The sequence below is a fragment of the Bombus huntii genome, unplaced genomic scaffold, assembly GCF_024542735.1.
Source record: "Bombus huntii isolate Logan2020A unplaced genomic scaffold, iyBomHunt1.1 ctg00000153.1, whole genome shotgun sequence".
In the NCBI taxonomy this organism is placed as follows: Eukaryota; Metazoa; Arthropoda; class Insecta; order Hymenoptera; family Apidae; genus Bombus; species Bombus huntii.
In genome coordinates, this window is record NW_026099395.1 from 1 (window position 1) to 112163 (window position 112163).

At 36.8% G+C, this 112163-nt stretch overlaps 1 long non-coding RNA gene across 6 annotated transcripts; it reads right to left on the reverse strand.

Annotated features, from left to right (window-relative positions):
- Window positions 1-7728: 7728 nt before the first annotated feature.
- Window positions 7729-105016, reverse strand: LOC126877364 (uncharacterized). Of its 6 annotated transcripts, none has more exons than XR_007694961.1 (3): window positions 104885-105016; window positions 40322-40417; window positions 7729-7922 (listed from the first exon to the last, which is right to left on the reverse strand). It is a non-coding gene; the product is annotated as an uncharacterized LOC126877364 (long non-coding RNA). The 6 variants fall into 6 exon arrangements; XR_007694960.1 differs by lacking the exon at window positions 104885-105016 and adding an exon at window positions 72722-72853; XR_007694957.1 differs by lacking the exon at window positions 104885-105016 and adding an exon at window positions 40630-40833.
- Between the last annotated feature and the right edge of the window lie 7147 nt (window positions 105017-112163).

The following is a 112163-nucleotide window of genomic DNA, read 5'->3' on the forward strand; positions in this document are numbered from 1 at the left end:
TATGCAGAGTATGTAGCTCTATCGGAAGCGGTGAGTGAATTAATGTCTATTAGAGAAATTATGAAGGTCTTCAATGTAAATCTAGACAATAACCCTGTAAAAATTTATGACGATAACTCTGGAGTGATAAGTATAGCAAAGTACGGAAATTTCACAAAAAATTCTAAACACATTGAAGTTCATTACCACTACGTTCACGAATGCTTAAAGGAAAATAAGATAAATATAATTTAAGTAGGTACAGACGAAAATACTACATAGGTTCTCTAAGAGGTTTTTCTATGTGCGATAGTCGAATCAAAGATTTGAATTTTTAGATTTGATCTACAGTGTTTATATTTTCAATAATGTTAGAAATTTGGACTGAAAACTTACCACCATTGATAAAGCATACTGGCGTTGGCTTTCCGTCGAAGTATACAATTTTTTGAACGATTTCTCCCGATGCGAGGGGTGGTTCTTGCTGCAGCAGAAGAGTATTATTATCTAATTTTAATGTTTTATTGGAGAGTTCGAATCGATATTGATTTAAACCGGGTAAGCCTAATATGCCGTCTTCTATGATAGGGAAATTATCATCTACTAAGGAAAATTCTATCTCTTTGTTGAATAAATTTAGTTTAATTTTGGAATTGGATTCGTATTTGGAATGTTCCATGGAGAATTTCTATGTGTCTGGTATTATTGTCCTTCCTGGGTAGCATCCTCGTTTAAGCAAGTTGATTCCTGCTCCCGAGTCAACGAAAAATCGCAATCCTCGTCGTCCTGGTAATTGTAGTCGTATTGTGGATAATCTTCCTGAGGTAGCATTGTTAATTCTGATTGTTCTTGAATGTGGTTTATTCCTGGAAGGGCTTTTGTTTGAGGCGGTATTCGAAAATTTTGGCATTGATTGGCAAGGTGTCCCAATCGATCGCATTTGAAACATTTCGTTTGTGGCCTTTCGTTTAATGGTCGATTTTCAAGCTTTGTAAAATTATTCATTCTTGGTAGAATGTTTTGTGTGGGTGGAGTTTTGTTATTCATGTTACTTGTAATCGTGAAGCGGTTACCTACTGGACGAGACGTCTGGTTACGATAAGATGGTGGAGTGGTTGTTTGTCGTGTCATCCGTCTGCGAGCGTTGTCTTCGCGAAAGTATTTTTCCACGTCCATTGCCTTTTTTTCTGCAATCGATGATGTTTGGGGGGGGGGATTAGCCAATAGCACGTGTCCTATTTCTGAACGAAGGCCTCTTACATAGTCAATCACAGAAACCATGTATAGTCGATCGTTCATCGCTCATCGAGTTAGTTCGTCTTTATATTCATTGGTAATGCTGTATTGAAGTTTGTTGAAAACACGTCGAAATCTAATGTTATAATTTTGCACGCTTTCGGTTATTCCTTGCTTTATCACTCTTAACTGATCTTGGTGTTCTCTTACTGATGCTTGAGTAGCTACGTTACGTCTTAATCCTTCGTACAGAGTTTCGAATTCGTTAATATGGATATTGCGGATTGTCATTGCGGCTTTTCCTACAATTTTCTCTATTTTGATCATTTTTAATAATAACGTTTGTTCGCTACACATCATTCTCATTTCTTTTATTTCACGAATAAAATCTTCTACACTTATATCGTTTTCTCCGTTTAGTATCGGAGATACTAAACAGCTTTTAGATTTCCAGAGTTTCCAGCTGTTGAATTGGATGGTTGGACATATGTTGGTGGCTTTTGTGGCATAGGTGGAGGTGGATTAGTATCGTGTTTTAATACTGATATATTATCGTCATCGTCAGTCATCATAGAACCGAATTCAGTTGATTTTACGTTTATTTGTGGTAGTTTAACACGAGAGAGGTTTCTACTTAATATTTCCATTTCGTTAGCGCGTTTTCTATTTTCTTCGTTCGCTAATTTTAAAGCATTCTTTATTTCGTTAAATTGTTGTCGAAATTCTTCGTTCTGTCTCTGTATTAAGTCTAAAATTGCTCTGGTAGAGGAATCGAGTGTTCCCGTTTTATTTTGAACTCCACTTGTAGAGGGTAAACTTGTCTCGGCTTTTGTGTCTTTCTTGTTCATATTGTCTCTTCGCTAGAGTTACTAGAGAAACTAACTTTTCGCGTTCTATATTGTTTAAAAGAATTCCGACTTTTCTCACCTTGATACGTAAGTTCGTAGAATGAGGTTCCCTTGCGGTGTTTTCCTCTGTGGCGCGTTCAAATGCGTTTGAGTGTCAAACTCGTTCTGTTGATTTGTTCTATGCTGACAGTGGCCCCGTTAATTTGGTCCACCGTGGTAAATTATTGACAGCAAAGTTCATAACACAAGTAGTTCGAATCCTTCGATCTTCAATAATGTCCGTAGACCGAAATCGTAACTTCGTTTACACTGAAGCGAATGGATCCTGGCAGGATCGCCAAAATGTCACGTAAAAATAATGGGAAAATAATAATAAAAAAATGTTGGGTTCTTGAACCAGAGTTCGAGGTACCTTTATTTTATAATAGGATTACAAGTGTGCGATTTGACCGTTACCGAAAGACTGAAAGACTCGATCAAGACACAGCCCTTCTAGATGTTCGTTTATCTTATGCCTATGTGCCGAATTCATATTCCTTTGTTTTGGGAGTCGGTGTCGTGTGCAAGGCTGTTCAGGTTTCCTGAGTCTGTTGGAGATATTTGTTGACGTTACATGTACGTCAAGACTGTGTAAGTGTCACGAGGCAAAACAATAATATGAGTCGCTCTCGATTTGCATCGTTCTCTAACTCATGCGCCGCTACATACTTATATAGCTATTATTTCTTACAACCTAGCGTATGCAGTTGTGTATGGGGCCTTAAGTTCACTGTTTATAGATACTGCTAGGAATTAATCGAACGAATTCAACGCAGTCGCGTTTACAGAGTTCCGTATTATCGGAAATGCCGAATTCGCGTGGTTTCGCTTTGACGTTCGTCCACGTTGACGATTGTTCAAAGAACAACCGAGAGGCCTCCGCGTCGCAGCTACGAAAGACATCGAAGCCGCGACACCCTTCAGTGACTTCCCTATCTTTTCCTAAAACCAAGGATGACGCAACTCAGGCAATCGTTACAAGCGTTCGAACTTCACATTTTCTTACCATACTATCAACAAAAAATGAAAGCTGGTTTTCAATGAGTCATTATATAATTATATGTCGGAGATGAAAGAACACCGGAGCCTTTGGAATTTTAGATAATCCCGCAACATTCTAACCTAGAGTCTACTATAGCTGTAATTGAACAATTGTAGTTATTCAATCCGATTGTAATTGTTCTAGATTAGTGACGGTGAGCTTTGGCTCGAGGTGACAGTCTGTCGCCCAACGTAGCCGCGGTCAAGGGATAAACGCTTTGCCTAACAAAGGTATGGAGTAATTCTATAGCTCTCCTTAAAAGAAATATTCGTGGCGACACGCGACAGTAAACATTCCAACGGTTTCTGTCCCGTGGCTCGCCACACGCAGACCCTATTCTTCGAGTAAGATGATTGCCAGATGTCGATGCGTCTCCGCAGTACATGTTCGGCTAGCTGGAGGGCCCGTTATAAATCTTAAGGTTTAGTTAACTAAAGTCCTTCAAACAGACAAACAGTCTTTGTCCCAACTACGGGAAGATAGGGGAGACATATTTTTCAACGAGCGGCGTCTCCCACTAGCAACTTTCCCTCGAGGGCGGCTAACATCTTTTTCTAACCACCGATATGGAGATTGACCAATTAGCAGCAACGTCAATTTCCCTTACTTCCTAAACGAAGGCTTTCCTCGACGAATCCGATGATCTCGTGTCCTTAGACACACCCCATTATAGTTTTCCTCTGTGACATCGTCGGGACGGGACGGGCATTCTTTTACGCGCTCCCGTCGACCAAAGAGTAACGTCTTTACGCTCAGCAATTATTTTTACGAGTCAGACTTAGATTCAGCGAGAACGCCCATCTGTCATCCCGTTGGCCGCGGATTCGTTATTGAACCGGAGACCACTGTCACTAGTGTCGCGGACGTCTCACCGCCGTGGTAGATTGTCAAAACCTGTGTTATTCATACCTGTGTCAATAAATCGTATCTTCGTTACACCGCAACGATGGCTACCTTCAATGAAGACTCCTCAAACACCGACAACCCTATCCCCAATGTCATTCCGACATATATATCCACCGAAAATGCGCTCTTGTAGACAAACGCTCGATTCGCGTCATAGCTTTTAAAGCTTGTCGCATCTCAATCCGTTGGAAAAAATTTTTCCTGTAGCATATTTTATTTTTACGAACCAACAAGGTCTTTGTTTATTTCCTTCTTTTTTTTTGCTCCAATTTCCCCATTGTTTTTTCAAGGATAGTATTTCAGAGCCACTAGTCAAGTTTATTGTAACAATAAACTTACGTTTCGGAAACATTTTGTGCTGTGAAACAGAATACACTAAAGTTTGAAGGTCACATCGATTTTCGAAAGTTTATAAATGGAGGTGTATGACAGTATCACCAGCTGTTGCTGTCCAAGTAACTCCAACATCGAAATACTACAACGATTCCAATCGAAAGCGCTAAGAGCCTTAATAGACGCACCTTGGTATGTTACCAACGAAACCATCCATCGCGACCTCAAGATACCTACAGTCAAAGAGGAAATAGCAAAATATAGCGACAGATATAGCAAAAGAGTCAAGAAACACCGAAACCCCCTAATCACTGGACTACTCGATACGACGGACCAGATTCGCAGGCTGAAGAGGCACTACTCGCTAGACCTAAACGTTAGATTCATTTAATTATCCAAATTAAGCATATGCACTTACTTATAATACTTATAAATTATACCTATCTATAATAAGTATTAACTTATTGTAAATAAACAGCCATGTCACTGCGCCACGCCGGAAAAATTACTGAAAATTCTCAACGCGAGAATTGATTGTAATTTCAACAAATAAATAAAAACAAAAAAAAAGCTGTTGCTGTCCCCAAGCGCCAAAATACGTTCTGACTACTATTTTATGTATCTCACAGAAGTATGTCTTCATTCATCATCTCCCATGCCATCCACCAACGTGTTCTTAACATGTTATCTCCTAGTAAAATATTGATGTTGAGTCAGATATCCAACTGAATAATCTTTTCGGTGTCTACTATAAGACATTTAAAACCAAGGCTCGTACACACGTGTGCTTATACGTCAGATGTAATACTTAACACGAAACCTGCTTATATTAATATTAAATTTATGCATAGTAGGATGTTCGACCTTTGTAAAAATGAAATTATAATACATACAGTTTCACCGTGGAAAAGTGAATCTTTCTAGCATGTCCACGCAAATGCAGCGGAGGGGAGGACTGTGCATGCACCAAACAACTTTACGTTCGTAATTTTTCACACAAATGTACAACTGTAGGGAAAAAATTATCTCTGATTTTTCGGATGTTAGGAATCGACAATATCGCATAACGGAATGCTGTGTTCTACGTATTCTATTTTTGTTACGAAAGTGGTACAAACGAAGTCCACGTAAGAATAGTACAACAAAATCGGTTGAGGTTAGGTTATCGTGCAGATATCGCGGCTTTTGCATTGGAAATCACGCAACTGCCAGTCTCGTCGTTCCTTGTAAACGAAAGAAAGGTATTGTAATCGGTCGGAATTAACATAAAACTCGTCGTTTCATGATAATACTGTGCATTCTGAATATGCTATGATTTGGTTTAAAATAATAAATAGTCCATTCTTGCATACTATTGCTCCAGCTTTACTTGTATTTTCGATATTGGTATAAATAGAAAGACAATTAATGTCGTTCGAGTCTATTTTCGGATCATTTATATTACGTTTAATCCATATAGTTATCATATGAGACATAGTATCGTAAAATTTGGAAGAATAAAACGTTCGTACAGGAAGTACATTTTATAAGAACTCCAACAAATCTGCGTGTGCACCTAAAATACAAACTGATAGTGATAGTGATTGTTCATAAGTTTATATACATTATCTAATGTCAATCGAAGGTATCAATTCTTTTTCTCCATAAGAGTACTTTTTCATTTATATGTGTTCAAAAATACATGTGTTCAACCGTGAAGCATATGTCACCTACAACGAAAAAGAGTTTTCCTATACTTAATATTTCCTTTATATACCTATGAAAGTCTATTCTTCGCGTAGTATGAAATTATGAATAAATCTGGAATATTGTTCAATCTGAAAAGAAAAATAACTTATTGACATCATTCATTGATACGAGATTCAGAATGTTTGTTTTGTCTTGCAGAAAAAGAAGGCAGCCCTCCCTTTCTTTTAATGTGAAATAGAAAGCGAAGATTTGAAAACAGATTTTTTGGAAATTTACTTGCAAATATCGTTTTCAATATCGTGATTTTCTTCCCAATGGTACTGTACTTTCAAATTTTCCAGTATCCCTCTAAAAACAAAAAGTCGAACCTCGTTATTGTTAACGTAGGCATTACAAGGAAGAGAAGTATTAGAAAGCAGCTCCTTTTTGTTATGGATTTCTTTATAATCATGTAAATAAGAAATTCCGGAAATTTTTTCCTAAAGAATTTAATTCTTGTGCTTTGATTGATAATTATTACACTACATACTAACTTTTCGCATACTGTTCGCGTCTAACAATTTCCTAATAATAACTACTTCAAAATAACATATGTTCTTGCACGAATTCAAAAGTACGTATGATACAATTACAATTGATTCTAAAATAATAATTATTTAAAGATATTAAGATACTAATTAAACGTTTCACTATATTTCAAAATCTGGAACAACAAATTTTTATTTATAAAAAATGAAACTGTGTTTATATATTCTTTGTCATGATGCTATTTCTTATTACCATGTCGACATTTTTTAAAATTCATTTTGTTATCTCTACGCAATATGAAAATTCATATACTGCTTAATATTTTTTACATATTATCCATCCACCGCATGATATCTCCTGAAAAATCAAAATATTAATGTTATATTATTACAATGCTTCTTAAATTTCAATTTTTGACAAATTTGAAATCCAATATATTTTGCACAATTATTATTTATCAAAAAATTCCAAGTTAGTAACTTTCTTTTCAAATGGCAAATAACATATACTTTGACTTACCTGTAAGTTTTTGTTCCTAATCATCATTTCCTCTTATAGAACATCATTATTGTTCTTATAATTACTACCAGTGTCATAGATATTGTAGTGGCTACAACTGAATTAATAGAAAATGATAAATAACTGTGTATAACACTAACACATAATTGTGTATAACAATGACAGATAACTTTTACTTACATATCAGTCGATAAGGGATTACTGTGATATCCTGTTGATGTTTCTTAAGGCACTTGATTAGGTGCGATACGGTATCATTCCTTATGGTATACTGTAGATAAGTATTTTAGAAAATAACAAGAATAAATCTAAATTATTCAGAGGTTCCAGTTTCGGCTTAGACATAAATACAGGACCATTTGCAAAGAAGAAAGGGTGCGTTTCTACAGCCTCGTTATAGTAACCATGAATACCAATCTCTGAATTACTGGTTACTAAACATAAATATCCTATAAAATTTAATATATTTCTTTAATTTTTAATACATACATGAGTTAGTAGTTCTAAATTATGAATCATCCTACCTGTGATATTACACTTTTCCTTATAATATCATCACTCGAGTGAACAACATTAAGATCATGTAAACCATGTCATCCTATCTTACTGTGAAGATACTTAGTTATGTTATCTAACATTATAAAAATATCATCAAATTCAAGTCCTTTTATTCACATCACATGGCCACGACGATCTGGTTCTTCGTTATATAATGTTCTAAAATTTGTCGTATATATAGGATGTACAAACCGTGATATCAAGGTATCAGTTCTTCCTTCCCAAGGGACAGTTTCATTAAAATTCTGATAGAATTAAAAATTAATTATTAATATTCTAACAATCATATATGTTAAATACATTATAGTCAACGATATATACCTGAGCGAATGTAGGGGTGATTCCTTGATAATTATAAATGTCATCAGCCCACATCATTGTGCCACTTCTTTGTACTCCAGCCTCTAGATTAACAGCCTAAACAAACATACGAAATTTTATAGAAGCTGTACAAAATATAGTATATATGCGCAATATTGAAGCGTTCAAGGGGATATAAAGGTAATGTACATCACATACACGTGTACTCTCATGCAACAAAATACAATTAGATTTAATAGTATAAGCTCTTTTATTCATCATAATAGATTGGAAATTTAAGTGTCTTACGAGGGTGAGTAAAAAGTTACCCGCTCTGTCGGTGTAGAATTTATTTTAAGCAATTGTCAAAAAAGACATACATCATTTTTTGACATAATCACTCGATTTCTGTATACACTTTGTCCATTTGCCGAAGGACCTTTATATTTTCTCATTAAAAAATGTTTTGGGCTGAGCTGCGAACCACGAATGCATCGTCGTCTTCACCTTTTCATCAGCTTTTTCGGCATCCATCTCGCACAAACTTTTTAAAATCCAAATCTGTCGTGTACTATTGCATAAGCAGAGCCGTGGCTGATTTGCAAATGATTTGCCACATTATCCACTGTCACTCGTCTATTCCATAGAGCATAAGTTCATGAGCACGTTCAATGTTGTCATCGTGGATGTGGACGGGCGTCCAGCTGTTTTTTCATAACACTTGTGCGATCTTCTTTGAACTTTTGTGCCCATTCAAACACACTTCGTGACAAAACACTTTCTCCATAATGTGCATTAAATCTTTGATAAATATAGGCATCAAACATAACCTCCGACCACAAGAAACGAATCACAGCATCCTGCACTGTTTTCCTGCAAATCACCATTGCAAAGCGCCATTACTCGCGCAACGGTCACAAACGAATTGACGTAACACAAAGAAACCTGCGCAGCAGCACTGAACAGATATTGACGTCATACGAAGAGTGCAGATGGATCAATACGGTCGACAGAAGTTTTAACTATCTGGAGTGCGGATAAATTTTTACTGAGAGTCGTATAGGAATCTATAATCTGTAAGTACACCTTTGGCTGAATGGAAATTTCTCTTACATATAGTCAAAAATGCAGAAACTGTGTATTGAATTGGAAAGTGATAAAAAATAAGTGAAGTTTCGAGGTTGCATGTGATTGCATGAGTACACAGGACGTTTTTAGCGAATAAAAAATAATTTTGAAAGACACGAGACTTATCTTGTATTTTATGCACTCTCTGTGTCCGAATTTCCAGAAGCTCTCTATCTTATGAAGTGTTTTAGATTAGCCGGAAAATTTTGTACGTACATACAAGAAGTATACGATCTAAGTGGAATATTCCATTATTCTCTTGATACAAAAGAAACGAAATTTACAGAACTTCTCAGAAAGTTGGTTTATTATTACCAAATTAATAGAATTAATATACGTTTATCATCTTTACATACCTAAGTCGTGGAGGTTTATCGTGCGTAAAAAATTAGTGTCGTTTCAAAGTTACATTTCGTACATTTTAAGCCTATAATTTGTAACGTACAAAACAATGTAAATTTGAGCTGTTTCTTATCTCCACAATAAGAAAATCCAACTTTACGTTTTTTACACAATGATATTTATGGAACAGTAATATCATATTATTGCATCGCTTGGAGAATGAAGTCAAGGTACGATGTGACCCTAGTGTAAACGCTGGGATACCCAGCTGTGCCGCACTTATAAGCATAAGACACAATACCTATTAAATACGAGGTTAATTCATGTTGTATCAGCAGTGATCCGCCGCGGTCAGCCTGAAAGGATCGTTAAATTTTTAATCAAAGATACTGAAATATATCGATCGAATTGTATTGAAATTATACTTATATACAGTAATAATCTTCTATTGATTTGTGTATTGAAATACTCCAATTTATAACGTACATGTTATATGTATTTTGAGCAAAACTAAGATTAGAGGAAATTAGATTAAATACCATAACGAGGTGTGAGAAGTGGGCAAAACTATTAAATTGTGTTTATCTATTATTTTTAATGTTTAAGACGTCGATTTGATGTTAATTCGAATCGACGTGTCTTCAGATACCGTATAGTTTGTAGTAACTCTGTAACTTAATTACCGTACAAGAATCCTCTCCACCCTGAGCATGTTCGGCGCATATTATACCATCAGTGATATCAGGTGCATTAGGAAATTTGGAATAAGCTATTTTGCATTCGGCGTTCTTAATCACTGGCATTTGTACTTCCATTAATGCATTACGTCGTGGTCGTCCTACGAAGAAAATAAGAAAGATATTTAAGACTGGAACTATTTAATTTTATTATAAAATTGATATCACTTACTATATCTTAATGCTCCCGATCCAGCAACAAGGGGGTTATAGCCGACGAAGTTGCTCTTTCGTAGGGGCTCTTTCGTACAAATGGGATATACGTACCCTGAAAAATAAAAAAATAAATGAAAATGCAGGAAACTAATGACCAAAAGTATGAGAAAGAATTATACACGCTTTATGACACAATATATGTGTACAGTAAGAAATTTCAGGATATGATACTTCAGTAATACTCAATAGCATATATATATATATATATATATTTGAGGACTTACTCGAAAATGGCACCTCCTCCACCAATCTAAGAATGGCAATATTATGATTGTGTATGTTTTCTATTCCATCCATATGTGCACAATGTGCTGCGGTCAAAACATGCCTAGCCGATATCAGGGAACCTCCGCACTTCCATAGTGGTTTGTCTGGGTTTCGGGGATTACGAAAACCTAATGCAGCGATTCATGGCCAAGCGCCTAAAATGCAATAGTCATAGTTGTGAATATACATAATTTTTTCTCACATAACGAGTAACAACGATTATTACCTATTCGAAATTCGATCATACAGCAGACGATAAGTACATACGTACAAATACTCTGAAACAGAGATTTGATAAAGACAGAAATTAAATTTTTATTCCAGTGGAATACAAATTATTAAATAATTCTATATAATTTCTATTTGAACTATACTGAACTATAAAGTTCAAACGTGTAATTTCTGCCCTAACAGTTTTTGATCTCTATCCATATTATTACTCCTATATCAATTTTTTATTTCAAGCAAAAAGATACTCTTCCTAACATGAAGTAAAAGAAAGAAATAATTCAAGTTAATAAGTAAAGTTACTACCGATAAAATCATAGCATTATTATTTAGTCTAATTGAAATGTACATTGATGTGCTGTTTAATGCCTTTAAAGTTCATTCTTTGCAGTAAATGGCTTATTATTAATCGGAAAGAAAGACATAAAACGTACCAAGTTCAGCTGGTTTACCATCGACCACCCTGGTATGAGAGACGTTGCTAAAACCTCAGTATGGTGGTCGCAAAGCCTTATACTTATACACAGTTTTTATTAAAATTTCTCTCTTCTCTTTGTTTGGATCGTTCGGACAGCAAACGATCGTAACATTGCCCTGGTATCTGCACACTGATCGTCTATAAAAATCGGTGGCTGTACGGTACTGTATCTGCCATATTTCTTGCAGAGGTTTACATTTTCTGTAGTCAAGGCACCTGCCTTCTTGATTGTCCGGTGTGGTACATTCTGGATCAAACAATTTTAAAACATTTATACAGTTCAAAGATGCGTAAGAAAGCGACACCGATTACTCAACTTTCGAAGTAAAAAGCCGATCGAGTCCACCGGATTGCCCTACAGACACGTATTAATCCGTAAGAGTTAGTCATCATGTTGATAATAATTATCTAAAGAAACTTTTCACGTGAAAATATAAAATTTTAATTGATTAGATATTGTGTTAGCCATACTTAAGAAAGAAAATGAAAATGAATGAAATGAAAGAAAAGGACTACCTTCAACCTCATTTTTTAAATAAACACTTTGTCAGTTTTGCGGTAAATAAGTTCTTAGGAATTCAGGACAGTTTTTAGTGAATCATTTTGTTTCGACCGTTCGCGGAGAGACGCGATCGCGAGATAGCACGTCAACGAGAGTTGTAATTTCCCGTTACGATTAAATAATCGACGCCACGAACTGATCAGTTCAGTAGTTCAATGAAATTCCACAGAATTAACACAAATAAATTAATGTTTATTTCAACAACTTATTAACTAGAAAGATATAAATGGAACAAAAAAAATGTAACTGCGTTTTGGTTGATAAGTAATGCGCGACATACCACCTGTGTTGACGGTTCGACTTCTCGAAAAGTTCTGAACGCCTTTCGATTTTTTTCGTTTTTTCTGGAAGGCGACCCCCACTACGTTCGGATCACGCCACATTCTTTTACGCGAGGTAAAATAACGACCACGAGTCGACGTTTCTGGAAGTCGCCCTGCTTAATGAATCATGCGCTTGCCACTACAATGTTTGTTTGCCGGGCAGACGCGACGGTCCGTCTGCGACATTATAGTGCCGCGATCGATAGTTAAGAATATGACCTATGGTAAGCCGCATGGCGTAACATTCTCCCCCCGTTGAGAGGGTACCGATCAAACTAGCGAGGTGTGGTTGAAGTTCCCATCTTATTTCGTCTCGGTGGCTAGTTGTTCGGGTTTCTCGAGATCGGGTTGAATTGGCAGTGGGACAAGCCTTTTGACGCCCCGATCCAAAATGCTTTTTGCCGTCTGAACTGTAGCTGTCCGGATGACACTGTCACGACCGGCATACTTCAAATCCGACGGACTGACGATAGAGATAAAGCACTCGGCGACAATGTATATCGCTGAAGTGCCTAATGAACCATCAACATCCCAACGGTCCTTCCACCGAAGGTTCTAGAAGAAAGAGCACGTGGCAACGGTCGCGGACGCCTAGCAAATGCATGGACGGTGGGGATGTTGAGGGATGACAAAAGAAAGTAATCGGATCCGATCGAAAGTAAAATCATAAGAGTCAGTCTTAAAAAGTCACGCCCAGAGTTCGGAAGTAGATTGTAAAGTGTATTGATGTTAGAAAAAAAATAAAGTTTTCTTTTTTTTATTTTTTACCTCAAATTCCTTTTTTATTTTGTTATTTTACGTGACAACACCATCGGCGCCTGGATGAACTCGGCCCAGAGGCCAATGCATGGAGGGAACGTTGTCCTCTCTGAGGATGACGATTGTGCCCTTTTGGATGCTGTGTCCACCCTTGCTCCATTTATTGCGGTTGGTTAGCTCGTTCAAATACTCCTTATGCCAGCGGTTCCAAAAATGTTGTTTAAGCTGTTGGATATGCTGCCATTTGGAGAGTCGGTTCGATGGAATGTCTCTGAAATCTCGATCACGTAAGCACATTAATGAATCGCCAATGAGGAAATGTCCGGGAGTGAGGGCTAGGAGATCATTTGGATCGGTGGAGATAGGAGTTAGCGGGCGGGAATTGAGGACTGCTTCTATTTCTATGATAAGAGTATTACGGTGTTAAGCTCATATGTTTCTGTTTCTCCACTCGCGCTGCGCCATAATATCCTTTGATATTTCCGATCCTCTGGTCGTACGAGGAATTGCCGATACATTTTCTCGATCTCGCCAGTGAGTACGTACTGATGAGCGCGGAATCTAATTAATATACAAAATAAATTGTGAATTGATTCGAGAATATAGGATTTCCCCATTTTCATGATTATCGTGATTTTTGTATAAATATATTTTTGAAGATACTAATAATTAGGTACTTATAAATTAGTATTATCAATTATTTTGCATTTATAATTCCGCCTCTAGTATAAGTGTTAATTGAAAACTAACTTTATGTTTCAAAAAGTACTAGCAAAGTCGTTGAGTAACAAGCCACTGATGCTAACACAAATAGCATTGTCGTAATTAAATATTTCTAAATATTCATTTTTCATTTTGAACCTGTAGAAACAATTTATTATATATACTATTAGCTAAGTAATTGCATATTTAATTAAGTCGAAATATAAAACTTAGTTATTTTAATAATTTAAAAAATAAAAAACTGACAAACATTTCAATTTAATTTATGGTTGGAACAAAAGACATTTCATTAATTGAAATATTGCAACGCAGAGTACTTTCCAAAATACGCCGAGAGTATTCCTGATGGTGAAACGAGCGTTGCTTCATCGAACGCAGCTAAAGAAAACAACATCTATGTAGTTGGTGGTACGATGCCTGAAATAGAGGGCGATAAATTGTACAATACCTGTACTATTTGGGGTCCCGATGGAACTTTGATAGCAAAACACCGAAAGGTAAGTAATATATTCCTTTATGGCTTTGAATTTGAAAATATTGGGGCGAAGAAAGTGACTCTATCTAGGAATAATTTAGGAATATACATATGTACATACGTATACTATAACCAATTCTATAATTTACGGTTTATAAAATACGTTATGATACGGGAAACGCCCATTTTTGTTGTAATGTGTTTGTGTTGTATAAATTTTTCAAATACTTAAAATATTATTATACTTATTTTTTCTCCTTTTTAAACATTATTAAATGATAAGATTTTTTAATAAAAGAAAGTGATAAAAACGCTGTCAGTTATTAAATAAAAAATAATTAAAGTTTAGGAGTTGGTAACTTTGATATTAAATTACAAAAGTTGCAGCAATAGAATTAGCGACTACATTTTTATGTTATTAGGTACATCTATTCGACATCGACATTCCTAATAAGATTACTTTTCGAGAGAGTGATTCACTCAGTCCTGGTAACTCCCTAACGACGTTCGATGTGAAGGGCTGCAAAATAGGTATTGGCATTTGCTATGATATTAGATTCGAGGAAATGGCACGCATTTATCGGAACAAAGGTACAGTAACTTAATCGATACTTAACTAGCAAAAAATTAAATATCTTTCTTAAATATATTCTATATAAAATTAATATAATCTGTAACTCTGTATAAACAGAAGCTTAATTTAAAAAAACCAGTATATTTGCTGAAAATGAAACAAATAAAAGAATTAAAAGCACAATAAGAGGACTGTCCTCGCATATTCAGAAATGATGGAATGTGAACCGTGCAACTACGAAGTTAATTGGTATTCGGTAGCTTCATATTTCCTGCTTCTCTGGGTTAGGTTGCCAAATGCTGATATATCCAGCGGCATTCAATATGACCACTGGACCACTGCACTGGTCATTACTTCAGCGTTTCAGAGCGAATGATAATCAATTATACGTTGCCTGCATATCACCGGCTCGTGTTCCTTAAGCAAGTTACGTCGCATGGGGACATACACAGTTGACCAATCCCTGGGGAAAGATTCTTTACGATTTGGAAACTCAAGAGAATATGGCAGTCACCGATATCAAAAAAAAAAAAAAAAAAAAAAAAAAAAAAAAAAAAAAAAAAAAAAAAAAAAAAAAAAAAAAAAAAACTGGCGAACCGTGTGTTACCACAACGAGACACGCGATGCTATTTGTCGCTTTAAATTGTGCCGCAACTCGTTTTTGAGATCTTTGCCAGGGGCGCGTTAAAACATGCTGAAAATATATTTCTGGCTTTTCTGGGGTTTAACTGAAATATGACAAATAACGTTGTAAAACATATGTACTTATGACTTACAGAGTAATTGAGTGTACAAAATATATAGTATACAAAATAGCCAGCGATTTAGGGCTTTAAAAGATCAAAAGGAAAGAAAAGGAAAGAAAAGAAGAAAGATAATATATTGTGGCAGTCTAAGTCGATCTAAGAAAATAGATAAAGGGAGGGAGGGGCAAAGCTAGTTAATCTGGAAAGAATCCAAGCGTCAATTTCAAGCATTTACAGAGAATCAAGCGGGCTGGTTAAAGTCGTGAGTTGAGCAATTATCCCGCGTTAGGTTCAATCAGGTTAGTCCCACGCGAAATTGATCCAACCATGCGAAAACGAGTGTATTCTGATTTCTGTCGCAGATACTTCTGGCTAGTGCAGTACCTACACGGTGGTTGTTGAAATAGCCGCTTCTCATCTATTTTCCCTAGCGCGGACATCATCCTTTGATCCCTTACGACTAACGAAGTTTTCTAAGATGTACGGCAGTTTGAGATTCTACTTGAAAATGATCATGATTGCGGTCTGTGTGTCGTCTGCTCTTCTTTTTGTCCTTCCGTTAAAGACTGGTAAGTTGATACTGATTAATTATGCGATCGAAACCCTATATAATGGCTACAAAAATGCCGCTAATATAATATTCCTTCTTTCTTGTATCTTCTTTCTTGTATCTTCTTTCTTGTATATATATCTTGTATATATATATATATATATATATATATATATATATATATATATATATATATATGTCGGGTCACGATTCGAATTTTGGGCGCGCGACGACTCTTCGTGTGGACTAGCCATCGTTTCACAAAGCCGAGATTTTATTTAGACATATATACAGGTCTATCACTAAGCTTAACAAATAATAAGTACAACTAATAATAAGTCTAACAAACACTAAGCCTAATGAATAATACGATCTACGAATAATTAAATTAAATAATACTATTAGCAATGTTTGAGTTCAAACGAATCCACGATCACCGGGATAACTCCTTACTAAGCGAAACTAACTTAGACGCAAATGCGATCGTCGAAAATGCTCGATGTATCACTGCGCCAAATACGATAAGGATAGGTTCGACAAAAACAAAGCTAAAATAGTTAGGTTCAACCTTGGCGATTTCGTGTTACGTAAAAACGAGGAAAGAAACCAGACGAAGTTAGATCCGAAATTCAGGGGTCCATTCGTAATAGCCGAGATTTTGGAAGGAGATAGATATACCCTAAAAACCTTAGACGGCAAACGATCATATAAGGACAGACACGACAGACTGAGAAAAATGCCAGAAGGTTGCGTCCCTGCTGAGTTAGACGTCTGCGGTGATGACAACGGCGGTGATAATAACGATGCAAGTACACTGACCTCAGAGGATCATTAACACTGCGTTGTGGTCATAGTAATACACCGAGTGGTTTTATGTGCTTTTGTTGTAACCCGTTGAGTGGGTTGATGTGTTTTTGTTGTAACCCGTTGAGTGGGTTGATGTGTTTTTGTTGTAACCCGTTGAGTGGGTTGATGTGTTTTTGTTGTAACCCGTTGAGTGGGTTGATGTGTTTTTGTTGTAACCCGTTGAGTGGGTTGATGTGTTTTTGTTGTAACCCGTTGAGTGGGTTGATGTGTTTTTGTTGTAACCCGTTGAGAGGGTTGATGTGTTTTTGTTGTAACCCGTTGAGTGGGTTGATGTGCTTTTTGTTGTAACCCGTTGAGTGGGGTTACGTGCTTTTGTTGTAACCCGTTGAGTGGGCTTACGTGCTTTCTGGGTGTAATGCACCCAACGTGGCAATATGATCCAACAAACTGAGGTTCACCGGTGTACGAAATCGAAAATGATCTGTTGTGTCATTACGGTCTGGCTGGCGACTCACAGAACGCACCTAACACTTTGAATACAAATTATAACATTACAAATTCCTATTCTCTTTTATTTTTCTGTTGTCAAACCTCCGAACGAAACTTTGTTATTGCACTGGACCCTTGACTTACTTGGACATTTAGTTAAATCGCAAATAATGTCAGTTGTATCGAATCTAATGTAAGAAATACGATATTTTAGTTACACACGAGGACGTGTGATAGTCAGGATGGCCGTGTCGGAGATGAAAGAACACCGGAGCCTTTGGAATTTTGGATAATCCCGCAACATTGTAACCTAGAGTCTACTATAGCTGTAATTGAACAATTGTAGTTATTCAACCCGATTGTAATTATTCGAGAATTGTGATAATGAGCTTGGGTTCGAGGCGACAGTCAGTCGCCGAACGTAGCCGCGGTCACGGGATGAACGCTTTGCCTAACAAAGGTATGAAGTAATTCTATAGCTCTCCTTAAAAGAAATATTTGTGGCGACACGCGACAGTAAACATTCCAACGGTTTCTGTCCCGTGGCTCGCCACGTGCAGACCCTATTCTTCGAGTAAGATGATTGCCAGATGTCGATGCGTCTCCGCAGTACATGTTCGGCTAGCCCGAGGGCCCGTTATAAATCTTAAGGTTTAGTTAACTAAAGTCCTTCAAACAGACAAACAGTCTTTGTCCCAACTACGGGAAGATAGGGAAGACATATTTTTCAACGAGCGGCGTCTCCCACTAGCAACTTTCCCTCGAGGGCGGCTAGCATCCTTTTCTAACCACCGATATGGAGATTAACCAATTAGCAGCAACACTTTCTGAACGAAGGCTTTTCTCGACGAATCCGATGATCTCGTATCCTTAGACACACCCCGTTATAGTTTTCCTGTGTGGCATCATCGGGACGGGAAAGGCTTTCTCGCTCGCGATCTCATCGATCCAAGAGTAACGCCTTCGCGATCAGTGATTATTCTCAGACTTAGACTTTGTGAGTACGTTCTGTTGTCATCCCGTTGACCGCGGATTCGTTATTGAACCTAGGATCATTGTCATTAGTATCTCGAGCACCTAACTACCGCGGTTACTTGTCCGGTTCTATAATAATCGTATTTGCACTAGTCAATGTCTTCTCCATTGCATAACGACAACGTGTAACCCAAACGAAGATTCGTTTCACGCCCCTAACCCTAATTCTAATGTAAACCCGATATATATATATATATATATATATATATATATATATATATATATATATATATATATATATATATATATATATATATATATATATATATATATATATATATATGTATGTATAAGATTTATAAAATGAATGCTCGGTAAAATGTCTGTGATAAATAATAGCAATTAAAATGGAAAAATTTTTAATTGCATTGCTTCGACTATACATATACATATACTTAATGTGACTTACTTTGTATGAGAAAAATTCTGTTTGCCAATTCGATATCGAGAGCTGATAATGCTAACATACGATGAAACGATAACAGAAGAATCCGAATATTCAGAACTTTTCACGATATATGTTAAATAATATTATGAAATAAATTAAATAATTACCCCGCATTGCTTCCAGCGTACGTGTTCACGATTCTCGGCGAAACCGAATATGGCAGCAGGAAATCAACCAATCACAACTTCGGAAGAAAGTAAAGCGCGGGAAGAAATCGCGGCATCCAGCTTCCTGCGAATCTATTCTCGATCTCGATGTAAGCAGTAATCTTTCGATAATCGTTTTGCAAAATGGCGTGTCTTAAACGAAGTGTATAGTAAAATTCGTATTTGAGAGACGCATAAATAAACGATATCAGGCTATTTCCCGCGAGAAATTCACGTTCGGTTGCAACATAACATGTCACGTATGTATTTTCGTCGAAAACTGATTTCGAGGGACGTGTATATGTGCGTATCAAGTTACTTGGCGAAAGTTCAACGACAGACTGTGACTTTAAAACAGTATGTATGCCTATGTTTGTTGTCCGAGAATTGGAAGAATCTGTCATGTTTTGTTTACGTCGGCTGTAATGGAGTGGTGTTTTTGTCTTGTGGTAACTGAATGTCTCAAACAACAAACTCGAGATTTCAATCGATCTTCGAAAAGAAGTCATACCCATTGGCCTTGGGTGAGTTGTGATTTCATTAACTTTTTAATTCATAATTGATAACATAAGGTTATTGTAAGACCGATGAAAATATGGATAGCAACCAATTGCAATTGAATATCTGGCCTGTCTTGCACTATTGAAATTTTGCAAGTCACTAAAGTTACCAGCATTAATATGTTCCCTTGCACAAGTTTGACGATAAAACAAATGAAATTTTACTATTTGCAAGTTATTTGATTATTGTATTTAACGAAAAATTATAAAATCATAAAATAGAATTCTATATAACCTGTAAATCGTAACTTGTCAATCTACTAGTACATATATTATAAATTGGTAAACTTTTGTGTGTGGGGGAGGGGGTGCTAGATGTAACACTGATACGACATTTTGAAAAAATATTTAATTATAATCATGAAAGGCGTTATTGAAATATTGAGTTTTTATTAATGTTCCTTGCAACTTCGAGTTTGCGTACTATATTTAAAATGTACATAAGATATAAAGTATATTGACAAGTAACAGTCACAAAATTGTTTCAAATGAGGATAATCATCCTAATATCAACTTATCAATTGTGATCTGATAAACAAGAATTCAAAATACAGTTAAACTGTGTTCTACATACAATAATCTTTTTCGGAGGAGATTTAAATATATGAACATATTGTGATATTTTGTCCATAATAACATGAATAATATAAAGTTTCGTATTACATATACTCTATTTTTTAATATATTCTGCATATCTCATTTTATGACAACAGACAAGCAAACTATATTCCCATTATAAGCTTCGCTCTAATTTCGCATCGTTTCACCTGAATATATCGTGAAATTTCATCCCGTCAAAATTTTGCGTCAATCTTTTTTATCTTAAAGGATTAAAGACAGTTGCAAAACGCCACGGTGTTTCGGGGTTTGTTTAAATTTCCGCCAAATGAAAAAGAAGTTTCGCGAAAAATGGTAGTTACTAACGGCACGTCTGGTTACAATTTTCGTTTACAATTCTTTTGGCGAGTAAATATGACGTACTGGGTCGATACTAAGTAGTCGGTTGTCCCTGAAATTTGAACTGTTGAGAACGAGGTAATAACAGGGCGACTGGTTTGTTGCTGTGTAACGTATACACGTTTCTGAATAGTTTTCTACTTTAAATGAAATTAACTGCTACCCGACGGAGTTTCGACGTAGCGATAAACACGCCACTGAAAAAAGCGACGAATGGGAATGGAAAATACGTAAAGATTTTTTTGACAAAATAAAGAATCATTTTGTCAGATTTCAAGAAGAGTTTGGGTAAATTCAATTTATGCTCTTTGCTACTTGACTTATGTTTATAACACTAAAAGTTATCTTTACAAGCAGCGAAGTGATTTAGTTTCATCCGTAGTTCGGTTGCTTCCAATTTTTTCATTTTCACATTGTGTAAATTTCGACCAATTGCGGGGAGACGTAATCGCGAGGAGAGACGTCAACGGGGGTCGTAAATCCCCGTTACGATTATAACAATCGACACCACGAATTGATCGATCCCCTGATTTCCGTTGAGATAATAGGGGTGATTGAGTTTGTATAACACTGTGATTCACAGAATTATAAATTATATATTTCCAACACTTAGATTACACTGACGTAGAGAAATAAATAGTTAACAACTTGTCGCATGAAGATGCGATAGATATGTACGCTAGAGCAGGGCTCTTATAATGGAAATTAATGTATTAATGGACTTAGCACTATAATATATTTAGGAGAGAAGATGTGTGTTCGACAACACCGAGAACCGACAAAAGATTTGCGTGAAGTATGCGACTCTCGCGCTATGTGTAGACTGCCGCGTTAGGCGTTAGTTTTTAGACTGTCTGTCGCTCTTTTTCTAATACGGAAGAAAAGTTCGGTGTGGGTGTGCCCCTGTGCCTAAAGAACGCGGATTCGTTGTTCCCACTTTCGTTAGAAAAAGTGAGGGCCACGAAGCGCGGTGTCGATTGGTCATGACCTGCACTACTGCTCGAAGGGATGAGTATCGAGTCTCCTACCATCGTGGTGGATAGATGACTGTGTGCGTGAGAAAAACCTAGCTTGTTTTATTACAGGGCTATTCGGATTTTCCTAATGGGTGCATACCCGCTTTCTCCGTGTTTTAAGTGCGACTAATAAACCCAAGGACCTCTCTAAAAACCGACTGTGTTTCGAGAATATTTTTAAGCTTTAGAAATTCTTCAAGACAAACGGATTGAAGACACATGGCGAAACAATACAGGGAAGTGAAAGTTATGGTGGGTCCTTAGGTTTATTGAGGGTCGAAGTGACGTTACGCAGGTCGGTTGTTGTCCGGTCGCGCGGGCTGGCGTGCAGATGTTTTAGGCGGCGTAACACATTGCGTATTACAATATTGATGTTAAAATATTATTATAGAAAAACATGTTAGCAACTTAATTTTCTATTTGTTCGTTTCTCTGTTTTCCTTATTCTGTTTTTGGATTTGTGGTGGATGATTTAAATAATGACGTGACGAGTTGATACTTGATATTGTCAAATATATTTAAAATTATTCTAAATACAGAATTAATCGCACGGGAGACAAAGATTTTGTAACGAATCCTAGCGGCTGCCATTTGTCGTTCACGCGCTGTTGCCGATACCGAATGCGCTAATGTCACGTAAAATAACAAAATAAAAAAAGAAATTTGAGGTGTAAATAAAAAAAAGAAACTTTATTTTTTTTCTAACAACAATTCACTTTACAATCCACTTCCAAACTCTAGGCGTGACTTTCCAAGACTGAAGCTCTTATGATTTGACTTTCGATCGAATCCGATTACTTTCTTTTGTCATCCCTCAACATCCCCACCATGCATTTGCATTTGCTAGGCGTCCGCGACCGTTGCCACGTGCTCTTTCTTCTAGAACCTTCGGCGGAAGGACCGTTGGGATGTTGATGGTTCATTAGACACTTCAGCGATATTGCCGCCGATTGTCGCCGAGTGCCGCCACATCTTTATCTCCATCGTCAGTCCATCGGATTTGAAGTATGCCGGTCGTGACACTAACATTGTGGCGTCAGAGACGATGCGTTTTGACTCGCGAAAGGCGTTTTCGGTTTGCTTCGACCACTCGATTCGCCGCGAACAGCTCGTACGTATCTTTGTTCGCGGATCCGCGTAGTTTGTTGCACGAGTATACGTTTATATTGACACCGGTGTTCACAAGAAAAGAGATCCTTGGTGCCCTGTCCGTCACGAAAATGCGATGGGATACTAAAGCCATCGCCACATGCCGCGTTTACGGACGGCTGGTCTCGTTTCACTGGGTCCAGTTGCAAGGGGCCCGGCACTTCCTTGCGCGGTCTCGAAAGGTCTCGTGGTAATAGCAGAGACCAGACTTCTGCGGTCTGTCCTTCGAACTTGATATCAATCTTGCCTTCCGTATGTAGAATAACGATGTGAGGTGGATAGTGGGTGAAGGTGCCCACAAGAAATACTCTTGATGTTCAACAAAAAAGTTAATTAAATTATTAACAATCAACAGTCAACAATTTATGATCAACAATTAACGACTAACGATTAACTGTCAACAACAATTAACGATTAACGATGAACGATCAAAAACAATTAACGATTAACGATGAACAACGATTAACGATTAACGATTAACTATCAAGAGTCAATAATCACGTATCTCTAATTGTGTTTGCTTCGCTATGACGCTTAACCTTTCGCACTCCGCAGCTCGGGGCAGAATGAATCTTTGATTCGAAACCAAATGGATTCTTTTCTTTGTTGCCCCTCGATATCTCCACTACGCACGCGTTTATTAGATGTCCGCAACGGTTGCCGCGTATGCATTCTTCCGAATATTCGGCGAAAGAACTGTAGGGATATCAATGGTACATTAGGCGTGTCGGCCTTACGCTTTGAAGGTATAGCGCTTTGTGTCGCGAAGCCGTTGGAAAGTTCCATGGTCGAGTGCCACCACAGATGCATGACGATTAGATACAAACGCTTCAAGTATTACAATTAATAGCTGATACAATTGCAACAAAACAGATGTCCTTTATGCAAGACTACTGAAATTACACAGCTACAATAAAATAAGGAATACGTCTGTACTATGGGAAACATAAATAAATATACACATAGTAGCTTATACAACATGTATGTGGAGGACGATTAAACGCGTTGTTGATTAATGACCAGACGAGTTGATACTTAGTGTAGTCAAATGTATTTAAAATTATTTGCAGTACAGAATTAGTCGTCGTTCGCTTAGTGTTGCTCGATATGTGTATACAAGGTAATGCTTACGTTCGTTCGATATTAATTCGCTATAAGAATGTTCGATACTAACTGTCTTAACGATCGTGTTCTTTTATTTATACTCGGGGGAGTATCGAAAACTTTAAATTCAACCTCGGTTGACGATTGCACGCAGCGGCAACATTGTTTTGCCCGGAGTTTGTTTATCGTTACGCTTTGCTTGTCACGTAAAAGTAATGGGAAAATAATAATAAAAAAATGTTGGGTTCTTGAACCAGAGTTCGAGATACCTCTATTCTATAATAGGATTACAAGTGTGCGATTAAACTGTTACCGAAAGACTGAAGCCTCGATCAAGAACCAGCCCTTCTAGATGTTCGTTTATCTTATGCCTACGTGCCGAATTCATAATCCTTTATTTTGGGAGTCGGTGTCGTGTGCAAGGCGGTTCAGGTTTCCTGAGTCGGTTGGACATATTTGTTGACGTTACATTCCCCCAGTGTTAGAGTGCGGCTGGTCCTCCAGACTCTTATTTTCGGTGTAGTGCCTCCTTTTGTATGCCCTTTTGGAATCTTACATGCCTTGCTTCGAGGATGACTGAATTGGTGTCTTCAGGTAATTCTCGTAATGGTTGTATTTCAGGTGTGGAATATGTGTTTAAAGGTGCGCTCTATTGGTCTAGAGATATTGCTTATACCTGTGTCTTTTTTTTTCTTTGGTTTTACAACATAATACGCGAATACATAATTTGGAAGGTAGGCATTTGCTTATAATATCGAATAATCCTATTTTGTTAAATATACATATGTTCCTAGTAATGCTAGATCAATATAACTAATAATTTATAAGACACTTAGTTCCTATTTCTTAAGACTTCTAATTCTATGTTCATAATTAAGAGAGTTTACTTCGTTGGAAATTTGATTGAGGTGCATTCTATACGATTATACATTATTAATGATTTTTGGAGCGTTTTCAATTTTTGTTAGGATTTCTTCTAGACTGTCAGTTAAGGGTAAAGCTATAGTTTTGAAATTTGTTTTGTAAGTTATATTGGTTTTTAAGTTATTGTTTTCATCAAAAAATTTATCTATATTTTTATTCATTAATTCTAAATTATCGTTATCCAGAGTTACAAATAGACTTCTAGAAATGGATCCAACAAAATTCAATGAGCCTCTTCGGTAACAAGTGTGTGTCATAAATTTAATATGCATGATTACATTGTCTAAATTTCTTTTGCGAGCGCGTGTAATCATTTCATTGGAATACGGGCATTCACTTTTAAAATGTTCTGTTAACATTAGTCTAAATCTTTTAATTTCGCTGAGTTTTGCATATATATCCTTAATGTCTAAACCTATAATTACGTTTACGGATTCGCTATATAAGTATGCATGAGCTAATTTTTCTTGATATATAGAACTACCATTAAGGGGTATAACGTTTAGCTTAGCTAACTATGAAGAAGGTGAAGATCGTCCTGGAAAGTAAGGTTTAATACGGTTACCATGTATTTTCCTAATCGAGTGATTTACTATTATTTCATAATAAGGGGTTTTTTACTTTTTCAATGGTGTATGGCCCTGGCCATTCAGTATCTATCTTGTGTTCTTTATGATCGTTATGAATTAATACTAAATGTCCTTCTTTAAAAATAGATTGAGGTTTGGCAATTTTAGAGAAGTTTCTAATAAATTTTCTATAGTATCCAGCTAGCCCAAGGAATGATTTTACATCTGTAGGATTTTTTGGTAGTTTGAAATTCTTTACTGCTTCTATCTTTTTAGGGTTAGGTTTTACTCCATCTGCTGTCACTACATGTCCTAGATATTCTAATTCGGGCTTTAAGAATTCACATTTATCTGGTTGTATTCTTAGACCTACTTTCCCGAGTCTTTGGAATATAATGACTAAGTTTTTAGTATGTTCTTCCATCGATTGCCCGAATATAATGATATCATCGAGATAAACGAAACAATGATTGTTAATCAAACCTCTTAACGTGGTATCCATCATTCTTTGAAAGGTAGCAGGTGCGTTCTTGAGCCCGAATGGCATTCTATTATAGTGGAAGTGTTCTTATGGTGTGCTAAATGTAGTGTATTTCTTTGAATTCTCGTCCATGGGTATTTGATGGAACCCTGAGGATAAGTCTAAAGAGGAGAAATATTTCTTATTTCCTAGCTGTGATAGTATATCGTTAATGTCAGGTAGTGGATACGCGTCTTGGTCTGTTAGTTCGTTTAACTTCCTAAAGTCAATCACTACTCGCCACTTTTGTTTCCCTGATGCGTCGATTTTCTTTGGAACGACCCAGACAGGAGAGTTATAGGGAGAGTCGGAGGGTTCTATAATCTCTTTGTTTAACATTTCAGTCATCTGTTTATTTATTTCGGTTTTATGATGTTCGGGAGGACGGTAGGATTTTACGTTGATGATCTTGTTACGTAGATGATACATTTACACTGTACACGTGAATGTGTGTGTAAGCGTCAGAGGGCGTCCAGGTCTCAGTAGAGACAAAAGACGATTGGAGGCTGTTAGGAGAATCTAGAGGAGGTGGTTGACAACAAGCGTGCGTGCAAGAAGGTTATCGAAGTCTTCAGAGTGTAATATATATATGTATAGCTGTTGTGTGCGAAATAAAGTAAACTATTTGTATTTTCGAATCCTCTCTATACCTTAACATGGTAGCAGAGCGTGGTTACTAGTTTTGCAAGCTATTTAGTGCGTGGTTTTTAGTCTTGCGAGTTTAGTAAGGGAAGAAACGTTCAAAGAATATAAAATAAAAGAAAAAATACTTCAAGCACGTAGGAACGCTTGAGTAAAGAATAGGAAATCAATTAAAATGGAGAGATCGGAAATTATGCTATCGATATTCGATGGTGAGGGTTACGGTATGTGGAAGAAAAGAATAACAATGTTTCTGAGATATAAAGAATGTGATATTGTTATAACTAGAGTGAAGACTGAAACAGACAATCCAGACTGGGATAAAAAGGATCTGAAGGCGATAAATATAATTTACAGTGCCTTCTCAAATAGACAATTAGAATATATTAGGGAAGAAAAAACAGCGTATGAAATAATGAAAAAGTTCGACGAAGTGTACTTGAAAGAATCGACGGCACTAGATCGTGTGCAGAAGGAGATTGGAGAAGATAAGTCTTGATAAATACAGTGATTCAGCATCGTTTTTTAGCGATCTTGAAAAATTAATAAATGAATTAAAAGGTGCAGGCGCAAAAGTGAGTGAAAGGGAAAAGCTGAATTACATGATAAATACGTGTTACGTCGCGTAACTCTACCTAGCCCAGGCCACACACCGCGGGCAAGATGGCAACCAGATGTCTTCGGATACTCACTGCGTACCCTCAATAGTCTCAAGTATCTTCCATAAATCTTAGGAATTTCCTAGTCGAGGTCCTTCAAACTGAACAAACGTCTGTTTCCAAAGCATTTCTAAAGACCTTTGTCTACTACGGCTTGACAAGGGAAAGTTGGTTTTTCTCACGTATGATGCAACTTTCCTCCCACGAACCACTTTCTCTCGAGGGCGGTTAAGACCCTTCGTTTAACCAATTAACAACGAAGACTATTTCCCTCACTCCCTTAGTCAAAATCGTCACCAACAAATCCGATGGTCCCGTGCGCTAGACACACCCATCCTTAGCTTTCCTCCGCCACAGCATCGTCTCCGAACATCACTGACTTTACATCCTTCGAACAGTCAACATCCTTCGACCGGGTTTACACCCGAAGATCAGTCAGTCTCAATCAAGCATCTCGTCAAGCGGTCAGCAATTCGAATACAATGAGTCGACAAATCCATCAGTATACGCGATAATCCGTCTAGAGACTCAGGTCGCACTCATTCGTAGTCATCTCATAACAAATATTCATTTTGTGTTACACCGAAGTTGTTGGTTTGTGAAAATATATAATAACCTGTTAGCAACAGCGTTATCCTTCATTTAACTACCCTTATTATCCTAAACGAAATAAGGGATCGAGCGATTCGCGGCGTCGATTAGCAAATCGTAACGGGAATTTACGACTCCCGTTGGCGCGCTTCTTCGAGATCGCGTCTCCCAGCGAACGTGCGAAAACAATACGTTACCCGAAGAGTATAGCTACATAGCGGATATAATAGATGCAGTGAAAGAAGAGAAACAAACGGTAGCGTGCGTGAAGAATAAAATAGAAATAGCGGAAAAGAAAGATAAGTCTAATCGAGGAGAAATGAAAACTAATGCCTTTGCTGCAAAAAAGGAAGGATGCTTCAAATGTGGAAGAGTGGGATATTTTGCATGAGAGTGTCAAAATGGCGTCCAAGCGGGAAGCAGTAACAGTTATCGGCGTGGGTCAACACGTGGTCGCAGCAGAGGAAGAGGAAACAAAGGCAATACGAACAGGGGGCGTGGAAACTTCCATCGTCAATCAGCAGCCGGCACGAGCGAATATGGCAACTCAGGAGCAGGCATATGGATGGCAACAGCGCACGCAGCACACAGCAGCGAGATGAACGAGATAAGTGGTAACGAAATAACATACTTATTTGTTAGGGAAGTGATACATTTACACTGTACATGAGAGTGTGTGTGTAAGGGTTAGAGGGCGTCAAGGTCTTAGTGGAGACAAAAGACTGTTGCCAGATGTTAGAAGAATCTAGGATAGTCGGTTGGCGACCAGCGTGCGTGCAAGACGTTCTTCAGAGAGTAATATAGATGTATAACTGTTGTGTGGGAAATATAGTCAATTATTTGTATTCCCAAATCCTCGAATTTCCTTAACATGGTAGCAGAGCGTGGTTACTAGCTTTGCAAGATATTTAGTGCGTGGTTACGATCTTGCGAGTGAGTTTTCAGTAAAGAAAAAAAAACTTTCAGAGAAAAAAAATATACTTCGAGCACGTAGGAACGCTTGAGTAAGAAAAGAAAAAAAAAGAAGAATCAATTAAAATGGAGAGATCGGAAATCATGATACCTATATTCGATGGTGAGGATTATGGAATGTGGAAGCAAAGAATCACGATGTTTCTCAAATATAAGGAATGCGAGGTTGTTACAACTAGAATGAAGAACGAAAGAGACGATGAAGACTGGGACAAAAAGGATTTGAAGGCGATAAATATAATTTATAGTGCAATATCGAACAGACAATTGGAGTATGTTAGGGAAGGAAAAACGGCGTATGATATAATAAAAAGGTTCGATGAAATGTACTTGAAAGAGTCGACGGCACTGCAGATCGTATGCAGAAGGAGATTGGAAAACATAAGACTGGAGAACTACAGTGATTCAGCATCATTCTTTAACGATTTCGAAAAATTAATAAATGAATTAAAAAGTGCGGACGCACAAGTAAGTGAGAGGGAAAAGCTGAATTACATGCTGAATACGTTACCCGAAGAATACAGCTACATAGCGGACATAATAGACGCATTGAAAGAAGAGGATCAAACGGTAGCGTATGTAAAAAATAAAATAGAGATAGCAGAGAAGAAAAATAAATCCAATCGAGGAGAAAGGCAAACCAACGCCTTTTCTGCAAAAAAGGAAGGATGCTTCAGATGTGGAAGATTAGGACACTTTGCGAGAGAGTGTCAAAATGGCGTCCAAGCGGGAAGCAGTAACGGCTATTGGCATGGGCCAACACCTGGTCGAAACAGAGGAAGAGAGAACAAAGGCAATACGAGCAGAGGACGTGGAAACTTTCATCATCAATCAAGAACCGGCACGGGCGAGCATGGAAACTCAAGAGCAGGCATATGGACAGCAACGGCGCACGCAGCAAACAGCAGTGAGACGAATGAAATAAGTAAGAACGAAATAGTGTGGCTATTAGATAGCGGTTGTACCGATCACATAATTAATAATATAAATTATTTCGATAAATCTATCGACCTAAAAGAACCGGTAAATATATATTTAGGCGATAATAGACCGATAAAAGCGACAAAAGTTGGGAATGTTATAAGTTATTTTGAAGCATTCGGAAAACAAAATAAAATAAATATGAGGAAAGTATTTTACGCGAAAGAAATGTCCGCAAATTTGATTAGTTTAGGTAAACCAGCAGACGATAAGAATACGGTTATTTCCAAAGGAAATATTGCGAAAGTAATAGATGAGGATAATATACTTACAGCTCAGTTCAAAGAGAATGGGACATATAGAATAAAAAGTATATTGAAAGGGAAGAAGCACTTAGTAAACAGCGCCGAACGTAGTGGTATGAGTAAAAAGGAAAGATGGCATAGGATGCTAGGACACGTAAATTTTAAATATTTAGAGATTTTGGGTAAAGAGCAGCTAGTGACTGGCATACCGAATGAATTTGAAAAGGAACTTTTGAAATGTAGGGTGTGTATAGAAAGCAAAATGCATAACTTACCTTTCAAAAATAATCGAACTAAGGCTAGGGAAATAATGGAAATTATTCATACGGACGTATGTGGTCCCTTTAAGACTACCGGATTCAATGGAGAAAAATATTTCATTTCATTTATCGATGATTATAGTAAAATAGCTAGGATCTATTGTATAAAATCAAAAGATGAGGTCTTTGATTCTTTCGTACAGTTCGTAAATGAAGCCGAAAATTTAACGGGCAAGAGGTTAAAAATATTAAGATGCGATAATGGTAAAGAATATTTAAATAATCGAATTTATAAATTTGCTAGGGATAAAGGTATAAGAATAAATAATTGCCCAACATACGTACATGAATTAAACGGGACAGCGGAAAGGTATAATAGAACAGTGATGGACATGGCGCGTTGCTTGTTAGCGGAAGCGAAAGTACATAAAAGGTACTGGCCGGAAATAGTTTGTACAGCGGCATACTTGAAAAATCGAATATTAGCGAATACTATAGAAAGAAAGACACCTTTTGAAATATTCTTCGGGAGAAAACCAAGTGTTAAAAATCTACATCTATATGGAAGTAAAGTTTTTGTAAGAAGGCCAGAACAAAAAAGAGTTTCCAAATGGGATAAGAAGGCAGATATGGGAATTCTGTTAGGATATAGTGAAGTAGGTTAGAGAGTCCTATTAGGTGTAAAAATAACAGTAGCGACATGTAGAGGTCGTAGAAACAGACAAAAAATGTATCGGTTTTGAGGAGAATTCATTCGATGCAGTTAGCGATGATAGTAAAGATAATTATTTATTGGACAGCATGAATAAGGAAGAGTTAGAAAGTAGAGAAGATGAAAATGATAATAGTTCTGAAAGCGTAAAGATTCCTAGGAGATCTACACGTAATAAGAAAACTCCAGTAAGGTATCCAGAAAAGGAAAACAGTAGTGAGATTCACGCAAATTATTGTAGAGTAGATATCTTTTGCACATTTGAGGAGGCGATTTGTTGTGAAAATAGTGAAGTTTGGAAACAGGCTATGGATAAGGAAATAGAATGTCTCTATAAGAATAAAACTTGGAAATTGGTAGAAAGGGTAAAAGGCAAAGAAGTATTAGATGTAAAATGGGTTTACACGAAAAAATCAGAGGACAGGTATAAGGCTAGATTAGTGGTAAGGGGATTTCAACAAAGAAACGTAGCCGATGACATATATTCTCCAGTGGCGAGTAATCAGACCTTTAAGATATTGCTATCATATTGTTGTCAAAATGGAGTAATAATTGAGCAAATGGATGTAGAAACTGCCTTTTTAAATGGTGAAGTAACCTCGGAGGTATATGTAAATCAACCAAAGGGATATGCGGACGGAACGAATAGAGTTTGTAAATTATCGAAAGCGCTTTATGGGTTAAAAGAAAGTCCGAGGGATTGGTATGAGTGTTTTGATAGGTATGTGACGACATTGGATTTTAAGAAGAATAACATAGAGTTGTGCCTATATACTCATGGAGAGGGGGAAAATGTTGTTTATTTGCTAATATATGTAGACGATTTGTTAATCTGTAGTAAAAACAAAAAAAGGATACAAAATGTAAAGAAGCTATTACCTGATAAATTTAAAATGAAAGATTTAAGTGAAGTAAAAGAATATTTTGGAATAAATATAGAGTATGATTATATAAAAAATGAAATGAAACTAAGCCAAACGAAATACATTGAATCATTAGCGAACAAATATAAATTACAAAACAGCAAATTGTACTGTACACCAACGGAAACAAATTTAAAAATTGAAAACGCTGAGATAAATAGAAATGACATTGGATACAAGAATTTAATTGGCGCATTGCTGTATATTAGTACAAATACCAGACCCAATATAAGTTATAGTGTGAATTATCTTAAGTAGATTTCAAGATTGTTGTAGCGAGACACATTTTAAATATGCTTTGCGAATATTGAAATATTTGTACCGAAATATTGAAATATTTAATATTAAAGATTTAAGGTTACATTAGAAAAGGAATGAAAAGTGTGAAACGATAGATTGTTATGTGGACGCTGATTGGGCAGGAGATCATTTAGATAGAAAATCTACTTCTGGATATGTAATTAAATTGTATGGAAATGTAATCGGTTGGAAATCTAAAAAACAAAGGTGTGTGACAAAAGCCTGGACGTATGCAGAGTATGTAGCTCTATCGGAAGCGGTGAGTGAATTAATGTCTATTAGAGAAATTATGAAGGTCTTCAATGTAAATCTAGACAATAACCCTGTAAAAATTTATGACGATAACTCTGGAGTGATAAGTATAGCAAAGTACGGAAATTTCACAAAAAATTCTAAACACATTGAAGTTCATTACCACTACGTTCACGAATGCTTAAAGGAAAATAAGATAAATATAATTTAAGTAGGTACAGACGAAAATACTACATAGGTTCTCTAAGAGGTTTTTCTATGTGCGATAGTCGAATCAAAGATTTGAATTTTTAGATTTGATCTACAGTGTTTATATTTTCAATAATGTTAGAAATTTGGACTGAAAACTTACCACCATTGATAAAGCATACTGGCGTTGGCTTTCCGTCGAAGTATACAATTTTTTGAACGATTTCTCCCGATGCGAGGGGTGGTTCTTGCTGCAGCAGAAGAGTATTATTATCTAATTTTAATGTTTTATTGGAGAGTTCGAATCGATATTGATTTAAACCGGGTAAGCCTAATATGCCGTCTTCTATGATAGGGAAATTATCATCTACTAAGGAAAATTCTATCTCTTTGTTGAATAAATTTAGTTTAATTTTGGAATTGGATTCGTATTTGGAATGTTCCATGGAGAATTTCTATGTGTCTGGTATTATTGTCCTTCCTGGGTAGCATCCTCGTTTAAGCAAGTTGATTCCTGCTCCCGAGTCAACGAAAAATCGCAATCCTCGTCGTCCTGGTAATTGTAGTCGTATTGTGGATAATCTTCCTGAGGTAGCATTGTTAATTCTGATTGTTCTTGAATGTGGTTTATTCCTGGAGGGGCTTTTGTTTGAGGCGGTATTCGAAAATTTTGGCATTGATTGGCAAGGTGTCCCAATCGATCGCATTTGAAACATTTCGTTTGTGGCCTTTCGTTTAATGGTCGATTTTCAAGCTTTGTAAAATTATTCATTCTTGGTAGAATGTTTTGTGTGGGTGGAGTTTTGTTATTCATGTTACTTGTAATCGTGAAGCGGTTACCTACTGGACGAGACGTCTGGTTACGATAAGATGGTGGAGTGGTTGTTTGTCGTGTCATCCGTCTGCGAGCGTTGTCTTCGCGAAAGTATTTTTCCACGTCCATTGCCTTTTTTTCTGCATCGATGATGTTTGGGGGGGGGGGATTAGCCAATAGCACGTGTCCTATTTCTGAACGAAGGCCTCTTACATAGTCAATCACAGAAACCATGTATAGTCGATCGTTCATCGCTCATCGAGTTAGTTCGTCTTTATATTCATTGGTAATGCTGTATTGAAGTTTGTTGAAAACACGTCGAAATCTAATGTTATAATTTTGCACGCTTTCGGTTATTCCTTGCTTTATCACTCTTAACTGATCTTGGTGTTCTCTTACTGATGCTTGAGTAGCTACGTTACGTCTTAATCCTTCGTACAGAGTTTCGAATTCGTTAATATGGATATTGCGGATTGTCATTGCGGCTTTTCCTACAATTTTCTCTATTTTGATCATTTTTAATAATAACGTTTGTTCGCTACACATCATTCTCATTTCTTTTATTTCACGAATAAAATCTTCTACACTTATATCGTTTTCTCCGTTTAGTATCGGAGATACTAAACAGCTTTTAGATTTCCAGAGTTTCCAGCTGTTGAATTGGATGGTTGGACATATGTTGGTGGCTTTTGTGGCATAGGTGGAGGTGGATTAGTATCGTGTTTTAATACTGATATATTATCGTCATCGTCAGTCATCATAGAACCGAATTCAGTTGATTTTACGTTTATTTGTGGTAGTTTAACACGAGAGAGGTTTCTACTTAATATTTCCATTTCGTTAGCGCGTTTTCTATTTTCTTCGTTCGCTAATTTTAAAGCATTCTTTATTTCGTTAAATTGTTGTCGAAATTCTTCGTTCTGTCTCTGTATTAAGTCTAAAATTGCTCTGGTAGAGGAATCGAGTGTTCCCGTTTTATTTTGAACTCCACTTGTAGAGGGTAAACTTGTCTCGGCTTTTGTGTCTTTCTTGTTCATATTGTCTCTTCGCTAGAGTTACTAGAGAAACTAACTTTTCGCGTTCTATATTGTTTAAAAGAATTCCGACTTTTCTCACCTTGATACGTAAGTTCGTAGAATGAGGTTCCCTTGCGGTGTTTTCCTCTGTGGCGCGTTCAAATGCGTTTGAGTGTCAAACTCGTTCTGTTGATTTGTTCTATGCTGACAGTGGCCCCGTTAATTTGGTCCACCGTGGTAAATTATTGACAGCAAAGTTCATAACACAAGTAGTTCGAATCCTTCGATCTTCAATAATGTCCGTAGACCGAAATCGTAACTTCGTTTACACTGAAGCGAATGGATCCTGGCAGGATCGCCAAAATGTCACGTAAAAATAATGGGAAAATAATAATAAAAAAATGTTGGGTTCTTGAACCAGAGTTCGAGGTACCTTTATTTTATAATAGGATTACAAGTGTGCGATTTGACCGTTACCGAAAGACTGAAAGACTCGATCAAGACACAGCCCTTCTAGATGTTCGTTTATCTTATGCCTATGTGCCGAATTCATATTCCTTTGTTTTGGGAGTCGGTGTCGTGTGCAAGGCTGTTCAGGTTTCCTGAGTCTGTTGGAGATATTTGTTGACGTTACATGTACGTCAAGACTGTGTAAGTGTCACGAGGCAAAACAATAATATGAGTCGCTCTCGATTTGCATCGTTCTCTAACTCATGCGCCGCTACATACTTATATAGCTATTATTTCTTACAACCTAGCGTATGCAGTTGTGTATGGGGCCTTAAGTTCACTGTTTATAGATACTGCTAGGAATTAATCGAACGAATTCAACGCAGTCGCGTTTACAGAGTTCCGTATTATCGGAAATGCCGAATTCGCGTGGTTTCGCTTTGACGTTCGTCCACGTTGACGATTGTTCAAAGAACAACCGAGAGGCCTCCGCGTCGCAGCTACGAAAGACATCGAAGCCGCGACACCCTTCAGTGACTTCCCTATCTTTTCCTAAAACCAAGGATGACGCAACTCAGGCAATCGTTACAAGCGTTCGAACTTCACATTTTCTTACCATACTATCAACAAAAAATGAAAGCTGGTTTTCAATGAGTCATTATATAATTATATGTCGGAGATGAAAGAACACCGGAGCCTTTGGAATTTTAGATAATCCCGCAACATTCTAACCTAGAGTCTACTATAGCTGTAATTGAACAATTGTAGTTATTCAATCCGATTGTAATTGTTCTAGATTAGTGACGGTGAGCTTTGGCTCGAGGTGACAGTCTGTCGCCCAACGTAGCCGCGGTCAAGGGATAAACGCTTTGCCTAACAAAGGTATGGAGTAATTCTATAGCTCTCCTTAAAAGAAATATTCGTGGCGACACGCGACAGTAAACATTCCAACGGTTTCTGTCCCGTGGCTCGCCACACGCAGACCCTATTCTTCGAGTAAGATGATTGCCAGATGTCGATGCGTCTCCGCAGTACATGTTCGGCTAGCTGGAGGGCCCGTTATAAATCTTAAGGTTTAGTTAACTAAAGTCCTTCAAACAGACAAACAGTCTTTGTCCCAACTACGGGAAGATAGGGGAGACATATTTTTCAACGAGCGGCGTCTCCCACTAGCAACTTTCCCTCGAGGGCGGCTAACATCTTTTTCTAACCACCGATATGGAGATTGACCAATTAGCAGCAACGTCAATTTCCCTTACTTCCTAAACGAAGGCTTTCCTCGACGAATCCGATGATCTCGTGTCCTTAGACACACCCCATTATAGTTTTCCTCTGTGACATCGTCGGGACGGGACGGGCATTCTTTTACGCGCTCCCGTCGACCAAAGAGTAACGTCTTTACGCTCAGCAATTATTTTTACGAGTCAGACTTAGATTCAGCGAGAACGCCCATCTGTCATCCCGTTGGCCGCGGATTCGTTATTGAACCGGAGACCACTGTCACTAGTGTCGCGGACGTCTCACCGCCGTGGTAGATTGTCAAAACCTGTGTTATTCATACCTGTGTCAATAAATCGTATCTTCGTTACACCGCAACGATGGCTACCTTCAATGAAGACTCCTCAAACACCGACAACCCTATCCCCAATGTCATTCCGACATATATATCCACCGAAAATGCGCTCTTGTAGACAAACGCTCGATTCGCGTCATAGCTTTTAAAGCTTGTCGCATCTCAATCCGTTGGAAAAAATTTTTCCTGTAGCATATTTTATTTTTACGAACCAACAAGGTCTTTGTTTATTTCCTTCTTTTTTTTTGCTCCAATTTCCCCATTGTTTTTTCAAGGATAGTATTTCAGAGCCACTAGTCAAGTTTATTGTAACAATAAACTTACGTTTCGGAAACATTTTGTGCTGTGAAACAGAATACACTAAAGTTTGAAGGTCACATCGATTTTCGAAAGTTTATAAATGGAGGTGTATGACAGTATCACCAGCTGTTGCTGTCCAAGTAACTCCAACATCGAAATACTACAACGATTCCAATCGAAAGCGCTAAGAGCCTTAATAGACGCACCTTGGTATGTTACCAACGAAACCATCCATCGCGACCTCAAGATACCTACAGTCAAAGAGGAAATAGCAAAATATAGCGACAGATATAGCAAAAGAGTCAAGAAACACCGAAACCCCCTAATCACTGGACTACTCGATACGACGGACCAGATTCGCAGGCTGAAGAGGCACTACTCGCTAGACCTAAACGTTAGATTCATTTAATTATCCAAATTAAGCATATGCACTTACTTATAATACTTATAAATTATACCTATCTATAATAAGTATTAACTTATTGTAAATAAACAGCCATGTCACTGCGCCACGCCGGAAAAATTACTGAAAATTCTCAACGCGAGAATTGATTGTAATTTCAACAAATAAATAAAAACAAAAAAAAAGCTGTTGCTGTCCCCAAGCGCCAAAATACGTTCTGACTACTATTTTATGTATCTCACAGAAGTATGTCTTCATTCATCATCTCCCATGCCATCCACCAACGTGTTCTTAACATGTTATCTCCTAGTAAAATATTGATGTTGAGTCAGATATCCAACTGAATAATCTTTTCGGTGTCTACTATAAGACATTTAAAACCAAGGCTCGTACACACGTGTGCTTATACGTCAGATGTAATACTTAACACGAAACCTGCTTATATTAATATTAAATTTATGCATAGTAGGATGTTCGACCTTTGTAAAAATGAAATTATAATACATACAGTTTCACCGTGGAAAAGTGAATCTTTCTAGCATGTCCACGCAAATGCAGCGGAGGGGAGGACTGTGCATGCACCAAACAACTTTACGTTCGTAATTTTTCACACAAATGTACAACTGTAGGGAAAAAATTATCTCTGATTTTTCGGATGTTAGGAATCGACAATATCGCATAACGGAATGCTGTGTTCTACGTATTCTATTTTTGTTACGAAAGTGGTACAAACGAAGTCCACGTAAGAATAGTACAACAAAATCGGTTGAGGTTAGGTTATCGTGCAGATATCGCGGCTTTTGCATTGGAAATCACGCAACTGCCAGTCTCGTCGTTCCTTGTAAACGAAAGAAAGGTATTGTAATCGGTCGGAATTAACATAAAACTCGTCGTTTCATGATAATACTGTGCATTCTGAATATGCTATGATTTGGTTTAAAATAATAAATAGTCCATTCTTGCATACTATTGCTCCAGCTTTACTTGTATTTTCGATATTGGTATAAATAGAAAGACAATTAATGTCGTTCGAGTCTATTTTCGGATCATTTATATTACGTTTAATCCATATAGTTATCATATGAGACATAGTATCGTAAAATTTGGAAGAATAAAACGTTCGTACAGGAAGTACATTTTATAAGAACTCCAACAAATCTGCGTGTGCACCTAAAATACAAACTGATAGTGATAGTGATTGTTCATAAGTTTATATACATTATCTAATGTCAATCGAAGGTATCAATTCTTTTTCTCCATAAGAGTACTTTTTCATTTATATGTGTTCAAAAATACATGTGTTCAACCGTGAAGCATATGTCACCTACAACGAAAAAGAGTTTTCCTATACTTAATATTTCCTTTATATACCTATGAAAGTCTATTCTTCGCGTAGTATGAAATTATGAATAAATCTGGAATATTGTTCAATCTGAAAAGAAAAATAACTTATTGACATCATTCATTGATACGAGATTCAGAATGTTTGTTTTGTCTTGCAGAAAAAGAAGGCAGCCCTCCCTTTCTTTTAATGTGAAATAGAAAGCGAAAATTTGAAAACAGATTTTTTGGAAATTTACTTGCAAATATCGTTTTCAATATCGTGATTTTCTTCCCAATGGTACTGTACTTTCAAATTTTCCAGTATCCCTCTAAAAACAAAAAGTCGAACCTCGTTATTGTTAACGTAGGCATTACAAGGAAGAGAAGTATTAGAAAGCAGCTCCTTTTTGTTATGGATTTCTTTATAATCATGTAAATAAGAAATTCCGGAAATTTTTTCCTAAAGAATTTAATTCTTGTGCTTTGATTGATAATTATTACACTACATACTAACTTTTCGCATACTGTTCGCGTCTAACAGTTTCCTAATAATAACTACTTCAAAATTACATATGTTCTTGCACGAATTCAAAAGTACGTATGATACAATTACAATTGATTCTAAAATAATAATTATTTAAAGATATTAAGATACTAATTAAACGTTTCACTGTATTTCAAAATCTGGAACAACAAATTTTTATTTATAAAAAATGAAACTGTCTTTATATATTCTTTGTCATGATGCTATTTCTTATTACCGTGTCGACATTTTTTAAAATTCATTTTGTTATCTCTACGCAATAGGAAAATTCATATACTGCTTAATATTTTTTGCATATTATCCATCCACCGCATGATATCTTCTGAAAAATCAAAATATTAATGTTATATTATTACAATGCTTCTTAAATATCAATTTTTGACAAATTTGAAATCCAATATATTTTGCACAATTATTATTTATCAAAAAATTCCAAGTTAGTAACTTTCTTTTCAAATGGCAAATAACATATACTTTGACTTACCTGTAAGTTTTTGTTCCTAATCATCATTTCCTCTTATAGAACATCATTATTGTTCTTATAATTACTACCAGTGTCATAGATATTGTAGTGGCTACAACTGAATTAATAGAAAATGATAAATAACTGTGTATAACACTAACACATAATTGTGTATAACAATGACAGATAACTTTTACTTACATATCAGTCGATAAGGGATTACTGTGATATCCTGTTGATGTTTCTTAAGGCACTTGATTAGGTGCGATACGGTATCATTCCTTATGGTATACTGTAGATAAGTATTTTAGAAAATAACAAGAATAAATCTAAATTATTCAGAGGTTCCAGTTTCGGCTTAGACATAAATACAGGACCATTTGCAAAGAAGAAAGGGTGCGTTTCTACAGCCTCGTTATAGTAACCATGAATACCAATCTCTGAATTACTGGTTACTAAACATAAATATCCTATAAAATTTAATATATTTCTTTAATTTTTAATACATACATGAGTTAGTAGTTCTAAATTATGAATCATCCTACCTGTGATATTACACTTTTCCTTATAATATCATCACTCGAGTGAACAACATTAAGATCATGTAAACCATGTCATCCTATCTTACTGTGAAGATACTTAGTTATGTTATCTAACATTATAAAAATATCATCAAATTCAAGTCCTTTTATTCACATCACATGGCCACGACGATCTGGTTCTTCGTTATATAATGTTCTAAAATTTGTCGTATATATAGGATGTACAAACTGTGATATCAAGGTATCAGTTCTTCCTTCCCAAGGGACAGTTTCATTAAAATTCTGATAGAATTAAAAATTAATTATTAATATTCTAACAATCATATATGTTAAATACATTATAGTCAACGATATATACCTGAGCGAATGTAGAGGTGATTCCTTGATAATTATAAATGTCATCAGCCCACATCATTGTGCCACTTCTTTGTACTCCAGCCTCTAGATTAACAGCCTAAACAAACATACGAAATTTTATAGAAGCTGTACAAAATATAGTATATATGCGCAATATTGAAGCGTTCAAGGGGATATAAAGGTAATGTACATCACATACACGTGTACTCTCATGCAACAAAATACAATTAGATTTAATAGTATAAGCTCTTTTATTCATCATAATAGATTGGAAATTTAAGTGTCTTACGAGGGTGAGTAAAAAGTTACCCGCTCTGTCGGTGTAGAATTTATTTTAAGCAATTGTCAAAAAAGACATACATCATTTTTTGACATAATCACTCGATTTCTGTATACACTTTGTCCATTTGCCGAAGGACCTTTATATTTTCTCATTAAAAAATGTTTTGGGCTGAGCTGCGAACCACGAATGCATCGTCGTCTTCACCTTTTCATCAGCTTTTTCGGCATCCATCTCGCACAAACTTTTTAAAATCCAAATCTGTCGTGTACTATTGCATAAGCAGAGCCGTGGCTGATTTGCAAATGATTTGCCACATTATCCACTGTCACTCGTCTATTCCATAGAGCATAAGTTCATGAGCACGTTCAATGTTGTCATCGTGGATGTGGACGGGCGTCCAGCTGTTTTTTCATAACACTTGTGCGATCTTCTTTGAACTTTTGTGCCCATTCAAACACACTTCGTGACAAAACACTTTCTCCATAATGTGCATTAAATCTTTGATAAATATAGGCATCAAACATAACCTCCGACCACAAGAAACGAATCACAGCATCCTGCACTGTTTTCCTGCAAATCACCATTGCAAAGCGCCATTACTCGCGCAACGGTCACAAACGAATTGACGTAACACAAAGAAACCTGCGCAGCAGCACTGAACAGATATTGACGTCATACGAAGAGTGCAGATGGATCAATACGGTCGACAGAAGTTTTAACTATCTGGAGTGCGGATAAATTTTTACTGAGAGTCGTATAGGAATCTATAATCTGTAAGTACACCTTTGGCTGAATGGAAATTTCTCTTACATATAGTCAAAAATGCAGAAACTGTGTATTGAATTGGAAAGTGATAAAAAATAAGTGAAGTTTCGAGGTTGCATGTGATTGCATGAGTACACAGGACGTTTTTAGCGAATAAAAAATAATTTTGAAAGACACGAGACTTATCTTGTATTTTATGCACTCTCTGTGTCCGAATTTCCAGAAGCTCTCTATCTTATGAAGTGTTTTAGATTAGCCGGAAAATTTTGTACGTACATACAAGAAGTATACGATCTAAGTGGAATATTCCATTATTCTCTTGATACAAAAGAAACGAAATTTACAGAACTTCTCAGAAAGTTGGTTTATTATTACCAAATTAATAGAATTAATATACGTTTATCATCTTTACATACCTAAGTTGTGGAGGTTTATCGTGCGTAAAAAATTAGTGTCGTTTCAAAGTTACATTTCGTACATTTTAAGCCTATAATTTGTAACGTACAAAACAATGTAAATTTGAGCTGTTTCTTATCTCCACAATAAGAAAATCCAACTTTACGTTTTTTACACAATGATATTTATGGAACAGTAATATCATATTATTGCATCGCTTGGAGAATGAAGTCAAGGTACGATGTGACCCTAGTGTAAACGCTGGGATACCCAGCTGTGCCGCACTTATAAGCATAAGACACAATACCTATTAAATACGAGGTTAATTCATGTTGTATCAGCAGTGATCCGCCGCGGTCAGCCTGAAAGGATCGTTAAATTTTTAATCAAAGATACTGAAATATATCGATCGAATTGTATTGAAATTATACTTATATACAGTAATAATCTTCTATTGATTTGTGTATTGAAATACTCCAATTTATAACGTACATGTTATATGTATTTTGAGCAAAACTAAGATTAGAGGAAATTAGATTAAATACCATAACGAGGTGTGAGAAGTGGGCAAAACTATTAAATTGTGTTTATCTATTATTTTTAATGTTTAAGACGTCGATTTGATGTTAATTCGAATCGACGTGTCTTCAGATACCGTATAGTTTGTAGTAACTCTGTAACTTAATTACCGTACAAGAATCCTCTCCACCCTGAGCATGTTCGGCGCATATTATACCATCAGTGATATCAGGTGCATTAGGAAATTTGGAATAAGCTATTTTGCATTCGGCGTTCTTAATCACTGGCATTTGTACTTCCATTAATGCATTACGTCGTGGTCGTCCTACGAAGAAAATAAGAAAGATATTTAAGACTGGAACTATTTAATTTTATTATAAAATTGATATCACTTACTATATCTTAATGCTCCCGATCCAGCAACAAGGGGGTTATAGCCGACGAAGTTGCTCTTTCGTAGGGGCTCTTTCGTACAAATGGGATATACGTACCCTGAAAAATAAAAAAATAAATGAAAATGCAGGAAACTAATGACCAAAAGTATGAGAAAGAATTATACACGCTTTATGACACAATATATGTGTACAGTAAGAAATTTCAGGATATGATACTTCAGTAATACTCAATAGCATATATATATATATATATATATATATATATTTGAGGACTTACTCGAAAATGGCACCTCCTCCACCAATCTAAGAATGGCAATATTATGATTGTGTATGTTTTCTATTCCATCCATATGTGCACAATGTGCTGCGGTCAAAACATGCCTAGCCGATATCAGGGAACCTCCGCACTTCCATAGTGGTTTGTCTGGGTTTCGGGGATTACGAAAACCTAATGCAGCGATTCATGGCCAAGCGCCTAAAATGCAATAGTCATAGTTGTGAATATACATAATTTTTTCTCACATAACGAGTAACAACGATTATTACCTATTCGAAATTCGATCATACAGCAGACGATAAGTACATACGTACAAATACTCTGAAACAGAGATTTGATAAAGACAGAAATTAAATTTTTATTCCAGTGGAATACAAATTATTAAATAATTCTATATAATTTCTATTTGAACTATACTGAACTATAAAGTTCAAACGTGTAATTTCTGCCCTAACAGTTTTTGATCTCTATCCATATTATTACTCCTATATCAATTTTTTATTTCAAGCAAAAAGATACTCTTCCTAACATGAAGTAAAAGAAAGAAATAATTCAAGTTAATAAGTAAAGTTACTACCGATAAAATCATAGCATTATTATTTAGTCTAATTGAAATGTACATTGATGTGCTGTTTAATGCCTTTAAAGTTCATTCTTTGCAGTAAATGGCTTATTATTAATCGGAAAGAAAGACATAAAACGTACCAAGTTCAGCTGGTTTACCATCGACCACCCTGGTATGAGAGACGTTGCTAAAACCTCAGTATGGTGGTCGCAAAGCCTTATACTTATACACAGTTTTTATTAAAATTTCTCTCTTCTCTTTGTTTGGATCGTTCGGACAGCAAACGATCGTAACATTGCCCTGGTATCTGCACACTGATCGTCTATAAAAATCGGTGGCTGTACGGTACTGTATCTGCCATATTTCTTGCAGAGGTTTACATTTTCTGTAGTCAAGGCACCTGCCTTCTTGATTGTCCGGTGTGGTACATTCTGGATCAAACAATTTTAAAACATTTATACAGTTCAAAGATGCGTAAGAAAGCGACACCGATTACTCAACTTTCGAAGTAAAAAGCCGATCGAGTCCACCGGATTGCCCTACAGACACGTATTAATCCGTAAGAGTTAGTCATCATGTTGATAATAATTATCTAAAGAAACTTTTCACGTGAAAATATAAAATTTTAATTGATTAGATATTGTGTTAGCCATACTTAAGAAAGAAAATGAAAATGAATGAAATGAAAGAAAAGGACTACCTTCAACCTCATTTTTTAAATAAACACTTTGTCAGTTTTGCGGTAAATAAGTTCTTAGGAATTCAGGACAGTTTTTAGTGAATCATTTTGTTTCGACCGTTCGCGGAGAGACGCGATCGCGAGATAGCACGTCAACGAGAGTTGTAATTTCCCGTTACGATTAAATAATCGACGCCACGAACTGATCAGTTCAGTAGTTCAATGAAATTCCACAGAATTAACACAAATAAATTAATGTTTATTTCAACAACTTATTAACTAGAAAGATATAAATGGAACAAAAAAAATGTAACTGCGTTTTGGTTGATAAGTAATGCGCGACATACCACCTGTGTTGACGGTTCGACTTCTCGAAAAGTTCTGAACGCCTTTCGATTTTTTTCGTTTTTTCTGGAAGGCGACCCCCACTACGTTCGGATCACGCCACATTCTTTTACGCGAGGTAAAATAACGACCACGAGTCGACGTTTCTGGAAGTCGCCCTGCTTAATGAATCATGCGCTTGCCACTACAATGTTTGTTTGCCGGGCAGACGCGACGGTCCGTCTGCGACATTATAGTGCCGCGATCGATAGTTAAGAATATGACCTATGGTAAGCCGCATGGCGTAACATTCTCCCCCCGTTGAGAGGGTACCGATCAAACTAGCGAGGTGTGGTTGAAGTTCCCATCTTATTTCGTCTCGGTGGCTAGTTGTTCGGGTTTCTCGAGATCGGGTTGAATTGGCAGTGGGACAAGCCTTTTGACGCCCCGATCCAAAATGCTTTTTGCCGTCTGAACTGTAGCTGTCCGGATGACACTGTCACGACCGGCATACTTCAAATCCGACGGACTGACGATAGAGATAAAGCACTCGGCGACAATGTATATCGCTGAAGTGCCTAATGAACCATCAACATCCCAACGGTCCTTCCACCGAAGGTTCTAGAAGAAAGAGCACGTGGCAACGGTCGCGGACGCCTAGCAAATGCATGGACGGTGGGGATGTTGAGGGATGACAAAAGAAAGTAATCGGATCCGATCGAAAGTAAAATCATAAGAGTCAGTCTTAAAAAGTCACGCCCAGAGTTCGGAAGTAGATTGTAAAGTGTATTGATGTTAGAAAAAAAATAAAGTTTTCTTTTTTTTATTTTTTACCTCAAATTCCTTTTTTATTTTGTTATTTTACGTGACAACACCATCGGCGCCTGGATGAACTCGGCCCAGAGGCCAATGCATGGAGGGAACGTTGTCCTCTCTGAGGATGACGATTGTGCCCTTTTGGATGCTGTGTCCACCCTTGCTCCATTTATTGCGGTTGGTTAGCTCGTTCAAATACTCCTTATGCCAGCGGTTCCAAAAATGTTGTTTAAGCTGTTGGATATGCTGCCATTTGGAGAGTCGGTTCGATGGAATGTCTCTGAAATCTCGATCACGTAAGCACATTAATGAATCGCCAATGAGGAAATGTCCGGGAGTGAGGGCTAGGAGATCATTTGGATCGGTGGAGATAGGAGTTAGCGGGCGGGAATTGAGGACTGCTTCTATTTCTATGATAAGAGTATTACGGTGTTAAGCTCATATGTTTCTGTTTCTCCACTCGCGCTGCGCCATAATATCCTTTGATATTTCCGATCCTCTGGTCGTACGAGGAATTGCCGATACATTTTCTCGATCTCGCCAGTGAGTACGTACTGATGAGCGCGGAATCTAATTAATATACAAAATAAATTGTGAATTGATTCGAGAATATAGGATTTCCCCATTTTCATGATTATCGTGATTTTTGTATAAATATATTTTTGAAGATACTAATAATTAGGTACTTATAAATTAGTATTATCAATTATTTTGCATTTATAATTCCGCCTCTAGTATAAGTGTTAATTGAAAACTAACTTTATGTTTCAAAAAGTACTAGCAAAGTCGTTGAGTAACAAGCCACTGATGCTAACACAAATAGCATTGTCGTAATTAAATATTTCTAAATATTCATTTTTCATTTTGAACCTGTAGAAACAATTTATTATATATACTATTAGCTAAGTAATTGCATATTTAATTAAGTCGAAATATAAAACTTAGTTATTTTAATAATTTAAAAAATAAAAAACTGACAAACATTTCAATTTAATTTATGGTTGGAACAAAAGACATTTCATTAATTGAAATATTGTAACGCAGAGTACTTTCCAAAATACGCCGAGAGTATTCCTGATGGTGAAACGAGCGTTGCTTCATCGAACGCAGCTAAAGAAAACAACATCTATGTAGTTGGTGGTACGATGCCTGAAATAGAGGGCGATAAATTGTACAATACCTGTACTATTTGGGGTCCCGATGGAACTTTGATAGCAAAACACCGAAAGGTAAGTAATATATTCCTTTATGGCTTTGAATTTGAAAATATTGGGGCGAAGAAAGTGACTCTATCTAGGAATAATTTAGGAATATACATATGTACATACGTATACTATAACCAATTCTATAATTTACGGTTTATAAAATACGTTATGATACGGGAAACGCCCATTTTTGTTGTAATGTGTTTGTGTTGTATAAATTTTTCAAATACTTAAAATATTATTATACTTATTTTTTCTCCTTTTTAAACATTATTAAATGATAAGATTTTTTAATAAAAGAAAGTGATAAAAACGCTGTCAGTTATTAAATAAAAAATAATTAAAGTTTAGGAGTTGGTAACTTTGATATTAAATTACAAAAGTTGCAGCAATAGAATTAGCGACTACATTTTTATGTTATTAGGTACATCTATTCGACATCGACATTCCTAATAAGATTACTTTTCGAGAGAGTGATTCACTCAGTCCTGGTAACTCCCTAACGACGTTCGATGTGAAGGGCTGCAAAATAGGTATTGGCATTTGCTATGATATTAGATTCGAGGAAATGGCACGCATTTATCGGAACAAAGGTACAGTAACTTAATCGATCAATACTTAACTAGCAAAAAATTAAATATCTTTCTTAAATATATTCTATATAAAATTAATATAATCTGTAACTCTGTATAAACAGAAGCTTAATTTAAAAAAACCAGTATATTTGCTGAAAATGAAACAAATAAAAGAATTAAAAGCACAATAAGAGGACTGTCCTCGCATATTCAGAAATGATGGAATGTGAACCGTGCAACTACGAAGTTAATTGGTATTCGGTAGCTTCATATTTCCTGCTTCTCTGGGTTAGGTTGCCAAATGCTGATATATCCAGCGGCATTCAATATGACCACTGGACCACTGCACTGGTCATTACTTCAGCGTTTCAGAGCGAATGATAATCAATTATACGTTGCCTGCATATCACCGGCTCGTGTTCCTTAAGCAAGTTACGTCGCATGGGGACATACACAGTTGACCAATCCCTGGGGAAAGATTCTTTACGATTTGGAAACTCAAGAGAATATGGCAGTCACCGATATCAAAAAAAAAAAAAAAAAAAAAAAAAAAAAAAAAAAAAAAAAAAAAAACTGGCGAACCGTGTGTTACCACAACGAGACACGCGATGCTATTTGTCGCTTTAAATTGTGCCGCAACTCGTTTTTGAGATCTTTGCCAGGGGCGCGTTAAAACATGCTGAAAATATATTTCTGGCTTTTCTGGGGTTTAACTGAAATATGACAAATAACGTTGTAAAACATATGTACTTATGACTTACAGAGTAATTGAGTGTACAAAATATATAGTATACAAAATAGCCAGCGATTTAGGGCTTTAAAAGATCAAAAGGAAAGAAAAGGAAAGAAAAGAAGAAAGATAATATATTGTGGCAGTCTAAGTCGATCTAAGAAAATAGATAAAGGGAGGGAGGGGCAAAGCTAGTTAATCTGGAAAGAATCCAAGCGTCAATTTCAAGCATTTACAGAGAATCAAGCGGGCTGGTTAAAGTCGTGAGTTGAGCAATTATCCCGCGTTAGGTTCAATCAGGTTAGTCCCACGCGAAATTGATCCAACCATGCGAAAACGAGTGTATTCTGATTTCTGTCGCAGATACTTCTGGCTAGTGCAGTACCTACACGGTGGTTGTTGAAATAGCCGCTTCTCATCTATTTTCCCTAGCGCGGACATCATCCTTTGATCCCTTACGACTAACGAAGTTTTCTAAGATGTACGGCAGTTTGAGATTCTACTTGAAAATGATCATGATTGCGGTCTGTGTGTCGTATATATATATATATATATATGTCGGGTCACGATTCGAATTTTGGGCGCGCGACGACTCTTCGTGTGGACTAGCCATCGTTTCACAAAGCCGAGATTTTATTTAGACATATATACAGGTCTATCACTAAGCTTAACAAATAATAAGTACAACTAATAATAAGTCTAACAAACACTAAGCCTAATGAATAATACGATCTACGAATAATTAAATTAAATAATACTATTAGCAATGTTTGAGTTCAAACGAATCCACGATCACCGGGATAACTCCTTACTAAGCGAAACTAACTTAGACGCAAATGCGATCGTCGAAAATGCTCGATGTATCACTGCGCCAAATACGATAAGGATAGGTTCGACAAAAACAAAGCTAAAATAGTTAGGTTCAACCTTGGCGATTTCGTGTTACGTAAAAACGAGGAAAGAAACCAGACGAAGTTAGATCCGAAATTCAGGGGTCCATTCGTAATAGCCGAGATTTTGGAAGGAGATAGATATACCCTAAAAACCTTAGACGGTAAACGATCATATAAGGACAGACACGACAGACTGAGAAAAATGCCAGAAGGTTGCGTCCCTGCTGAGTTAGACGTCTGCGGTGATGACAACGGCGGTGATAATAACGATGCAAGTACACTGACCTCAGAGGATCATTAACACTGCGTTGTGGTCATAGTAATACACCGAGTGGTTTTATGTGCTTTTGTTGTAACCCGTTGAGTGGGTTGATGTGTTTTTGTTGTAACCCGTTGAGTGGGTTGATGTGTTTTTGTTGTAACCCGTTGAGTGGGTTGATGTGTTTTTGTTGTAACCCGTTGAGTGGGTTGATGTGTTTTTGTTGTAACCCGTTGAGTGGGTTGATGTGTTTTTGTTGTAACCCGTTGAGTGGGTTGATGTGTTTTTGTTGTAACCCGTTGAGAGGGTTGATGTGTTTTTGTTGTAACCCGTTGAGTGGGTTGATGTGCTTTTTGTTGTAACCCGTTGAGTGGGGTTACGTGCTTTTGTTGTAACCCGTTGAGTGGGGTTACGTGCTTTTGTTGTAACCCGTTGAGTGGGCTTACGTGCTTTCTGGGTGTAATGCACCCAACGTGGCAATATGATCCAACAAACTGAGGTTCACCGGTGTACGAAATCGAAAATGATCTGTTGTGTCATTACGGTCTGGCTGGCGACTCACAGAACGCACCTAACACTTTGAATACAAATTATAACATTACAAATTCCTATTCTCTTTTATTTTTCTGTTGTCAAACCTCCGAACGAAACTTTGTTATTGCACTGGACCCTTGACTTACTTGGACATTTAGTTAAATCGCAAATAATGTCAGTTGTATCGAATCTAATGTAAGAAATACGATATTTTAGTTACACACGAGGACGTGTGATAGTCAGGATGGCCGTGTCGGAGATGAAAGAACACCGGAGCCTTTGGAATTTTGGATAATCCCGCAACATTGTAACCTAGAGTCTACTATAGCTGTAATTGAACAATTGTAGTTATTCAACCCGATTGTAATTATTCGAGAATTGTGATAATGAGCTTGGGTTCGAGGCGACAGTCAGTCGCCGAACGTAGCCGCGGTCACGGGATGAACGCTTTGCCTAACAAAGGTATGAAGTAATTCTATAGCTCTCCTTAAAAGAAATATTTGTGGCGACACGCGACAGTAAACATTCCAACGGTTTCTGTCCCGTGGCTCGCCACGTGCAGACCCTATTCTTCGAGTAAGATGATTGCCAGATGTCGATGCGTCTCCGCAGTACATGTTCGGCTAGCCCGAGGGCCCGTTATAAATCTTAAGGTTTAGTTAACTAAAGTCCTTCAAACAGACAAACAGTCTTTGTCCCAACTACGGGAAGATAGGGAAGACATATTTTTCAACGAGCGGCGTCTCCCACTAGCAACTTTCCCTCGAGGGCGGCTAGCATCCTTTTCTAACCACCGATATGGAGATTAACCAATTAGCAGCAACACTTTCTGAACGAAGGCTTTTCTCGACGAATCCGATGATCTCGTATCCTTAGACACACCCCGTTATAGTTTTCCTGTGTGGCATCATCGGGACGGGAAAGGCTTTCTCGCTCGCGATCTCATCGATCCAAGAGTAACGCCTTCGCGATCAGTGATTATTCTCAGACTTAGACTTTGTGAGTACGTTCTGTTGTCATCCCGTTGACCGCGGATTCGTTATTGAACCTAGGATCATTGTCATTAGTATCTCGAGCACCTAACTACCGCGGTTACTTGTCCGGTTCTATAATAATCGTATTTGCACTAGTCAATGTCTTCTCCATTGCATAACGACAACGTGTAACCCAAACGAAGATTCGTTTCACGCCCCTAACCCTAATTCTAATGTAAACCCGATATATATATATATATATATATATATATATATATATATGTATGTATAAGATTTATAAAATGAATGCTCGGTAAAATGTCTGTGATAAATAATAGCAATTAAAATGGAAAAATTTTTAATTGCATTGCTTCGACTATACATATACATATACTTAATGTGACTTACTTTGTATGAGAAAAATTCTGTTTGCCAATTCGATATCGAGAGCTGATAATGCTAACATACGATGAAACGATAACAGAAGAATCCGAATATTCAGAACTTTTCACGATATATGTTAAATAATATTATGAAATAAATTAAATAATTACCCCGCATTGCTTCCAGCGTACGTGTTCACGATTCTCGGCGAAACCGAATATGGCAGCAGGAAATCAACCAATCACAACTTCGGAAGAAAGTAAAGCGCGGGAAGAAATCGCGGCATCCAGCTTCCTGCGAATCTATTCTCGATCTCGATGTAAGCAGTAATCTTTCGATAATCGTTTTGCAAAATGGCGTGTCTTAAACGAAGTGTATAGTAAAATTCGTATTTGAGAGACGCATAAATAAACGATATCAGGCTATTTCCCGCGAGAAATTCACGTTCGGTTGCAACATAACATGTCACGTATGTATTTTCGTCGAAAACTGATTTCGAGGGACGTGTATATGTGCGTATCAAGTTACTTGGCGAAAGTTCAACGACAGACTGTGACTTTAAAACAGTATGTATGCCTATGTTTGTTGTCCGAGAATTGGAAGAATCTGTCATGTTTTGTTTACGTCGGCTGTAATGGAGTGGTGTTTTTGTCTTGTGGTAACTGAATGTCTCAAACAACAAACTCGAGATTTCAATCGATCTTCGAAAAGAAGTCATACCCATTGGCCTTGGGTGAGTTGTGATTTCATTAACTTTTTAATTCATAATTGATAACATAAGGTTATTGTAAGACCGATGAAAATATGGATAGCAACCAATTGCAATTGAATATCTGGCCTGTCTTGCACTATTGAAATTTTGCAAGTCACTAAAGTTACCAGCATTAATATGTTCCCTTGCACAAGTTTGACGATAAAACAAATGAAATTTTACTATTTGCAAGTTATTTGATTATTGTATTTAACGAAAAATTATAAAATCATAAAATAGAATTCTATATAACCTGTAAATCGTAACTTGTCAATCTACTAGTACATATATTATAAATTGGTAAACTTTTGTGTGTGGGGGAGGGGGTGCTAGATGTAACACTGATACGACATTTTGAAAAAATATTTAATTATAATCATGAAAGGCGTTATTGAAATATTGAGTTTTTATTAATGTTCCTTGCAACTTCGAGTTTGCGTACTATATTTAAAATGTACATAAGATATAAAGTATATTGACAAGTAACAGTCACAAAATTGTTTCAAATGAGGATAATCATCCTAATATCAACTTATCAATTGTGATCTGATAAACAAGAATTCAAAATACAGTTAAACTGTGTTCTACATACAATAATCTTTTTCGGAGGAGATTTAAATATATGAACATATTGTGATATTTTGTCCATAATAACATGAATAATATAAAGTTTCGTATTACATATACTCTATTTTTTAATATATTCTGCATATCTCATTTTATGACAACAGACAAGCAAACTATATTCCCATTATAAGCTTCGCTCTAATTTCGCATCGTTTCACCTGAATATATCGTGAAATTTCATCCCGTCAAAATTTTGCGTCAATCTTTTTTATCTTAAAGGATTAAAGACAGTTGCAAAACGCCACGGTGTTTCGGGGTTTGTTTAAATTTCCGCCAAATGAAAAAGAAGTTTCGCGAAAAATGGTAGTTACTAACGGCACGTCTGGTTACAATTTTCGTTTACAATTCTTTTGGCGAGTAAATATGACGTACTGGGTCGATACTAAGTAGTCGGTTGTCCCTGAAATTTGAACTGTTGAGAACGAGGTAATAACAGGGCGACTGGTTTGTTGCTGTGTAACGTATACACGTTTCTGAATAGTTTTCTACTTTAAATGAAATTAACTGCTACCCGACGGAGTTTCGACGTAGCGATAAACACGCCACTGAAAAAAGCGACGAATGGGAATGGAAAATACGTAAAGATTTTTTTGACAAAATAAAGAATCATTTTGTCAGATTTCAAGAAGAGTTTGGGTAAATTCAATTTATGCTCTTTGCTACTTGACTTATGTTTATAACACTAAAAGTTATCTTTACAAGCAGCGAAGTGATTTAGTTTCATCCGTAGTTCGGTTGCTTCCAATTTTTTCATTTTCACATTGTGTAAATTTCGACCAATTGCGGGGAGACGTAATCGCGAGGAGAGACGTCAACGGGGGTCGTAAATCCCCGTTACGATTATAACAATCGACACCACGAATTGATCGATCCCCTGATTTCCGTTGAGATAATAGGGGTGATTGAGTTTGCATAACACTGTGATTCACAGAATTATAAATTATATATTTCCAACACTTAGATTACACTGACGTAGAGAAATAAATAGTTAACAACTTGTCGCATGAAGATGCGATAGATATGTACGCTAGAGCAGGGCTCTTATAATGGAAATTAATGTATTAATGGACTTAGCACTATAATATATTTAGGAGAGAAGATGTGTGTTCGACAACACCGAGAACCGACAAAAGATTTGCGTGAAGTATGCGACTCTCGCGCTATGTGTAGACTGCCGCGTTAGGCGTTAGTTTTTAGACTGTCTGTCGCTCTTTTTCTAATACGGAAGAAAAGTTCGGTGTGGGTGTGCCCCTGTGCCTAAAGAACGCGGATTCGTTGTTCCCACTTTCGTTAGAAAAAGTGAGGGCCACGAAGCGCGGTGTCGATTGGTCATGACCTGCACTACTGCTCGAAGGGATGAGTATCGAGTCTCCTACCATCGTGGTGGATAGATGACTGTGTGCGTGAGAAAAACCTAGCTTGTTTTATTACAGGGCTATTCGGATTTTCCTAATGGGTGCATACCCGCTTTCTCCGTGTTTTAAGTGCGACTAATAAACCCAAGGACCTCTCTAAAAACCGACTGTGTTTCGAGAATATTTTTAAGCTTTAGAAATTCTTCAAGACAAACGGATTGAAGACACATGGCGAAACAATACAGGGAAGTGAAAGTTATGGTGGGTCCTTAGGTTTATTGAGGGTCGAAGTGACGTTACGCAGGTCGGTTGTTGTCCGGTCGCGCGGGCTGGCGTGCAGATGTTTTAGGCGGCGTAACACATTGCGTATTACAATATTGATGTTAAAATATTATTATAGAAAAACATGTTAGCAACTTAATTTTCTATTTGTTCGTTTCTCTGTTTTCCTTATTCTGTTTTTGGATTTGTGGTGGATGATTTAAATAATGACGTGACGAGTTGATACTTGATATTGTCAAATATATTTAAAATTATTCTAAATACAGAATTAATCGCACGGGAGACAAAGATTTTGTAACGAATCCTAGCGGCTGCCATTTGTCGTTCACGCGCTGTTGCCGATACCGAATGCGCTAATGTCACGTAAAATAACAAAATAAAAAAAGAAATTTGAGGTGTAAATAAAAAAAAGAAACTTTATTTTTTTTCTAACAACAATTCACTTTACAATCCACTTCCAAACTCTAGGCGTGACTTTCCAAGACTGAAGCTCTTATGATTTGACTTTCGATCGAATCCGATTACTTTCTTTTGTCATCCCTCAACATCCCCACCATGCATTTGCATTTGCTAGGCGTCCGCGACCGTTGCCACGTGCTCTTTCTTCTAGAACCTTCGGCGGAAGGACCGTTGGGATGTTGATGGTTCATTAGACACTTCAGCGATATTGCCGCCGATTGTCGCCGAGTGCCGCCACATCTTTATCTCCATCGTCAGTCCATCGGATTTGAAGTATGCCGGTCGTGACACTAACATTGTGGCGTCAGAGACGATGCGTTTTGACTCGCGAAAGGCGTTTTCGGTTTGCTTCGACCACTCGATTCGCCGCGAACAGCTCGTACGTATCTTTGTTCGCGGATCCGCGTAGTTTGTTGCACGAGTATACGTTTATATTGACACCGGTGTTCACAAGAAAAGAGATCCTTGGTGCCCTGTCCGTCACGAAAATGCGATGGGATACTAAAGCCATCGCCACATGCCGCGTTTACGGACGGCTGGTCTCGTTTCACTGGGTCCAGTTGCAAGGGGCCCGGCACTTCCTTGCGCGGTCTCGAAAGGTCTCGTGGTAATAGCAGAGACCAGACTTCTGCGGTCTGTCCTTCGAACTTGATATCAATCTTGCCTTCCGTATGTAGAATAACGATGTGAGGTGGATAGTGGGTGAAGGTGCCCACAAGAAATACTCTTGATGTTCAACAAAAAAGTTAATTAAATTATTAACAATCAACAGTCAACAATTTATGATCAACAATTAACGACTAACGATTAACTGTCAACAACAATTAACGATTAACGATGAACGATCAAAAACAATTAACGATTAACGATGAACAACGATTAACGATTAACGATTAACTATCAAGAGTCAATAATCACGTATCTCTAATTGTGTTTGCTTCGCTATGACGCTTAACCTTTCGCACTCCGCAGCTCGGGGCAGAATGAATCTTTGATTCGAAACCAAATGGATTCTTTTCTTTGTTGCCCCTCGATATCTCCACTACGCACGCGTTTATTAGATGTCCGCAACGGTTGCCGCGTATGCATTCTTCCGAATATTCGGCGAAAGAACTGTAGGGATATCAATGGTACATTAGGCGTGTCGGCCTTACGCTTTGAAGGTATAGCGCTTTGTGTCGCGAAGCCGTTGGAAAGTTCCATGGTCGAGTGCCACCACAGATGCATGACGATTAGATACAAACGCTTCAAGTATTACAATTAATAGCTGATACAATTGCAACAAAACAGATGTCCTTTATGCAAGACTACTGAAATTACACAGCTACAATAAAATAAGGAATACGTCTGTACTATGGGAAACATAAATAAATATACACATAGTAGCTTATACAACATGTATGTGGAGGACGATTAAACGCGTTGTTGATTAATGACCAGACGAGTTGATACTTAGTGTAGTCAAATGTATTTAAAATTATTTGCAGTACAGAATTAGTCGTCGTTCGCTTAGTGTTGCTCGATATGTGTATACAAGGTAATGCTTACGTTCGTTCGATATTAATTCGCTATAAGAATGTTCGATACTAACTGTCTTAACGATCGTGTTCTTTTATTTATACTCGGGGGAGTATCGAAAACTTTAAATTCAACCTCGGTTGACGATTGCACGTAGCGGCAACATTGTTTTGCCCGGAGTTTGTTTATCGTTACGCTTTGCTTGTCACGTAAAAGTAATGGGAAAATAATAATAAAAAAATGTTGGGTTCTTGAACCAGAGTTCGAGATACCTCTATTCTATAATAGGATTACAAGTGTGCGATTAAACTGTTACCGAAAGACTGAAGCCTCGATCAAGAACCAGCCCTTCTAGATGTTCGTTTATCTTATGCCTACGTGCCGAATTCATAATCCTTTATTTTGGGAGTCGGTGTCGTGTGCAAGGCGGTTCAGGTTTCCTGAGTCGGTTGGACATATTTGTTGACGTTACATTCCCCCAGTGTTAGAGTGCGGCTGGTCCTCCAGACTCTTATTTTCGGTGTAGTGCCTCCTTTTGTATGCCCTTTTGGAATCTTACATGCCTTGCTTCGAGGATGACTGAATTGGTGTCTTCAGGTAATTCTCGTAATGGTTGTATTTCAGGTGTGGAATATGTGTTTAAAGGTGCGCTCTATTGGTCTAGAGATATTGCTTATACCTGTGTCTTTTTTTTTCTTTGGTTTTACAACATAATACGCGAATACATAATTTGGAAGGTAGGCATTTGCTTATAATATCGAATAATCCTATTTTGTTAAATATACATATGTTCCTAGTAATGCTAGATCAATATAACTAATAATTTATAAGACACTTAGTTCCTATTTCTTAAGACTTCTAATTCTATGTTCATAATTAAGAGAGTTTACTTCGTTGGAAATTTGATTGAGGTGCATTCTATACGATTATACATTATTAATGATTTTTGGAGCGTTTTCAATTTTTGTTAGGATTTCTTCTAGACTGTCAGTTAAGGGTAAAGCTATAGTTTTGAAATTTGTTTTGTAAGTTATATTGGTTTTTAAGTTATTGTTTTCATCAAAAAATTTATCTATATTTTTATTCATTAATTCTAAATTATCGTTATCCAGAGTTACAAATAGACTTCTAGAAATGGATCCAACAAAATTCAATGAGCCTCTTCGGTAACAAGTGTGTGTCATAAATTTAATATGCATGATTACATTGTCTAAATTTCTTTTGCGAGCGCGTGTAATCATTTCATTGGAATACGGGCATTCACTTTTAAAATGTTCTGTTAACATTAGTCTAAATCTTTTAATTTCGCTGAGTTTTGCATATATATCCTTAATGTCTAAACCTATAATTACGTTTACGGATTCGCTATATAAGTATGCATGAGCTAATTTTTCTTGATATATAGAACTACCATTAAGGGGTATAACGTTTAGCTTAGCTAACTATGAAGAAGGTGAAGATCGTCCTGGAAAGTAAGGTTTAATACGGTTACCATGTATTTTCCTAATCGAGTGATTTACTATTATTTCATAATAAGGGGTTTTTCACTTTTTCAATGGTGTATGGCCCTGGCCATTCAGTATCTATCTTGTGTTCTTTATGATCGTTATGAATTAATACTAAATGTCCTTCTTTAAAAATAGATTGAGGTTTGGCAATTTTAGAGAAGTTTCTAATAAATTTTCTATAGTATCCAGCTAGCCCAAGGAATGATTTTACATCTGTAGGATTTTTTGGTAGTTTGAAATTCTTTACTGCTTCTATCTTTTTAGGGTTAGGTTTTACTCCATCTGCTGTCACTACATGTCCTAGATATTCTAATTCGGGCTTTAAGAATTCACATTTATCTGGTTGTATTCTTAGACCTACTTTCCCGAGTCTTTGGAATATAATGACTAAGTTTTTAGTATGTTCTTCCATCGATTGCCCGAATATAATGATATCATCGAGATAAACGAAACAATGATTGTTAATCAAACCTCTTAACGTGGTATCCATCATTCTTTGAAAGGTAGCAGGTGCGTTCTTGAGCCCGAATGGCATTCTATTATAGTGGAAGTGTTCTTATGGTGTGCTAAATGTAGTGTATTTCTTTGAATTCTCGTCCATGGGTATTTGATGGAACCCTGAGGATAAGTCTAAAGAGGAGAAATATTTCTTATTTCCTAGCTGTGATAGTATATCGTTAATGTCAGGTAGTGAATACGCGTCTTGGTCTGTTAGTTCGTTTAACTTCCTAAAGTCAATCACTACTCGCCACTTTTGTTTCCCTGATGCGTCGATTTTCTTTGGAACGACCCAGACAGGAGAGTTATAGGGAGAGTCGGAGGGTTCTATAATCTCTTTGTTTAACATTTCAGTCATCTGTTTATTTATTTCGGTTTTATGATGTTCGGGAGGACGGTAGGATTTTACGTTGATGATCTTGTTACGTAGATGATACATTTACACTGTACACGTGAATGTGTGTGTAAGCGTCAGAGGGCGTCCAGGTCTCAGTAGAGACAAAAGACGATTGGAGGCTGTTAGGAGAATCTAGAGGAGGTGGTTGACAACAAGCGTGCGTGCAAGAAGGTTATCGAAGTCTTCAGAGTGTAATATATATATGTATAGCTGTTGTGTGCGAAATAAAGTAAACTATTTGTATTTTCGAATCCTCTCTATACCTTAACATGGTAGCAGAGCGTGGTTACTAGTTTTGCAAGCTATTTAGTGCGTGGTTTTTAGTCTTGCGAGTTTAGTAAGGGAAGAAACGTTCAAAGAATATAAAATAAAAGAAAAAATACTTCAAGCACGTAGGAACGCTTGAGTAAAGAATAGGAAATCAATTAAAATGGAGAGATCGGAAATTATGCTATCGATATTCGATGGTGAGGGTTACGGTATGTGGAAGAAAAGAATAACAATGTTTCTGAGATATAAAGAATGTGATATTGTTATAACTAGAGTGAAGACTGAAACAGACAATCCAGACTGGGATAAAAAGGATCTGAAGGCGATAAATATAATTTACAGTGCCTTCTCAAATAGACAATTAGAATATATTAGGGAAGAAAAAACAGCGTATGAAATAATGAAAAAGTTCGACGAAGTGTACTTGAAAGAATCGACGGCACTAGATCGTGTGCAGAAGGAGATTGGAGAAGATAAGTCTTGATAAATACAGTGATTCAGCATCGTTTTTTAGCGATCTTGAAAAATTAATAAATGAATTAAAAGGTGCAGGCGCAAAAGTGAGTGAGAGGGAAAAGCTGAATTACATGATAAATACGTGTTACGTCGCGTAACTCTACCTAGCCCAGGCCACACACCGCGGGCAAGATGGCAACCAGATGTCTTCGGATACTCACTGCGTACCCTCAATAGTCTCAAGTATCTTCCATAAATCTTAGGAATTTCCTAGTCGAGGTCCTTCAAACTGAACAAACGTCTGTTTCCAAAGCATTTCTAAAGACCTTTGTCTACTACGGCTTGACAAGGGAAAGTTGGTTTTTCTCACGTATGATGCAACTTTCCTCCCACGAACCACTTTCTCTCGAGGGCGGTTAAGACCCTTCGTTTAACCAATTAACAACGAAGACTATTTCCCTCACTCCCTTAGTCAAAATCGTCACCAACAAATCCGATGGTCCCGTGCGCTAGACACACCCATCCTTAGCTTTCCTCCGCCACAGCATCGTCTCCGAACATCACTGACTTTACATCCTTCGAACAGTCAACATCCTTCGACCGGGTTTACACCCGAAGATCAGTCAGTCTCAATCAAGCATCTCGTCAAGCGGTCAGCAATTCGAATACAATGAGTCGACAAATCCATCAGTATACGCGATAATCCGTCTAGAGACTCAGGTCGCACTCATTCGTAGTCATCTCATAACAAATATTCATTTTGTGTTACACCGAAGTTGTTGGTTTGTGAAAATATATAATAACCTGTTAGCAACAGCGTTATCCTTCATTTAACTACCCTTATTATCCTAAACGAAATAAGGGATCGAGCGATTCGCGGCGTCGATTAGCAAATCGTAACGGGAATTTACGACTCCCGTTGGCGCGCTTCTTCGAGATCGCGTCTCCCAGCGAACGTGCGAAAACAATACGTTACCCGAAGAGTATAGCTACATAGCGGATATAATAGATGCAGTGAAAGAAGAGAAACAAACGGTAGCGTGCGTGAAGAATAAAATAGAAATAGCGGAAAAGAAAGATAAGTCTAATCGAGGAGAAATGAAAACTAATGCCTTTGCTGCAAAAAAGGAAGGATGCTTCAAATGTGGAAGAGTGGGATATTTTGCATGAGAGTGTCAAAATGGCGTCCAAGCGGGAAGCAGTAACAGTTATCGGCGTGGGTCAACACGTGGTCGCAGCAGAGGAAGAGGAAACAAAGGCAATACGAACAGGGGGCGTGGAAACTTCCATCGTCAATCAGCAGCCGGCACGAGCGAATATGGCAACTCAGGAGCAGGCATATGGATGGCAACAGCGCACGCAGCACACAGCAGCGAGATGAACGAGATAAGTGGTAACGAAATAACATACTTATTTGTTAGGGAAGTGATACATTTACACTGTACATGAGAGTGTGTGTGTAAGGGTTAGAGGGCGTCAAGGTCTTAGTGGAGACAAAAGACTGTTGCCAGATGTTAGAAGAATCTAGGATAGTCGGTTGGCGACCAGCGTGCGTGCAAGACGTTCTTCAGAGAGTAATATAGATGTATAACTGTTGTGTGGGAAATATAGTCAATTATTTGTATTCCCAAATCCTCGAATTTCCTTAACATGGTAGCAGAGCGTGGTTACTAGTTTTGCAAGATATTTAGTGCGTGGTTACGATCTTGCGAGTGAGTTTTCAGTAAAGAAAAAAAAACTTTCAGAGAAAAAAAATATACTTCGAGCACGTAGGAACGCTTGAGTAAGAAAAGAAAAAAAAAGAAGAATCAATTAAAATGGAGAGATCGGAAATCATGATACCTATATTCGATGGTGAGGATTATGGAATGTGGAAGCAAAGAATCACGATGTTTCTCAAATATAAGGAATGCGAGGTTGTTACAACTAGAATGAAGAACGAAAGAGACGATGAAGACTGGGACAAAAAGGATTTGAAGGCGATAAATATAATTTATAGTGCAATATCGAACAGACAATTGGAGTATGTTAGGGAAGGAAAAACGGCGTATGATATAATAAAAAGGTTCGATGAAATGTACTTGAAAGAGTCGACGGCACTGCAGATCGTATGCAGAAGGAGATTGGAAAACATAAGACTGGAGAACTACAGTGATTCAGCATCATTCTTTAACGATTTCGAAAAATTAATAAATGAATTAAAAAGTGCGGACGCACAAGTAAGTGAGAGGGAAAAGCTGAATTACATGCTGAATACGTTACCCGAAGAATACAGCTACATAGCGGACATAATAGACGCATTGAAAGAAGAGGATCAAACGGTAGCGTATGTAAAAAATAAAATAGAGATAGCAGAGAAGAAAAATAAATCCAATCGAGGAGAAAGGCAAACCAACGCCTTTTCTGCAAAAAAGGAAGGATGCTTCAGATGTGGAAGATTAGGACACTTTGCGAGAGAGTGTCAAAATGGCGTCCAAGCGGGAAGCAGTAACGGCTATTGGCATGGGCCAACACCTGGTCGAAACAGAGGAAGAGAGAACAAAGGCAATACGAGCAGAGGACGTGGAAACTTTCATCATCAATCAAGAACCGGCACGGGCGAGCATGGAAACTCAAGAGCAGGCATATGGACAGCAACGGCGCACGCAGCAAACAGCAGTGAGACGAATGAAATAAGTAAGAACGAAATAGTGTGGCTATTAGATAGCGGTTGTACCGATCACATAATTAATAATATAAATTATTTCGATAAATCTATCGACCTAAAAGAACCGGTAAATATATATTTAGGCGATAATAGACCGATAAAAGCGACAAAAGTTGGGAATGTTATAAGTTATTTTGAAGCATTCGGAAAACAAAATAAAATAAATATGAGGAAAGTATTTTACGCGAAAGAAATGTCCGCAAATTTGATTAGTTTAGGTAAACCAGCAGACGATAAGAATACGGTTATTTCCAGAGGAAATATTGCGAAAGTAATAGATGAGGATAATATACTTACAGCTCAGTTCAAAGAGAATGGGACATATAGAATAAAAAGTATATTGAAAGGGAAGAAGCACTTAGTAAACAGCGCCGAACGTAGTGGTATGAGTAAAAAGGAAAGATGGCATAGGATGCTAGGACACGTAAATTTTAAATATTTAGAGATTTTGGGTAAAGAGCAGCTAGTGACTGGCATACCGAATGAATTTGAAAAGGAACTTTTGAAATGTAGGGTGTGTATAGAAAGCAAAATGCATAACTTACCTTTCAAAAATAATCGAACTAAGGCTAGGGAAATAATGGAAATTATTCATACGGACGTATGTGGTCCCTTTAAGACTACCGGATTCAATGGAGAAAAATATTTCATTTCATTTATCGATGATTATAGTAAAATAGCTAGGATCTATTGTATAAAATCAAAAGATGAGGTCTTTGATTCTTTCGTACAGTTCGTAAATGAAGCCGAAAATTTAACGGGCAAGAGGTTAAAAATATTAAGATGCGATAATGGTAAAGAATATTTAAATAATCGAATTTATAAATTTGCTAGGGATAAAGGTATAAGAATAAATAATTGCCCAACATACGTACATGAATTAAACGGGACAGCGGAAAGGTATAATAGAACAGTGATGGACATGGCGCGTTGCTTGTTAGCGGAAGCGAAAGTACATAAAAGGTACTGGCCGGAAATAGTTTGTACAGCGGCATACTTGAAAAATCGAATATTAGCGAATACTATAGAAAGAAAGACACCTTTTGAAATATTCTTCGGGAGAAAACCAAGTGTTAAAAATCTACATCTATATGGAAGTAAAGTTTTTGTAAGAAGGCCAGAACAAAAAAGAGTTTCCAAATGGGATAAGAAGGCAGATATGGGAATTCTGTTAGGATATAGTGAAGTAGGTTAGAGAGTCCTATTAGGTGTAAAAATAACAGTAGCGACATGTAGAGGTCGTAGAAACAGACAAAAAATGTATCGGTTTTGAGGAGAATTCATTCGATGCAGTTAGCGATGATAGTAAAGATAATTATTTATTGGACAGCATGAATAAGGAAGAGTTAGAAAGTAGAGAAGATGAAAATGATAATAGTTCTGAAAGCGTAAAGATTCCTAGGAGATCTACACGTAATAAGAAAACTCCAGTAAGGTATCCAGAAAAGGAAAACAGTAGTGAGATTCACGCAAATTATTGTAGAGTAGATATCTTTTGCACATTTGAGGAGGCGATTTGTTGTGAAAATAGTGAAGTTTGGAAACAGGCTATGGATAAGGAAATAGAATGTCTCTATAAGAATAAAACTTGGAAATTGGTAGAAAGGGTAAAAGGCAAAGAAGTATTAGATGTAAAATGGGTTTACACGAAAAAATCAGAGGACAGGTATAAGGCTAGATTAGTGGTAAGGGGATTTCAACAAAGAAACGTAGCCGATGACATATATTCTCCAGTGGCGAGTAATCAGACCTTTAAGATATTGCTATCATATTGTTGTCAAAATGGAGTAATAATTGAGCAAATGGATGTAGAAACTGCCTTTTTAAATGGTGAAGTAACCTCGGAGGTATATGTAAATCAACCAAAGGGATATGCGGACGGAACGAATAGAGTTTGTAAATTATCGAAAGCGCTTTATGGGTTAAAAGAAAGTCCGAGGGATTGGTATGAGTGTTTTGATAGGTATGTGACGACATTGGATTTTAAGAAGAATAACATAGAGTTGTGCCTATATACTCATGGAGAGGGGGAAAATGTTGTTTATTTGCTAATATATGTAGACGATTTGTTAATCTGTAGTAAAAACAAAAAAAGGATACAAAATGTAAAGAAGCTATTACCTGATAAATTTAAAATGAAAGATTTAAGTGAAGTAAAAGAATATTTTGGAATAAATATAGAGTATGATTATATAAAAAATGAAATGAAACTAAGCCAAACGAAATACATTGAATCATTAGCGAACAAATATAAATTACAAAACAGCAAATTGTACTGTACACCAACGGAAACAAATTTAAAAATTGAAAACGCTGAGATAAATAGAAATGACATTGGATACAAGAATTTAATTGGCGCATTGCTGTATATTAGTACAAATACCAGACCCAATATAAGTTATAGTGTGAATTATCTTAAGTAGATTTCAAGATTGTTGTAGCGAGACACATTTTAAATATGCTTTGCGAATATTGAAATATTTGTACCGAAATATTGAAATATTTAATATTAAAGATTTAAGGTTACATTAGAAAAGGAATGAAAAGTGTGAAACGATAGATTGTTATGTGGACGCTGATTGGGCAGGAGATCATTTAGATAGAAAATCTACTTCTGGATATGTAATTAAATTGTATGGAAATGTAATCGGTTGGAAATCTAAAAAACAAAGGTGTGTGACAAAAGCCTGGACGTATGCAGAGTATGTAGCTCTATCGGAAGCGGTGAGTGAATTAATGTCTATTAGAGAAATTATGAAGGTCTTCAATGTAAATCTAGACAATAACCCTGTAAAAATTTATGACGATAACTCTGGAGTGATAAGTATAGCAAAGTACGGAAATTTCACAAAAAATTCTAAACACATTGAAGTTCATTACCACTACGTTCACGAATGCTTAAAGGAAAATAAGATAAATATAATTTAAGTAGGTACAGACGAAAATACTACATAGGTTCTCTAAGAGGTTTTTCTATGTGCGATAGTCGAATCAAAGATTTGAATTTTTAGATTTGATCTACAGTGTTTATATTTTCAATAATGTTAGAAATTTGGACTGAAAACTTACCACCATTGATAAAGCATACTGGCGTTGGCTTTCCGTCGAAGTATACAATTTTTTGAACGATTTCTCCCGATGCGAGGGGTGGTTCTTGCTGCAGCAGAAGAGTATTATTATCTAATTTTAATGTTTTATTGGAGAGTTCGAATCGATATTGATTTAAACCGGGTAAGCCTAATATGCCGTCTTCTATGATAGGGAAATTATCATCTACTAAGGAAAATTCTATCTCTTTGTTGAATAAATTTAGTTTAATTTTGGAATTGGATTCGTATTTGGAATGTTCCATGGAGAATTTCTATGTGTCTGGTATTATTGTCCTTCCTGGGTAGCATCCTCGTTTAAGCAAGTTGATTCCTGCTCCCGAGTCAACGAAAAATCGCAATCCTCGTCGTCCTGGTAATTGTAGTCGTATTGTGGATAATCTTCCTGAGGTAGCATTGTTAATTCTGATTGTTCTTGAATGTGGTTTATTCCTGGAGGGGCTTTTGTTTGAGGCGGTATTCGAAAATTTTGGCATTGATTGGCAAGGTGTCCCAATCGATCGCATTTGAAACATTTCGTTTGTGGCCTTTCGTTTAATGGTCGATTTTCAAGCTTTGTAAAATTATTCATTCTTGGTAGAATGTTTTGTGTGGGTGGAGTTTTGTTATTCATGTTACTTGTAATCGTGAAGCGGTTACCTACTGGACGAGACGTCTGGTTACGATAAGATGGTGGAGTGGTTGTTTGTCGTGTCATCCGTCTGCGAGCGTTGTCTTCGCGAAAGTATTTTTCCACGTCCATTGCCTTTTTTTCTGCATCGATGATGTTTGGGGGGGGGGGATTAGCCAATAGCACGTGTCCTATTTCTGAACGAAGGCCTCTTACATAGTCAATCACAGAAACCATGTATAGTCGATCGTTCATCGCTCATCGAGTTAGTTCGTCTTTATATTCATTGGTAATGCTGTATTGAAGTTTGTTGAAAACACGTCGAAATCTAATGTTATAATTTTGCACGCTTTCGGTTATTCCTTGCTTTATCACTCTTAACTGATCTTGGTGTTCTCTTACTGATGCTTGAGTAGCTACGTTACGTCTTAATCCTTCGTACAGAGTTTCGAATTCGTTAATATGGATATTGCGGATTGTCATTGCGGCTTTTCCTACAATTTTCTCTATTTTGATCATTTTTAATAATAACGTTTGTTCGCTACACATCATTCTCATTTCTTTTATTTCACGAATAAAATCTTCTACACTTATATCGTTTTCTCCGTTTAGTATCGGAGATACTAAACAGCTTTTAGATTTCCAGAGTTTCCAGCTGTTGAATTGGATGGTTGGACATATGTTGGTGGCTTTTGTGGCATAGGTGGAGGTGGATTAGTATCGTGTTTTAATACTGATATATTATCGTCATCGTCAGTCATCATAGAACCGAATTCAGTTGATTTTACGTTTATTTGTGGTAGTTTAACACGAGAGAGGTTTCTACTTAATATTTCCATTTCGTTAGCGCGTTTTCTATTTTCTTCGTTCGCTAATTTTAAAGCATTCTTTATTTCGTTAAATTGTTGTCGAAATTCTTCGTTCTGTCTCTGTATTAAGTCTAAAATTGCTCTGGTAGAGGAATCGAGTGTTCCCGTTTTATTTTGAACTCCACTTGTAGAGGGTAAACTTGTCTCGGCTTTTGTGTCTTTCTTGTTCATATTGTCTCTTCGCTAGAGTTACTAGAGAAACTAACTTTTCGCGTTCTATATTGTTTAAAAGAATTCCGACTTTTCTCACCTTGATACGTAAGTTCGTAGAATGAGGTTCCCTTGCGGTGTTTTCCTCTGTGGCGCGTTCAAATGCGTTTGAGTGTCAAACTCGTTCTGTTGATTTGTTCTATGCTGACAGTGGCCCCGTTAATTTGGTCCACCGTGGTAAATTATTGACAGCAAAGTTCATAACACAAGTAGTTCGAATCCTTCGATCTTCAATAATGTCCGTAGACCGAAATCGTAACTTCGTTTACACTGAAGCGAATGGATCCTGGCAGGATCGCCAAAATGTCACGTAAAAATAATGGGAAAATAATAATAAAAAAATGTTGGGTTCTTGAACCAGAGTTCGAGGTACCTTTATTTTATAATAGGATTACAAGTGTGCGATTTGACCGTTACCGAAAGACTGAAAGACTCGATCAAGACACAGCCCTTCTAGATGTTCGTTTATCTTATGCCTATGTGCCGAATTCATATTCCTTTGTTTTGGGAGTCGGTGTCGTGTGCAAGGCTGTTCAGGTTTCCTGAGTCTGTTGGAGATATTTGTTGACGTTACATGTACGTCAAGACTGTGTAAGTGTCACGAGGCAAAACAATAATATGAGTCGCTCTCGATTTGCATCGTTCTCTAACTCATGCGCCGCTACATACTTATATAGCTATTATTTCTTACAACCTAGCGTATGCAGTTGTGTATGGGGCCTTAAGTTCACTGTTTATAGATACTGCTAGGAATTAATCGAACGAATTCAACGCAGTCGCGTTTACAGAGTTCCGTATTATCGGAAATGCCGAATTCGCGTGGTTTCGCTTTGACGTTCGTCCACGTTGACGATTGTTCAAAGAACAACCGAGAGGCCTCCGCGTCGCAGCTACGAAAGACATCGAAGCCGCGACACCCTTCAGTGACTTCCCTATCTTTTCCTAAAACCAAGGATGACGCAACTCAGGCAATCGTTACAAGCGTTCGAACTTCACATTTTCTTACCATACTATCAACAAAAAATGAAAGCTGGTTTTCAATGAGTCATTATATAATTATATGTCGGAGATGAAAGAACACCGGAGCCTTTGGAATTTTAGATAATCCCGCAACATTCTAACCTAGAGTCTACTATAGCTGTAATTGAACAATTGTAGTTATTCAATCCGATTGTAATTGTTCTAGATTAGTGACGGTGAGCTTTGGCTCGAGGTGACAGTCTGTCGCCCAACGTAGCCGCGGTCAAGGGATAAACGCTTTGCCTAACAAAGGTATGGAGTAATTCTATAGCTCTCCTTAAAAGAAATATTCGTGGCGACACGCGACAGTAAACATTCCAACGGTTTCTGTCCCGTGGCTCGCCACACGCAGACCCTATTCTTCGAGTAAGATGATTGCCAGATGTCGATGCGTCTCCGCAGTACATGTTCGGCTAGCTGGAGGGCCCGTTATAAATCTTAAGGTTTAGTTAACTAAAGTCCTTCAAACAGACAAACAGTCTTTGTCCCAACTACGGGAAGATAGGGGAGACATATTTTTCAACGAGCGGCGTCTCCCACTAGCAACTTTCCCTCGAGGGCGGCTAACATCTTTTTCTAACCACCGATATGGAGATTGACCAATTAGCAGCAACGTCAATTTCCCTTACTTCCTAAACGAAGGCTTTCCTCGACGAATCCGATGATCTCGTGTCCTTAGACACACCCCATTATAGTTTTCCTCTGTGACATCGTCGGGACGGGACGGGCATTCTTTTACGCGCTCCCGTCGACCAAAGAGTAACGTCTTTACGCTCAGCAATTATTTTTACGAGTCAGACTTAGATTCAGCGAGAACGCCCATCTGTCATCCCGTTGGCCGCGGATTCGTTATTGAACCGGAGACCACTGTCACTAGTGTCGCGGACGTCTCACCGCCGTGGTAGATTGTCAAAACCTGTGTTATTCATACCTGTGTCAATAAATCGTATCTTCGTTACACCGCAACGATGGCTACCTTCAATGAAGACTCCTCAAACACCGACAACCCTATCCCCAATGTCATTCCGACATATATATCCACCGAAAATGCGCTCTTGTAGACAAACGCTCGATTCGCGTCATAGCTTTTAAAGCTTGTCGCATCTCAATCCGTTGGAAAAAATTTTTCCTGTAGCATATTTTATTTTTACGAACCAACAAGGTCTTTGTTTATTTCCTTCTTTTTTTTTGCTCCAATTTCCCCATTGTTTTTTCAAGGATAGTATTTCAGAGCCACTAGTCAAGTTTATTGTAACAATAAACTTACGTTTCGGAAACATTTTGTGCTGTGAAACAGAATACACTAAAGTTTGAAGGTCACATCGATTTTCGAAAGTTTATAAATGGAGGTGTATGACAGTATCACCAGCTGTTGCTGTCCAAGTAACTCCAACATCGAAATACTACAACGATTCCAATCGAAAGCGCTAAGAGCCTTAATAGACGCACCTTGGTATGTTACCAACGAAACCATCCATCGCGACCTCAAGATACCTACAGTCAAAGAGGAAATAGCAAAATATAGCGACAGATATAGCAAAAGAGTCAAGAAACACCGAAACCCCCTAATCACTGGACTACTCGATACGACGGACCAGATTCGCAGGCTGAAGAGGCACTACTCGCTAGACCTAAACGTTAGATTCATTTAATTATCCAAATTAAGCATATGCACTTACTTATAATACTTATAAATTATACCTATCTATAATAAGTATTAACTTATTGTAAATAAACAGCCATGTCACTGCGCCACGCCGGAAAAATTACTGAAAATTCTCAACGCGAGAATTGATTGTAATTTCAACAAATAAATAAAAACAAAAAAAAAGCTGTTGCTGTCCCCAAGCGCCAAAATACGTTCTGACTACTATTTTATGTATCTCACAGAAGTATGTCTTCATTCATCATCTCCCATGCCATCCACCAACGTGTTCTTAACATGTTATCTCCTAGTAAAATATTGATGTTGAGTCAGATATCCAACTGAATAATCTTTTCGGTGTCTACTATAAGACATTTAAAACCAAGGCTCGTACACACGTGTGCTTATACGTCAGATGTAATACTTAACACGAAACCTGCTTATATTAATATTAAATTTATGCATAGTAGGATGTTCGACCTTTGTAAAAATGAAATTATAATACATACAGTTTCACCGTGGAAAAGTGAATCTTTCTAGCATGTCCACGCAAATGCAGCGGAGGGGAGGACTGTGCATGCACCAAACAACTTTACGTTCGTAATTTTTCACACAAATGTACAACTGTAGGGAAAAAATTATCTCTGATTTTTCGGATGTTAGGAATCGACAATATCGCATAACGGAATGCTGTGTTCTACGTATTCTATTTTTGTTACGAAAGTGGTACAAACGAAGTCCACGTAAGAATAGTACAACAAAATCGGTTGAGGTTAGGTTATCGTGCAGATATCGCGGCTTTTGCATTGGAAATCACGCAACTGCCAGTCTCGTCGTTCCTTGTAAACGAAAGAAAGGTATTGTAATCGGTCGGAATTAACATAAAACTCGTCGTTTCATGATAATACTGTGCATTCTGAATATGCTATGATTTGGTTTAAAATAATAAATAGTCCATTCTTGCATACTATTGCTCCAGCTTTACTTGTATTTTCGATATTGGTATAAATAGAAAGACAATTAATGTCGTTCGAGTCTATTTTCGGATCATTTATATTACGTTTAATCCATATAGTTATCATATGAGACATAGTATCGTAAAATTTGGAAGAATAAAACGTTCGTACAGGAAGTACATTTTATAAGAACTCCAACAAATCTGCGTGTGCACCTAAAATACAAACTGATAGTGATAGTGATTGTTCATAAGTTTATATACATTATCTAATGTCAATCGAAGGTATCAATTCTTTTTCTCCATAAGAGTACTTTTTCATTTATATGTGTTCAAAAATACATGTGTTCAACCGTGAAGCATATGTCACCTACAACGAAAAAGAGTTTTCCTATACTTAATATTTCCTTTATATACCTATGAAAGTCTATTCTTCGCGTAGTATGAAATTATGAATAAATCTGGAATATTGTTCAATCTGAAAAGAAAAATAACTTATTGACATCATTCATTGATACGAGATTCAGAATGTTTGTTTTGTCTTGCAGAAAAAGAAGGCAGCCCTCCCTTTCTTTTAATGTGAAATAGAAAGCGAAAATTTGAAAACAGATTTTTTGGAAATTTACTTGCAAATATCGTTTTCAATATCGTGATTTTCTTCCCAATGGTACTGTACTTTCAAATTTTCCAGTATCCCTCTAAAAACAAAAAGTCGAACCTCGTTATTGTTAACGTAGGCATTACAAGGAAGAGAAGTATTAGAAAGCAGCTCCTTTTTGTTATGGATTTCTTTATAATCATGTAAATAAGAAATTCCGGAAATTTTTTCCTAAAGAATTTAATTCTTGTGCTTTGATTGATAATTATTACACTACATACTAACTTTTCGCATACTGTTCGCGTCTAACAATTTCCTAATAATAACTACTTCAAAATAACATATGTTCTTGCACGAATTCAAAAGTACGTATGATACAATTACAATTGATTCTAAAATAATAATTATTTAAAGATATTAAGATACTAATTAAACGTTTCACTATATTTCAAAATCTGGAACAACAAATTTTTATTTATAAAAAATGAAACTGTGTTTATATATTCTTTGTCATGATGCTATTTCTTATTACCATGTCGACATTTTTTAAAATTCATTTTGTTATCTCTACGCAATATGAAAATTCATATACTGCTTAATATTTTTTACATATTATCCATCCACCGCATGATATCTCCTGAAAAATCAAAATATTAATGTTATATTATTACAATGCTTCTTAAATTTCAATTTTTGACAAATTTGAAATCCAATATATTTTGCACAATTATTATTTATCAAAAAATTCCAAGTTAGTAACTTTCTTTTCAAATGGCAAATAACATATACTTTGACTTACCTGTAAGTTTTTGTTCCTAATCATCATTTCCTCTTATAGAACATCATTATTGTTCTTATAATTACTACCAGTGTCATAGATATTGTAGTGGCTACAACTGAATTAATAGAAAATGATAAATAACTGTGTATAACACTAACACATAATTGTGTATAACAATGACAGATAACTTTTACTTACATATCAGTCGATAAGGGATTACTGTGATATCCTGTTGATGTTTCTTAAGGCACTTGATTAGGTGCGATACGGTATCATTCCTTATGGTATACTGTAGATAAGTATTTTAGAAAATAACAAGAATAAATCTAAATTATTCAGAGGTTCCAGTTTCGGCTTAGACATAAATACAGGACCATTTGCAAAGAAGAAAGGGTGCGTTTCTACAGCCTCGTTATAGTAACCATGAATACCAATCTCTGAATTACTGGTTACTAAACATAAATATCCTATAAAATTTAATATATTTCTTTAATTTTTAATACATACATGAGTTAGTAGTTCTAAATTATGAATCATCCTACCTGTGATATTACACTTTTCCTTATAATATCATCACTCGAGTGAACAACATTAAGATCATGTAAACCATGTCATCCTATCTTACTGTGAAGATACTTAGTTATGTTATCTAACATTATAAAAATATCATCAAATTCAAGTCCTTTTATTCACATCACATGGCCACGACGATCTGGTTCTTCGTTATATAATGTTCTAAAATTTGTCGTATATATAGGATGTACAAACCGTGATATCAAGGTATCAGTTCTTCCTTCCCAAGGGACAGTTTCATTAAAATTCTGATAGAATTAAAAATTAATTATTAATATTCTAACAATCATATATGTTAAATACATTATAGTCAACGATATATACCTGAGCGAATGTAGGGGTGATTCCTTGATAATTATAAATGTCATCAGCCCACATCATTGTGCCACTTCTTTGTACTCCAGCCTCTAGATTAACAGCCTAAACAAACATACGAAATTTTATAGAAGCTGTACAAAATATAGTATATATGCGCAATATTGAAGCGTTCAAGGGGATATAAAGGTAATGTACATCACATACACGTGTACTCTCATGCAACAAAATACAATTAGATTTAATAGTATAAGCTCTTTTATTCATCATAATAGATTGGAAATTTAAGTGTCTTACGAGGGTGAGTAAAAAGTTACCCGCTCTGTCGGTGTAGAATTTATTTTAAGCAATTGTCAAAAAAGACATACATCATTTTTTGACATAATCACTCGATTTCTGTATACACTTTGTCCATTTGCCGAAGGACCTTTATATTTTCTCATTAAAAAATGTTTTGGGCTGAGCTGCGAACCACGAATGCATCGTCGTCTTCACCTTTTCATCAGCTTTTTCGGCATCCATCTCGCACAAACTTTTTAAAATCCAAATCTGTCGTGTACTATTGCATAAGCAGAGCCGTGGCTGATTTGCAAATGATTTGCCACATTATCCACTGTCACTCGTCTATTCCATAGAGCATAAGTTCATGAGCACGTTCAATGTTGTCATCGTGGATGTGGACGGGCGTCCAGCTGTTTTTTCATAACACTTGTGCGATCTTCTTTGAACTTTTGTGCCCATTCAAACACACTTCGTGACAAAACACTTTCTCCATAATGTGCATTAAATCTTTGATAAATATAGGCATCAAACATAACCTCCGACCACAAGAAACGAATCACAGCATCCTGCACTGTTTTCCTGCAAATCACCATTGCAAAGCGCCATTACTCGCGCAACGGTCACAAACGAATTGACGTAACACAAAGAAACCTGCGCAGCAGCACTGAACAGATATTGACGTCATACGAAGAGTGCAGATGGATCAATACGGTCGACAGAAGTTTTAACTATCTGGAGTGCGGATAAATTTTTACTGAGAGTCGTATAGGAATCTATAATCTGTAAGTACACCTTTGGCTGAATGGAAATTTCTCTTACATATAGTCAAAAATGCAGAAACTGTGTATTGAATTGGAAAGTGATAAAAAATAAGTGAAGTTTCGAGGTTGCATGTGATTGCATGAGTACACAGGACGTTTTTAGCGAATAAAAAATAATTTTGAAAGACACGAGACTTATCTTGTATTTTATGCACTCTCTGTGTCCGAATTTCCAGAAGCTCTCTATCTTATGAAGTGTTTTAGATTAGCCGGAAAATTTTGTACGTACATACAAGAAGTATACGATCTAAGTGGAATATTCCATTATTCTCTTGATACAAAAGAAACGAAATTTACAGAACTTCTCAGAAAGTTGGTTTATTATTACCAAATTAATAGAATTAATATACGTTTATCATCTTTACATACCTAAGTTGTGGAGGTTTATCGTGCGTAAAAAATTAGTGTCGTTTCAAAGTTACATTTCGTACATTTTAAGCCTATAATTTGTAACGTACAAAACAATGTAAATTTGAGCTGTTTCTTATCTCCACAATAAGAAAATCCAACTTTACGTTTTTTACACAATGATATTTATGGAACAGTAATATCATATTATTGCATCGCTTGGAGAATGAAGTCAAGGTACGATGTGACCCTAGTGTAAACGCTGGGATACCCAGCTGTGCCGCACTTATAAGCATAAGACACAATACCTATTAAATACGAGGTTAATTCATGTTGTATCAGCAGTGATCCGCCGCGGTCAGCCTGAAAGGATCGTTAAATTTTTAATCAAAGATACTGAAATATATCGATCGAATTGTATTGAAATTATACTTATATACAGTAATAATCTTCTATTGATTTGTGTATTGAAATACTCCAATTTATAACGTACATGTTATATGTATTTTGAGCAAAACTAAGATTAGAGGAAATTAGATTAAATACCATAACGAGGTGTGAGAAGTGGGCAAAACTATTAAATTGTGTTTATCTATTATTTTTAATGTTTAAGACGTCGATTTGATGTTAATTCGAATCGACGTGTCTTCAGATACCGTATAGTTTGTAGTAACTCTGTAACTTAATTACCGTACAAGAATCCTCTCCACCCTGAGCATGTTCGGCGCATATTATACCATCAGTGATATCAGGTGCATTAGGAAATTTGGAATAAGCTATTTTGCATTCGGCGTTCTTAATCACTGGCATTTGTACTTCCATTAATGCATTACGTCGTGGTCGTCCTACGAAGAAAATAAGAAAGATATTTAAGACTGGAACTATTTAATTTTATTATAAAATTGATATCACTTACTATATCTTAATGCTCCCGATCCAGCAACAAGGGGGTTATAGCCGACGAAGTTGCTCTTTCGTAGGGGCTCTTTCGTACAAATGGGATATACGTACCCTGAAAAATAAAAAAATAAATGAAAATGCAGGAAACTAATGACCAAAAGTATGAGAAAGAATTATACACGCTTTATGACACAATATATGTGTACAGTAAGAAATTTCAGGATATGATACTTCAGTAATACTCAATAGCATATATATATATATATATATATATTTGAGGACTTACTCGAAAATGGCACCTCCTCCACCAATCTAAGAATGGCAATATTATGATTGTGTATGTTTTCTATTCCATCCATATGTGCACAATGTGCTGCGGTCAAAACATGCCTAGCCGATATCAGGGAACCTCCGCACTTCCATAGTGGTTTGTCTGGGTTTCGGGGATTACGAAAACCTAATGCAGCGATTCATGGCCAAGCGCCTAAAATGCAATAGTCATAGTTGTGAATATACATAATTTTTTCTCACATAACGAGTAACAACGATTATTACCTATTCGAAATTCGATCATACAGCAGACGATAAGTACATACGTACAAATACTCTGAAACAGAGATTTGATAAAGACAGAAATTAAATTTTTATTCCAGTGGAATACAAATTATTAAATAATTCTATATAATTTCTATTTGAACTATACTGAACTATAAAGTTCAAACGTGTAATTTCTGCCCTAACAGTTTTTGATCTCTATCCATATTATTACTCCTATATCAATTTTTTATTTCAAGCAAAAAGATACTCTTCCTAACATGAAGTAAAAGAAAGAAATAATTCAAGTTAATAAGTAAAGTTACTACCGATAAAATCATAGCATTATTATTTAGTCTAATTGAAATGTACATTGATGTGCTGTTTAATGCCTTTAAAGTTCATTCTTTGCAGTAAATGGCTTATTATTAATCGGAAAGAAAGACATAAAACGTACCAAGTTCAGCTGGTTTACCATCGACCACCCTGGTATGAGAGACGTTGCTAAAACCTCAGTATGGTGGTCGCAAAGCCTTATACTTATACACAGTTTTTATTAAAATTTCTCTCTTCTCTTTGTTTGGATCGTTCGGACAGCAAACGATCGTAACATTGCCCTGGTATCTGCACACTGATCGTCTATAAAAATCGGTGGCTGTACGGTACTGTATCTGCCATATTTCTTGCAGAGGTTTACATTTTCTGTAGTCAAGGCACCTGCCTTCTTGATTGTCCGGTGTGGTACATTCTGGATCAAACAATTTTAAAACATTTATACAGTTCAAAGATGCGTAAGAAAGCGACACCGATTACTCAACTTTCGAAGTAAAAAGCCGATCGAGTCCACCGGATTGCCCTACAGACACGTATTAATCCGTAAGAGTTAGTCATCATGTTGATAATAATTATCTAAAGAAACTTTTCACGTGAAAATATAAAATTTTAATTGATTAGATATTGTGTTAGCCATACTTAAGAAAGAAAATGAAAATGAATGAAATGAAAGAAAAGGACTACCTTCAACCTCATTTTTTAAATAAACACTTTGTCAGTTTTGCGGTAAATAAGTTCTTAGGAATTCAGGACAGTTTTTAGTGAATCATTTTGTTTCGACCGTTCGCGGAGAGACGCGATCGCGAGATAGCACGTCAACGAGAGTTGTAATTTCCCGTTACGATTAAATAATCGACGCCACGAACTGATCAGTTCAGTAGTTCAATGAAATTCCACAGAATTAACACAAATAAATTAATGTTTATTTCAACAACTTATTAACTAGAAAGATATAAATGGAACAAAAAAAATGTAACTGCGTTTTGGTTGATAAGTAATGCGCGACATACCACCTGTGTTGACGGTTCGACTTCTCGAAAAGTTCTGAACGCCTTTCGATTTTTTTCGTTTTTTCTGGAAGGCGACCCCCACTACGTTCGGATCACGCCACATTCTTTTACGCGAGGTAAAATAACGACCACGAGTCGACGTTTCTGGAAGTCGCCCTGCTTAATGAATCATGCGCTTGCCACTACAATGTTTGTTTGCCGGGCAGACGCGACGGTCCGTCTGCGACATTATAGTGCCGCGATCGATAGTTAAGAATATGACCTATGGTAAGCCGCATGGCGTAACATTCTCCCCCCGTTGAGAGGGTACCGATCAAACTAGCGAGGTGTGGTTGAAGTTCCCATCTTATTTCGTCTCGGTGGCTAGTTGTTCGGGTTTCTCGAGATCGGGTTGAATTGGCAGTGGGACAAGCCTTTTGACGCCCCGATCCAAAATGCTTTTTGCCGTCTGAACTGTAGCTGTCCGGATGACACTGTCACGACCGGCATACTTCAAATCCGACGGACTGACGATAGAGATAAAGCACTCGGCGACAATGTATATCGCTGAAGTGCCTAATGAACCATCAACATCCCAACGGTCCTTCCACCGAAGGTTCTAGAAGAAAGAGCACGTGGCAACGGTCGCGGACGCCTAGCAAATGCATGGACGGTGGGGATGTTGAGGGATGACAAAAGAAAGTAATCGGATCCGATCGAAAGTAAAATCATAAGAGTCAGTCTTAAAAAGTCACGCCCAGAGTTCGGAAGTAGATTGTAAAGTGTATTGATGTTAGAAAAAAAATAAAGTTTTCTTTTTTTTATTTTTTACCTCAAATTCCTTTTTTATTTTGTTATTTTACGTGACAACACCATCGGCGCCTGGATGAACTCGGCCCAGAGGCCAATGCATGGAGGGAACGTTGTCCTCTCTGAGGATGACGATTGTGCCCTTTTGGATGCTGTGTCCACCCTTGCTCCATTTATTGCGGTTGGTTAGCTCGTTCAAATACTCCTTATGCCAGCGGTTCCAAAAATGTTGTTTAAGCTGTTGGATATGCTGCCATTTGGAGAGTCGGTTCGATGGAATGTCTCTGAAATCTCGATCACGTAAGCACATTAATGAATCGCTAATGAGGAAATGTCCGGGAGTGAGGGCTAGGAGATCATTTGGATCGGTGGAGATAGGAGTTAGCGGGCGGGAATTGAGGACTGCTTCTATTTCTATGATAAGAGTATTACGGTGTTAAGCTCATATGTTTCTGTTTCTCCACTCGCGCTGCGCCATAATATCCTTTGATATTTCCGATCCTCTGGTCGTACGAGGAATTGCCGATACATTTTCTCGATCTCGCCAGTGAGTACGTACTGATGAGCGCGGAATCTAATTAATATACAAAATAAATTGTGAATTGATTCGAGAATATAGGATTTCCCCATTTTCATGATTATCGTGATTTTTGTATAAATATATTTTTGAAGATACTAATAATTAGGTACTTATAAATTAGTATTATCAATTATTTTGCATTTATAATTCCGCCTCTAGTATAAGTGTTAATTGAAAACTAACTTTATGTTTCAAAAAGTACTAGCAAAGTCGTTGAGTAACAAGCCACTGATGCTAACACAAATAGCATTGTCGTAATTAAATATTTCTAAATATTCATTTTTCATTTTGAACCTGTAGAAACAATTTATTATATATACTATTAGCTAAGTAATTGCATATTTAATTAAGTCGAAATATAAAACTTAGTTATTTTAATAATTTAAAAAATAAAAAACTGACAAACATTTCAATTTAATTTATGGTTGGAACAAAAGACATTTCATTAATTGAAATATTGTAACGCAGAGTACTTTCCAAAATACGCCGAGAGTATTCCTGATGGTGAAACGAGCGTTGCTTCATCGAACGCAGCTAAAGAAAACAACATCTATGTAGTTGGTGGTACGATGCCTGAAATAGAGGGCGATAAATTGTACAATACCTGTACTATTTGGGGTCCCGATGGAACTTTGATAGCAAAACACCGAAAGGTAAGTAATATATTCCTTTATGGCTTTGAATTTGAAAATATTGGGGCGAAGAAAGTGACTCTATCTAGGAATAATTTAGGAATATACATATGTACATACGTATACTATAACCAATTCTATAATTTACGGTTTATAAAATACGTTATGATACGGGAAACGCCCATTTTTGTTGTAATGTGTTTGTGTTGTATAAATTTTTCAAATACTTAAAATATTATTATACTTATTTTTTCTCCTTTTTAAACATTATTAAATGATAAGATTTTTTAATAAAAGAAAGTGATAAAAACGCTGTCAGTTATTAAATAAAAAATAATTAAAGTTTAGGAGTTGGTAACTTTGATATTAAATTACAAAAGTTGCAGCAATAGAATTAGCGACTACATTTTTATGTTATTAGGTACATCTATTCGACATCGACATTCCTAATAAGATTACTTTTCGAGAGAGTGATTCACTCAGTCCTGGTAACTCCCTAACGACGTTCGATGTGAAGGGCTGCAAAATAGGTATTGGCATTTGCTATGATATTAGATTCGAGGAAATGGCACGCATTTATCGGAACAAAGGTACAGTAACTTAATCGATCAATACTTAACTAGCAAAAAATTAAATATCTTTCTTAAATATATTCTATATAAAATTAATATAATCTGTAACTCTGTATAAACAGAAGCTTAATTTAAAAAAACCAGTATATTTGCTGAAAATGAAACAAATAAAAGAATTAAAAGCACAATAAGAGGACTGTCCTCGCATATTCAGAAATGATGGAATGTGAACCGTGCAACTACGAAGTTAATTGGTATTCGGTAGCTTCATATTTCCTGCTTCTCTGGGTTAGGTTGCCAAATGCTGATATATCCAGCGGCATTCAATATGACCACTGGACCACTGCACTGGTCATTACTTCAGCGTTTCAGAGCGAATGATAATCAATTATACGTTGCCTGCATATCACCGGCTCGTGTTCCTTAAGCAAGTTACGTCGCATGGGGACATACACAGTTGACCAATCCCTGGGGAAAGATTCTTTACGATTTGGAAACTCAAGAGAATATGGCAGTCACCGATATCAAAAAAAAAAAAAAAAAAAAAAAAAAAAAAAAAAAAAAAAAAAAAAAAAAAAAAAACTGGCGAACCGTGTGTTACCACAACGAGACACGCGATGCTATTTGTCGCTTTAAATTGTGCCGCAACTCGTTTTTGAGATCTTTGCCAGGGGCGCGTTAAAACATGCTGAAAATATATTTCTGGCTTTTCTGGGGTTTAACTGAAATATGACAAATAACGTTGTAAAACATATGTACTTATGACTTACAGAGTAATTGAGTGTACAAAATATATAGTATACAAAATAGCCAGCGATTTAGGGCTTTAAAAGATCAAAAGGAAAGAAAAGGAAAGAAAAGAAGAAAGATAATATATTGTGGCAGTCTAAGTCGATCTAAGAAAATAGATAAAGGGAGGGAGGGGCAAAGCTAGTTAATCTGGAAAGAATCCAAGCGTCAATTTCAAGCATTTACAGAGAATCAAGCGGGCTGGTTAAAGTCGTGAGTTGAGCAATTATCCCGCGTTAGGTTCAATCAGGTTAGTCCCACGCGAAATTGATCCAACCATGCGAAAACGAGTGTATTCTGATTTCTGTCGCAGATACTTCTGGCTAGTGCAGTACCTACACGGTGGTTGTTGAAATAGCCGCTTCTCATCTATTTTCCCTAGCGCGGACATCATCCTTTGATCCCTTACGACTAACGAAGTTTTCTAAGATGTACGGCAGTTTGAGATTCTACTTGAAAATGATCATGATTGCGGTCTGTGTGTCGTCTGCTCTTCTTTTTGTCCTTCCGTTAAAGACTGGTAAGTTGATACTGATTAATTATGCGATCGAAACCCTATATAATGGCTACAAAAATGCCGCTAATATAATATTCCTTCTTTCTTGTATCTTCTTTCTTGTATCTTCTTTCTTGTATATATATCTTGTATATATATATATATATATATATATATATATATATATATATATATATATATATATATATATATATGTCGGGTCACGATTCGAATTTTGGGCGCGCGACGACTCTTCGTGTGGACTAGCCATCGTTTCACAAAGCCGAGATTTTATTTAGACATATATACAGGTCTATCACTAAGCTTAACAAATAATAAGTACAACTAATAATAAGTCTAACAAACACTAAGCCTAATGAATAATACGATCTACGAATAATTAAATTAAATAATACTATTAGCAATGTTTGAGTTCAAACGAATCCACGATCACCGGGATAACTCCTTACTAAGCGAAACTAACTTAGACGCAAATGCGATCGTCGAAAATGCTCGATGTATCACTGCGCCAAATACGATAAGGATAGGTTCGACAAAAACAAAGCTAAAATAGTTAGGTTCAACCTTGGCGATTTCGTGTTACGTAAAAACGAGGAAAGAAACCAGACGAAGTTAGATCCGAAATTCAGGGGTCCATTCGTAATAGCCGAGATTTTGGAAGGAGATAGATATACCCTAAAAACCTTAGACGGCAAACGATCATATAAGGACAGACACGACAGACTGAGAAAAATGCCAGAAGGTTGCGTCCCTGCTGAGTTAGACGTCTGCGGTGATGACAACGGCGGTGATAATAACGATGCAAGTACACTGACCTCAGAGGATCATTAACACTGCGTTGTGGTCATAGTAATACACCGAGTGGTTTTATGTGCTTTTGTTGTAACCCGTTGAGTGGGTTGATGTGTTTTTGTTGTAACCCGTTGAGTGGGTTGATGTGTTTTTGTTGTAACCCGTTGAGTGGGTTGATGTGTTTTTGTTGTAACCCGTTGAGTGGGTTGATGTGTTTTTGTTGTAACCCGTTGAGTGGGTTGATGTGTTTTTGTTGTAACCCGTTGAGTGGGTTGATGTGTTTTTGTTGTAACCCGTTGAGAGGGTTGATGTGTTTTTGTTGTAACCCGTTGAGTGGGCTTACGTGCTTTCTGGGTGTAATGCACCCAACGTGGCAATATGATCCAACAAACTGAGGTTCACCGGTGTACGAAATCGAAAATGATCTGTTGTGTCATTACGGTCTGGCTGGCGACTCACAGAACGCACCTAACACTTTGAATACAAATTATAACATTACAAATTCCTATTCTCTTTTATTTTTCTGTTGTCAAACCTCCGAACGAAACTTTGTTATTGCACTGGACCCTTGACTTACTTGGACATTTAGTTAAATCGCAAATAATGTCAGTTGTATCGAATCTAATGTAAGAAATACGATATTTTAGTTACACACGAGGACGTGTGATAGTCAGGATGGCCGTGTCGGAGATGAAAGAACACCGGAGCCTTTGGAATTTTGGATAATCCCGCAACATTGTAACCTAGAGTCTACTATAGCTGTAATTGAACAATTGTAGTTATTCAACCCGATTGTAATTATTCGAGAATTGTGATAATGAGCTTGGGTTCGAGGCGACAGTCAGTCGCCGAACGTAGCCGCGGTCACGGGATGAACGCTTTGCCTAACAAAGGTATGAAGTAATTCTATAGCTCTCCTTAAAAGAAATATTTGTGGCGACACGCGACAGTAAACATTCCAACGGTTTCTGTCCCGTGGCTCGCCACGTGCAGACCCTATTCTTCGAGTAAGATGATTGCCAGATGTCGATGCGTCTCCGCAGTACATGTTCGGCTAGCCCGAGGGCCCGTTATAAATCTTAAGGTTTAGTTAACTAAAGTCCTTCAAACAGACAAACAGTCTTTGTCCCAACTACGGGAAGATAGGGAAGACATATTTTTCAACGAGCGGCGTCTCCCACTAGCAACTTTCCCTCGAGGGCGGCTAGCATCCTTTTCTAACCACCGATATGGAGATTAACCAATTAGCAGCAACACTTTCTGAACGAAGGCTTTTCTCGACGAATCCGATGATCTCGTATCCTTAGACACACCCCGTTATAGTTTTCCTGTGTGGCATCATCGGGACGGGAAAGGCTTTCTCGCTCGCGATCTCATCGATCCAAGAGTAACGCCTTCGCGATCAGTGATTATTCTCAGACTTAGACTTTGTGAGTACGTTCTGTTGTCATCCCGTTGACCGCGGATTCGTTATTGAACCTAGGATCATTGTCATTAGTATCTCGAGCACCTAACTACCGCGGTTACTTGTCCGGTTCTATAATAATCGTATTTGCACTAGTCAATGTCTTCTCCATTGCATAACGACAACGTGTAACCCAAACGAAGATTCGTTTCACGCCCCTAACCCTAATTCTAATGTAAACCCGATATATATATATATATATATATATATATATATATATATATATATGTATGTATAAGATTTATAAAATGAATGCTCGGTAAAATGTCTGTGATAAATAATAGCAATTAAAATGGAAAAATTTTTAATTGCATTGCTTCGACTATACATATACATATACTTAATGTGACTTACTTTGTATGAGAAAAATTCTGTTTGCCAATTCGATATCGAGAGCTGATAATGCTAACATACGATGAAACGATAACAGAAGAATCCGAATATTCAGAACTTTTCACGATATATGTTAAATAATATTATGAAATAAATTAAATAATTACCCCGCATTGCTTCCAGCGTACGTGTTCACGATTCTCGGCGAAACCGAATATGGCAGCAGGAAATCAACCAATCACAACTTCGGAAGAAAGTAAAGCGCGGGAAGAAATCGCGGCATCCAGCTTCCTGCGAATCTATTCTCGATCTCGATGTAAGCAGTAATCTTTCGATAATCGTTTTGCAAAATGGCGTGTCTTAAACGAAGTGTATAGTAAAATTCGTATTTGAGAGACGCATAAATAAACGATATCAGGCTATTTCCCGCGAGAAATTCACGTTCGGTTGCAACATAACATGTCACGTATGTATTTTCGTCGAAAACTGATTTCGAGGGACGTGTATATGTGCGTATCAAGTTACTTGGCGAAAGTTCAACGACAGACTGTGACTTTAAAACAGTATGTATGCCTATGTTTGTTGTCCGAGAATTGGAAGAATCTGTCATGTTTTGTTTACGTCGGCTGTAATGGAGTGGTGTTTTTGTCTTGTGGTAACTGAATGTCTCAAACAACAAACTCGAGATTTCAATCGATCTTCGAAAAGAAGTCATACCCATTGGCCTTGGGTGAGTTGTGATTTCATTAACTTTTTAATTCATAATTGATAACATAAGGTTATTGTAAGACCGATGAAAATATGGATAGCAACCAATTGCAATTGAATATCTGGCCTGTCTTGCACTATTGAAATTTTGCAAGTCACTAAAGTTACCAGCATTAATATGTTCCCTTGCACAAGTTTGACGATAAAACAAATGAAATTTTACTATTTGCAAGTTATTTGATTATTGTATTTAACGAAAAATTATAAAATCATAAAATAGAATTCTATATAACCTGTAAATCGTAACTTGTCAATCTACTAGTACATATATTATAAATTGGTAAACTTTTGTGTGTGGGGGAGGGGGTGCTAGATGTAACACTGATACGACATTTTGAAAAAATATTTAATTATAATCATGAAAGGCGTTATTGAAATATTGAGTTTTTATTAATGTTCCTTGCAACTTCGAGTTTGCGTACTATATTTAAAATGTACATAAGATATAAAGTATATTGACAAGTAACAGTCACAAAATTGTTTCAAATGAGGATAATCATCCTAATATCAACTTATCAATTGTGATCTGATAAACAAGAATTCAAAATACAGTTAAACTGTGTTCTACATACAATAATCTTTTTCGGAGGAGATTTAAATATATGAACATATTGTGATATTTTGTCCATAATAACATGAATAATATAAAGTTTCGTATTACATATACTCTATTTTTTAATATATTCTGCATATCTCATTTTATGACAACAGACAAGCAAACTATATTCCCATTATAAGCTTCGCTCTAATTTCGCATCGTTTCACCTGAATATATCGTGAAATTTCATCCCGTCAAAATTTTGCGTCAATCTTTTTTATCTTAAAGGATTAAAGACAGTTGCAAAACGCCACGGTGTTTCGGGGTTTGTTTAAATTTCCGCCAAATGAAAAAGAAGTTTCGCGAAAAATGGTAGTTACTAACGGCACGTCTGGTTACAATTTTCGTTTACAATTCTTTTGGCGAGTAAATATGACGTACTGGGTCGATACTAAGTAGTCGGTTGTCCCTGAAATTTGAACTGTTGAGAACGAGGTAATAACAGGGCGACTGGTTTGTTGCTGTGTAACGTATACACGTTTCTGAATAGTTTTCTACTTTAAATGAAATTAACTGCTACCCGACGGAGTTTCGACGTAGCGATAAACACGCCACTGAAAAAAGCGACGAATGGGAATGGAAAATACGTAAAGATTTTTTTGACAAAATAAAGAATCATTTTGTCAGATTTCAAGAAGAGTTTGGGTAAATTCAATTTATGCTCTTTGCTACTTGACTTATGTTTATAACACTAAAAGTTATCTTTACAAGCAGCGAAGTGATTTAGTTTCATCCGTAGTTCGGTTGCTTCCAATTTTTTCATTTTCACATTGTGTAAATTTCGACCAATTGCGGGGAGACGTAATCGCGAGGAGAGACGTCAACGGGGGTCGTAAATCCCCGTTACGATTATAACAATCGACACCACGAATTGATCGATCCCCTGATTTCCGTTGAGATAATAGGGGTGATTGAGTTTGTATAACACTGTGATTCACAGAATTATAAATTATATATTTCCAACACTTAGATTACACTGACGTAGAGAAATAAATAGTTAACAACTTGTCGCATGAAGATGCGATAGATATGTACGCTAGAGCAGGGCTCTTATAATGGAAATTAATGTATTAATGGACTTAGCACTATAATATATTTAGGAGAGAAGATGTGTGTTCGACAACACCGAGAACCGACAAAAGATTTGCGTGAAGTATGCGACTCTCGCGCTATGTGTAGACTGCCGCGTTAGGCGTTAGTTTTTAGACTGTCTGTCGCTCTTTTTCTAATACGGAAGAAAAGTTCGGTGTGGGTGTGCCCCTGTGCCTAAAGAACGCGGATTCGTTGTTCCCACTTTCGTTAGAAAAAGTGAGGGCCACGAAGCGCGGTGTCGATTGGTCATGACCTGCACTACTGCTCGAAGGGATGAGTATCGAGTCTCCTACCATCGTGGTGGATAGATGACTGTGTGCGTGAGAAAAACCTAGCTTGTTTTATTACAGGGCTATTCGGATTTTCCTAATGGGTGCATACCCGCTTTCTCCGTGTTTTAAGTGCGACTAATAAACCCAAGGACCTCTCTAAAAACCGACTGTGTTTCGAGAATATTTTTAAGCTTTAGAAATTCTTCAAGACAAACGGATTGAAGACACATGGCGAAACAATACAGGGAAGTGAAAGTTATGGTGGGTCCTTAGGTTTATTGAGGGTCGAAGTGACGTTACGCAGGTCGGTTGTTGTCCGGTCGCGCGGGCTGGCGTGCAGATGTTTTAGGCGGCGTAACACATTGCGTATTACAATATTGATGTTAAAATATTATTATAGAAAAACATGTTAGCAACTTAATTTTCTATTTGTTCGTTTCTCTGTTTTCCTTATTCTGTTTTTGGATTTGTGGTGGATGATTTAAATAATGACGTGACGAGTTGATACTTGATATTGTCAAATATATTTAAAATTATTCTAAATACAGAATTAATCGCACGGGAGACAAAGATTTTGTAACGAATCCTAGCGGCTGCCATTTGTCGTTCACGCGCTGTTGCCGATACCGAATGCGCTAATGTCACGTAAAATAACAAAATAAAAAAAGAAATTTGAGGTGTAAATAAAAAAAAGAAACTTTATTTTTTTTCTAACAACAATTCACTTTACAATCCACTTCCAAACTCTAGGCGTGACTTTCCAAGACTGAAGCTCTTATGATTTGACTTTCGATCGAATCCGATTACTTTCTTTTGTCATCCCTCAACATCCCCACCATGCATTTGCATTTGCTAGGCGTCCGCGACCGTTGCCACGTGCTCTTTCTTCTAGAACCTTCGGCGGAAGGACCGTTGGGATGTTGATGGTTCATTAGACACTTCAGCGATATTGCCGCCGATTGTCGCCGAGTGCCGCCACATCTTTATCTCCATCGTCAGTCCATCGGATTTGAAGTATGCCGGTCGTGACACTAACATTGTGGCGTCAGAGACGATGCGTTTTGACTCGCGAAAGGCGTTTTCGGTTTGCTTCGACCACTCGATTCGCCGCGAACAGCTCGTACGTATCTTTGTTCGCGGATCCGCGTAGTTTGTTGCACGAGTATACGTTTATATTGACACCGGTGTTCACAAGAAAAGAGATCCTTGGTGCCCTGTCCGTCACGAAAATGCGATGGGATACTAAAGCCATCGCCACATGCCGCGTTTACGGACGGCTGGTCTCGTTTCACTGGGTCCAGTTGCAAGGGGCCCGGCACTTCCTTGCGCGGTCTCGAAAGGTCTCGTGGTAATAGCAGAGACCAGACTTCTGCGGTCTGTCCTTCGAACTTGATATCAATCTTGCCTTCCGTATGTAGAATAACGATGTGAGGTGGATAGTGGGTGAAGGTGCCCACAAGAAATACTCTTGATGTTCAACAAAAAAGTTAATTAAATTATTAACAATCAACAGTCAACAATTTATGATCAACAATTAACGACTAACGATTAACTGTCAACAACAATTAACGATTAACGATGAACGATCAAAAACAATTAACGATTAACGATGAACAACGATTAACGATTAACGATTAACTATCAAGAGTCAATAATCACGTATCTCTAATTGTGTTTGCTTCGCTATGACGCTTAACCTTTCGCACTCCGCAGCTCGGGGCAGAATGAATCTTTGATTCGAAACCAAATGGATTCTTTTCTTTGTTGCCCCTCGATATCTCCACTACGCACGCGTTTATTAGATGTCCGCAACGGTTGCCGCGTATGCATTCTTCCGAATATTCGGCGAAAGAACTGTAGGGATATCAATGGTACATTAGGCGTGTCGGCCTTACGCTTTGAAGGTATAGCGCTTTGTGTCGCGAAGCCGTTGGAAAGTTCCATGGTCGAGTGCCACCACAGATGCATGACGATTAGATACAAACGCTTCAAGTATTACAATTAATAGCTGATACAATTGCAACAAAACAGATGTCCTTTATGCAAGACTACTGAAATTACACAGCTACAATAAAATAAGGAATACGTCTGTACTATGGGAAACATAAATAAATATACACATAGTAGCTTATACAACATGTATGTGGAGGACGATTAAACGCGTTGTTGATTAATGACCAGACGAGTTGTTTTTCGTCGTCGTTCGCTTAGTGTTGCTCGATATGTGTATACAAGGTAATGCTTACGTTCGTTCGATATTAATTCGCTATAAGAATGTTCGATACTAACTGTCTTAACGATCGTGTTCTTTTATTTATACTCGGGGGAGTATCGAAAACTTTAAATTCAACCTCGGTTGACGATTGCACGTAGCGGCAACATTGTTTTGCCCGGAGTTTGTTTATCGTTACGCTTTGCTTGTCACGTAAAAGTAATGGGAAAATAATAATAAAAAAATGTTGGGTTCTTGAACCAGAGTTCGAGATACCTCTATTCTATAATAGGATTACAAGTGTGCGATTAAACTGTTACCGAAAGACTGAAGCCTCGATCAAGAACCAGCCCTTCTAGATGTTCGTTTATCTTATGCCTACGTGCCGAATTCATAATCCTTTATTTTGGGAGTCGGTGTCGTGTGCAAGGCGGTTCAGGTTTCCTGAGTCGGTTGGACATATTTGTTGACGTTACATTCCCCCAGTGTTAGAGTGCGGCTGGTCCTCCAGACTCTTATTTTCGGTGTAGTGCCTCCTTTTGTATGCCCTTTTGGAATCTTACATGCCTTGCTTCGAGGATGACTGAATTGGTGTCTTCAGGTAATTCTCGTAATGGTTGTATTTCAGGTGTGGAATATGTGTTTAAAGGTGCGCTCTATTGGTCTAGAGATATTGCTTATACCTGTGTCTTTTTTTTTCTTTGGTTTTACAACATAATACGCGAATACATAATTTGGAAGGTAGGCATTTGCTTATAATATCGAATAATCCTATTTTGTTAAATATACATATGTTCCTAGTAATGCTAGATCAATATAACTAATAATTTATAAGACACTTAGTTCCTATTTCTTAAGACTTCTAATTCTATGTTCATAATTAAGAGAGTTTACTTCGTTGGAAATTTGATTGAGGTGCATTCTATACGATTATACATTATTAATGATTTTTGGAGCGTTTTCAATTTTTGTTAGGATTTCTTCTAGACTGTCAGTTAAGGGTAAAGCTATAGTTTTGAAATTTGTTTTGTAAGTTATATTGGTTTTTAAGTTATTGTTTTCATCAAAAAATTTATCTATATTTTTATTCATTAATTCTAAATTATCGTTATCCAGAGTTACAAATAGACTTCTAGAAATGGATCCAACAAAATTCAATGAGCCTCTTCGGTAACAAGTGTGTGTCATAAATTTAATATGCATGATTACATTGTCTAAATTTCTTTTGCGAGCGCGTGTAATCATTTCATTGGAATACGGGCATTCACTTTTAAAATGTTCTGTTAACATTAGTCTAAATCTTTTAATTTCGCTGAGTTTTGCATATATATCCTTAATGTCTAAACCTATAATTACGTTTACGGATTCGCTATATAAGTATGCATGAGCTAATTTTTCTTGATATATAGAACTACCATTAAGGGGTATAACGTTTAGCTTAGCTAACTATGAAGAAGGTGAAGATCGTCCTGGAAAGTAAGGTTTAATACGGTTACCATGTATTTTCCTAATCGAGTGATTTACTATTATTTCATAATAAGGGGTTTTTCACTTTTTCAATGGTGTATGGCCCTGGCCATTCAGTATCTATCTTGTGTTCTTTATGATCGTTATGAATTAATACTAAATGTCCTTCTTTAAAAATAGATTGAGGTTTGGCAATTTTAGAGAAGTTTCTAATAAATTTTCTATAGTATCCAGCTAGCCCAAGGAATGATTTTACATCTGTAGGATTTTTTGGTAGTTTGAAATTCTTTACTGCTTCTATCTTTTTAGGGTTAGGTTTTACTCCATCTGCTGTCACTACATGTCCTAGATATTCTAATTCGGGCTTTAAGAATTCACATTTATCTGGTTGTATTCTTAGACCTACTTTCCCGAGTCTTTGGAATATAATGACTAAGTTTTTAGTATGTTCTTCCATCGATTGCCCGAATATAATGATATCATCGAGATAAACGAAACAATGATTGTTAATCAAACCTCTTAACGTGGTATCCATCATTCTTTGAAAGGTAGCAGGTGCGTTCTTGAGCCCGAATGGCATTCTATTATAGTGGAAGTGTTCTTATGGTGTGCTAAATGTAGTGTATTTCTTTGAATTCTCGTCCATGGGTATTTGATGGAACCCTGAGGATAAGTCTAAAGAGGAGAAATATTTCTTATTTCCTAGCTGTGATAGTATATCGTTAATGTCAGGTAGTGGATACGCGTCTTGGTCTGTTAGTTCGTTTAACTTCCTAAAGTCAATCACTACTCGCCACTTTTGTTTCCCTGATGCGTCGATTTTCTTTGGAACGACCCAGACAGGAGAGTTATAGGGAGAGTCGGAGGGTTCTATAATCTCTTTGTTTAACATTTCAGTCATCTGTTTATTTATTTCGGTTTTATGATGTTCGGGAGGACGGTAGGATTTTACGTTGATGATCTTGTTACGTAGATGATACATTTACACTGTACACGTGAATGTGTGTGTAAGCGTCAGAGGGCGTCCAGGTCTCAGTAGAGACAAAAGACGATTGGAGGCTGTTAGGAGAATCTAGAGGAGGTGGTTGACAACAAGCGTGCGTGCAAGAAGGTTATCGAAGTCTTCAGAGTGTAATATATATATGTATAGCTGTTGTGTGCGAAATAAAGTAAACTATTTGTATTTTCGAATCCTCTCTATACCTTAACATGGTAGCAGAGCGTGGTTACTAGTTTTGCAAGCTATTTAGTGCGTGGTTTTTAGTCTTGCGAGTTTAGTAAGGGAAGAAACGTTCAAAGAATATAAAATAAAAGAAAAAATACTTCAAGCACGTAGGAACGCTTGAGTAAAGAATAGGAAATCAATTAAAATGGAGAGATCGGAAATTATGCTATCGATATTCGATGGTGAGGGTTACGGTATGTGGAAGAAAAGAATAACAATGTTTCTGAGATATAAAGAATGTGATATTGTTATAACTAGAGTGAAGACTGAAACAGACAATCCAGACTGGGATAAAAAGGATCTGAAGGCGATAAATATAATTTACAGTGCCTTCTCAAATAGACAATTAGAATATATTAGGGAAGAAAAAACAGCGTATGAAATAATGAAAAAGTTCGACGAAGTGTACTTGAAAGAATCGACGGCACTAGATCGTGTGCAGAAGGAGATTGGAGAAGATAAGTCTTGATAAATACAGTGATTCAGCATCGTTTTTTAGCGATCTTGAAAAATTAATAAATGAATTAAAAGGTGCAGGCGCAAAAGTGAGTGAAAGGGAAAAGCTGAATTACATGATAAATACGTGTTACGTCGCGTAACTCTACCTAGCCCAGGCCACACACCGCGGGCAAGATGGCAACCAGATGTCTTCGGATACTCACTGCGTACCCTCAATAGTCTCAAGTATCTTCCATAAATCTTAGGAATTTCCTAGTCGAGGTCCTTCAAACTGAACAAACGTCTGTTTCCAAAGCATTTCTAAAGACCTTTGTCTACTACGGCTTGACAAGGGAAAGTTGGTTTTTCTCACGTATGATGCAACTTTCCTCCCACGAACCACTTTCTCTCGAGGGCGGTTAAGACCCTTCGTTTAACCAATTAACAACGAAGACTATTTCCCTCACTCCCTTAGTCAAAATCGTCACCAACAAATCCGATGGTCCCGTGCGCTAGACACACCCATCCTTAGCTTTCCTCCGCCACAGCATCGTCTCCGAACATCACTGACTTTACATCCTTCGAACAGTCAACATCCTTCGACCGGGTTTACACCCGAAGATCAGTCAGTCTCAATCAAGCATCTCGTCAAGCGGTCAGCAATTCGAATACAATGAGTCGACAAATCCATCAGTATACGCGATAATCCGTCTAGAGACTCAGGTCGCACTCATTCGTAGTCATCTCATAACAAATATTCATTTTGTGTTACACCGAAGTTGTTGGTTTGTGAAAATATATAATAACCTGTTAGCAACAGCGTTATCCTTCATTTAACTACCCTTATTATCCTAAACGAAATAAGGGATCGAGCGATTCGCGGCGTCGATTAGCAAATCGTAACGGGAATTTACGACTCCCGTTGGCGCGCTTCTTCGAGATCGCGTCTCCCAGCGAACGTGCGAAAACAATACGTTACCCGAAGAGTATAGCTACATAGCGGATATAATAGATGCAGTGAAAGAAGAGAAACAAACGGTAGCGTGCGTGAAGAATAAAATAGAAATAGCGGAAAAGAAAGATAAGTCTAATCGAGGAGAAATGAAAACTAATGCCTTTGCTGCAAAAAAGGAAGGATGCTTCAAATGTGGAAGAGTGGGATATTTTGCATGAGAGTGTCAAAATGGCGTCCAAGCGGGAAGCAGTAACAGTTATCGGCGTGGGTCAACACGTGGTCGCAGCAGAGGAAGAGGAAACAAAGGCAATACGAACAGGGGGCGTGGAAACTTCCATCGTCAATCAGCAGCCGGCACGAGCGAATATGGCAACTCAGGAGCAGGCATATGGATGGCAACAGCGCACGCAGCACACAGCAGCGAGATGAACGAGATAAGTGGTAACGAAATAACATACTTATTTGTTAGGGAAGTGATACATTTACACTGTACATGAGAGTGTGTGTGTAAGGGTTAGAGGGCGTCAAGGTCTTAGTGGAGACAAAAGACTGTTGCCAGATGTTAGAAGAATCTAGGATAGTCGGTTGGCGACCAGCGTGCGTGCAAGACGTTCTTCAGAGAGTAATATAAATGTATAACTGTTGTGTGGGAAATATAGTCAATTATTTGTATTCCCAAATCCTCGAATTTCCTTAACATGGTAGCAGAGCGTGGTTACTAGTTTTGCAAGATATTTAGTGCGTGGTTACGATCTTGCGAGTGAGTTTTCAGTAAAGAAAAAAAAACTTTCAGAGAAAAAAAATATACTTCGAGCACGTAGGAACGCTTGAGTAAGAAAAGAAAAAAAAAGAAGAATCAATTAAAATGGAGAGATCGGAAATCATGATACCTATATTCGATGGTGAGGATTATGGAATGTGGAAGCAAAGAATCACGATGTTTCTCAAATATAAGGAATGCGAGGTTGTTACAACTAGAATGAAGAACGAAAGAGACGATGAAGACTGGGACAAAAAGGATTTGAAGGCGATAAATATAATTTATAGTGCAATATCGAACAGACAATTGGAGTATGTTAGGGAAGGAAAAACGGCGTATGATATAATAAAAAGGTTCGATGAAATGTACTTGAAAGAGTCGACGGCACTGCAGATCGTATGCAGAAGGAGATTGGAAAACATAAGACTGGAGAACTACAGTGATTCAGCATCATTCTTTAACGATTTCGAAAAATTAATAAATGAATTAAAAAGTGCGGACGCACAAGTAAGTGAGAGGGAAAAGCTGAATTACATGCTGAATACGTTACCCGAAGAATACAGCTACATAGCGGACATAATAGACGCATTGAAAGAAGAGGATCAAACGGTAGCGTATGTAAAAAATAAAATAGAGATAGCAGAGAAGAAAAATAAATCCAATCGAGGAGAAAGGCAAACCAACGCCTTTTCTGCAAAAAAGGAAGGATGCTTCAGATGTGGAAGATTAGGACACTTTGCGAGAGAGTGTCAAAATGGCGTCCAAGCGGGAAGCAGTAACGGCTATTGGCATGGGCCAACACCTAGTCGAAACAGAGGAAGAGAGAACAAAGGCAATACGAGCAGAGGACGTGGAAACTTTCATCATCAATCAAGAACCGGCACGGGCGAGCATGGAAACTCAAGAGCAGGCATATGGACAGCAACGGCGCACGCAGCAAACAGCAGTGAGACGAATGAAATAAGTAAGAACGAAATAGTGTGGCTATTAGATAGCGGTTGTACCGATCACATAATTAATAATATAAATTATTTCGATAAATCTATCGACCTAAAAGAACCGGTAAATATATATTTAGGCGATAATAGACCGATAAAAGCGACAAAAGTTGGGAATGTTATAAGTTATTTTGAAGCATTCGGAAAACAAAATAAAATAAATATGAGGAAAGTATTTTACGCGAAAGAAATGTCCGCAAATTTGATTAGTTTAGGTAAACCAGCAGACGATAAGAATACGGTTATTTCCAAAGGAAATATTGCGAAAGTAATAGATGAGGATAATATACTTACAGCTCAGTTCAAAGAGAATGGGACATATAGAATAAAAAGTATATTGAAAGGGAAGAAGCACTTAGTAAACAGCGCCGAACGTAGTGGTATGAGTAAAAAGGAAAGATGGCATAGGATGCTAGGACACGTAAATTTTAAATATTTAGAGATTTTGGGTAAAGAGCAGCTAGTGACTGGCATACCGAATGAATTTGAAAAGGAACTTTTGAAATGTAGGGTGTGTATAGAAAGCAAAATGCATAACTTACCTTTCAAAAATAATCGAACTAAGGCTAGGGAAATAATGGAAATTATTCATACGGACGTATGTGGTCCCTTTAAGACTACCGGATTCAATGGAGAAAAATATTTCATTTCATTTATCGATGATTATAGTAAAATAGCTAGGATCTATTGTATAAAATCAAAAGATGAGGTCTTTGATTCTTTCGTACAGTTCGTAAATGAAGCCGAAAATTTAACGGGCAAGAGGTTAAAAATATTAAGATGCGATAATGGTAAAGAATATTTAAATAATCGAATTTATAAATTTGCTAGGGATAAAGGTATAAGAATAAATAATTGCCCAACATACGTACATGAATTAAACGGGACAGCGGAAAGGTATAATAGAACAGTGATGGACATGGCGCGTTGCTTGTTAGCGGAAGCGAAAGTACATAAAAGGTACTGGCCGGAAATAGTTTGTACAGCGGCATACTTGAAAAATCGAATATTAGCGAATACTATAGAAAGAAAGACACCTTTTGAAATATTCTTCGGGAGAAAACCAAGTGTTAAAAATCTACATCTATATGGAAGTAAAGTTTTTGTAAGAAGGCCAGAACAAAAAAGAGTTTCCAAATGGGATAAGAAGGCAGATATGGGAATTCTGTTAGGATATAGTGAAGTAGGTTAGAGAGTCCTATTAGGTGTAAAAATAACAGTAGCGACATGTAGAGGTCGTAGAAACAGACAAAAAATGTATCGGTTTTGAGGAGAATTCATTCGATGCAGTTAGCGATGATAGTAAAGATAATTATTTATTGGACAGCATGAATAAGGAAGAGTTAGAAAGTAGAGAAGATGAAAATGATAATAGTTCTGAAAGCGTAAAGATTCCTAGGAGATCTACACGTAATAAGAAAACTCCAGTAAGGTATCCAGAAAAGGAAAACAGTAGTGAGATTCACGCAAATTATTGTAGAGTAGATATCTTTTGCACATTTGAGGAGGCGATTTGTTGTGAAAATAGTGAAGTTTGGAAACAGGCTATGGATAAGGAAATAGAATGTCTCTATAAGAATAAAACTTGGAAATTGGTAGAAAGGGTAAAAGGCAAAGAAGTATTAGATGTAAAATGGGTTTACACGAAAAAATCAGAGGACAGGTATAAGGCTAGATTAGTGGTAAGGGGATTTCAACAAAGAAACGTAGCCGATGACATATATTCTCCAGTGGCGAGTAATCAGACCTTTAAGATATTGCTATCATATTGTTGTCAAAATGGAGTAATAATTGAGCAAATGGATGTAGAAACTGCCTTTTTAAATGGTGAAGTAACCTCGGAGGTATATGTAAATCAACCAAAGGGATATGCGGACGGAACGAATAGAGTTTGTAAATTATCGAAAGCGCTTTATGGGTTAAAAGAAAGTCCGAGGGATTGGTATGAGTGTTTTGATAGGTATGTGACGACATTGGATTTTAAGAAGAATAACATAGAGTTGTGCCTATATACTCATGGAGAGGGGGAAAATGTTGTTTATTTGCTAATATATGTAGACGATTTGTTAATCTGTAGTAAAAACAAAAAAAGGATACAAAATGTAAAGAAGCTATTACCTGATAAATTTAAAATGAAAGATTTAAGTGAAGTAAAAGAATATTTTGGAATAAATATAGAGTATGATTATATAAAAAATGAAATGAAACTAAGCCAAACGAAATACATTGAATCATTAGCGAACAAATATAAATTACAAAACAGCAAATTGTACTGTACACCAACGGAAACAAATTTAAAAATTGAAAACGCTGAGATAAATAGAAATGACATTGGATACAAGAATTTAATTGGCGCATTGCTGTATATTAGTACAAATACCAGACCCAATATAAGTTATAGTGTGAATTATCTTAAGTAGATTTCAAGATTGTTGTAGCGAGACACATTTTAAATATGCTTTGCGAATATTGAAATATTTGTACCGAAATATTGAAATATTTAATATTAAAGATTTAAGGTTACATTAGAAAAGGAATGAAAAGTGTGAAACGATAGATTGTTATGTGGACGCTGATTGGGCAGGAGATCATTTAGATAGAAAATCTACTTCTGGATATGTAATTAAATTGTATGGAAATGTAATCGGTTGGAAATCTAAAAAACAAAGGTGTGTGACAAAAGCCTGGACGTATGCAGAGTATGTAGCTCTATCGGAAGCGGTGAGTGAATTAATGTCTATTAGAGAAATTATGAAGGTCTTCAATGTAAATCTAGACAATAACCCTGTAAAAATTTATGACGATAACTCTGGAGTGATAAGTATAGCAAAGTACGGAAATTTCACAAAAAATTCTAAACACATTGAAGTTCATTACCACTACGTTCACGAATGCTTAAAGGAAAATAAGATAAATATAATTTAAGTAGGTACAGACGAAAATACTACATAGGTTCTCTAAGAGGTTTTTCTATGTGCGATAGTCGAATCAAAGATTTGAATTTTTAGATTTGATCTACAGTGTTTATATTTTCAATAATGTTAGAAATTTGGACTGAAAACTTACCACCATTGATAAAGCATACTGGCGTTGGCTTTCCGTCGAAGTATACAATTTTTTGAACGATTTCTCCCGATGCGAGGGGTGGTTCTTGCTGCAGCAGAAGAGTATTATTATCTAATTTTAATGTTTTATTGGAGAGTTCGAATCGATATTGATTTAAACCGGGTAAGCCTAATATGCCGTCTTCTATGATAGGGAAATTATCATCTACTAAGGAAAATTCTATCTCTTTGTTGAATAAATTTAGTTTAATTTTGGAATTGGATTCGTATTTGGAATGTTCCATGGAGAATTTCTATGTGTCTGGTATTATTGTCCTTCCTGGGTAGCATCCTCGTTTAAGCAAGTTGATTCCTGCTCCCGAGTCAACGAAAAATCGCAATCCTCGTCGTCCTGGTAATTGTAGTCGTATTGTGGATAATCTTCCTGAGGTAGCATTGTTAATTCTGATTGTTCTTGAATGTGGTTTATTCCTGGAGGGGCTTTTGTTTGAGGCGGTATTCGAAAATTTTGGCATTGATTGGCAAGGTGTCCCAATCGATCGCATTTGAAACATTTCGTTTGTGGCCTTTCGTTTAATGGTCGATTTTCAAGCTTTGTAAAATTATTCATTCTTGGTAGAATGTTTTGTGTGGGTGGAGTTTTGTTATTCATGTTACTTGTAATCGTGAAGCGGTTACCTACTGGACGAGACGTCTGGTTACGATAAGATGGTGGAGTGGTTGTTTGTCGTGTCATCCGTCTGCGAGCGTTGTCTTCGCGAAAGTATTTTTCCACGTCCATTGCCTTTTTTTCTGCATCGATGATGTTTGGGGGGGGGGGGATTAGCCAATAGCACGTGTCCTATTTCTGAACGAAGGCCTCTTACATAGTCAATCACAGAAACCATGTATAGTCGATCGTTCATCGCTCATCGAGTTAGTTCGTCTTTATATTCATTGGTAATGCTGTATTGAAGTTTGTTGAAAACACGTCGAAATCTAATGTTATAATTTTGCACGCTTTCGGTTATTCCTTGCTTTATCACTCTTAACTGATCTTGGTGTTCTCTTACTGATGCTTGAGTAGCTACGTTACGTCTTAATCCTTCGTACAGAGTTTCGAATTCGTTAATATGGATATTGCGGATTGTCATTGCGGCTTTTCCTACAATTTTCTCTATTTTGATCATTTTTAATAATAACGTTTGTTCGCTACACATCATTCTCATTTCTTTTATTTCACGAATAAAATCTTCTACACTTATATCGTTTTCTCCGTTTAGTATCGGAGATACTAAACAGCTTTTAGATTTCCAGAGTTTCCAGCTGTTGAATTGGATGGTTGGACATATGTTGGTGGCTTTTGTGGCATAGGTGGAGGTGGATTAGTATCGTGTTTTAATACTGATATATTATCGTCATCGTCAGTCATCATAGAACCGAATTCAGTTGATTTTACGTTTATTTGTGGTAGTTTAACACGAGAGAGGTTTCTACTTAATATTTCCATTTCGTTAGCGCGTTTTCTATTTTCTTCGTTCGCTAATTTTAAAGCATTCTTTATTTCGTTAAATTGTTGTCGAAATTCTTCGTTCTGTCTCTGTATTAAGTCTAAAATTGCTCTGGTAGAGGAATCGAGTGTTCCCGTTTTATTTTGAACTCCACTTGTAGAGGGTAAACTTGTCTCGGCTTTTGTGTCTTTCTTGTTCATATTGTCTCTTCGCTAGAGTTACTAGAGAAACTAACTTTTCGCGTTCTATATTGTTTAAAAGAATTCCGACTTTTCTCACCTTGATACGTAAGTTCGTAGAATGAGGTTCCCTTGCGGTGTTTTCCTCTGTGGCGCGTTCAAATGCGTTTGAGTGTCAAACTCGTTCTGTTGATTTGTTCTATGCTGACAGTGGCCCCGTTAATTTGGTCCACCGTGGTAAATTATTGACAGCAAAGTTCATAACACAAGTAGTTCGAATCCTTCGATCTTCAATAATGTCCGTAGACCGAAATCGTAACTTCGTTTACACTGAAGCGAATGGATCCTGGCAGGATCGCCAAAATGTCACGTAAAAATAATGGGAAAATAATAATAAAAAAATGTTGGGTTCTTGAACCAGAGTTCGAGGTACCTTTATTTTATAATAGGATTACAAGTGTGCGATTTGACCGTTACCGAAAGACTGAAAGACTCGATCAAGACACAGCCCTTCTAGATGTTCGTTTATCTTATGCCTATGTGCCGAATTCATATTCCTTTGTTTTGGGAGTCGGTGTCGTGTGCAAGGCTGTTCAGGTTTCCTGAGTCTGTTGGAGATATTTGTTGACGTTACATGTACGTCAAGACTGTGTAAGTGTCACGAGGCAAAACAATAATATGAGTCGCTCTCGATTTGCATCGTTCTCTAACTCATGCGCCGCTACATACTTATATAGCTATTATTTCTTACAACCTAGCGTATGCAGTTGTGTATGGGGCCTTAAGTTCACTGTTTATAGATACTGCTAGGAATTAATCGAACGAATTCAACGCAGTCGCGTTTACAGAGTTCCGTATTATCGGAAATGCCGAATTCGCGTGGTTTCGCTTTGACGTTCGTCCACGTTGACGATTGTTCAAAGAACAACCGAGAGGCCTCCGCGTCGCAGCTACGAAAGACATCGAAGCCGCGACACCCTTCAGTGACTTCCCTATCTTTTCCTAAAACCAAGGATGACGCAACTCAGGCAATCGTTACAAGCGTTCGAACTTCACATTTTCTTACCATACTATCAACAAAAAATGAAAGCTGGTTTTCAATGAGTCATTATATAATTATATGTCGGAGATGAAAGAACACCGGAGCCTTTGGAATTTTAGATAATCCCGCAACATTCTAACCTAGAGTCTACTATAGCTGTAATTGAACAATTGTAGTTATTCAATCCGATTGTAATTGTTCTAGATTAGTGACGGTGAGCTTTGGCTCGAGGTGACAGTCTGTCGCCCAACGTAGCCGCGGTCAAGGGATAAACGCTTTGCCTAACAAAGGTATGGAGTAATTCTATAGCTCTCCTTAAAAGAAATATTCGTGGCGACACGCGACAGTAAACATTCCAACGGTTTCTGTCCCGTGGCTCGCCACACGCAGACCCTATTCTTCGAGTAAGATGATTGCCAGATGTCGATGCGTCTCCGCAGTACATGTTCGGCTAGCTGGAGGGCCCGTTATAAATCTTAAGGTTTAGTTAACTAAAGTCCTTCAAACAGACAAACAGTCTTTGTCCCAACTACGGGAAGATAGGGGAGACATATTTTTCAACGAGCGGCGTCTCCCACTAGCAACTTTCCCTCGAGGGCGGCTAACATCTTTTTCTAACCACCGATATGGAGATTGACCAATTAGCAGCAACGTCAATTTCCCTTACTTCCTAAACGAAGGCTTTCCTCGACGAATCCGATGATCTCGTGTCCTTAGACACACCCCATTATAGTTTTCCTCTGTGACATCGTCGGGACGGGACGGGCATTCTTTTACGCGCTCCCGTCGACCAAAGAGTAACGTCTTTACGCTCAGCAATTATTTTTACGAGTCAGACTTAGATTCAGCGAGAACGCCCATCTGTCATCCCGTTGGCCGCGGATTCGTTATTGAACCGGAGACCACTGTCACTAGTGTCGCGGACGTCTCACCGCCGTGGTAGATTGTCAAAACCTGTGTTATTCATACCTGTGTCAATAAATCGTATCTTCGTTACACCGCAACGATGGCTACCTTCAATGAAGACTCCTCAAACACCGACAACCCTATCCCCAATGTCATTCCGACATATATATCCACCGAAAATGCGCTCTTGTAGACAAACGCTCGATTCGCGTCATAGCTTTTAAAGCTTGTCGCATCTCAATCCGTTGGAAAAAATTTTTCCTGTAGCATATTTTATTTTTACGAACCAACAAGGTCTTTGTTTATTTCCTTCTTTTTTTTTGCTCCAATTTCCCCATTGTTTTTTCAAGGATAGTATTTCAGAGCCACTAGTCAAGTTTATTGTAACAATAAACTTACGTTTCGGAAACATTTTGTGCTGTGAAACAGAATACACTAAAGTTTGAAGGTCACATCGATTTTCGAAAGTTTATAAATGGAGGTGTATGACAGTATCACCAGCTGTTGCTGTCCAAGTAACTCCAACATCGAAATACTACAACGATTCCAATCGAAAGCGCTAAGAGCCTTAATAGACGCACCTTGGTATGTTACCAACGAAACCATCCATCGCGACCTCAAGATACCTACAGTCAAAGAGGAAATAGCAAAATATAGCGACAGATATAGCAAAAGAGTCAAGAAACACCGAAACCCCCTAATCACTGGACTACTCGATACGACGGACCAGATTCGCAGGCTGAAGAGGCACTACTCGCTAGACCTAAACGTTAGATTCATTTAATTATCCAAATTAAGCATATGCACTTACTTATAATACTTATAAATTATACCTATCTATAATAAGTATTAACTTATTGTAAATAAACAGCCATGTCACTGCGCCACGCCGGAAAAATTACTGAAAATTCTCAACGCGAGAATTGATTGTAATTTCAACAAATAAATAAAAACAAAAAAAAAGCTGTTGCTGTCCCCAAGCGCCAAAATACGTTCTGACTACTATTTTATGTATCTCACAGAAGTATGTCTTCATTCATCATCTCCCATGCCATCCACCAACGTGTTCTTAACATGTTATCTCCTAGTAAAATATTGATGTTGAGTCAGATATCCAACTGAATAATCTTTTCGGTGTCTACTATAAGACATTTAAAACCAAGGCTCGTACACACGTGTGCTTATACGTCAGATGTAATACTTAACACGAAACCTGCTTATATTAATATTAAATTTATGCATAGTAGGATGTTCGACCTTTGTAAAAATGAAATTATAATACATACAGTTTCACCGTGGAAAAGTGAATCTTTCTAGCATGTCCACGCAAATGCAGCGGAGGGGAGGACTGTGCATGCACCAAACAACTTTACGTTCGTAATTTTTCACACAAATGTACAACTGTAGGGAAAAAATTATCTCTGATTTTTCGGATGTTAGGAATCGACAATATCGCATAACGGAATGCTGTGTTCTACGTATTCTATTTTTGTTACGAAAGTGGTACAAACGAAGTCCACGTAAGAATAGTACAACAAAATCGGTTGAGGTTAGGTTATCGTGCAGATATCGCGGCTTTTGCATTGGAAATCACGCAACTGCCAGTCTCGTCGTTCCTTGTAAACGAAAGAAAGGTATTGTAATCGGTCGGAATTAACATAAAACTCGTCGTTTCATGATAATACTGTGCATTCTGAATATGCTATGATTTGGTTTAAAATAATAAATAGTCCATTCTTGCATACTATTGCTCCAGCTTTACTTGTATTTTCGATATTGGTATAAATAGAAAGACAATTAATGTCGTTCGAGTCTATTTTCGGATCATTTATATTACGTTTAATCCATATAGTTATCATATGAGACATAGTATCGTAAAATTTGGAAGAATAAAACGTTCGTACAGGAAGTACATTTTATAAGAACTCCAACAAATCTGCGTGTGCACCTAAAATACAAACTGATAGTGATAGTGATTGTTCATAAGTTTATATACATTATCTAATGTCAATCGAAGGTATCAATTCTTTTTCTCCATAAGAGTACTTTTTCATTTATATGTGTTCAAAAATACATGTGTTCAACCGTGAAGCATATGTCACCTACAACGAAAAAGAGTTTTCCTATACTTAATATTTCCTTTATATACCTATGAAAGTCTATTCTTCGCGTAGTATGAAATTATGAATAAATCTGGAATATTGTTCAATCTGAAAAGAAAAATAACTTATTGACATCATTCATTGATACGAGATTCAGAATGTTTGTTTTGTCTTGCAGAAAAAGAAGGCAGCCCTCCCTTTCTTTTAATGTGAAATAGAAAGCGAAAATTTGAAAACAGATTTTTTGGAAATTTACTTGCAAATATCGTTTTCAATATCGTGATTTTCTTCCCAATGGTACTGTACTTTCAAATTTTCCAGTATCCCTCTAAAAACAAAAAGTCGAACCTCGTTATTGTTAACGTAGGCATTACAAGGAAGAGAAGTATTAGAAAGCAGCTCCTTTTTGTTATGGATTTCTTTATAATCATGTAAATAAGAAATTCCGGAAATTTTTTCCTAAAGAATTTAATTCTTGTGCTTTGATTGATAATTATTACACTACATACTAACTTTTCGCATACTGTTCGCGTCTAACAATTTCCTAATAATAACTACTTCAAAATAACATATGTTCTTGCACGAATTCAAAAGTACGTATGATACAATTACAATTGATTCTAAAATAATAATTATTTAAAGATATTAAGATACTAATTAAACGTTTCACTATATTTCAAAATCTGGAACAACAAATTTTTATTTATAAAAAATGAAACTGTGTTTATATATTCTTTGTCATGATGCTATTTCTTATTACCATGTCGACATTTTTTAAAATTCATTTTGTTATCTCTACGCAATATGAAAATTCATATACTGCTTAATATTTTTTACATATTATCCATCCACCGCATGATATCTCCTGAAAAATCAAAATATTAATGTTATATTATTACAATGCTTCTTAAATTTCAATTTTTGACAAATTTGAAATCCAATATATTTTGCACAATTATTATTTATCAAAAAATTCCAAGTTAGTAACTTTCTTTTCAAATGGCAAATAACATATACTTTGACTTACCTGTAAGTTTTTGTTCCTAATCATCATTTCCTCTTATAGAACATCATTATTGTTCTTATAATTACTACCAGTGTCATAGATATTGTAGTGGCTACAACTGAATTAATAGAAAATGATAAATAACTGTGTATAACACTAACACATAATTGTGTATAACAATGACAGATAACTTTTACTTACATATCAGTCGATAAGGGATTACTGTGATATCCTGTTGATGTTTCTTAAGGCACTTGATTAGGTGCGATACGGTATCATTCCTTATGGTATACTGTAGATAAGTATTTTAGAAAATAACAAGAATAAATCTAAATTATTCAGAGGTTCCAGTTTCGGCTTAGACATAAATACAGGACCATTTGCAAAGAAGAAAGGGTGCGTTTCTACAGCCTCGTTATAGTAACCATGAATACCAATCTCTGAATTACTGGTTACTAAACATAAATATCCTATAAAATTTAATATATTTCTTTAATTTTTAATACATACATGAGTTAGTAGTTCTAAATTATGAATCATCCTACCTGTGATATTACACTTTTCCTTATAATATCATCACTCGAGTGAACAACATTAAGATCATGTAAACCATGTCATCCTATCTTACTGTGAAGATACTTAGTTATGTTATCTAACATTATAAAAATATCATCAAATTCAAGTCCTTTTATTCACATCACATGGCCACGACGATCTGGTTCTTCGTTATATAATGTTCTAAAATTTGTCGTATATATAGGATGTACAAACCGTGATATCAAGGTATCAGTTCTTCCTTCCCAAGGGACAGTTTCATTAAAATTCTGATAGAATTAAAAATTAATTATTAATATTCTAACAATCATATATGTTAAATACATTATAGTCAACGATATATACCTGAGCGAATGTAGGGGTGATTCCTTGATAATTATAAATGTCATCAGCCCACATCATTGTGCCACTTCTTTGTACTCCAGCCTCTAGATTAACAGCCTAAACAAACATACGAAATTTTATAGAAGCTGTACAAAATATAGTATATATGCGCAATATTGAAGCGTTCAAGGGGATATAAAGGTAATGTACATCACATACACGTGTACTCTCATGCAACAAAATACAATTAGATTTAATAGTATAAGCTCTTTTATTCATCATAATAGATTGGAAATTTAAGTGTCTTACGAGGGTGAGTAAAAAGTTACCCGCTCTGTCGGTGTAGAATTTATTTTAAGCAATTGTCAAAAAAGACATACATCATTTTTTGACATAATCACTCGATTTCTGTATACACTTTGTCCATTTGCCGAAGGACCTTTATATTTTCTCATTAAAAAATGTTTTGGGCTGAGCTGCGAACCACGAATGCATCGTCGTCTTCACCTTTTCATCAGCTTTTTCGGCATCCATCTCGCACAAACTTTTTAAAATCCAAATCTGTCGTGTACTATTGCATAAGCAGAGCCGTGGCTGATTTGCAAATGATTTGCCACATTATCCACTGTCACTCGTCTATTCCATAGAGCATAAGTTCATGAGCACGTTCAATGTTGTCATCGTGGATGTGGACGGGCGTCCAGCTGTTTTTTCATAACACTTGTGCGATCTTCTTTGAACTTTTGTGCCCATTCAAACACACTTCGTGACAAAACACTTTCTCCATAATGTGCATTAAATCTTTGATAAATATAGGCATCAAACATAACCTCCGACCACAAGAAACGAATCACAGCATCCTGCACTGTTTTCCTGCAAATCACCATTGCAAAGCGCCATTACTCGCGCAACGGTCACAAACGAATTGACGTAACACAAAGAAACCTGCGCAGCAGCACTGAACAGATATTGACGTCATACGAAGAGTGCAGATGGATCAATACGGTCGACAGAAGTTTTAACTATCTGGAGTGCGGATAAATTTTTACTGAGAGTCGTATAGGAATCTATAATCTGTAAGTACACCTTTGGCTGAATGGAAATTTCTCTTACATATAGTCAAAAATGCAGAAACTGTGTATTGAATTGGAAAGTGATAAAAAATAAGTGAAGTTTCGAGGTTGCATGTGATTGCATGAGTACACAGGACGTTTTTAGCGAATAAAAAATAATTTTGAAAGACACGAGACTTATCTTGTATTTTATGCACTCTCTGTGTCCGAATTTCCAGAAGCTCTCTATCTTATGAAGTGTTTTAGATTAGCCGGAAAATTTTGTACGTACATACAAGAAGTATACGATCTAAGTGGAATATTCCATTATTCTCTTGATACAAAAGAAACGAAATTTACAGAACTTCTCAGAAAGTTGGTTTATTATTACCAAATTAATAGAATTAATATACGTTTATCATCTTTACATACCTAAGTTGTGGAGGTTTATCGTGCGTAAAAAATTAGTGTCGTTTCAAAGTTACATTTCGTACATTTTAAGCCTATAATTTGTAACGTACAAAACAATGTAAATTTGAGCTGTTTCTTATCTCCACAATAAGAAAATCCAACTTTACGTTTTTTACACAATGATATTTATGGAACAGTAATATCATATTATTGCATCGCTTGGAGAATGAAGTCAAGGTACGATGTGACCCTAGTGTAAACGCTGGGATACCCAGCTGTGCCGCACTTATAAGCATAAGACACAATACCTATTAAATACGAGGTTAATTCATGTTGTATCAGCAGTGATCCGCCGCGGTCAGCCTGAAAGGATCGTTAAATTTTTAATCAAAGATACTGAAATATATCGATCGAATTGTATTGAAATTATACTTATATACAGTAATAATCTTCTATTGATTTGTGTATTGAAATACTCCAATTTATAACGTACATGTTATATGTATTTTGAGCAAAACTAAGATTAGAGGAAATTAGATTAAATACCATAACGAGGTGTGAGAAGTGGGCAAAACTATTAAATTGTGTTTATCTATTATTTTTAATGTTTAAGACGTCGATTTGATGTTAATTCGAATCGACGTGTCTTCAGATACCGTATAGTTTGTAGTAACTCTGTAACTTAATTACCGTACAAGAATCCTCTCCACCCTGAGCATGTTCGGCGCATATTATACCATCAGTGATATCAGGTGCATTAGGAAATTTGGAATAAGCTATTTTGCATTCGGCGTTCTTAATCACTGGCATTTGTACTTCCATTAATGCATTACGTCGTGGTCGTCCTACGAAGAAAATAAGAAAGATATTTAAGACTGGAACTATTTAATTTTATTATAAAATTGATATCACTTACTATATCTTAATGCTCCCGATCCAGCAACAAGGGGGTTATAGCCGACGAAGTTGCTCTTTCGTAGGGGCTCTTTCGTACAAATGGGATATACGTACCCTGAAAAATAAAAAAATAAATGAAAATGCAGGAAACTAATGACCAAAAGTATGAGAAAGAATTATACACGCTTTATGACACAATATATGTGTACAGTAAGAAATTTCAGGATATGATACTTCAGTAATACTCAATAGCATATATATATATATATATATATATTTGAGGACTTACTCGAAAATGGCACCTCCTCCACCAATCTAAGAATGGCAATATTATGATTGTGTATGTTTTCTATTCCATCCATATGTGCACAATGTGCTGCGGTCAAAACATGCCTAGCCGATATCAGGGAACCTCCGCACTTCCATAGTGGTTTGTCTGGGTTTCGGGGATTACGAAAACCTAATGCAGCGATTCATGGCCAAGCGCCTAAAATGCAATAGTCATAGTTGTGAATATACATAATTTTTTCTCACATAACGAGTAACAACGATTATTACCTATTCGAAATTCGATCATACAGCAGACGATAAGTACATACGTACAAATACTCTGAAACAGAGATTTGATAAAGACAGAAATTAAATTTTTATTCCAGTGGAATACAAATTATTAAATAATTCTATATAATTTCTATTTGAACTATACTGAACTATAAAGTTCAAACGTGTAATTTCTGCCCTAACAGTTTTTGATCTCTATCCATATTATTACTCCTATATCAATTTTTTATTTCAAGCAAAAAGATACTCTTCCTAACATGAAGTAAAAGAAAGAAATAATTCAAGTTAATAAGTAAAGTTACTACCGATAAAATCATAGCATTATTATTTAGTCTAATTGAAATGTACATTGATGTGCTGTTTAATGCCTTTAAAGTTCATTCTTTGCAGTAAATGGCTTATTATTAATCGGAAAGAAAGACATAAAACGTACCAAGTTCAGCTGGTTTACCATCGACCACCCTGGTATGAGAGACGTTGCTAAAACCTCAGTATGGTGGTCGCAAAGCCTTATACTTATACACAGTTTTTATTAAAATTTCTCTCTTCTCTTTGTTTGGATCGTTCGGACAGCAAACGATCGTAACATTGCCCTGGTATCTGCACACTGATCGTCTATAAAAATCGGTGGCTGTACGGTACTGTATCTGCCATATTTCTTGCAGAGGTTTACATTTTCTGTAGTCAAGGCACCTGCCTTCTTGATTGTCCGGTGTGGTACATTCTGGATCAAACAATTTTAAAACATTTATACAGTTCAAAGATGCGTAAGAAAGCGACACCGATTACTCAACTTTCGAAGTAAAAAGCCGATCGAGTCCACCGGATTGCCCTACAGACACGTATTAATCCGTAAGAGTTAGTCATCATGTTGATAATAATTATCTAAAGAAACTTTTCACGTGAAAATATAAAATTTTAATTGATTAGATATTGTGTTAGCCATACTTAAGAAAGAAAATGAAAATGAATGAAATGAAAGAAAAGGACTACCTTCAACCTCATTTTTTAAATAAACACTTTGTCAGTTTTGCGGTAAATAAGTTCTTAGGAATTCAGGACAGTTTTTAGTGAATCATTTTGTTTCGACCGTTCGCGGAGAGACGCGATCGCGAGATAGCACGTCAACGAGAGTTGTAATTTCCCGTTACGATTAAATAATCGACGCCACGAACTGATCAGTTCAGTAGTTCAATGAAATTCCACAGAATTAACACAAATAAATTAATGTTTATTTCAACAACTTATTAACTAGAAAGATATAAATGGAACAAAAAAAATGTAACTGCGTTTTGGTTGATAAGTAATGCGCGACATACCACCTGTGTTGACGGTTCGACTTCTCGAAAAGTTCTGAACGCCTTTCGATTTTTTTCGTTTTTTCTGGAAGGCGACCCCCACTACGTTCGGATCACGCCACATTCTTTTACGCGAGGTAAAATAACGACCACGAGTCGACGTTTCTGGAAGTCGCCCTGCTTAATGAATCATGCGCTTGCCACTACAATGTTTGTTTGCCGGGCAGACGCGACGGTCCGTCTGCGACATTATAGTGCCGCGATCGATAGTTAAGAATATGACCTATGGTAAGCCGCATGGCGTAACATTCTCCCCCCGTTGAGAGGGTACCGATCAAACTAGCGAGGTGTGGTTGAAGTTCCCATCTTATTTCGTCTCGGTGGCTAGTTGTTCGGGTTTCTCGAGATCGGGTTGAATTGGCAGTGGGACAAGCCTTTTGACGCCCCGATCCAAAATGCTTTTTGCCGTCTGAACTGTAGCTGTCCGGATGACACTGTCACGACCGGCATACTTCAAATCCGACGGACTGACGATAGAGATAAAGCACTCGGCGACAATGTATATCGCTGAAGTGCCTAATGAACCATCAACATCCCAACGGTCCTTCCACCGAAGGTTCTAGAAGAAAGAGCACGTGGCAACGGTCGCGGACGCCTAGCAAATGCATGGACGGTGGGGATGTTGAGGGATGACAAAAGAAAGTAATCGGATCCGATCGAAAGTAAAATCATAAGAGTCAGTCTTAAAAAGTCACGCCCAGAGTTCGGAAGTAGATTGTAAAGTGTATTGATGTTAGAAAAAAAATAAAGTTTTCTTTTTTTTATTTTTTACCTCAAATTCCTTTTTTATTTTGTTATTTTACGTGACAACACCATCGGCGCCTGGATGAACTCGGCCCAGAGGCCAATGCATGGAGGGAACGTTGTCCTCTCTGAGGATGACGATTGTGCCCTTTTGGATGCTGTGTCCACCCTTGCTCCATTTATTGCGGTTGGTTAGCTCGTTCAAATACTCCTTATGCCAGCGGTTCCAAAAATGTTGTTTAAGCTGTTGGATATGCTGCCATTTGGAGAGTCGGTTCGATGGAATGTCTCTGAAATCTCGATCACGTAAGCACATTAATGAATCGCCAATGAGGAAATGTCCGGGAGTGAGGGCTAGGAGATCATTTGGATCGGTGGAGATAGGAGTTAGCGGGCGGGAATTGAGGACTGCTTCTATTTCTATGATAAGAGTATTACGGTGTTAAGCTCATATGTTTCTGTTTCTCCACTCGCGCTGCGCCATAATATCCTTTGATATTTCCGATCCTCTGGTCGTACGAGGAATTGCCGATACATTTTCTCGATCTCGCCAGTGAGTACGTACTGATGAGCGCGGAATCTAATTAATATACAAAATAAATTGTGAATTGATTCGAGAATATAGGATTTCCCCCATTTTCATGATTATCGTGATTTTTGTATAAATATATTTTTGAAGATACTAATAATTAGGTACTTATAAATTAGTATTATCAATTATTTTGCATTTATAATTCCGCCTCTAGTATAAGTGTTAATTGAAAACTAACTTTATGTTTCAAAAAGTACTAGCAAAGTCGTTGAGTAACAAGCCACTGATGCTAACACAAATAGCATTGTCGTAATTAAATATTTCTAAATATTCATTTTTCATTTTGAACCTGTAGAAACAATTTATTATATATACTATTAGCTAAGTAATTGCATATTTAATTAAGTCGAAATATAAAACTTAGTTATTTTAATAATTTAAAAAATAAAAAACTGACAAACATTTCAATTTAATTTATGGTTGGAACAAAAGACATTTCATTAATTGAAATATTGCAACGCAGAGTACTTTCCAAAATACGCCGAGAGTATTCCTGATGGGTGAAACGAGCGTTGCTTCATCGAACGCAGCTAAAGAAAACAACATCTATGTAGTTGGTGGTACGATGCCTGAAATAGAGGGCGATAAATTGTACAATACCTGTACTATTTGGGGTCCCGATGGAACTTTGATAGCAAAACACCGAAAGGTAAGTAATATATTCCTTTATGGCTTTGAATTTGAAAATATTGGGGCGAAGAAAGTGACTCTATCTAGGAATAATTTAGGAATATACATATGTACATACGTATACTATAACCAATTCTATAATTTACGGTTTATAAAATACGTTATGATACGGGAAACGCCCATTTTTGTTGTAATGTGTTTGTGTTGTATAAATTTTTCAAATACTTAAAATATTATTATACTTATTTTTTCTCCTTTTTAAACATTATTAAATGATAAGATTTTTTAATAAAAGAAAGTGATAAAAACGCTGTCAGTTATTAAATAAAAAATAATTAAAGTTTAGGAGTTGGTAACTTTGATATTAAATTACAAAAGTTGCAGCAATAGAATTAGCGACTACATTTTTATGTTATTAGGTACATCTATTCGACATCGACATTCCTAATAAGATTACTTTTCGAGAGAGTGATTCACTCAGTCCTGGTAACTCCCTAACGACGTTCGATGTGAAGGGCTGCAAAATAGGTATTGGCATTTGCTATGATATTAGATTCGAGGAAATGGCACGCATTTATCGGAACAAAGGTACAGTAACTTAATCGATCAATACTTAACTAGCAAAAAATTAAATATCTTTCTTAAATATATTCTATATAAAATTAATATAATCTGTAACTCTGTATAAACAGAAGCTTAATTTAAAAAAACCAGTATATTTGCTGAAAATGAAACAAATAAAAGAATTAAAAGCACAATAAGAGGACTGTCCTCGCATATTCAGAAATGATGGAATGTGAACCGTGCAACTACGAAGTTAATTGGTATTCGGTAGCTTCATATTTCCTGCTTCTCTGGGTTAGGTTGCCAAATGCTGATATATCCAGCGGCATTCAATATGACCACTGGACCACTGCACTGGTCATTACTTCAGCGTTTCAGAGCGAATGATAATCAATTATACGTTGCCTGCATATCACCGGCTCGTGTTCCTTAAGCAAGTTACGTCGCATGGGGACATACACAGTTGACCAATCCCTGGGGAAAGATTCTTTACGATTTGGAAACTCAAGAGAATATGGCAGTCACCGATATCAAAAAAAAAAAAAAAAAAAAAAAAAAAAAAAAAAAAAAAAAAAAAAAAAAAAAAAAAAAACTGGCGAACCGTGTGTTACCACAACGAGACACGCGATGCTATTTGTCGCTTTAAATTGTGCCGCAACTCGTTTTTGAGATCTTTGCCAGGGGCGCGTTAAAACATGCTGAAAATATATTTCTGGCTTTTCTGGGGTTTAACTGAAATATGACAAATAACGTTGTAAAACATATGTACTTATGACTTACAGAGTAATTGAGTGTACAA